The 144,179-nt window shown below is 36.5% G+C and overlaps 3 protein-coding genes and 1 long non-coding RNA gene across 6 annotated transcripts in view; 1 reads left to right on the top strand and 3 right to left on the bottom strand.

Annotated features, from left to right (window-relative positions):
- The window catches only part of LOC149806381 (coiled-coil and C2 domain-containing protein 1-like), a 124,838-nt gene extending 85,074 nt beyond the window's left edge, over window positions 1-39,764 (bottom strand). Inside the window, exons 1-15 of one of the 3 annotated variants that reach the window (XM_089952408.1) lie at window positions 39,744-39,764; window positions 35,587-35,734; window positions 33,889-33,989; window positions 29,810-30,010; window positions 29,112-29,238; window positions 28,147-28,281; window positions 25,121-25,236; window positions 20,612-20,699; window positions 19,963-20,100; window positions 14,922-15,070; window positions 14,441-14,513; window positions 9,073-9,309; window positions 7,222-7,364; window positions 5,970-6,026; window positions 4,276-4,407 (exon numbers count right to left, since the gene is read on the bottom strand). In XM_089952408.1, coding sequence (XP_089808534.1) covers window positions 4,276-4,407; window positions 5,970-6,026; window positions 7,222-7,364; window positions 9,073-9,309; window positions 14,441-14,513; window positions 14,922-15,070; window positions 19,963-20,100; window positions 20,612-20,699; window positions 25,121-25,236; window positions 28,147-28,281; window positions 29,112-29,238; window positions 29,810-30,010; window positions 33,889-33,989; window positions 35,587-35,734 — 1,845 coding nt within the window. In that variant the 5' untranslated portion in view covers window positions 39,744-39,764. Of the gene's footprint in view, window positions 1-4,275; window positions 4,408-5,969; window positions 6,027-7,221; window positions 7,365-9,072; window positions 9,310-14,440; window positions 14,514-14,921; window positions 15,071-19,962; window positions 20,101-20,611; window positions 20,700-25,120; window positions 25,237-28,146; window positions 28,282-29,111; window positions 29,239-29,809; window positions 30,011-33,888; window positions 33,990-35,586; window positions 35,735-38,411; window positions 38,581-39,743 lie in introns of those variants that run through there. The other 2 variants (XM_089952417.1, XM_089952400.1) reach the window with 2 other exon arrangements.
- A 40,399-nt stretch (window positions 39,765-80,163) lies between these two features.
- LOC149806380 (dynein light chain Tctex-type 5-like) lies at window positions 80,164-87,057 on the top strand. The gene is made up of 2 exons (XM_089952378.1): window positions 80,164-80,447; window positions 85,490-87,057. The coding sequence occupies exon 2, from the start codon at window positions 85,505-85,507 to the stop codon at window positions 86,180-86,182; it is 678 nt and encodes a 225-aa protein (XP_089808504.1). The 5' UTR covers window positions 80,164-80,447; window positions 85,490-85,504; the 3' UTR covers window positions 86,183-87,057.
- Window positions 87,058-93,039: 5,982 nt separating this feature from the next.
- Window positions 93,040-135,221, bottom strand: LOC149806378 (lysine-specific demethylase RAD23B-like). The gene is made up of 9 exons (XM_089952364.1): window positions 135,047-135,221; window positions 127,134-127,215; window positions 121,177-121,256; window positions 118,642-118,799; window positions 112,633-112,933; window positions 111,014-111,164; window positions 106,800-106,930; window positions 102,279-102,446; window positions 93,040-93,737 (listed from the first exon to the last, which is right to left on the bottom strand). Exons 1-9 carry the CDS (start codon window positions 135,110-135,112, stop codon window positions 93,615-93,617), a joined length of 1,260 nt encoding a protein of 419 aa, XP_089808490.1. The 5' UTR covers window positions 135,113-135,221; the 3' UTR covers window positions 93,040-93,614.
- Window positions 96,089-100,872, bottom strand: LOC149806379 (uncharacterized). The gene is made up of 2 exons (XR_016420106.1): window positions 98,682-100,872; window positions 96,089-98,091 (listed from the first exon to the last, which is right to left on the bottom strand). It is a non-coding gene; the product is annotated as an uncharacterized LOC149806379 (long non-coding RNA).
- Window positions 135,222-144,179: the final 8,958 nt, after the last annotated feature.

The raw sequence follows: 144,179 nt of genomic DNA, 5'->3' as shown, positions 1-144,179 counted from the left end.
TTGAGATCATTACATGGTGATTTATATAACTGGATAAAGGGTATCACTGATCCAACAGGACCATCTACAAAATGGAAGCATGAAAAAGGATGCGAGGAGACGAATCAATTTTCCACCAGCTTGAGCAAGCTGAGGAGTTGCACTAACTCTCTTAAGTAACTCAACTTCCTGTTGAAAATGGATTCTACGATCTGCATTGTGTACCCAAAAGATCTTGAGATGGGTACAAATTCCATACTGAGACATAATGCTGGGATGTGGTGAGATCAGACATGAATCAATTCAAGACCCAGCTGAGAGCTGTGTGAAAGAAGATTGTACTGGCAATCAGCAAACAAGAATTTACCATGTAGTTTTGAAGGATGTTGTCCAATATGCTGCCATCACTTTTGATGAGGTCAACCTGAACAGAGTGGCAACACAGTTGATGGTCTTCCTGAATAGCAAAGAACTGAGAGCACAAAATTGGCATATTGTTCCTTGGAAGCTACAGCAAAGGAACTTGCATAAAGCCAGGTGGACAGGGACATAGAAACATTTTTCAAAAATCAAATGTGTTGGTTAGATCTTTACTGATCAAATATTTGTCCTTCTTTATAGAAAGCCTAATTGACCATGCCCTTTCCATTTGATCTTTGACTTGGTGAACTAGGTGAACTATGAGCAGCGTGAGTTTTCACTGGCAGAAAAGCCTGACTTGTGAACTCTTTCTTCTATTTGAGTAATGAACAGATCTTCTTCTGCAAGATCTCTGCCTTCTCTAGATCAGATGGCATGTACATCATGGAAGGGGAAGATAAAAATGAAAGGTGGCTGGGCAAACCAAATCCATAAACAACTTGGATCACCAGTCATTTTGTGGAAAAAGGTTGATCCAAAACTGCACAAAATGAAATAAAGTGGTGTCTACAGGCAGGATGTTGATGGGTGACTAAGATAGCATGCAAGTGGCAAAGACAAGGAAAACGTTGCTTCCTACCCCTTTTATGAAAATGCCTCCAGAACTGAGGGACCTGCTGCTGCATGAAATTAGACATTAGTGTTCTAACTCTTCTCTTCTTTCCTAATCATAACCTCTCAGTCATGGCTGGGACTGATTCAGCCTAAATGCCAGTGCAGGCATCATGACAAGCTGGAGAGGCAGTTCTTATGCAGCCTGCTTTAATATGTCCTCAGTTCTACACTCAAACAGAAATGGTGTACCAACAAGTGTAGAATGAGGAGAATGATGTGGTTAGAGTGAAGATTAGCTAAAGCAGGCATCTTGCATCACCAAAAAAAAAATCAGACAAACTCCATCAGGTTATAAGCAATTTAACTGTACATGACACTTTAATTACCATGGTAATATGGTCTGTGGCGTCCCATGCATGATCACTGCTCAATTTGTCAGTATGTGAAAAATCACTACCGACAACAAATCAAGCTCCATATTCCACACTAACTTGGAGGTGCCTGTAAAACATTCTCATCCACCTTATAAAACAGGTGGGGTTAACATGTTAACTATCACAATGTTTTTCCACAATGTCACTAACTCAACAAAATATGTGTCATGTCTGCTGTATGTATTACCAGTGTACACAGAATGATGATGGATGGCTTTCTAAAAAGAAAGCCTTCAAGTTTCCTGGTGACGATCAGAGAATGCCAGTGGCAGCAGACAGAAGGAGGGATATTCATTCTCATCTTCCAAGTCTACTGAAATCAGAATCTTATCAGCTTGGATCACACATGGGAGTAGAGGACATTCAGAGACTGGCAAAACCAGGCAGACAGACTCATTGGATCCCAATATGATAATGCATACCAAGGAACATCTGGTTGGTGTTGTGTCATGGCTTGCCAATGTAATGGACCTTGGACCTCTGGTCACTAGTTAAATGGCATGGGTGGCCAACCAGAGAAATGGCATGGAAGGAGGGAAATATGGATTATCAATGTCTGAAAATTACCCCATGCACTTTGACTTACAGGTCCAAAGTCAGTGCTCATATATATGTGTGAGAACTTATGACTACTGCAAAAATAAACACTCACTCATTATATCTAAACCACTACTGCAGATTTGTGATGGACATACAGACAAAAATTGACCTTAGGCTAGCAACTACACTGTTGCTTCTTTGATCTTCAAACTTGTCCACAAAACTATGGACCACATCATGCATACTCTGTACACTGAAGATGAACACTCTGTGCAGGAAAGATATTTATCATGCAAGTCTTCACTGGTTTAAATCTTATACTTGTCATATAACACTGTCATTGTTCAACTATGTGACAAAATAACAAAATTATCAGAAAATAACAATCTAAATGTGTTCAAATATAACAAGTGAAAAATACAGCAGTGTGTGTGAATAAACAACCAGCAATGAACACCAAAGACACCATGTTGAAGCACAATGTAAAAATAACAAAATCTAAAAAACATTTTAAAAAAAATAATGATTTCAATATATAGTTAATACCCAATACTATGCCAACTTTCAAGATGAATTGGTTAAATAAGAAAGATATTGTTGTATTTCGATAGGCTGAGTGGTACAATGTTGATTCTAATGAGCAAACAAGCTTCAACTGCTACATATCCACTTGATGGTGGTAGGGGGAGGTAATAGATAAAAGTTTCTTTCCTTTGTCTATACAGCAAGGAATGACAATATTATTGCTGGATTTAAAGGGTAGCAGAGTTTGTTTTTTAATAATGTCAGGAAATGAATTTGGAGGAGGAATATGTATCTCTCAAACTGTGGCTTGAAATATTTTGTTGAAAAAGTTCAGACACATCAAGAATGTTGTCCATGAATACATTTGCTGAGTCATCTTGAGTAACATGTCATATTGGTCATGTAGGCATGCTGAACAGACTATTTATGCTACAGGATTTTGACCAAACAAACATTTAAATGGTGATTATTGATTCCTTCCTTGTCAGTAAATATTTCATGCAAGATCATTACAAAGCCATCCCAGAAAATACATGCAATAAAATCAGTGTTAAAGTGTGTGGACATTTTTCCTCATAACCAAACCAAACTGTGTGATTCAGTGAAAACCATATAAAATGTCATAAGCTATTATACTGCAGAAAAACTGTCATGCCCTGCACCAGAAATGATTATGCCCAGCCCAACTTTTGTGATGATAACTAATTAGAAATTAACAGACTTGGGAAAAACAATATAAGTATTCCTTTTATAAAAAAACAGTTAATGTAACATATGAGAACAATAAAGTTGACTACAAGAACACACTGACATACACTATGATATGAGTCATGTAGCTCATTTTGGAAATTCAATAATACTGTTAGTTGAATGCCTGGCATAGTAGAAATGACATGTGTTCATAACAGTTAACCAATCCTATTAATGAGACTTTTCACTGCTATTTATAATGATAGGGAGTTTATTCTTATTATCTGCCTCCATCTTATCACAGTATATTTCATATATTCCAACAGTTGTAGGCAATAAAATGAACAGGATTATCAATAAAAAATATCATGAAAAGACTGTTTCTATACAAATATGTGACATTTACCATGTATAAGTGATAATTGTTATCACATTTCACTATAAAGTTGTTATAATCTCAAATGTTCTCATCTACTATTACTGTTATTTGACAGATGGTTCAGTATAAAGAATAGACTTAAGAAAAAATGATTGAATGATACTAAATACAGACAAGAGAACTATGATAACTTTGACAGGTGAGCAAGAACTGCCCCTCTTAGCTATTATGGCCACTCAGACTGGACTAAGAACTATAATCAAGTACATGTAGAATAATACTGAAATGTATGAAACCCAAAAATGGTTTAGTTTCATTTCATAAAATGTGCGGGATTAATCAACAGTAAAGCTGCTATTACTCGGGATATCTTGCATAGATGCAATGCAATGAAGATGAACTTGTTGTTGTTGTAGGGTTTAACGCCATTTTTCAGCACGCGATAGGCTATATATGGCGGCCAGTATTAATGGTGGAGGAAGAAACCGGGAAATCCCCGGAAAGATGAAGACGAACTATAAGAGAAGTTAATTCTGAATACTTTATTGATTTTTTTTAAAGTCTGTGTCTTTTCCAGTTGGCCCATTTCAGTACCTACATTAAAATTAATTGTCCACACATTTCTGTTGAGTCTCGACAGTAACTTGCTACACAAAACAGAGGTAAACAGCCAGTCGTTGCACTTTCCTCACAATTTAGAAATGTTTCCTTAATGACCACACCTACATAATTCACTTCAACAGTATTTCTTACCTGCATCTGAGCAATTAAATCCTGCTCCAAACTCTTGAATGTTTCTTCTCTGTTCTCTGATGGCACAAAGTCTTCCTGAGACACTATTACATAACCTGGTTCTGAGCTGTCATCTTCTAGAGAGGGTGGCACCTACAGACAATATTAGCACAGTTCAATAAACATTTGCTTTGTAAAATATCCATTTAACTAAGCAAAAACTTATTACTCAAATTCAGGTTTAATCTTTTGAGTATTTTTCAATACTGTTGTAACAAGGTATTATCAACAACAGTTAGTAATTATTGCAAAGTGTACAATGGCAAAGAATTATGATGGTTAGGCAAGGTAACCACAAGTTTCTATTATTAAAAATCCTTTTATGTTTAAAAAAATATTTTTAAAACAAATATTAAGTTATATTTTTCTTTAATCTGCTGTAATGAATCCAGTTCCCATATCCTTAATTTAAGTGATCATAATCCATCTTCAACATTTTAAGTCATAAACTATCCAAACATAAAAAAGGTGATGACATTACACTAAAAGAAAAATATATGAGAACTGAATGTAATTCACAAAATAATCTGATTTATACATCACTAATCAACATTTTGGAAATACCTCAAAGTACTTCCTTTACAAAGAGATAAAATATAAATACAATCTTGTTAAACTGTATACATTAATTATTTATTCTTCAGGTTTTATTTGTTCTTTCTAATTTGAATCATAAAAACTATAACTTCTACCAAGGATCTATGGATTCTGAACTTCTATAGAATTTGAATATACATATAGGAAACATAGTCTTCACGCTACATTGAGAAGAATTCAAAAACAATATTTAGATTCCTCTCTACAATGCACCTACATACCATCTATACTTGCTTATAAGTTGAATCCAACTAAAAACTGCACAGACCTAGATCTGCTGTTGCATAATGTGCCAAAAGATCTGGGTTGATGCAGTTTGTTTGCATAATTATTTGAACAAACTACACAGACTCTGATCAGTAAATAATTGTCTATGTTGTTTGCAGTTGGACCTAAGTGAGTATATATGGTATGTTATTTGTCATAACATCAAGTCATAATACAAATTTCAGCCAATGTGAACCAAAACTTGATATACCAACATTAATGAGTAATTCTACTTTTACACAATCATGTGATAAATGAAGAATATTCTCGCTTATTAGTTGAATCCCACTGCAAAAAACATAGACTCTAATCTGCCATTGCATAATGTACCAGCAGATCAGGGTCTAAGTTGTTTGTTTTACTGATTACTCCTTACAAAATGCATTGACAAAGAGATGACACCATTAACCAATAGCAGATAATAAGCGAGCATATACTGTACAATTTAAAGCGCATTATCCTCAGACATGGAATGTATGAAACTTTGTTAATACCACTGACTGTAAAATGTGAGTATGCCAGATCCTCTGCATATAAACTAATTAGTACAAAGTCTGCAAAAAAATAAACCCCTTCAACTGACATCAGTTTCTGTGGCTTCTTTAAATAAAGACAAAAAGAATAAATTTATAGATCAAAGAAATTTTAGTATGGTGGGCAAAGTGACCGATTACATTGACAAATGGACACTTATTATTAATTATCAGAGAACCATTTTTAACATTCAACATAAGATTCAACATATTTTAAACATCTAGGTAGAATTTACATTTGGGTATAACTATACCAACCTGTGTTAGGTCTACAGGGAGACCACTCTCAGCTGCTTCAATCATTGGCTCAAAACCCTGCAAAAAAAAAAGGTTATGACTCATAGATTAGCTATTTTCTCATCCCAATATTACACAGTGCATAACAATATTTTCATGAATATATAATTTTTACAAACTTAGTAAGAAAACTATCTTTTAACCATAATAATAATAATAATAATAATAATAATAATATCAATAATAATACAAGAGTCCCTCAGAGGGACTGGTGCTCTACTCTCTGAAAAAAGTTGTAAGCACTCCACGATAAAGGCTGTTTCGTCTGTCCTTTTCTTCTTTTTCATGCTGAGTATTGAAACCAATCCAGAATTCTTGAGAAAGGAAATCTGACCAACCACATAAACTGTAGTATTCTAATTGGGTAGGTATTCTTTGAGAACCATAACTATCAAATTTCCTTTCTGTGTCAAATACATAACCGAATCACATTAACATTTAGAAATAAACTACACTACCATTTTACAGCACACCAGCAGTGCAACGCTGCATAGTGCCATAACAAGGGTGATATGATAAAAATGTATGTATCAGAAAGGTTTATTACCAATGAGAGATAAAAGTACATAAATACAATGATGACATTGTGAACATATATGAAGGTTACTGATCAATGGGGGATGTCAATGCCAATGTTGTGTACAAGGGGTAATTTGATGATAAAAGAAAAATTTGAGAGATTAACATGGTGATTTAAAAAAAAAGGTAATTGGGTTGCTGACAAATTAGGTTTGTGAATAAATACTAACTACCTTCAAGAAATTTAAAATACAAGAAACACTTACTAAACCTAAAATGTTTGTTCATGTACTGAACATTGTTTTACTGATTGTTTGTAGGCTGAAGACTGAGATAATCTATAATAAAGTGCTTATTGGTGAGGGATTCATTGCAAGAAATGTACTCTGGTGGGTATTTGCTCTTTAGTATGTACAAGTGGGTTATATAAGTAAGCCCAATTTTAATTCTTGCAATTACTACCTCGCCCCTACACATGGTTCTGTAGAAAGGAGGCCATTCGCCTGAAGTAGGTTTGATCACATGGACCTTATTATTGACAATATCATTCCATGATGCCTGCCACTTACTAAGTAAGGATTTTTTATACTAGGTTTAAAATCAGCACATGACATTTTAAAATCAGATGGTTAAAGAGATTTGCAGGCGAGTTACACAGAAATATGTCAGTAAGTGATAAAACAGATCAAAAAACCTTAGCTTGTCGAAGGTATTTCTTTGCTAGTTCAATATTGTTATTTTTCTTGGCTTGGATGGCTGCATTTTTGTATTCCTGCATCCTTTCTTTCAGAAAGTTGGCCTGGTAATCTGCCCGTGATGAATAACTTCTTTTCAGTGCTGAAAAATACAAATATCAGTCACATGAACCAGAACCCTGCATGAACCAACAATGAATAGATATTAAATTAAATTATATGCTTAACTTTTATTATATTTTTACATTTACCCCCAGCCTTACTTGTGTGTTTCTTTGTACAAGCTGTGTGTATATTTCCATGCAGACATGTGCATATCAACTTAATAAACAGTGGAATCAAATGAAAGTTGGCCAAAATTATGAGGACACAAGGAATGAGTTGCTAGATTTGAGAGCTTATTTGTCATTAACTGCTCAAGTTTTACCATAATCAACAGAAATAATTTACAATTAAACCATTAGCACTGTATACCCTTAGATCAAATATTTTACTATAGTACTGAAATTAGGCACTCTCTGAAGATTAGGAAATGCATGAGCAAGGAAGACTTTTTGTATCTAAAGATACCAAAGTAGTTCTGAAAATTAGGAAATCCATATGAGCAAGGAAGAGTTTTTGTATCTATAGATACCAACGTAGTTCTGAAGATTAGGAAGGAAGAGTTTTTGTATCTATAGATACCAATGTAGTTCTGGAGATTGGGAAGTAAGAGTTTTTGTATCTATAGACACCAATGTAGTTCTGTAGATTAGGCAGTAAGAGTTTTTGTATCTATAGATACCAACGTAGTTCTGAAGATTAGGAAGGAAGAATTTTTGTATCTATAGATACCAATGTAGTTCTGGAGATTGGGAAGGAAGAGTTTCTGTATCTATAGAAGATTAGGAAGGAAGAGTTTTTGTATCTATTGATACCAATGTAGTTCTGAAGATTAGGAAGGAAGAGTTTTTGTATCTATAGATACCAACGTAGTTCTGAAGATTAGGAAGGAAGAGTTTTTGTATCTATAGATACCAATGTAGTTCTGGAGATTAGGAAGGAAGAGTTTTTGTATCTATAGAAGATTAGGAAGGAAGAGTTTTTGTATCTATAGATACCAATGTAGTTCTGAAGATTAGGAAGGAAGAGTTTTTGTATCTATAGATACCAATGTAGTTCAGATATTATACATTGTGAGTAGGGAGAATAATGACAGACAGATGAACAAGCACAAATAGATACACATATTCTTAGGCCATGTGCAACAACATGGAATATATCAATGTACAAAAAAATCTAACACACATAAGTCCCCAAAAAGACAAAATCAGAGGACAATTATGTCAAAGAATCCTTAGTGAAGTGCAATAATATTTTCATTCACTTATGGATGCAAGGATTAGGGATTTGATAACATCTATGCATAAAAAGTGAAGACAAGCAAATTGTTCTTAAGTACAGGAACAATTATCACGCATCCAAGCAAATATATCACAAACATATACCTAATATTTTCATAATAGGCACTCTTTAGTATATCAAATTCCAAACATGGACCAATATTATTGAAAAATGTCTCTGTAATGCAAAGTGCCTTACAATGGCAGCTATTACTGTGTACATGATGGTAGTTCACTAAAACCTGTCTTGTGAGACCAATGCCATGTGAGACCACCAGTCCTGAAAGAACATTCTCAATGTAATTAATCAATTATATAGTGTTATGACCTGTAATGAAAAACTATCAGTCTTGAGAGACCATCTTTTGGTTGCATAAGGGGTGGTCTCTCAAGGCATATTCTACTATATTTTCTGGATAAGTCAAGAACAATCACTGTTGATAATACAGCTGACCACTAAATACTTACCTGGAGCTTTGCCTTTTGTGTCTGGCTGCCCAGGGGAGTGTGTCTTCTGCTGAGGAGGTTGTGAAATGGGTGCTTTTGTTACCGCAACTGGTGATGGCCCCTTTTGACCTTTGTTTGGAGGCTGAAGGATCCCTGATGGGCCACCTGTGGCCCCTGCAGATGAAGATGGAGTAGGTCTGGGAGCAGGAGTTGGGGCTGGAGCTAATGCTGTGGACTGAACAGGAATTGGACCAAAACCTGAAATGGATTTACAGGGATAGTTACAGTCCATCATGTCTACTTCAGTCAGCACAGTATTTGTATAGTCAAATTGTTAAATGTCATTGGCTGACAATAGTAATTTTAAAAAAACATAAATATCAAAGACAATTATATGGCAATCTCCAAGAAAAAGATTCCAATACTGAAAAAAGAGAACAAATGTGAGGTTAAATGCTCAAAAAAGTGCGAAACTGTATAAAACGTTTGATTCAAGCATCACAAAAAATTAATGAGATGGGATTTTCCCCCCTTCTTTACAAGCCCTACTTGTTAACACTGGCTTATTATTTGAATTTTCTTACATCTGTCGATGCAAATATGTGGCATATTCAAAAAGTAGCTATGCATAGAAGAAGCCAAATTTTATAATAAATAAGAAGAAAAGGATTTGTGTTTAAAAATTTATATGCAAATATCACAGATCTGCAGATAAATAGTATGTAATTAAGTGGAACCACTGCATATGTCTAATAGGGTGGAAACCCCACTAGTTGGAAGTTCTGATCAAGAAGTAGGGCCATGAGTGGCTGAGTGGTCTAAAGCATTCACTGTTATTGGTCACTGCCATCTCACCTCTGTCTGCATGGGTTAGAGTCTCAGACTCAGCCAGTGTGTGCACATGAGAAAGCTTTCTAGTAGCTTCTGATGGGTTGGTGGTTCTTCCCAGGGTTTTCCCTGGTTCTTCCTCTGTCAGTTATACTGGCTGGCTGCCATGTTTAGCATATCTTGTGCTGAAAAATGGCATTAAACCCCATAATATGATCAACAACTGATCAAGAAGTTACAAACACCCCCAAGGTGTACAGTGGCCACAACTATGAAATAATCTTATTCTTTTCAACTGTATATACGATTATAGGGATCTCAAGGGATTAAGTCTTCAAAGACAAATATTGTTTTTCATTTTGTGTGATAGCTCACTGAAAAGCAAAACTTTTCCATGTTAGAATGACATGCAGATTATATAAAGTTGTCACTGCAAATGTGTAAACCATTAATAAATCAAAGGCAGGGTGTGAAACTGCAATTTCTCGAAGTTACAGACTGTGTCTTTTATGATACTTTTAACTAAAGGGACATGTATTAGAAGGGTTTTAAGCTCACTGTCTTCACTCTGAACACTTTTGACCCATTTTACTATATTAGCTGACTGTGACTTATTAGTTAAGAGTGCAAGCTGTGTAATGGATTAATGTACTCACCAGTATTTGTTACAACTTACTCATCTCAATGACAGACAAATTTTTGGGAAAATGCCCCCCCCCCCCCATCAACACCGCCACTGGTTGGGCCATATGTGAACAAGTAGATTGAATGTGAAAAATCATTAGTGAGCAAAAGTCATGGGGGGATCCAGAAGGGTTTACAGATCAGGAACCATGATCGGTCAGCTGGTCAGTCTCAAATCACTATAATGATACTACCTGAAGATATGAATTTCCATTCAATAGGGGTAACACTAACAAGACTGAAATGATGGCTGCTGTGGTGTCCAATTGCACATCTGAGGAAAACCCCATGTCAATATGACTTTCTGTTCAAGTAGGATTGTGATAATAAGAGTTTTAAGTTGGCAACTCTGGTGGCCATATTGGATATCAGATAAGCACCAACCTGATATGCAAAATCTTTCAGTGAAAACTCCATGTTGATATGACAATCCATTCAGCCGGACTAGCAATAACAAGATTATCAAGATGACTGTCCTTGTGGCCATACTGGACATCAGCTCAACATCATTTTCATTTCAGACCAACAAGACATCACAAGTCTTTTAATGACAACCCCATGTTGAAATGATCCAACTAGGAGATGTAGTGATGGCAAGATTTTCAACACAGCCACTACAATGGATGTCAGCTCAGCACAATTTTCATTTACAACCGAGACATCATAAGAAATCTTTCAGTGCAACCCCCATGCTGATAGTGCTCAGCAGTTAGCATGCAGAACTCATGACCAAAAGGGTGCAGGTGAAGCTAATTCACTATTAGCATATTACATAGTTTGCCTCCATTTGCTGTATTTTGTGTCAAAAATAATGTTGATAAACTGTAAAATACCCTGCTATGGACAGTTGGTAGCCTCAATCTGGTTTGCACAGACTAAACTTATATGCCAATGAATAGAGAACTTGATGACTCTCCCTCTCTAAAATTCAATGCCAAATGTGAAAGTAATATACATTTATTGGTATCCAGGACAACCATGAGAGTTTAAAAATCAAAAGAATTTGAATCTTTTTGTACTGACACAACGTAGACCTTGATCTATTGATCACTCATGCAGTCTTGGGCCAAGCTATTTGTAACTGGGCTCTTTTTACACTGGAAATTGGAAAATATGGTAGTCCACTAGCCTTGCAGGCCATCTCGACAAATGCAAACATAAATAAATCTATTTCTTGATAATTAAACAAATGATTTAAAAAACTGACAATGACAAGAAAATGAAGATTAAAGAACATGCAACATCATTAACCTCAGAACTTTTATTTAAATCTATTTTAAACTCATCCCATTATGTCTCTTAAAGAAATATGTAGAGCAAAGCTAACTCAAAACTCACTTGGAAAAAAATGTAGTGGGAATCAAGCTGGATTTTTCTGAGCAAGCTGGAATGCTATTTGTGGGACTGAGGTTTTGAAAAGGTTGATATTTGTTCACATGAGTGGGAGAAAATACTCCACTTGCTTTCATAAACTTTCTTAGTGGTGGCTTTCTAGCTCAAGCAATGCTGTTCACTTGCTTGAAACAAGCGATGTATATTGATTCATTAACTCTAGATTCAGCAGTGTGGCATTGGTAAGATTTTCCAGAGAATCTCCACTGCTAGATTCAGAAGGTCATTGATGTACATCTTTTCCACTGAGAGAGAAGGAATCAGGATCAGATGGAAATCTGACTCCCTCACTTTCTGCAAGTTTCTGCGGATCAGAGGCATTGGGGGGATGAAGGTCAGACGATTTGCTGTCCATCTTGTTGCTAAATGTCTAGCCGAGATCAACCCCAGTCCCAGTGAGTGCATTTGGCTTTAGACCGAAAAGTGAATGGAACATTTATGCTGATTCTGTCAGGAACACTAATCCATTAAGACTTTGGGTCTCTTTGAGATAAGTCCTACCTGGAGTTGGATTTGTCAATGATGACATCTGTAGCAAATCAGGTCCCTGTCACAAAGCAATTAGGTGAGCAGAACTGTGATGAACACATCCCTTTCCACTGATTGTATTTTCACAGTGGCAGTTGTAGTGCTTTAGAGAGTATGCTGTGCTGCTATATTAGGGACAAGTGTTTTTACATAAAAACAATTCCCAGGTACAATTTCTGGTAGGATTCTGGTTTGACATTGACCTTTTTTGATCCGATAATCAACAGGCATATTTCTTTACCTGAATGAAAGTTTTTACAGTGTTTGGTCAAGGTGTCTGGTATGCAAGGAAAAGTGTGGACAGTTTTTCTTCTTTCTATCCCTGTGACCATGACCCTTTTGAGCCCAAAATCTATAGGTTTCTTTCTTTCCCCAAATGTATGCCTGCTGTTTACAATGTTTGGTAATAGTAGATAGTGGAGAACTTGTGTTATTGTACAGAAATAAAATAAGGACCAAATGGAGTGGATATAAGAATGGACAGGCAACTTCCTAACATTATATGTCCCAACTTATCATGGGCATATACAACATGGGGGACTGGTTATGTCCCAACTTATCATGGGCATAAACAAAATGGGGGACTAGTTATGTCCCAACTTATCATGGGCATATACAACATGGGGGACTAGTTATGTCCCAACTTATCATGGGCATATACAAAATGGGGGACTAGTTATGTCCCAACTTATCATGGGCATATACAACATAGGGGACTAGTTATATCCCAACTTATCACAGAGGGCGCTCACCAGATAATATGTACTTTTGAGAGAGTGACATATGTAAGGTGAAGTAGTTTGCATTTAAAACATGCACAATGGAGAGAATGTTGGCATACCTCTATGCTACATTAATGTAATGTGGATGATATTTCTTTTGGATATTGTACTTTTGGAAATTTTACATGATTTAAGCACACTGCTAACTAAAATGACTGCTCCCTTGTGTTACAAAATCAGCCTGAATTAGTCTAAAGTACACTATACATAGCAGCTATTAAAATAGGGAAAATGAATTTTGCCAGACTAGACAATACTAGCTTCTGAAAGTGCAATGAATGAATTACGAAGTATATAAAATGTAAAAAAAAGTTATCGGCTCTTTTTTTATACAATTTACCTCTGAAGTTCAGGAAGTGAAAATGAGCAAGTAGAGCTAGCACTTTTTTGAAAGGTGCACATCTGAAATAAGGCCAAGCTGTATACTCTATAACCCATAGTACACCCATCAATCATACACCAAAATAAAGGGAATTAAAGGTTCTTTGCATTATACCTAAGATATACAAGGTCTTTTTTAAATAGCCAGTACAACCAGTGAGGAAAGCCGGGGAAATTCTTTTTCTTTAAAATCCTAACCCTATGCAAAATACAAAACTGTAGAGCACCACCATAAGTATATACAACATGGGGGACTAGTTATGTCCCAACTTATCATGGGCATATACAACATGGGGGACTAGTTATGTCCAAACTTATCATGGGCATATACAAGATGGGGGTCTCCTATATAGTATGTACATTTAAAATCAACAAGGGGCATAACTCAGCAAGATGATGGAACAAAATTCATGTTAACCCAAATTTCAAAACATAAAAAGATGCAGGAGTACTGGACACAAGACTTTTGAAACATACATATCAGATAGACAGTCAAGCCTAATGTTACATACAATATTTTTAGTTTGGGGGGTGGGTTTGTCATTAATGAATAACTACATACAAATTGTGTCCCAAGCTTTTGGGAAAAAGTCAGTTGATATCTCTGCCTGATATTTTCATACAAACGTGTTCTTTTCACAAATTCAGAAGTGCATATTAAGTTGTGCACAGGTATTTCCAAGCAAGACAGCATTATTAAGTCTTGCACAGGTATTTCCAAGCAAGACAGCATTATTAAGTTTTGCACAGGTATTACCAAGCAAGACAGCATTAAATGAGTGATTTAATAATACCTGGTGGTGTGGGTAACTCATCAAAGTTCACTGGTTTCCCCACTTTGTAATCCTTGATAGCATCTTGATATTGCTGTGGAAAGAAAAGGTAAAGTGTGAACTTAAGGGTTTCAACAAAAGAGCAGCATCGTCCCTCTTGACCTAAATGTCATTCAAGTTAAATGTTCATGGTATCTTATCTTCATGCAAAATGTTTGAAATTAAAGCAATAAATTAAATTAAAGTATTTTTTTTACACCCAATATATCAATCCTACCTGTGCAAATGTACTTGACTAATAGCAAGTAAAGGCAAATCCAAATTAAGAGAATAAATTGAATATTTAGATACAAATTAAAATCTGCTCAACCTAAGCTACCTGGCCTATTCTCTGGGCCTCACTGTTGTTACTGGCCAAATTGGCCTAAATATAATTGAATAGTGAAACTCAAATTTAAGAAAGAAAACTGCAACTATCTGAAAGAAAATGGAGTTTACCTACCTTGGCTATCCGACCCATTCTTCGAGCCTTGGTGTTGTTATTTTCAGCTTTGGCCTCTGCTTCAACTGATGTGTACTTCTGAAACCGCTGCTCAAGTGCCTCCAAAACTGTCTTTGGGGCATCTGGGGCATTAAATAATGCCCTCTCCTCTGTAAAAAATATAACTGTTACACTTTTCTTGTTCTACAAAAAATCCATGAAATTAAATACTATTGTATTTATATACTGCTGTATGAAGAGATATTTTGTATTAAATCTAAATCTTACTACTTGAAAGGGACTCATAAAAAATAACAGATCAACCACTTTTATTGCCAACATCATTAAAAAACAAACATAAAAATACCCTTCCTTAATAAAGATGATTTAATAATCTGCCTCCATAAATTAAAACACTTACAAAACTAAATAAGTATATTGATTTTGTGATCTGAAACTGAGTGAAATATTGAAAGCAAACTTTTACATAAATTATGTTTTTCTAAGAACACTTACAAGATGACATCAACATTAGAACAATAAGCTTCCTATATTTCAAGTCCATCGTTTCCATCTATATCATATAAACAAAACTCAATATTGCCCAGTAGGTCTGACAGATCTTTATCATGACCAATATCAACTCTACCATGATGCCTGAATGTGTCAGATATCATGAAACAGTAGCCTTTATGGCAACTGGGGACCACTTTTTCTCCTCATTAAGCCCGAGAAAAAAAGAAGGTGGGTGTGGGATTAAGACACTCAATGGAATGATGTAATTCCTGGATACATACTACTTTTTGTCCATAGCATTCAAATATTTAAGCTTTCTTGCTCATGTGATTTTCTCCACAATCTAAGGTTTAAATTCTTTCCTTCACAAAGCATGAAGGAGTGAATCCAGATTTGGTTTTGCCAGAATCGTCCTGGGCAAAACTAATGCCAGATCACTGACCCAGAACTTGTACCATCTGATAGGGGGTATCAAAATGCTAAACTTCTCATTATATATTATTTTCAATTCCAAACTGACTGAGAGTGTATCAACAGCCCAAGCTTCTGGGTCCAAAATTGGAGAGATAAAGGTAGGCAATTTGTGATTCAACCTTTACACAAAAAGGCAGATCACTGGATGCCTCAAATTTGCAAATTGGATGAAAGACCGATTGATAGATGGACCATTCAATATGAATGATCTGATCCTTTTTTGATACCGAATTGGAAGCACCAACGTAGAAACTGCCAAACCAGAATGCATGTCGGGTGATTTGGTTCACCTTGTACGAGGAAGTAGATCACCATCATCGAGTTGTCTGACATGATTAGGACTGTTTTCCTGCCAAAATGGTCCTTCCAGAACTTCAAGGGATTGATTATTGCATTTATTTACAGAAGGTTGAAGTGACAAGGCAATTCCTCCCAACCATACGTGCCGCTAACCATAATGAAGCCAGGCAACAGGTGGTCTCATCAACCCCATGTACTAGCATCCACACATTTTGTAAGTTTTGGTTGGGGCCTTTCCTGACGAATTCCAGCTGTGAGTCATTGACACAGAAAATATTTTTCCTTATTCATGATCTTGACATTTTGATCTAGTGGACTGGAAAAGGGGTGCAATGAGCCAGCAACGTCATCTTTAAAGGGTGCTTGAATAGACAACCCAATAGGATCTGATCCACAATAAATAATCCAAGGAGATGCAAAAACTCTCGTGATAATTCAGTTAGAAACTGACTCTTTGAGTTTGATGATCCTTACCATGAGAACATGATAGAAGCTGTACAAGATTGAGACTGGTGATAAACTCCATTCCCAAATGGACAAAACACTGAGATGGATGGAGTTTGGAATTTTCCCAATGCATGTGAAACTCGAGATATCTCAAAAAGGATAAGAAATCATTTCTGCCCTTTACAAGAATAGAACTTACAAAATGAATGTGGACAAAGTAAGCCAAATATGCCAACGTCACTTTAGATGAAGTCTACCAGAACACGGTGATGATGGAGTCAATTAATTTTGTAAAGGTCTATGGGCTTATCTTTAGAACAATAGGAAAAACTGTTAATATTTCCTCAGCATCAAAACAAAGAAGTGTATGTGATGCCTGGTGGATCAGGACTTGAAAGTGTGCACTGGTTGGACCAAGACTGATGGTAAGCTTGTTCCATCTGTTGCAGTGTCAGATCATTTATGCTATCTCCAGCTCGAATTTCCGCAGAAATATATACACTGAGGTTCTAAGACTGATCATCAGCCTGAGCTTACCGTTGGCCATTTGTACTAGGAAGAGCTTGGAATAAAACCATGGAGACTGGCTTTCGAAAAAGCTCCATGACCTGCTTATCAATTAACAACCAAATCTCCAATAATTTTGTCCTCTGAATCTGACAAGGCCAAGTCTAACATCAAAAACATGGCTATGATATTACATATCAGCTTTGTTTTTGGAAAGAATCAAAGAGGAGGGGGTTTTGATAAATGAAATCTGATGACCCTCTGAAATAACTTGGATGAGTCACTCATTCAGTGGAAACAAAGCAATCCTACAAGACATAAACTGAAGAAGTCAGGCAAGCATCAGTAGGCTGTCAGGAGGCAGATGTGGTGGCAAAGCTTGAGGGAGGAGGAACCCTGTTTCTTGTCCCCTCTATATGTTTGTCCCTGAAACTAGTTTAGCTCTTGTTCACTGGCAGTTTTTTGGGATCACAATTGATTTTGTTCCAAGCATGATCCCTTTTCATTTTGTCTCTGGTCATCACTCCTTATTTTATTTAATTGGGCCTACAAGACTGCAGGCTGAGCAGTAAGTTTGAGGGGCAGTTTCTAAGCTGCCTGTCCCCATACTTTCACAATCTTGCCTCCAATGAGCAAACAGCAACCCAAATGGTACTATCTGCCATGTTAGGATATGAAGCAGTTTGATTGATGTCAAATGTGGAAAATCCAAACTAGCAGAAGCAGTCCAATCATTCATGATAGAATGATGTGCTTCTCTGCTAATGATTCTTGCAATTCTGGCTGTTGACCCCTTGGCATGCTTGTTCCCTGTGCTGGAAAATCACTAATGAGACAAAGTATAATGTCGAAGATGTGGCTATGACATTACATATCTGCTTCAATGTAACAATACATTTTTATCAATTTTGTACAAAGCTGGATCAAACATATTGATAGCCACTGGGAGTTCAGTGTGAAAAGCATGTGAGTGCATTTTGTACCAGTGAGATAAAAACATCACCAGTGCTTAAAATTACCTGGATCGCAGATGCTCGCAATGCTAGATATATTTCTTCTACTGCAGCCTTAAAGGTTACCTCAGTACTTTCCATTGTTGGAACTGAGAATATCAGGATTATCACATTCACTGTGTATATTATCCTGGACTAGATCTGCATCCATTTCAGCATAAAATGAGCCTGGCAGCATGGGAGAAGCATTTATGTTGTCCTGATATGTGTCACAGTACCATCTCTGTGAGTAGGTCAAGAACATTTACTTAGCAGGGTCAATTTCACGTATCAGTATCAATGGCTGGTTTGCTGGAAGAATGGTTTGTACAGTTGTTAACCATGTAGGCATGGCGAGTTGGACAGGTAAATAACATAATTGGAGGATCCATAGGCTTGTATATCGTATAGGTTTCCAAAATGACTGATCGATGGTCACTAGGCATGTGATACAGATGATCACACAACTGAATGGACTGGTCAGCATCAAATGGTATTAACATACTATATGACGAATCATAAAGATTCAGCAGAACCACCATTCTGCCCAGACATACAGACCTGAAAACCATGCTGAGACATAAGAGGGGACTGCCCAAATGAGGGATGGACACTCCTCACTGCTGTCAAGATTACGAATAGATATTAGATATGGATAAGCAGGAAAAATCTGCCCTGAATTAATTAAATGCATCTTTGCCTCCTGTACTGGGTGATACATCTGATACACAAACAACAGTGTACAAGGCTGCGAAATTGGCAAGCATGCAATGCTTTGCTCCTCCAATCCTGCTGATCCGATGGTAGCCAATAGCATTGCATTTCTCATTTTTATGGGGTGGGGAACCACAACAGCATCCGCCACTAGACTTGCAAATGAATCTGTCTTAGGGTGAATACTAAACACATCGATATGTGTGTTGCCAGATTTACCTGTTTTTTTTTGTTCTTGACACTCTTCTGCAGAACTTCAACAATATATCTTCTGACCAAATAGTGCTTATGTTGCATGTCAATGATGAAGTATATTTTGTGCAGGTGAGTATGTGTCCTCATTTGCTATAAACTGCTCACACTTAAGATACTTTGCTGTTATGTTTCACTGAAGCAACAAGAATTATAAAAAAATATAATTCAACGTGTTAATAAGACACAAAAACAACACCCATTAGTTAGTGAACAAAACAAAAGGTATTGAGTGCGAAAACAATCACAACATGCATCAGTGATACCATGTTTGAGTATACAGTCAGAATAAACAAAGTCTGTAAGTGAGACAAAGTCACACAACAAATTTCAAAATGAAAAAATAATGTATACCACCTGTGGCAGAATTGCCAGTACATATTAAAAACTAAAATTCTGGACTAGATGGTTGAAAACCAAGGAGGTATTAATAGGAATTTCAGGAGGTATATAGTAAGGCTTTGTGTGTCTGATATGAAAGATAAAACTAGCTGGCAGCAAAAAGAGGAGGTAACAGACAAGAGCTACTGCCCCTTGTTTACATGATATAAACAGAAAACACGATTTTCATCTTTTTAGGAGGGCTGGATTCAGGAGGCAGAAGTTTATATTCATAATTTTAATGTGATCAGGGAATGTATTTGAGTGTGAAATGATAAAACAATATTTACCTATCACCATCTGAAAGGGGTGGGGAGCAGAGACTGGTTCCTCTGAACTGATTTTCCCAGCTGACGGGACTGGTTTTTCCAACTTTAATATGATCAGAGAATGTATTTGAAGCACAAACAATGAAGCAATATTTTCACCATTTTGTGATATTTAAGCATAAGTATTAAACTGGTATTATGTTTACGTACCATCAGCTGAAGGAGGCGGTGGCACAGAGACTGGTTCCTCAGGACTGGTTTTCCCAGCTGTCTGAACACTTGAGCGCTGAACCTTTACTGGGGAAACACCTAAGGAACTCTCCTTTTTGATATCATTGCTAAAGTTTCCTTAAATGAAAATCAATTAGATGACATGGACATGAGTAATACTGAATTCATTCTAAATAATAAATATGAAGATATTTTTTGGCAACCATGTATAAGCAGCTTCTTTTCTGTGATTTTTTTACAAACAATTTCTGAAACAGTCAGTGCTATACATAATTAAATAAAATTTACTCTTACAAAGAGTATATCAATCATAAGCTTGAAATTTATATTTTTGATTTTTTTACATAATAATATATACAAATTCAAGTGACCAAGATATTTATTTAAATTATTTTTATTTATACATGACTATAAATAAAGTCAAGTCACCAAGATATTTATTTTACAATGAGGAACATAAAAATGGAACATGTGGGTCTTATTTTGTGATGATGTGATTAACATGAACAATATAAAAGTTCAAATATGGAATCTGTGTTTCTTGATGTACTGTATTTATCTATGACCAGATCTCTTGTATATTTTCTGCATTCAATTTTTATTTCACGATCAAACACAAAATACTTACCACCACTAACATCAGGAGGAGGTGGTGGCATTTTGGACAAATCAACTGGCCTACCCTCCTCAAGGGCCCGAATAACTGCATCAAATTGCTGTAAGAAAGATAAATCAGTCTTGGAGCACCATATCAAGATGCTAAGAGAAAAAAGATTTCCAAGGAATACAGCTTACTGCCAGCAAAACGATGTAATGATGTAGGCTGCATGACTTTTCAAAACATTTTTTTTTAAACTGCCAATGTTTTTAACTCAACAGCTGCCACAAAAGCAATACTTATTCCTTGTCTGCCATGCATTCAAATCCCAAAACTCAATGCTAAGTGGCCAAAAATATATATTTAACAAACAAATTCAATGGATCTTTGTCCCCTGTCTCCAATGTTTTAAGGATACAAAAATTAACAAAATAATCAAATCTGACTTTTACTTAAGTAACAGAACTGTGGTGTTACAGGTCACACATAGAAAACAAGCAAGTTGCATGCACTTTAAATGTGGAATGGGGTTAATTCAGGTTATCAAGGACCTTGACCCTGAAGTTAAAACCTTGATTGTGACACACAAGATGCCATCAGTCTGAAGAGCATAAAAAAGTACCATGGTTCGTCCCTGTATATCAAACAGTTTATATGACATAGAGCAGAAACCACAGAAACCTTGAAATATTGATCTGTGACCTTGACCCTGAAAACAGGACCCAAAATATGGTATACAATATTTATTTTTAACAGTTCTTAAACGATTCTCAATACAGCAACTGGAAATAAATGTGATGCTGCAGAATGGAACCCCAACATTGTTCATGACTGTCACAGAATTAGGCAAAGAAATAACTTGGTTTTGTCTTAAAACTATTTGACTATTTCTTGTTGTACATGCGTACAACGTTATCTAGGGTGAATGTGTTTTTCCAGGTAAGCGACTGTATTAACATGTACCTAGCCACAGAGATTACTTGTTACGAGGTAACATGACTAACATGATATGCACAGGTATTCTACCCTGACTTGTACTCACTCTCCTATGGATTTAAGTAAGACCAATTTCTAAAACCACACTGGTCATTTTTGGATCACGTCAAGGAGAGTACGCTCTCCATTGTTCTCCAGCCATAGGGGTAAGTGTTAAATTTACATTTTCATTTGATATGCAAAGCTTATTCGGTTTGTAATGTCTTATCGCGTAATAATGTATTTATTACAACGCAGATTTAAAGTATTGAATTACAAGTAACTGTTAGAGGTTAAAGTATTATCATATATCTAGAGATTATATAGAAACTATTATGACCAATTTGGTTTTATTGTAGCTGACTGTGTTTGTAGCTGACTGTGTTTGAAGCTGATTCTGACTGTTATTGTAGCTGACTGTTATTGTAGCTGAATGTGACTGTCGCTGTGATTGTGTCTATGAAGTGTGATTGTCAATGTGACTGTGAATATGACTAGAGCAGTCTGAAGCTGTCCGAAGCCATCTAAAGTTGCTTAGAGCTATCTGGAGTTTCCAGAACATTTAATGCTACGTGCTGTCGATACGTGTGTATGTATGTACGTATGTCTGTGCCACGGACATAGACATAGCAAAATTGAAAAAGGTGCTGTATGCTGTCTGTACGTGTAACGTATGACTGTACTCGTGGTGGATTCATAAAGGGTGCGAGTGGTCGATAAGAGTGTGGGCCAACCCAAGGAATCGTGCGACTGTACAAGGGGTCTAGAAGCATACATTTGGATCAATTGTTGTTCCACTGCATTTTTTATATTCATATGATTATTTCGAATCTTCGTTATGTTCATAAGATTATTTTGAATCTTCATTATGTTCATAAGATTATTTTGAATCTTAGTTGTGTTCTTAAGATTATTTTGAATCTTAATAGAATTCATATTCGAGATTATGTGAATCTCTTATTGTGTAAAATACTGTTTGAAGCATATGTGCAGACCATGAGGTTTCTTGGATCTGTACTTCATATTAATTTAATATTTTGGTTTATTTTCGATGTGTGAATGTTGTGTAGAGTGATTTGAGTAAATCGTATATTGAGAGCGGAGAGAATCTGTGTATTTTTACATCATACATTTTTCTTTATTAATTCATTCATAAATTTCCATCTTTCTCAAATTGTGTTTGTCTTATTCATTTAGTCCAAAAACCCACTCGGCTGCAATTCTGCGACAATGACATACCTAGAAATAAAATATAGTTATAGCATGTTCTTCCCATTCTTCCAAATGACTATAAAGGTTAAGAATAAAATGGAAAGTACAAGTGAAAATTGGAAATAATGAATAAAGACACTGACCTTAACGATACACACACACACCCATGTGGTACATGACATAAAATACTGAGTCATAACCTTGATGATAGGACCCCTAATATGCTTTACAACACATTTTTTATTGATGATAAAATATATAAGTATACAAAAATATAATCCCTTAATCTCACAAGGCTATGAAGTTATAGAGGCGAAGGAAAAGACAAAAAATGGAAAATACTGAACTATGACCTTAAATGAAAGATTGAAGTATCAATGAGGTAAGAAACATGAGACAAAAAGCAAAATTTACAAGAAGTTATATGCATGGCAAAATGTTCTTAGGTGGTTAACTTTCCAAAAATTGCCAGAAAAAAATTAATTTGATATCATTTCCACAATTACATTGTTAAAATGAAAACAACCACATTTGGTACTTACAGATTATTTACAAACAGACATTAAGCATACATGGCACATTGATAAGCAGGATTTCTCTGTTAAAGATCTTGAGAACATACACAAATTTTATAACTGATCAGTTTAACGGTTGAATGTAGCTTATGACCTATGAGACTGTATCAGATTTTGTCTCTATTTCTGCAAAATAAATCTACAGTAAAGACTGTTTATAATGTTTCACAGGGGACTTGGATTTTCAGAATGTTATAACAGAAAAACATTATATCCAAATTCATCATTTTTATTCAATGTGTTTATGTACTTATCCATTCAATGATACATGTAGTACACAATTTATACTGGTATTATTCCTGTCAGAACTGATACATAATGCAAATAAAAGTGTCAACATACATAAATACATGTTTTCATGAAGAAGAATAAACCAGTTTTACCATCTGATGAAAGTGTCTGCATACATGTAAATGCATCAGCCAGTGGAAATGTCTTTTTTCAATAAATTAATGACAAAAAAAATTAGTCCTCTAGATGGAAAGAAATTGACAATATTCAAGTGCTTTTCTTACTCCGAGAGTTTTTATTTATGTGTTTTTCAATGACATGCAAATGCTCCTAAAGAATATCAGCTGTTTCGTACTGAGCATGTGTACGATGTAACGTCTGATATGCAATGTATCTCACTGGCCTTCCAGGTAAAATGGCTGACAATGAATAATCCCCACCCTCATCACTTTCAGTATCAGAAATACCAATCACTTCCTGACAATTGCTAATTTCACAAACAATATCCACAATCGTTTGTATCACAGATGTGAAAGTGTCACTATCATTATTAACATAATCCAAGAAATCAACATCCTTATTACCAGACCTAAGTAGACACAACACATCAGCCATCATAGCATTGGGAACATCAGCAGCAGCATCGCTGAAACTGGTTATGACATTTGCTTGCTCACTAAAACCTGCCTTAAAGAACACAGTTAGCACCCAATCTGTGAAAGCATCATGCCATGCATTATAAATCATACCGACTGTGGAAAACACATTTTACACTAAAATTCCATGAATGCACATCTTCTTTTCCTCATATTATATGTAACATTTTTTCTGACAGGTGAATTTTTTTTCAACAGTGTAAATTCAAAATAAACATGAGAGATTTATTTCAAGCTGTACTTGTTTATTTAACATACAGGTATAGAATGATAGGTAAAGGATATTTCTAAATTATTTAATCAAAAAGTTACAAAACAAAAACATTCCCTTCCATCTTTCAATTGGACTGAACCAGCAACCCATGATTCTAAAGTTCTGATTTTGAATGACTATCACACCTTTGTTACCTACACCTTTGTAGGATCTTTGCTATTTACTGATCAAGAATGATGTGTGATTATCATGCTTTTGTTACCCAATGCCTTCGTTACAACTTTATTATTTAAAGGACTGTATGTAAACTGTTTATCTGGCATCAGTGCATCAGATAACAAAAATATGAACTCATTTTCTCATTTAGGGCACACAAATCAAACACTATAACCAATGATTATTGCAAGAAAGGGACATTATAACAAAATCTTTGGAATACACAGTATTTAAGAATTTGGCAGGGAAATAAAATTCAAATTTTCTAATCAAGAAAACATGGTTTCCAAAAATGTAATAACCAATATATATATATATATATATATATATATATATATATATATATATATATATATATATATATATATATATTTGCACACTCCAGCATTTTATAACTCCTTTTCCAATGTTATCATATAAGCATAAATTTTCACTATCATACTATTTTGTTATATCTGACCTTGGCTGTGTGCACAAATTTTGTAGCTGTGTTGATGTCTCCATTTCTCTTTGCCTCCAGGGCAGCATGCTTATACTGGTCTCTCCGTTTGCATAACATCTTACGTGCTTCTTGATCTATAATGAACATGAGAGATACTCATCAATGTAATACTACTGAAGAAAAGGCAGACACCAGTGATTTGTATGTAAATTAAGAGCAGGTAACCAGAGTATGGTTTGATTTTCCACTTTCAATTCATCAGCAAAAAATATGGATAACTTTGGATGCAGGTTTTAAAACCAGTAAGTTGGCTGTGCATCTTAAGCTCGTAAGACATTTGAATTTGTAAGAACCACAGAAAGGAATCAAATCACTGCATTCAAAAACCACAAGTCTCTCAAATAAGCTGACACAGTACGTCTGACATGAATTTCCAATGATTCAAGATAGGACCATTTCTTCATTTTAACTGCTGAGTGTTAAAACAAAATCCAATATTCTTAAGATTTTCAAATTTGCCACTCTAGCAGCAATATTTGAAGCAAGATCGGTGCCATTTTCATTTAGAATAAACTAAAACCATTAGAAGATTTTTGGTGTTGGATTTGTTTTGTTTTGTTTGGTGCTTTAAAGCACAGCAACACAAGCAGGTTATTTAGTGCTGAGGCAATTGGAGTAAAGTGCACTACCTAAGGACACACCACAGTGAAGACTTTTGGTGACAACCCATGCCAATATAATCATCCATTCAGGACAATTAATGACAAGATTTTCAATCTGTTCATTGTGGCAGCCCCAATGGATGTCTGCAGTGCACATTTTCATTTGGGACCAACTAAATACCATAAGAAGTTTTTGTTGAAAACCTAAACTTGATAGGACCATCAATTCTGCAAGGTTAATGATAACCTGATTTTCAAGATGGCCACCACTGGTGGCCAAATTGGATGTCAGATTTGGCAGCATTTTCATTCAGAACCAACTTGACAGAATAAAAAGACTTCTTGTGAAAACCTCATGTCGGCTGAAATGGTTACCATATCTGGAGTCAGATCAGCACCATTTTCGTTAAAGACCAACAAGATACCTTAATTAGTCTACTGGTGAAAACCCCATGTCAGTATGACTTTCCATGTTTGAGAAGTAGCAAAAACAAGATTTTCAAGATGACTGCCATGGTGGCCAAAAACTGGATGTCAGATCAGTACCATTTTCATTTAGTACCAAACCAGACATCATAAGAAGTCTTCTGGTGAAAAACCAATGATGATATGACTTTCAATCAAGGAGGCAGTTATAAGATTTTCAAGATGACCTATGTGGTAGGCATAATGAAATCAGATTAGCACCAAATATATTTAAGACCAACTGGACATCATACAAAGTTTACTTTCAGTGAAAACCGAATCTTTTATTACTTTCTAATATCAATAACAAGATTTTGCTTTGTTATTCATATTGAATGTCTGATCAGCAGCATTTTCATTTAGGACCAACTAGACATCATGAGCAATCTTTAAATGAAAACCCATGCTAAAATGACCATCCATTAATCTGGAGCAGAGATAAGATTTTAAAGATGGACACTGGTGGGGGGATACTGGATGTCCTGGTGGCACCATTTTCATTTAGGACAAACCAGACATCATAAGAAGTCTTCTGGTGAAAGACCCATGCAAACCCCAATTCCATACAGGAAGAGTAACTTTAACAAGGTTTTCAAGCTGCACTGGACATACTGGACATAAGACTGATGACATTTTTATTTAGGAACAACTGGTGATCACAAGAAATCTTGCAATGAAAAAACGACCATCTATTCATCTGAAGTAGTGATAAGATTTTTAAGATGGCCACTGTGGTGACCATACTACATGACCAGGTGGCACCAGTTTCATTTAGGACCAACTAAACATCATAAGAAGTCTTCTGATGAAAACCCCAAGCCAATATGACTGTCCAGACAGAGGAAGTAGTTATAGCAAGATTTTCAAGATGGCTGTGACCATACTGGATGTCAGATCAACACCCTTTTCATTTAGGAACAAGTAGACATCATGTCTTTTTATGAAAACTGTGAATAGATATAACCATCCATTCAGGAGGAGAAGCAAAATGCAAACTTTAAACTTAGATGTCTAAGTGGCACCACTTTATCCAGGATCAACTAGGCATAATAAAAGTCTGCTGGAGAAAGCACAATGTCAAAGTGACTTTTGTTTGAAAACAGCAGTGATAACAAGATTTTCAAGATTGTGGCAATTTTGGATGTCAGATCAACAACACTCTGATTTAAGATCAGCTAGAGACCATAAGAAATCTTTTAGTGGAAACCTCATGTTGATATGACAATGCATTCAGAACATGTAGCAATAACAAGATTTTAAAAATGGCTGTTATGGTGGCAACACTGTATGTTGGCACACCACCATTTTCATTTCAGACCAACTAGAAATTAAGAGTAATGTTGGTGTAAAATTGTATGGCAATTCTCAAAGTAATTCAGAGGCACAGCAATAACAAAGTATTAACAGAGGGATCGATGGTAGTCAGGTATTTGATGCTGGACAACATGCCATCCCATAACCTCTTCTGGTCCAGTAGTTATAAAAAGAGATAAGATCTCAGGAAATCAATGGATAGTCAGTTTGTAATGCTGGAGACTCAACAGATGTAAATTAATACTTGAATAAAGCAAGTTTATGGTACTTACAGAGCTGAGATTAAAAAAGAAACTTGATTAAATAATCTGAATAAATGACACTAAATTTTCACCCAAAAAATGAGTGTATCCTATTCACTTTCACTGCAAAAAGACTCAGCTATTAAGAAAATACAGGTAGTGTACAATTATTCTACAAGCACACAAGAAACAGAGTAAGATTGTGAGATAAATAACTTTAATTCTGAAGGACTTTCTAGAAAAAGTTCTCACTCACACTGCCATATTGCAGTGACAATTAGATACAAGTAAACTCAAGGTAGACTGACTAGATTACATGATGAAAATAGAGAAACTATTCTTTAGCACTATTACTACAAACCTTTTTCTGACAATGACAGTCCTGAGCTGGTAGTCAGGGGGGCTGGGGGAGGAGGTGCAGACCGCTGAGGAGTCTGTGGATGACCTTCATGAGAACTTGTTGGTTCAAACACAGGGTAAGATGTGGATGAGGAACCTATTCAGGGGAAGTAAGCAATAAATATAACAAAGAACAAAATGGAAAGACGTATTTTAAGCTGTAAATGAAAATGTTTTGTTTTATATGTGGTAAAGTAACATAAATGAATTTTTGAAAAGATTGTGGGAGGAGCAAACCTCAGTTTTCAAGTTATGAACTCTCTGCTCTAAGTAACATAAAAGAGGAAAATAAAGTGATACTGTATTATGTAGAGGTTGTGATAAATGAATGTACACACAATTCTGATATTGTATTATGTAGAGGCTGTGATGAATGTACACAATATTGATATTGTATTATGCAGAGGTTGTGATAAATGAATGTACACAATATTCAGATATTGTATTATGCAGAGGTTGTGATAAATGAATGTACACAATATTCAGATATTGTATTAAGTAGAGGTTGTGATAAATGAATGTATGCAATAATCAGAAGGTTGTGTCTAATATTACATTCTACTTTATGAATGCAAAATAAGAATCAGTGCAAGAGTGCATGCAAGCACTTCAATGAAAAAAGGATTGTAAATAATACATGACGAGAAATCCATAAAAGTATACCCACTAGTATTAACTTACAAAATCCTTTTCAAGTAAAACTACCAACAAATAATTGGGATTTTAAAAATTCACAGACATAAGCAATCCTAAAAGTACTCATTTGTTTGTAATTTATCCCCAGTTTAAAAAAATAATTTACAACATTTAAAAAAGTTTGTGCATTAATCCTTTCTATTTAAAATGTTCTCACATAGAAAAAATTAACAAACTTAAAAGCTCTCTTTTACTTGTGTTAGAAGATAATTAATGGAAAATTACACCCACCAGGTTCTGGGACAGGTTGTGAATTGGAAACAGACTTAGGTTTTGAGACAATCACCACTGGTGGAGGTATTTCAGCCTCATCAACAGGTTTCCCGGCTTTGGCATTCTTAAGCAAATCTTGCAATGTCTGAAATGAAATGAGGATAATATATCTGTCTCAACTGTTTCTCATCAAAGAGACAACTCTAGCATCCCATACATAATTGTTAGCAAGTCAATGACCTTCCTTATGACCTTCAAATCTTTTACTTGGCAATAAAAGCAATACATGACCGGCAGCCTTAAAAAATCTCAAGTTTAGAATTTCTTTAGAAACTAAAATATTTTAGAAATTAACATCTACTAATCAGCAACCTGTCTTAGGGGACCATTTCTTACTTCACTGTGGTGGTCACATAAGATGAGTTTAAATGAATATGTGACTTTACACATACTGAGCTCAAACTTTCAAGGTGAAAAACTGAAAACAGTTAAACATGAATATGATTCAAACAATAATTGATCAAAGAATGATTTTAAATTGTTATATGTTTGTCATGAATTAAATAATCAAATACCCAGAAACTGAAGAGCTATTCTCGTCTTAAGGAAGTGGGATGAAATATTATTAAATGTTTTGTTACATAACACTTGTTTATCATATAAACAAGGGTACAGAAAATATGATTAAATATTAAAGCCTTGGTTCTTGAACTAACCTTCACTCCCCTGTCCAGGCGGCGTTGTTTGGAAGAATCTCCAGTAGCCTTAGCATTCTCCACTGCCTCCAGGTAGTTGGTAATTCGGGCTTGTAAGAGGGAGACATTGTCCTGCAGAGCACTGACTGGTGGTGATCTCACTTTTTGGGGTGTCTGACCATCATTGTCTTCTTCATCATCAACCATTCCTTCTAGTTCAGCCTAAAATATAATCAAGGCCAAATTCATGGTCTTGAATGCAATAAATGGGTCCTATTAGGACCCTTTAACAGTCACGTTTATTCTATGGACCAAAATGAGTTTTTTCATGGCCCTTTACCTGTCACGTTTTATCTATGGACTAAAACTGGTCCTTTCATGACCCGTTACCTATCACTTGACTGCAACAAATTTGTCCCTTCATGACACTTTACTAGTCATTTATAGTCTATGGACCAAAATGGATCTATTCATGACCCTTTACCAATCACTTTTTGTCTATGGACAAAACTGGTTCTTTCATAACACTTTATTGATCACATTTAGTCTATGGACCAAAATTGGTCCTTTCATGACACTTTACCAGACACTTTAGGTATATGGACCAAAATTGGTCTTTTCATGAAACTTTTACCAGACACATTTAGTCTATGGACCAAAACTGGTCCTTTCATGACACTTTACCAGACACTTTTAGTCTATGGACCAAAATAGATCTATTCATGACCCTTTACCAATCACTTTTAGTCTATGGACAAAATTGGTTCTTTCATAACACTTTATCAATCACATTTAGTCTATGGACCAAAATTGGTCCTTTCATGACACTTTACCAGACACTTTAGGTCTATAAACCAAAATTGGTCTTTTCATGACACTTTTACCAGCCACGTTTAGTCTATGGACCAAAATTGGTCCTTTCATGACACTTTACCAGACACTTTTAGTCTATGGACCAAAACGGATCCTTTCATGACACTTTACTAGTCACTTTTAGTCTATGGACCACTGGGAATATTTGCAATGCATATTCCCTATTAATTTAAAAGCTATAAAGAATGTCCGATAAAAATTTCCCAAGCAAACAAGATATACCTACTCATTAATGCACTTCATCTAAGAAAGATAATCAGTCACATGGACTGGATTTGTGTTTGTAAAAGATGTTTGCCCAATCCAAATAATAACATAAAGATAGTGTCCCAAAAGCCCCAAAATCAGAACAATCTTGCAAAAACCACTTAAACTGCATATAAATCTAATCATGCTATTTATGCATACCCAATCTCATTTGCCTTGGACTAGCAGTTTCTGTGAAATAGTGATAACAAGGTTTTCACCAATAACCTGCTGTTCATTTGCCTTATCATAGCAGTACCTGTGAAATAGTTAACAAGTTTTTTTCAGAACCTATTCATTTGTCTTGGCACATCAGTTTCTGTGAAAAATGCCAACAAGGTTTTCACACAGAACCATCTGTTCACTTGCACTGGCAGAGCAGTTTCTGTGAAATAAACAAGTAGCGCCAACAAGGTTTTCACCCAGACACTACTGTTCATTGCCTTGGCCTTGCAGTTTATGCAAAATAGCAATAACAAGGTTTGCACCACAAATCTACTGTTCATTTTCCTTGATGTAGCTGTTTCAGTGAAATAGAGCTAACACGGTTTTTACCCAGAATTCACTGCTCATTTACCTTGGCATAGCAGTTATTCTGAAACAGTGCAAACATGGTTTTCAACTTATGTCTAAAATCAATGTTCAACAATGTCCAGAAAAAGAAAAAGTTCCTTTCATGGCACGAAAATCTAATCGGGCCATCTACATATGTATAGAAATAAGCCAACTTAATTTCATTTCTCTGTTCCAATTGGTTTGTGCATACTCATACTAAATGTGTCTAGGGATTGATAGACAGATCAATGAACAGGACCAAATCAAGATACCTCTCCTGTTGCAAACGTATATTAGAATAGGTGATACAGACCAGTCACTCGATGTAACATCCCCATCGTGCATTTCATAATGTTCAATAAAGAAAAACAAAAAGGAATATCTTCTCTTTCTTCACTTTAATTTGCAAGAGCTTTGTATTAAACACATTCCAAAAAATCAGACTTCTTGAAATCCCACAAGGATTTGTGTTGCTGCAGAGCAAAATATAAACAAACTCAATAAAACAAATCCACTCTGGCCTCAGTGTATCATTGCAGAAGGTACTCAGCCCCTATTTCATTAGCAAGATATAGCCAATACCATGTTAAAAGTATTGTTAATTTTTTTTTCTTTTAATCCCAAGATCTGAAATTGTTAGCAATTTCCTGAGGGAGATGGGAGGCGGGGTCAGAGCAGCAATCCAAACCTGTGCTGAATTTCTCTGTTGCTGTAGTTGTCTTCAACATTCCTGTACACAGGCCTTTCTTACTCTCTGTCTCTCTCTCAGGCATGTGAGGATTCAGTTTACCTTTAGCTAATAATGAAATCAAAAGTTTTTGATATTCTATTTACAAGATGTTGAGACTGCTTGCATCTGCTCATTCAGCCTGTACTTTAATTCTTCTCTTTCACTATTTGTTCCCTCCTTTTCTCCTTTATTCTCACATATTATTTTTACATTTCTTCCCAATCATAGGTTATTTTAAAACAAAATAATTCATTTTTAGCCATAATTCTGTATACTTCAGTGCATTTTTCAGTTACTGTTTGCAGTCTCTATATGTTCTGACTGGACTTGAAACAATATTTTATTTTTTTTTTTTTTTTAAATATCAGTATAGATGTTGTGGTTGTAGGGTTTAATGCCATTTTTCAGCACAAGATAGGCTATACATGGCAGCCAGTATAAGTGGTGGAGAAAGAACCCGGGAAAACCCCAGAAGGAACCACTGACCCATAAGAAGCTACTAGCAAGCTTTCTCACATGCCCACGCTGGTCAAGCCTGAGACTTAAACCCACGAAGACAGAGACGTGACCGCAGTGATCCATGACGGTGAGCACTTTAGACCACTCAGATACTTGTCAATGTTTAAAAGTACTTGCAGCTAAGAACATCTTCACCAACAATGGGACTTTCATATCACTGTGCCAGCTTCAGACAGACATGCTCGTGAAAAGAACCATCTTTTACAAAGATATGCTTATAAAGCACACTATGACAATGTGATCACCCATTTTTTTATAATAGCGGCTGTATATGAAACTTTCCCATTAATATTGTTCTTTTTTTATGATGCTGAGATGGCAAGAACATAATTATACTGCTAAATCAGACAGGCATGCTTTGAAGCAAACTATCTTTTGCTAATATATCTCTATGAAGCACACTATGTCAATTTGACCACATATTTTTTTTTAAAACAGTGGATGTATATGAAAATTTTGCATCCAATATTGTTCATAATTTTGATGATACTGAGGTGGCAGGAACATACCTGTACTGCTATATCCAATAATGACATACTTGGAATTAACTTGTACTACTATATCCAATAATGACATACAGCTGTACTTGAAATTGCCTTGTACTGCTATATCCAATAATGACATACTTGGAACAAACTTGTACTGCTATATCCAGTAATGACATACTTGGAATTAACTTGTACTGCTATATCCAATTATGACATACTTATAACAAACTTGTACTGCTATATCCATTAAGGACATACTTGGAATTAACTTGTACTGCTATATCAGATAACGATACACCTTCTCCTCATTCTCAATAACGCATGCAATCAGAAAACATCATGTCTAAATTTTTAAATATTGCACAAATCATCATCCTGAATAATTGAGAGGTAAGTGACATAGAGGTCTCAGATCTACCTTTAAATATGGATTTATAGATCATGTATTGCATGGTTCAATCGTTTGCAACATAAAAAGAACAACTTCTGTATTAATAGTATGCTGCACCATTTATTACCAAATATACTCACTTATGAGTGCAACTAAAAACTGCACCGACCCAGATCTACCATCACAACACATAACCTGATCTGCAGGTGCATTATGTTACAACAGATCAGCATCTCTGTTGTCTGGAGCTAAATTGGACTTATAGGCATATATATAAATGGTAATAAGCAATCCATACCATAAGCTCTGGATCTTCTGTATCAGAAACTTCCTCATCACTGGGAATGTCCTTCACGCTGGCTGCAATCATCTGATCCAGAACAGCTGGATTCACTGGCCCTGAAATACAATAAAGTTAATGAAGTCTTAAATATCCCTATGTTTCTTACTCAGCGCTGTGATCATCTATGCCAGCAGAGTGCCTCACTTATATAATGAAATTTGTTCACATTTCTATATGTGTATGGTCATGGTGTCTAGTGTAATTGAGAATATGTCCATCTTTCACCATAAGAGTTTTGTCTTACAACACATGTTGTTACAACACTCATACTTCCTGCATTACATCTTCATCATATGATTGTAACTGCCATTTTTAACTTCAACAAATAAACTTATTTATCTGCATTTTAATCAGATTTCCAAATTTACACAAAAAACTTCTCCATAAACCAAACATCATACACTCTTTCAAAATAGTCCAAAATTGTAAATGTTCTATAAGCACAAATGTTGTGCAATTTTGTTGATAACCTACACTTTTTAACAAGGAATCTGAGAAAAACAATCCTTCACTATACATTGGTTTTGGAGTGGAAAATTCCACCCAAAGGTCACAATTTTGATTATATTATATTATATTATATTATATTATATTATAGTATAGTATATTATATTATATTATATTTCAATTAATTCAGTGTCCATGCTAGGGATGATTGGGGTAAAATAATCACCCTCAAGCCTGTCATTTGCTGTAACATGGACAAACAGAAAAAATTGCTTTGCCCTGCACTGCATGCATACCATTCCCACAACCCTATTTTGATTCAAAATAATGCATAAATAATTAAAGTTAACATCAACTTTTCTGTCAATTTTCCTTAAAAAGAGGTGAGATTAAAGTCTGTTTCCTTGTGAGTTCAGCTATATTACGTTTTACAATATAACTCTGGATACCCTAACAGTAAAACACCTGCACTGGGCCTCTGCAGTTTCATGTTCTCTGGTTCAGTACGTGAAGGGTCTGTGGTTGCCCATCCAATGTGAGTGGTTACCTCTGGCTTTGCAATATATATTCCACATGTCAATCACTATGTCAAGCAACCACCTGGGCCGTCAAATGTACTTTCAAATCATACAATTACTGCCCTTTGTAAATGGAAATTGTGTATAAAAAAAGCTTTGTTGTACATTAGCATAAATATAAATGAGTTTTGTTGCACATTCAGCATTACCAACCATGTATGGCTTTAACTGTGGCAATTTCAAAATATTGATTTCTATTCACTCACTGCTGTAGCTCAAAGCATTGACCCTTTTATCCTGAGTTCTCTAGACATGTATCTCACTGTGTCCATAGTACATATCTTTTTCTAAAATGTAAATAAAAAATTTCAGGAAGCTGTCCACTTACAGAAGCAATCTTCAGAAGTAGAGGTATGTGAAAATGATAAACTGTTCTATTTCTTGCTATCTATTCTATGCAATGGAATTGTTTCATATAATGAATGTTTTGGAATTTATTCTAAATTTTCTAGAAAATCAGATATATAAATAAATATATATATATATATATATGACTGTTTCAGCTTAGATATTTTACAGGGTTAAGATAATGTCAATGAGTATTTTAGGGCAGAACCAAGGAAACAATCATACATATATAATGATTCAATTCTGAACATTCCTATATAATTTACATGCTGCATATTACCTTTTCCTATTTTTCTGCTTGGTTTAGCTTTAGGTGCATTTTCTCCTTGCAGAGCCAGAAGTTCAGCTTCCAGTTCATCATCATTCTCCAGATCTCCATACATCATTGTTTCCATCTGAGACATATCAGTAAAGCCACCCAGGCCCATCTGCAGCCAAATAATTAGCATATAGTCAAGCATTTAAAATTAAAAGAGTTGAACATGATTTGCATTGACACAGATATACATGTACACAATGCTTTACTTACCTGAGAAAAACAAAGAATATGCAGTGTAAATGAGATAAATATCAAATTATGGAACAACAAAATACTTTAGGGTTCTGAGGAAAAAAACACTTGCTGGATGCAGATTAAGTATACATGTATGATGTGGCAGTGATGATCTCAATGTCATTCCATGCCATATCAAAAAATTTGTTCCCCAAAACTCTGAACAATACTTGTATGTGATTTTGCTTTATTATATATCCCATGGTTCTAAGAGACTGGAGTCAAATACATGTGAAATTCTCAACGGACATACCCTTTCTTCCTGTAACACATCCTTATGGAACACCTCATTTTTCCCTGGGACATTCCCCATTTTTATATTTTGATCGGTCGAGGCAAATCTGCAGAATAGCTAAAGGTTAGTTTTATATAAAAAAACATGGAGCCAGTGTGACCAATTCACAGTTAATTCTTACCACTGTTATTATCTAATAAAAATAACTGCCCCACTGAAGGCTAATCTGAAATGAAACAGGGCATCATTTATTTGCCAATCAATTGCAACTGCTTACATACACACCCAACAGAATGTGATTTCTCTGAAGTATGTCATAGTAGGTTTTGGAGGGATAATTGTAATGATGAGAATTAACTGGCTTCATGCCTGTTTAATTAGGTCTATAGTTTAGCTATTCTGCAGATTGGCCACAACTGCCCAGAAGATAAAAAGTGGAAATGTCCTTGGGGAAAATGGAGCTCATTATGGGGATATATTACAGAGGAAAATGTTGCGTCCTTTGAGAATTTCATATGTATCTGACACAAAAGTTTAGGTCTCTGAGAGCCCTGACATATTTACCTTAAACTTCTAGAAAGACACTGGTAACCTGATTAATATTTTGTTCCTTCCTGGAGCAACTGTTTGTAGGTCCTTCACCCATTGGAATATTGTCTTCACGCTTGTATACACAACCTTAACTATGTGTACAAGACAGAGCACATGACCTAGGAGGGGAATATTATTTCTGTTCTCTATATTTCATAGGTTTTTTACAATTAGCACTCAGCTGTCCTTCATGGCATTTCATACGTTGTTCACAATTTATTATATGCAAAACATCCATCATTCAATGTACCAGTGCCTGTGTAAGTGTGTGACATTTATGATAACCAAGGGGATTACTGACTTCAAGGAACCAATAACAATGTTTTACAATCAAAATAACACTGATCATAATTTTAATCTATTTTTCCACATGAATGCAGGCTGCTGATTGCAATGATGGTAGGATTTGATGTAGGGTTTAACGCCATTTTTCAGCACACGATAGGTTATATATGGCAGCCAGTATAAATGGTGGAGGAAGAACCCAGGAAAACCCCGGAAAGAACCAACGACCCATGAGAAGCTACTGGCAAGCTTTCTCACATACCCACATTGGTCGAACCCGAGACTCAAAAACACATAGACAGAGGTGAGATGGCAATGATCCATAATGGTGAGCACTTTAGACCACTCGGCCACTCAGGGCCCCAGTGGTAAGATTAGGTTGAAGAATGTTTTAATAATAAAAAGAAGCAAACTATACAATACTGAAGAAAAGATGTTTATCATACTTTTAACCAATTTTGGTATTTATCATCCTTTTAACTAATTTTGGTATACCTGGCTTCCATCGCAATCCAAATAACTGAAATGTAGGTCAACTTAATCACTTCCATTTGCTTGTGTGAGAATTTGAATTTATTCCAAAAAATGACTTATGAGTAAGTGAAGTCTGCCAAAATCAACATGATTTCAATTTGTGGAAAAGCTTCAATATGTGTTACCAAGTGTGAGAGATATTCTTGAAAATATGGACACTTGTTCCAATGTCAGTCAACATTGGAACACACCACACAAGGTCATTATTTAGGCTGTAAGACTGAGACTGAGCACCAAAAACATAAATAATGTGATAGGACTTACATTGTATGACTAGGGCTAGTCATACAATGTAAGACCTCAATCTTGATATTTATGTTTTGAGCATAATGGAAGCCAAGAATACTGAAATCATTTAAAAGGATTATAAGAATCTTGAACGAAATGAAGCTATCAAAACAGTTTCTTCATATTAATATATTTTTATTCCTTTTGTATCATTACTTCAACTGAACCAAATTTCTGCATTACAGGCTTCCATGGCTTTAACTGCTAGAAAAGCGTCTTTATAGACTGCCAAGTGTGTGAGATATTCCTGAAAATTTGACTTTCATTACGATGATAGTTGACGTCAAAACACCCTACACAGCGCCATTATTTAGGGTGTAAGACCTCGACGCCCAAAACATATATATTTGGGTCGAGGTTTTACGGTGTAGGACTACACTAGGGTTGACCATAGCTTTTGGTCCGAGTTGTTCCTTTCACATAAATACACTGTCAATGATCGTTTACAGTGTCATATACGAGTCTGTGTAAAAAGAATATAATGGGTGATAATTACATCATAACTGAATGTATCAATAGCATGTCGAGTGACTCGTCAAAATGGACATTTGTTTGACTTTAATGTGAAAACATGTTATCTGCAATTAGACAATCGATCTTACTTATGCCTTCTTATTACCTGATTCATTAATGCTGCACCTTTTCGCTGAGGTGGGTCAGGTGCTGATGTTTTCTTTCCAAACATGATTTTAGGAATTGACAGTGGATCTAATCACATAACATAGTTATAGACATAGAAATCTTTTGACTTCCGGAGTAGATTGGAGTCAATTAGATGCGTATATGTTTATAAATAGCATTCTAAGCCTCCTATTGACAGTCACAAAAATTAGGCTGGTTTTAACTCAAACCAAAATTGATTATATAATATTATAGAACAAATGATCTATAACCAGTCAGAGCCAGATGTCCAATCGAATATGCTTCTGCCTTTTTCCTCAAGTCAAGAAAGTAACCATGGATCTTAAAAGGGTGCGTCTTTTTATTCAAATATATTAAAATACACTCAAATATTAAACTACACACATATTGCATGTCTTATGTGATATATTTATATATGTAGACCAGTTTTAATCGTTAATCGTTGAATGTAAACACTTTCAGGTTCCACTGTCTGTCTTGACTGTTGACGTGATTTGCGTAAACTCCATAAATAACTCGGGCACGTGATATGGCCATGCTTTATGTCTGTAAATGGTATATTTAAGATGAAAATGGTCGGACACATTTTTTTCTCATGAACTACCCAAATCTGCCCATAACGTATCTGACCCACCATTTACAAAATAGTTATGTGGAGGTAATCTTCTATTTTTCAATTGTCATTTCATTTGTTTAATCTTTGTACGTTTCTTTCAACGGTCATTTACTTTGCAATATAAATACAGGGAATCGTAGCCTGTAATTGTATGGTTGCTATGTTAATTGAGTTAAATAGATATTTGTAAAAACAAAATATCAGCAAAGATACAAGTAAGCATTTCTAATTCTTATGTATTATTCTGTTATAAAATTTGTTATCTTTTACTTTCCCCCTCTTTGACAAAATGGTGAACAATACTTACTGTTATGGAGGGAGATTACCACTATAATTTACCGCACGCATTTTAATTATTTGCATATATGTTCTATTAGCATATGCTGCATATTATTTGTTACTACTCTGTGGTCATAACCTAGGTAAGGGAAAGAAACGAGGAACCTACAGTACTATAAACCGAATTCAAGATAATCCCAATAAAGTTCTATTCAATTCTAAAAGCATTGAATGTTCCCAATGAGTTTCGTATCCTTGAATGTACAGTTATGTCAGAAGTCTGGATGTATCAAGATGGCACAATCCAGAACAACCTTGAATAATTAACCATAGTCCCAGAATAATGTTTGAGTCCAATGATTACTTTCTTTTTCTACTGAATATTCTAAACAAATGTTTCCTTTCAAATAATACTTGCTGCTCTGGTGTCCTAGTGGTTAGAACGTCTGCCTTGGATGCGGGAGGTCGCGGGTTCGAACACCAGCCGAGTCATACTAAAGGCTTATAAAATGGTACCAACAGCTCCCTCGCTAGGCGCTCAGTATTAAGAGGTTAGTGTTCGGACTGGTCGGCCTGGTGTCAGGATAATGTGACTGGGTAGTGTCTACAGCATGATGTTAGACAACACTATAAACTGCCACACTGCAGACATTGTAGCGATATGACGACGTTAAAAGCGACGTTAAAAAATCCAACACACACAAATAATATCTAAATACAGCATAAAATACATCCTCAGACTTGATGTTACAACACAAAGCAAAAAGAATTAGAAATTGTCCGGCCATAACTATTTATATACATGTGTGAGAATTAAAACATGCATTTTGCACCATTCCTACGTGACAAATTGCAAATATCCAACATCGTTAAAGGCACCTGAACGGCCTGTCCAATTGGAAACAACACTAAACTTGTTATCATGTTTACTACTAATGTTATTAGTAACCATAACCACGTACGTAAGCATCTATTTATAGATCCCACACAATCGTACACTCTTAATATCTTAAAATATAACCCATGCACATACACAAAATTTTGCTATAGATAATCACTAAAATTTACAGTCATTATTCAATTTTGCAGTTACCGTGTGTTTAGAATGTACGTTTTAGATTGCATGTTTGCATCTGCTAATTCCATTACACACATTATTATTTTGGTTTGTGTCTTTCCAACTGTATATATATGCACATGAAATTTAAAGATATGAAATTTCACAAATTCAATCTCACGCAAATCAAATTTGGAAAAAAATATAGACAGAAGTAAGGATGCAGTCAAGAATGTACATAATACACACATAGAAATGCAAATAAAGCAACAAAAATATAGTGTGATGTGTAAAGGGGCATGCGTGAACGAATATTTACAACTTTGGTAGCGAACCTTCGTCCTTACTGTTTGTACTCTGTTTTACTCAAAGATTGGTGTCGTTGCCTGATAAATCTTCTCAAGCCCTGGCACTTGTTTATGCAAAGAAGTTAAAAATTATTCCTTTGTCGTTTTTAATATTGCTAGAGTCGTGGAAAGACTTTTTTAGGCACTTCACCTCTAGCCAATTTATTACAATAAATACTTCACTATTTTTGATTTACTGCTTCGCTCTAGTCTTCTTTATCTGAGGATGATGCGCATTAGAAAGACGAATCAGCTTGCCCTCGGGCCGTTATATAAACTGGTCTCACGTACCCTATCACGTTACCAAGACAAGTCTTCCTAACGACAGTCTCATTGTTAAAATGGAGATAGAGATACTTATCGAAACAGCCGACCTACGATGCAGGGGAAGATCGCTACATTGGCATACAATAATAGAAAATGGAAAATAATGCAGCAGAGAATATAAAGCAAATACTAATAAAAAAATACATGCAGAGAATTATGCCGGAAATCCCTGTCATATGTTGTGGCGGGATTTGTTTGCTGCCAGGTTTTTGGTCCATGGTTTTGTGTGGTTTTAACACCATTTTTCTGCACATGATAGACTATATGCATGGCAAACTTGTGAAGTAACTGTTAAGCTTTCTGACGTACCCACGCTGGTTGAGTAGAGGCTTGAGCCCACGCAGACAGACATGAGATGTTAGTGATTTGTAAAGGCGAGTGCATTAGACCAATCGGACAGCGGGGACCCCATTTGGTTGTTGTTGTTGTTGTTGTTCTAGGGTTTAACGCCATTTTTCAGCACAAGATAGGCTATACATGGCGGCCAGTATTAATGGTGGAGGAAGAACCCTGGAAAACCCAGGTAAGAACCACCGACCCACGAGAAGCTACTGGCAGGCTTTCCCACGTACCCACGCTAGCCGAGCTTTGGATTCGAACTCACGCAGACAGAGGTGAGATGGCAGTGATCCGGAACGGTGAGCGCTTTAGACCACTCGGCCACTCGGGGCCCCGACCCCATTTGGCACAAAATATCTGTCTTAGACGATCAAAACATATGACCAGTAACATTTATGTCTAAAGGAGCCCCTTGAATCATATAAGAGTGAGAATTAGTGAGTATTTATCGAATTAAATAATATATTTTCTTAGTGATGCTTAAATGCTGTCGTTTCAGCAAACACTACCCCCACTACCCCCCCCCCAAAAAAAAAAACAATGAAAATTATACTCTCAGGTGTTAATGTGCACCAATTTTATGAATGATTATCTGTAATATTGTCTGTGTCTGACTTGTATTATAATAAATAACCACTGATATGTATATTTGATTTGCATTGTTTGTTAGTTTTGTATTCGTTATATGCTATGGGTAATTGTATTTTGGACGTGACCTTGTCCAAAATCAAATTCATTTTGTCCCTGACCTGTATCATTAATTTTGGTTTTACAAACATGTTTATCTGAATCTGAGTCCAGAACATTTGACATTCCCTATGAAATGCCAGGTCCTCCTGTTTACTACTACATTTTATATTATAATATTAATAACAAACATTATAATTATAACTGAAATTTTATTTTGCAAAAATTTGGAACCTTCTAGAATTAAATTTTCCCTCAGGTAACATTTTTTAAAGTAGAAAATGCTAATTGGGACCAGAGATCAAGTAGAGGAATACATAATCTTGTTTTTCTAACAATTATTCATTTGTACTGTAAATTCTGAGCAGAGTCAGTTGTATTATTGTCATGTACAGTATTTCATTTGGATTAGAATTTATTTATTAACATTATTTAATTCAAGGTATGATTATGATTATTCATTCTTGCCTTAATATCCAAAGGAGACTCAGCCATATAGTTGTGTTCAGTTTTTAATTTGGCTGGATTTATTTATTTATTTAAACTATTCATGGAAAATACTATTCTTGAACTAAAACATTATTTTGGATTTATAGTGAATTGAATTAAAGATATTTTAGATTAATTTATTGTGGTATGTCAAAAGGCTGTTAACATATCACCACAATCCAGACCATTTGTACATTAGCATGTTCGAGACTACAAGCACATCAAGACATTCAGTATTGGAATTTATTTGGAACACCAATGTATTTTAATTGGAATTTCATACATGTAGACTTGTGATAGAATTTATAGGACTGTTTGGGATTTAACTGACAATACTAAAGTTCTTTTAATATTTTCACCTGGGAGATAAATTATTTGTAGAATTTTACTAAACTTGTTGTTTTTCACTATTTTTGTTACTTAGTAGTGAAAGGGGCCACTTTAGCGACAATAGGAATTAGCATACAAGACCACCACCCGAGCCACTATAGCGACAATATTTTTAAAATCACCCTGGGCCACTATAGCGACAATTAAAAGTTGGGTGGTTGGGACATTAGAAATGGAACAGATAGGTGACGTCACTGTACTGGATATTGGCAACGATGTAGTAATGGTCTGACCTGAATACTCGCTACTCTAGATAGAGACAAATACTTATAGGTTACTGAATTTGTATGGGAAAATGTGAACGAGTTTTTCGGCTGTAAATACTGCACGAACTTGGGAGTGCAGTATATCCATCCGACAAAACAAATTCATATTTCCCTTACAAATGCAGTAACCTTTTTATTATATGCTCATTTTCTTATTCTACCTAATGCTTAATTATATTAACAAAATACACTACAAGAAACAAAGCAACTGAAAGTATGCCGTATTCCAAACTAAATACACAAGCGCCGATTCATCATTACACAACAATAATATTATTACTGCGCACATAACTCCGCCAAAATAAATATGAACTTAGTCGCCCGCTCGACATAACTTTCGAAAGAAAATGGCCTGTCTAGTTAAAATTTGAATTTGAAGTCATATTGTGAATGAATGCGCATTGCAACAGCTTTTTCATTTGATCTGGAATGAATAGATTTTTGTATTTTGTTCGATTCTACGAAATTTCGTGATTATGGACTGGATTTATATGTGACAATTCCACATGAAATACATCGGATTGAAGAAGCGAGGGAGAAGCATGTTGACATCTGCAAATGTGTTTCTGTTTCTGTCATTCAATATTTAAAATCATAATGTGGGAAAAATATGAAGTCTTTCAATTGCAATTATCAAAAAGACGCTATGGAATTTAATGCTTATTTCATTTTGAGTGCAGTAAGGAGGATGTAATTATACATATTTTGGAAATTTCAGTACAATTTCTAAATGTGTAATCAAGATTGAGAATCTATGACATGCCTCATGTAATTCGGATTTGCAGAACTAAGAAAGTGCCTTTTGAGAAAATTCAGGATGTAAAACTACCTATATTTTTTGCCATTCTTATTACTAGCTAAAGAAGACAGTTTATGCCTTGTCACTTGTATGTTATTTGTAAGGACACTTTTTTCGTCTACTGTATAGCTAACTTAAATCCGAATCATTGTATCAAAAAAGTTAACGCGGAAGGTGCCAACGCAGCTGGTATGTGGCAGTCCACGAAACATCTGCTTTACTTCATTCAGAAACAAATTTAATCAACCAAAACATGAAGCGCCTACTTCGCGAGTGTACATGATTTGTTTACAAATCAAAAGTGCTGACGTCTGCGTCCATTGTTTGTTTACAATAGAAAGTAGTTCCTTTATGCACGCGAATGCAATATGAAGGTGTGCAATATCGTAAAACACTGAAAGATAATTACAATGTAAAGTTAACGGAGAAAAATATGAGCATATATTAAAGTAGAGATATAGACATAGATATATATATATAACACATACACATAGATTGATAATCATCAATCTGGGACTTCTATGTTAAAACGGGGATTGTACCGTAGGGTCTATAGAAATTTAACATGGAGTGAATGGGGAATTGAACATAGCGACAAGGAATTGGGATACTATAGGGTCTATGAGACTAATATGTTAAAAGTGGGTGTTTTGTTCAGTAGGGTCTATGGAAATTTAACATGGCTGGGACTATAGCTGAGACTGAAAACTAGAGGAATAATGTCAACAGTGTCGCAAGTGGCTGACCTGATTACGCGCTACCGTAGGTAGATAGGTAGGTGAAATGAATTTGATGGGGATAAAGGGAGTTTTATAGAGACAAACACAAAATACACACACACACACACACCACAGAGGGAAGAAGAAAAAAAACAAACCCAAAATATACTATCCACACACGGAAAAAAAAATCAAATATACTATCCACACAAACGTACGCGCACGCATACAAACACACGCTCTAATATCCTCACAGAAGGGAAGTGTAAAAAAAAACAATATCTACTATCCACACAAACGTACTCGAACGCATGCAAACACACTACTATCCACACAGAAGGGGGGGAATAAAACTACCATCCACAAAAACGTACGCGAACGCACACAAATACACACACACACACACACACACACAAATACACACTCACAGGGAAAAAGAAAAATAATGGCCTAGATATCTGGGAGGACATACCCCTCGAAGAATTAGCAAGAGCCGGATTTTTCTACTTGGGGTGAAGGGGATAAAGTCAACTGCTTCATGAGTGTGAGCAGAAAGATTCTGCTTTCCTGTAACATGCTCGATGATCTCCGCATTTTCACTATCTACCTTTAGTGGGACGACCTCAGTAATCTCTGGAAGGATATTTTACAAGAGAACATTTGTGGTTTGCCTATGGAGTTGAGAGAACTTATTTACCGAGAGTTGGTCAAAATACAAGTGAAACGCAAACTCAGAATCATTTCTCCATTTTTAAACTATGCTCTTTTCCAAAGTAAACGAAGACTGATTATGGAAGGACACTAAAAGACTCTAAGAGCATTACACACTGCCCCTAGGACACCTTTGTTATCAAAAACATGGTGTACAGTGACTTCTTTATATTCCACTCTGACCGTTTTGATGTGTATTTTATCGATGTACTTCACCAGTTGGCTTTTATGTATTTTTGTCTTTCGTGTTGTTCCATCTTAAACATGTGTTGAAATAAACGTGTCCTGAAAAAAGTATAAAAACTTGTTTGTCTTCCTGTCAAAAGTGACATTCCCTCCACTATGGCTACCTCTGCTGTCTCTGCTCCCTCTTCCTACCCTTTCAAAGACATCGTCGAACACTTAGATCGTGCTAGTTGGGAGGCCTTATATCTTCACCATCCCTTTAACATGTTAATTGCCTGGTCTAACGGTTTAGGCAAAACCAAATTTGTCAAACGTTTGATCGAACATAAACATCATTCGATCGATCATCCACCTCAACAGATCGCGTGGTATTACAAAGAGTGGCAATCAACGTACAGTCTCTTGCGAGAAAGTCAAGGCGATTCCATCGTGTTTTTGGAAGGCATTCCTGGCGAAGACGAATGGATCTTGTCTGACTCCAATCAAACCCATCTGGTCATCTTCGTCGACATGTTAGGAGAGGACGAAAAAGAAATTAAACTGGTTTAGACGCAAATGACATCATCGTAATGCCAGTGTCATTTACATCACCCAAAATTTGTTTCAACATTGTTGCCGATATACAGTACCGTGACGTCACCCGCATGTTCCATTCCTATTGTCCCTATACAACAACCCAACTTTCCCTTGTCGCTATAGTGGCTCAGGGTGATTTTAAAAATGTTGTCGCTATAGTGGCCCGGGGAGGTATGTGTGTGTTGTAATGCTAATTCCTATTGTCGCTAAAGTGGCCCCTTTCACTACTTTAGTTTAACACCATAGATTCGTAATAAGAAATAAATGTAAATAAATTGAATAACAAATGTAGTTTCTCTGTAAAAGCCTGCCATAAATATAAGGATGCATGGTGAAATTAGTGGGAATGGTTACTAGTCCTTTGACTGTTTTGGCTTATCTCGGGTTAGATGACTTTCTGATCTTGGAACAAAACTTTACAATCCAGAATCATGTAGAGAGTCTCCAAAAAACGCGAATACATGTTGAAAACATGACCGGATAAGTTTAAAAGTTATCAGAAACTATCTCCAGTTATTTTGGGTAATTCCCGTATGACAGTCTCTGTGATTCCAAGTGAAATATCCTTCAGAATTCCTTGCAGTAATAATTAATGCAGCTAAATTGTACACCATGAATTTTCCAGCTTGTACTAAATTCAAGGTGGAATACGCCTAGAATGGGGCAGGAGTTCTCATGCAAAAAGAGGTGAAATATACAAAATGTTTCAGTCACAATGTAAAGAAAAATATCATTGAAGGAAAAGATGTAAAATCTAGCAGAATAATATGTCTGCAATGTTAGGTCTTTCCACCAGGAAAATAGATTAAAAATGTGTATACTTTTAAAGCGAAAATATAAACTTAAAAAATCCTAGTAGGAAAATATTTAAATGTCAGGAATAATGTGGCAGGAAGTTTAGGCCTGATTGTAAAATTGCAGACAAAATCAACCTGCCTGGAGTTTTAAAAAATTTGAACTGAAAAATCAAGCAGGAATTAATGCCAGAATAAAATATATAGATGTCTTTATTTTGATACATTACATCAAATGCAAACATGGTTGTCTCTAGTTTAAAATAGGAATACTGTACTTACTGGATACACAAAAACAATAACCTAACGTCGATTAAATCATGTATTAAAATGTACAACATATATTTTCATACTTTAAATAAGTTTAATCAGTATTATTTTGGCAAATACATATATCATGAAATTTTTACCCTCCCCCCAAAATAAATGAGACTGCATCTCTCACAAGTCACATAAAACCCATGTTTTAATATAAGAACAAACATTTGACGAATAACTTAATTGGACTGAATTGAAACATGTTTTCCACTTTTCACAGTACAGCAATCTGTTTACACTTTAGCCTACTGAATCAGTTGAAAATGTCAACAATGAAAGTAACAGCTTGATAACATTCACAAGGCTTCAGCAACCATCTTAATATTTAACCTTCACAATATTTTTTCTTGGGTGACTAGAGACTCCTTAGTGACAGTTGGTTCTTTTCTGCTGTCATTTTACACAACAATCTGTAGATGTCATGTGCAATCTCTGCCTCGTGGAAAGGTATCATTTAATCTCAAACCACACAAGAAGAATTTGCAGAAAAGAGAAGTTGCGTTGCAAAGTTCCTGATTTATTACATGCTCTTGTGGATAATTTAGTACGGAAATATTCATTAATGGTCTCTTAAAAATTCCAACAATTTCACGAATATTCATCATCTGACGTGTCCTCATTCTGAGTTATTTTAATTTGTAGTTATTATTTAATCCGAGTTTCCTCTGGTCCTTCCCACCCAATTTATGATATTTGGACATTTCTGGAGTGGATGTCCGTGTATCAAAAATGAAGTGGGAAGGGTCAGAGGAAACTTGGATTAAGGTATTACTGTGCTAACTTTTTAAGTTACAAAAGAAAAATGCGCACACAAATAAAAAGTGTGCTTGATGGTCATAAAAGAACTTCGTAAAGTACACCCTGCATGGTACGTTTTTTATGCAGTACGTTTTTTTATTGCATAAAAAAGCTTTGAAGTATATGTATTTACAATGATTTCACACTGCCACTTACTAAAAGTTTTTGGAAAGATACTGCACGAAGATACGAAATATATAAAACATATACGTATAACGTTCTTACATTTGAAATGATTATGCTGATATCTGCATTTTAAATAATATTAAAAATTGCAAAGATCTAAAAATAAATTTGGCACCATAAAAGAGGATACGAGTAGTATAGTATGTAACGGGGGGGGGGGGGGGGGAAACAGGACCTCGTGTTAAATATGGTCAAGCAAATCAGACAAACTGGAATTTAACATAGGCGATATCTTGAAAGGTATATTTAAGAACAGAGTATCACGAGGTGACAGTCTGCTTTCGAACGGAAATGCGGTTTGCTGTCATCAACAATCATACAGTCGAACAGTTTATTCTCCGGATGTCAATACCACAGAATCCACTGATTATGCGAAACGAATGATGTTTATATGTGCCACATATAACTGCACCCCATCACCCATAAAGTTTTCAGTTTGGTATGAATAAGGACTGAATGACTAGTCTTTTATGATCTGCAGTTCTCTCCCCTATCCATAAGCAGCCATCAGATGCCGTGAAAACTCTCGAGTTAGAATACATAAATACTATAATTTTTATTGTTTACTCTTGTGCATCACCCATCATTGTATATAACACATGAGTTTCGATCGCATCAGCTACACTTTGGTTTAAAATTGTACATAAGAATTCAGACTGATAGGCTGTTTATAGTTTTCGTGTATTCATCTGTATATAAATATAGGTTTGCCAGTATGAAACAGTAAATACCTTGTGTTTGACTTTATTCCAAGTGCAAAAGACATCTTACAATATTTTCATGTACTGAAACCCCTAAAACTTAAAAGGAAACTGAAATTTACATGTATCTTATATGAATCAACATTATTTGTCCAACTATTATTTGAAGTATGTTCTGTAGAAAGTAAATAAATATCTTCACCACTTTAACAATTTTAGATAATTTGTTGTGAACAGTCTGACAAGTATGTGATGGTAGGATGATGTTGCCCATCCACATGTTCAAATTATCGTGACTATTATTAGCAATTTAAAGACGGAAAGATTGTACGAAAAGAATGTCCTTCTCTGAAAATTCTACAATGTGTATTTCATCAAGTTCGGTACTGTTGATGCTGCTTAAGTAGGTTAATTGAAACCTAATTCAGATATTTGTAAATCTAGCGACCATTATAAGAAACTGTGAAGAAACCTGTTTCGTTTTCTTTATTTTTTAAATTATATTTGGAGAAGATGAAAAAGGGTGAAAGAAGTTAGTTTTATCCATATTTTCGCATGACTTCTGCTCCATGCACAATGTATATATGTGAAGATAGTTGAAGTACAGTATGAATATATTGAAAGGTTATAGGAGTTATTTAAAGGTCGGTCGAAGATTACCATAAAAAATATAAAATAGAACAGACATCACATGGTATTAAATTCAGTATGTGAAATTTCAGGAAAAAAGTTGACATTAAATATACATTTTAACACGCTGATTTTGGTTAGAGATGTTAGGTTTTGATGAATTTAGCATTTTACCTCAAAAAGTGTTGCATTTGAGATTTTCTTCAGACTGCGATAATACTGTCCTTTTACCTTCCAGCGTAAGATATGATTATTGCAGCTTCTAGTGAAAATACCATATAAAATTTGATGTGGGTATGAAGTAAAAATCTATTAACATTTTTGTAGCTCGCTAGCAACCTACTGGTAATTTTCAGGAAATGTACAGGCACATTGGCCCATGTGGAGGCTTGAATACTATTTACTCCATCTTGGTTCATAATTACCTTGACCTTTAACCTCTAGAACTTGAAATCAGAATGATGTTTGTACAGCTAACATATCTGTATGGGCTGATGAAGCCAAATAAGTAAATTGAATTCCAGGTATCATGCATAAATCATGTTCTCAAATCGTAATAAGACCGACTTTTAATATGTTGACCTCAGCATACAACTTTTCTTTCCCTTCAAATCTACATGTGTATAACTAGTGTATGGAAACTCAAAACTACCGAATGGACGGAGGGACAAACCCATATCGTTATTGTCCCGTCATGGACAGATGAATAAAATGAAAGTTGATGTTATTTGCTTTTTCATATATTTGTATTTTAGTTTGTTGAAAACTCAAATGATTTGAATGCATTGGTTTGTTTACATCAGCATAATTGATATATATCTTGAAAAGAAAAATAGCAACACTTTTTTATATTCCTCTTTGCTTTAACATTATATATGTTGTGAACGTTTTCTCACTAAATTCACATGGAAAACAAATATATGACAAGTGGCCTGGGTTATATTACTGTTTTTGATGGATCTGTCTCGGCTGAAAATATTGGTTTCTCATTTTTTATCCTTTTATCTAATTTGTCAGTACTGCCGTGTACCAGTCTGGTGTTATTTGTCCATCAGCATACTCTTTGAATCTACTTTAGATTGTTCAACCTCAGCGTGTGATTTGTTGTAAAATTTCGTAACATCTGTTATATTTTTTTATCTTGTCACCTAAACTTACAAGAGATAAAGCATAAACTATTTTCGTAGCTTTTATCGTGCTTTCATACACATTGATTTTGTTTTCGTTATCATATCTTTGAGGTCATCCTTAGGGTTATCTTCACCAACTCATCCAGATCATTAGTGTTAGTTGTTACCTTACTATTCAAGCCTGTAATATTTAAATGTAAAAATCATACAGACTGATTTTTAATTTCGTAGTCGTGTTTTGCGATGGATTTCATTTTTAGATTCTCTTTATAATGGTTTCAAATAAGGGTGCGACGATACGCCCAAAACCGTATTGTGATATATTGCAATATACCAAACCCATATTGTAATACGAATTGCAATACAGTCACACTTAACGAAAACAATAAAATAATCACTATAGCATTCGCTACTTGAAAAATACAACATCTCTAAGTGCTCTTACCTTGTAAGAATTCAGATGGTAGACAAATGAACTTAAAAAAATTAAACAATTCTACAAACTCCTGAAAGCAGGCAAATTATCGGCAAAAAAATTCTCGTTGCCGCGTCAAGTCTGTCTGTAATTTAATTTAAACTTTGTAGTAGCATTGTTTTAAAAGTCTCCACACACATGAACTGCATTTTTAAAATATTTTTAGTAAGACGCTAAATAACTCATTCCATGTTTTTCTTGAGGAAAATTTGTATATCGACAATGTCTGAACACAAAACAGCCCTCCGTGTGGTAACGATGTCTCATGCTGTACTGAAGACTCTCTGAATTCACTGAAGGGGCAGGAGTGAATTAACATTTCATATGAAATGGTACACGGCGTGGTAACTTGTACTGCTGGGATTTCCACCCAGGATCATCATCCAACATTATTAGGGATTCATTCCTAAACAAGTCAACCTCAATCTTCAATCTGTCAAGTCTGGATTCGGTCGGCTTGTCCTCCCTGACAAATATAATGTCACCCAAAATCGACGCAAGTCCAGTCAGAGAAGGGTTCTTACTCTCAGAGGGAACTGATTCATCTGATTTAACATCATCAGCTGAAGAAAAAATATATTAATTTCAATTTTAATTAACCACTTTCAAGGCTTTCATTCATACTTTCTTGCGTAAAAGTAGGAATGTAATAATAAAATGTAACATTAAATATGGCTTCATTCGTCATTGAGAAATTTTACTGGGACGGGAGAGGGATTGTACAAGAATATTATATGCATGCAGTACAAATAAAACTTTAAAAGGGAATCCTTTTGGAATTACAGAATACAAGTTAAGAAACATAAATGGCAGATTAAGTTTTAATACATCTGTTCTGGGCAGGTAATGGAACTTGCAACGCACACTACGCCCTCTAACAGCGCCCTAATTGGAACTCATTTTTCAGATGAAGTATCTGGGCTTAATGGACCTGCAAATAAAGCAACAAAGCAACAAAATACAATCACTTACAAGTATCAACTATTTCTGGTAGGGATGGATTGAGCGGAAGCTGTGACTGAGACGTCACAGTCTCAAGTTTGATGCTAATAGCTTGGTTAACTAGAGTGGCTTCCAAAGCTAGTCGGTTGCATGTGTCGAACGTTTCCTATTCAGTCAAGCGTACTGACTTGAATTGAAGATCTAATAGTGTGCATTCTTGCAGAAATTCCTGGTTCTTCTTGTACTTTACAAAATATAGCTCGATATAAATACTTAATCGAGTTCATTCTAATTGCATTCAACATGACAACCATAAAACAAATTCTAGTGGCCAAAGACCACTGTTAACTTGTTAAGCCGTTCATGTCAATGTAATAGGCATGAATGTAAACAAACACTTGACATTCTGTGACATACAAACGGACGGAAGAACATCGTTGTGGAGTTGTAACTATTTCTCGCTATCCCTAAAGGAGCTTGACAAAATACAAGTAGTTTTATATAAAGTTGTACATATATTACTATTTTGATACTTTTATTCTGTTTATGGATTTAACTTTATGTGTAGTCGATGTTCATGTGTATCTAGTCTCTCATATAGTATGATAGAGCGGGGCCGGTGTCAAAAGGTGAGTATCTGAGGTAATTTTGTCACTCGGTTTGATTTTTTTCTTCTCTTGATGTTATTTCTTTATTTTTCAACATTAATGTCGCATCAGCCACGTGTGCAAGTGTAGGGGTATAAAAAATGTTGGCCCTTTTTTAAATGGCTGAGTACGCATTTTCTGACACAGGTTTCGAGTACAGAGTAAAAACGTTATGTATGACGCCTCGTAGAAAATGTCCCTTCTATGCCTACTTTATTTTCCTTTTAGTTCTTTCATTTAGAAGTGCAGAGTTGCGGATTTTGATTGTAATGTCATAGGTTTATGAAAAATTCAAAATACATAGACTTTTACGTCATTGTTATTGGAAACTCGAAGCTGCGAAGTTCACAATAACACAACAACAATCAATGTTATCAATACATATCATAAAAGTCAAGGATTATGAGCTGTCTTACTCTTTCCGAGCCGAAGAAGACTTGTGCCATGTACTGCCTCTAGTCTCTTTCAACTAGACTATACTGCTTTGTGGTGTTTTATCTGCAATATCGCTGTCTGGAAATCAGCAAATAGCATAATGGTAGCCACTCAGCGGTCAGATAAGGTCGCGAGGATCCCTTGCATAAAGTTTCAGACCACATTTTATTTGTTCCTTAAATGTTGTTAATAAACATTAGTTATTGTATATTTGTTTCTAAAAAAGACAATTGTAGTCACTTTCTGCTCACATTAACACAATTTAGTGCACGAAGTCCTCACCAAAGGTTTACTGTATCGTTTTGTGACTAATACGGCTAATTACAGACCGACAAAAGGGAAGTCACAAGAACGCTCCTGACTGACATGCAGTTAGTAGACACATATCACTGTGTTTATTGCAAAGCAGTCCATTTTGACAATAAAATACAGTCTACCGTTTTATTATCATCATAGCTTGTAAGATACGTCATCTTTGAAATTGGTACTATTTTGCTTCGGAATAATTTCCAGATTCCGGTTAATAATGATGTTAGCGTGCGGAGATCTGAGGTCAGTATAGTCTGGTTGAACTGACTATAAGCATTACATATTGAGTTTCGCAATGATGCACGGCGCTTGATAAACCTGCTAATGTCAACTCAGTAAAAGAATAAATAAACATTAAAACCATTTTAAAACAAAGGTATGATAAGTCGATCAAATCGGTAAGGGGCATAAAAACCCCAAACTAGGTAAATCACCAAACGAATCGGTAGACCCGCCTGTTTACTATGACAATCTTTAAATTCTGCAGCCGTTACTGAAACCTATTTTCATTATATATGCGTAGCCTAGACAAGTGGCACCACCTCAAACATTTCAGTCGTTAGCTTTCATTACGGAGCCATTCGATTGATATTTTAATCATTTATCTTTGCTAACGACTTGTTCTATAGACTCAAGTACACTATCATGCTTGTTAGGCCCGATAAGAAGATGATCGCTTTACTGATATCCAAGTCACTCCCAATCCCATCATATTAAAGTGTTCCGAAAATAGCTTCTTTGAACAATGCTATCATTAATATTAATGAGGTTGACGATTCTTATTACAATTTAATTCGAAAGTTGCTAATGATCTTAGAAGACGCCGGAGACGGTTTTATATGACTTCCGAGTTTGCTGTTTTTTGATTGGCTAAGTCTCCACCTGCTGTCTTTGCTCAAACGGCACTCGGAACTACCCCAGTTGTTTATGTTATACAAAAGTATGCCTCAGATTATGTCGGTACAGTAATTTACAGAAATATTATGCATTTTGTTCGCCGAAAATTTCTCTCCAAAAAAGATTGTTTGGACCACCTTTGCTATTTTTACGATTGTATGAACTGTATGATTGACCGATCGGATACGAATGAAAAAATAGTTCTGTCACTTGTAACATCTCGGCCAATCCTTGTTTCGTAAGTAGCCGACATCAGTATGGCAGCTATCAGCATGTTGTTCGTCCTTCGAGTTCGATGACGATCATGACAAAACTAACTGGTTTGGTTTCTGCTAGTACGCGGATGGCTGATCAGTCCAGTTTGTACTCAGAACTATTTGTGACACGTTTGACATGAAATGCCGCTTGTGTTTGCCTGCTCAATGGGGGAATGCGTCTGCTCTTCTGAGATTTACGCCGCTCACGCTTCTGAACTGCCTCTGCAGTTCTCCTCCGTTCAAAATATGTAGCTCCAGCATGGATGAGACTCTGCAAGGTGGAGCGATCCTATGTGAGATCTTCTCAAGACTCATAGTCAGTGTTCAAGTGTTTCAAGGATGACTTCATATAATTTTTCAAGCGTTTCTTCTGCCCATCCTGAGATGTTTTCCCTCCTTCAGTTCGCCGTATAAGATCTTCGTTGGTGAACACTCATCTGACATCCTGATGACGTGGCCTGGCCATCTCAATTGTGATTTCATCAGAAGAATATGGATTATTGGAATGCCTGCTCGTGTGAGACGTGTGAGAACCTGTCATCTTATCTTCATCAGTTTCTTCGGGTAGCCCATGTAAACATGGTTAAGCTTCGTGGCATGACGTCTGTACACCATCCATATTTCGCAAGCATACAGCATGGTCGACAACACAATGACTTTGAAGACCTTAAGTTTTGTTTCTAGATTCTTTACCCTGTGCTCCCACACAATTGTACGTAGTCTGCCAAAGGAAATGCTTGCTTTAACAATTCTGGCGTTGGATTCATCGTCAGTGTGGACTGCACTTGACTGTGTGCTGCCGAGACAGGTGAACATCTCCACTGCTTGTGATAGTAGGCAGCACATAAGGCTTTCCTGGCTGGTACATCGCCTCCTTTTTCTTTGTACAGTACATCACCTCCATCTTCTTGGTACTAATTGTGAGACCGACATTTCACAAGCTGAAGAGATATGGTCTATACTGTGTTGCATGCCAGACTAAGATCTGGCATTCAGGGAATAATCGTCAGCATGAGGAGATCACGAACAGTCACTTCCTGTGACTTTGTCGTTGCCTATAGTCTTCTCAGACTGAACAGCTTGCCGTCGGTCCGGTATCAGGGAATAGTCGTCAGCATACAGGAGATCACGAACAATCACTTCATGTGACTTTGTCTTTGCCTGTAGTCTTCTCAGATTGCCGTCGGTCCAGTATTTGATGTCGATATCAGCGTCATAGTCACGGAAATCATCAATAAGCATGGCGGAGAACATTATACTGCAATGGGTTTGGGCAAGCAATCGACATACATTAGGTATGATCCGCATGATCGACACTGAAGTTGCGAAGGCTAAAACGGTAGTAGGACTCACGGTACTAACTATATGAAAGACTGGGATTCAATCAAGAAATGGATGAACCAAACAGAGTATATACGGGTTAGGAAGACTGTGAAACTATAGTCAATTTTTATATATATAGATCATATCATATTTGTACCTGAACAAAACACAATGATCTACTGGTGCGATTTCAATCTTTTATAGAATTGGCTTAAGGACACTCAATACTATGATCTACTGGTGCGATTTCAATCTTTTACAGACTTGGCTTAAGGACACTCAGTACTATGATCTACTGGTGCAATTTCAATCTTTTACAGACTTGGCTTAAGGACACTCAGTACTATGATCTACTGGTGCGATTTCAATCTTTTACAGACTTGGCTTAAGGACACTCAGAACTATGACCTACTGGTGCGATTTCAATCTTTTACAGACTTGGCTTAAGGACACTCAGTACTATGATCTACTGGTGCGATTTCAATCTTTTACAGACTTGGCTTAAGGACACTCAGTACTATGATCTACTGGTGCGATTTCAATCTTTTACAGACTTGGCTTAAGGACACTAAATACTATGATCAACTGGTGCAGCTTCAATCTTTTACAGACTTGGCTTAAGGACACTCAGTACTATGATCTACTGGTGCAATTTCAATCTTTTACAGACTTGGCTTAAGGACACTCAGTACTATGATCAACTGGTGCAGCTTCAATCTTTTACAGACTTGGCTTAAGGACACTCAGTACTATGATCTACTGGTGCGATTTCAATCTTTTACAGACTTGGCTTAAGGACACTCAGTACTATGATCAACTGGTGCAGCTTCAATCTTTTACAGACTTGGCTTAAGGACACTCAGTACTATGATCTACTGGTGCAATTTCAATCTTTTACAGACTTGGCTTAAAGACACTCAGTACTATGATCTACTGGTGCGATTTCAATCTTTTACAGACTTGGCTTAAGGACACTCAGAACTATGACCTACTGGTGCAATTTCAATCTTTTACAGACTTGGCTTAAGGACACTCAGTACTAAAAGAAGCATCATATCCTTTTGGTGCGGAATGAATAACACATCTATGTGTATGTTTGTTTTTTTTTAAATGCCGTGACCCATATGGTTTTCTCCAAATGGAAACTAGCATCAAGGAGGTGCCTATACTGAGAGACAGAGATTTGACCTCGAGTTTTGAGAAATGTAAAGTTATTAATTTTTTATTCCTTTTTTGAAAATTTGTATATTAAAGTTTTTCAGTAGGTTTACTACGGAAGTTGAATTTATACATTCAGCCGTATTGCAGTTTCAGGTCTGCACGCGAGGGAGCTATTATATCCCAATGGCTCAGGCGACGTATTCTCTTCAGTTTATATAATATAATACAACATTTCTTGACTTTTGATTTCGAGTGATATAAGGACCCAGGAAAATGATATTCACTTCGGTGTAGTAGTATATATTACATGCAAATGAGAAAGTAAAACAATTAAAATTTAGATCTACTTAGATCAACAGTAAACATTTTTTTTCTTTCTTCACTCGATAATTTGCATACAGTGTCAAAACATACAGGTATGGACATGTACACGCATATAGACCTACAAATATGCAAAGACATATACGTCTCTATATCCATAAATAATTACGCATATACAATCATTTACATACATGCGTACATACATATGCACATACGCATACACGCCTGCATAATCAAGCATAAACCAAACATGTATATATCGCTAAGTGAAATGATGATCAGGGGAAGACTAATCCAAGGAAATAACTTGCGGAAAATAACTATAATAATAATAATAATAATAACAACAACAACAACAACAACAGTACGCAAGACTAAAACTACGACAATAATATTAAAGAAAAGAAATTGGATTTAACTTTCTTGAACTCTATTATTAAGGCTATAATATGTCTGACATAAACGTGAACCCGTTTAAACATTTCGGTATTAATTGTGTCATTAAGAGTTTCGTCGCCAAACAAAAACATGTATAGGTCAATTTGAGTTTGGGTAAGTTGTTAATCAAAAGGATTCGATGCTTACTGTACACTTTACGTTTAAAGAAATAGTGGTTTGCTGTTTTATTTGATTCGGAGCAAATGCGCAATGGACTGGCAACAATCTAGTTCGAATACAGATCCGCCTTAAGTACTGATCAAGTTATTCCTCTGTGTAGCTTGTATGATGGACATTTTTCTTTCACCTATGGAACAGTATAACGGCACTTGGTTTTGTTATATACGGGTTTTTATCAAACTTCTTCTCATATCTTGCTATGAGAATGGATTACTCATAAGTTAAGAAATGTCTTTGCCCATGGTTAGAGAGAGAGAGAGAGAGAGAGAAAGAGAGAGAGAGAACTCTCTAACAAGGGTGTCACCAATAACCGTGTGGATACGGCTACATCATGGGGAATGAGGTACGGAATCGCTGTAAGAAAAAGACAGAAGTGTTCTGACTCGAGGAACTAACCCTTCGTAAGCCCGCTTCTCTACTTATACAGTTTTTGGTTTCGTTCAGTCCAGTCAGAACAAGACTCTTGAACTTTCCCAGGACCATCGTGTGAACCATCTGCGTAATTCATCCATGATTGATATATAATAATTTGTCTGTTCAGCAGCTTCCCCCAAATCTAAATTGCTGACATTTAGATACGAGCGAAATGTATTTTATGCTGACAATTGTTGACATTTAGATACGAGCGAAATGTATTTTATGCTGACAATTGTTGACATTTACATACGAGCGAAATGTATTTCATACTGAAAATTTTTGACATTTAGATACGAGCGAAATGTATCTTATAGATTTCTGCACCTGCTCGTAAAGCGCGATCTTTATAAAATAGCATACAGTTATAGTACACCAATATATAAAAATTTATCTCAATATATTTTAGTAGAAAATTAATTTCAATATAATTTAATAGAAAATTACTTTTAATACAATTTAGAGAAAATTTCAATCTTAATACTTTTACTTAAACGCTCTGACCTAATAATTTTATTATTTAATTGTTTTGGGAAGACATATACAAAACTGGAATTTCTTATATTTTGGGGTAGATTACTCTTTAATTTGATACTTGAGTATAAATTAGAAACTTATTTGTTAACTGTAAACGACAAAATGGAAAATCAACATTTAAACTGTTTATTAAAAAATATCTATGACACCCACCCACCCCCACCCCCAAGGTTGAACAACCATTGGTGGAATAATTTCGTTTAAAAGGTCTAGCGTCATTTCATTAACCATTTTATAAAATGTAACAACTTTCTGGAATTTTTACGCTACTTTTAAAGGTGGCCAGCCACAGTGATGCTTATTTAATCCATGCTCAAGTATGACCGCATTGTATGAACAGGACACGTACGGTTTAGATTTGGGCGTCAGTTAAGCGTTAAACATCTTTAAGCAGCCTAGATTAAGTATCATTTGTCATAAATATGTAATTTACTAGCAATATTTAGTTAAACATTGTGGTTTTCTTTTAAATTTTAAATTTTTTTTAAGTGATTAAAAGCCGAGTAATAAAACGCGATTTCTGAGACAGAGGAAACTGGGTCTAATCGTACACTCGCGTGCACACGTGGTGATATTGTACAATTGTTGACAAGTACAAAATCGCTAAAGTCGGTAAATGTTTATTTAAATGTGGGTTTGCATGAAACTCAAAGAAGTCTGAACCGAATACGAAACATGCACACGTTGAAAGCCATGATAATAACCTCAAAGATGAATTCCAGAAATTAAATAGTAAGTTGATAATAACCATCATACCATTTGAAGAACATTTTTCTATATCCCCAGTGCTTTCAGTGCCAAAATTAAAATACGGATAAACAAACCGGGTTTACCCTCTTGAATGCTTATGTTTTAACTTCACTTGACCATACTTAATTAAATTTAGACTTTCTGTATGTTTTATGGTGCTTTTAGCAAATTTAAAATAATAAAAAGACAGTTTGGCATAATGTTGATGTGACCTTAGTTCATCTGAATTCCAAACATTAATTCGTTTCTTTTCATCATATCCATGATTAGTTATACACATGAAGATGAATGAAAGACGAAATAATTTTCTGATCATAGTGCCCACATCTCCACTTCCGCCTAACCACATTTATATGTTGGTTTAAGTTGTGTTGAATGCACAGTAAGTGTTTCGGCTAATAGAAAGAAGAAAAAAACACGAGACCCAAATGAGCTGAAATCGCTCAACTGACTGACATCTGCCTAATAACCACACCCAAAAGCAGTTGGCCTAGTACGATAAATCCACCCCCTCCCCCAGTCTGCGTTGATTATGATGGGCAATTTGTGGGTCTGATGTCGCCTGTTAATTAAAATATGCAGTTTTGTTGCATGCAATTCTTTTCGGAACTAACCGGCGTACGCTTTAGACACATACTGGTGGCAATTGGTAACAGCCATCTCTAGAGGTGAATTCAAAATGGCTAAAAGACAGAGTGCTGTGCTATTCCACGTGGATTTACACGTCACAAACATAGCATTTGCTCAGGAATATAATGAACATGTCACCAAAAGAACCCTTCAGCCGACGGTAGCTCCACAGCCGCGAGAAATACCAGTAAGTGTATAAAATGTACACCGATGTGTGCAGCCAAAATTACCTGCATTATTTTGCAAGTTTTAATTAATAAGTGATATCAGCCTCTAAACCGTCAATATCATCACGGTTGAGGGGCTGATTTGTGCTTTCTGTTCAAATTCCTTCAAGTGCGTCGATTGCAAATGTTTTGAAAAGATTTGCTTAAAGGTTTCTCTAGTATTTGGATCTTAATGTATATTGTATAGCATATCAACAGTACATGTGCCATATTGAAAGGCTGCCACACTGTGAAGCTTTGTATCAAAGTTATTCAAATTCTCTGGAACAGTTTAAGGTAAAGCTGCGTCACTTTTTTTGCTCTTCATACCTTTATTGATGCACTGTGATCATTTGTACGAATCCGAAAGCCTTTTATGCCAGGGTACATTCTGTAAAGTTTGGTCAAATGATGTTGACGTATGATTTTTTAAAGAAGAAATCCTTGAAATATTTTTTCTGTTTGTGGCAGCATTGTCAAAGTTTTGACGGTGGATTGGTATCATTTGCATAAAATGTAAATACTCTTATATCATAATGCCGTCAAATTAGGTAAAATTGAATTGATAGATGCTTTGTTTGTTTTGTTTCGTTTTTAAAGACGTCGTTACAAGGTTTTTATTCATAATAACGGCCCCTTATTTGAATATATAGAAGGGTCAGTTAAACAAAATGCAAGCTCTCTACTATGCTATGATGCATTCCCTCGGTTTGGATGCATTTAGCTGATCTATTTTTTAACTGTGGTTTTAATAAAAAAATTATTAGTAGTGGCTATATTTGATGCCGGATCGCATTTGTGCCCATTTAAAAGGTCTCTATTCCGTGATTATTATTGTCAAGATTGGTCAATTTATAGTCAGTAGTTTTAGAAAAAGAAGAAAAAACTTTAAAAGTTTTAAAAAATATTTTTGTGGCAGCTATTTTTGATGGTGGATCTATATCATGCCAGAATATCTTCTGTCTTTTTTGGTCAACTTTTATCAAACTATTTTAGAGATGTCGTTCCACTGTATTTCTATTTTTAGTAATAGCGGACACGGGCTATCGTGTATATTTAAAACGTCTTCATGCAAGCACGCATCTTGCGAGGTATAAACAAAGTGCGCTCAGCAGTTTTGAAGTCGTTTAAAGGTTTCCTATTTTCTTCTTGACTCAACATCAGGCATTTATCGTGTTGAATTTGACTGGGATGATCGTTTTGACATCCATAGCAATTTTTCTTGATCAATTCCGTCATTTTTTCGGCCAAGTGTTTGGCAAAACAGCAGACTAAATGGGCTTCTTGTTCTGGCTATCTTGACTTCATCATGATCACTTCTTCTTCCACAGTCTCCTCACATTTCATCTCCAAAGTTTCTCCACTAGGCAAAGAGGGATAACAGTCTTCCATGGCTTCTAGTAATCTAGAATGACTTCTCTCAAATTGTTGATTTCTATGGTATTATCGAATTCTGCATACAGGATGACGTTCACCGTTACATCAGGGTCTCGGTTTGCAAACTGAATTTCCACACGAATCTGGCCGGATTTTATAGGGTGGAAATGTCCCTCGTCGCTGCCTTGGTCAGGAGTGAAATCGAAAGCCCACAAAGTATAGCCTCCTACATAATCGTCGTACGTAATACCATGACTGGTGTTGGTTCCTAACTGTCCGGTGGCTTCGTACAGGGACAAGTACGATCTCAAGTAATTCTTCTTCTAAAAGTCAGGCTCAAAGGGTCGGGTACACAAGGTCTTGCCATCGCGACTGACTTCGATCTTGGACACGCCAAAGTGTTGAAAGTAGAAAGGATTTTTAGCCAAAGCTCCGTTGAAGGCTTCATTTTCGACGATACCAACGATCAAACGTTTGGGTAACTGTCCTTGGAACAAATGATCTTCGATCATGGATCGCTGTCCCTTGAGAATGGTGAAGGTTTTCACTTCCACGCGTCGTATGGGATACTTGGCGGTCGTTCTGCTCAATGTTTGACTGATGTCGTTACCCACTTTAGGTAACACTTCCACGCGTCGTACGTGGAGCCTGGCTTCCTCGATGACAGTTTTGCAAGCACTAGTACCTATCAAATGGAAAGTGGCACTGCTACGATTCAGTCTCAGGCGAACATTCACCCCGTTTAGCAAATATTTCTCTTGCAACCACATGTCCAAATGCAAACGATCCATCAGTTCTAAACTTTTGTTGGGTCCCATGATTCTGTTTCTTCGTTCTACAAATCCCTCATTGTTTGTTTTGGTTGCATCAGTTTCGAAATTTTCAAACTGCTCTGCTTCGTCAGCTTCCCATACCACACAGGCACTGAGATGAGTGTTCTTGGCGTCTATTCCGTACGTCAAGAGATTTTCCAGGTACGCTCGATAAGGGTAAGTATCCATGCTGCTGCTGACCAGTTTGTTGTTCAAGTACAAGTCCACTCCGCTAAACAAGGAATGCATGAAATTGTTGACGGGAGCTATTACCTCATCGCCATCTAGGGTCGAATTGTCCTCATCGACAACTTTGACTTTCAAGTACAAGTAACTGCTATTCAGATCGATGTAATCTTCGGGCTGTCCTTTGATTTCAAACTCGATGGGAGCTGAGGCTGTCAATGAGGAGACGGGGTGAAATTCCACCCACTGGGATTCTTGCATCGTCATCATGGTGGGGGGCATGGCAAACAGATCCAGTTCCGTCTTGGAACAAGCGCAAGACTCTCGGTGCATCATTTATTTTTTCTGTGTTTCAATAATCGAAACCGTCTAAGTCTCGAACGGTTCTTCTTTTCTTGGCCTTTTCAGCTTGAAGTCTGGTGAAAGGGTGTTTTCTTCGTCGTCTCTTTCTGCCTTGTCCTTGCTGAATGCCTGACTTGGTAGCGTGCAGGGCATTTATAGGTGTGTCTCGTCGGCCCAAAATGTCCTTGCCTGTTTGCAGCAAGACATTTTTGCCTGCCCTCATGAAGGCTTCTTTAGGGTTTTGTTTGTCGATGATGACATTTTGGAGAAATTCTTTGCCTTGCGTCAGTGCCGCATCTTTCAAGGCGTGCAATCCGCGTGTCACCATCGGTTTCAACACCGGGGCCACCGATCGAAAGGCCGATTTCAGCATGTCTCCTAAACCGTGTCCTCCCTGTCGAGCAACCCCTCGGTACACTGGATACATGACTTACTTACGAGTCGTGAGAGAACCGTTTTCGAAAATGGAGTTTCACCGTGACTTTTCCTTTGGTGAATGAAATATTTTGTCCCAAATCTCCTTTTATAGTAATGTTGACCGTATCCAAATACGACTTGCTGACTGGCAAATAGTGAGGATGGACAAATTCGCGGTGGACGTGGTAAGTGTTTCCACCTTCCTCGTCAGCGTTCGCGGCAGAATCCACTTTGAAAGGAATGACACGCAGTAACGGTACGGAGGTGTGTCCCACCACGTTATACCCCACCACATCGGAATACACGAACATCAAATTCAGTCCTTGATTCAGTTCTACTGGGGTACGAAAGAACTTGCTAAAAGACTCGTTGTCGTAAATCACTGCTAGCTCACCTTTTTGCTCAAATTTCTTTCTCATCTCCATGTCTCCGCCCAACATGTCAAACAATTCAGGACAAAATAAGAAAGACATCATTTTACGCCCCTCAGGAAATTTCATCAGGAAGCGACGAGCTGTTTTGTGGTACTCCAGGGTGACGACACCTTTTTTGACATCCTCGAAAGCTTTCAGAAACACGCCATTAAACCTGGTGGCTATGGTGCTGACCAAATGTTGACCACTAAAATAATAGCCTGGGGGAATGAACAAGTGATAGGTGGTGTACCTTTGATTTTTTGTCCCAGGGGTTTTCTTGTCATATTTGCCATGGCTATCCATCCACTGTTGCAATTGTTCGTCATAAACTTCCACATCAAATTTATTTTGATTGGGAAGGACATTGAGGACTTGGGTCGGGTGAATCATTTCTACTAAAGCCACTTCCCAATGGGCTTCGTGATCTAAGGGGATGGCCTGAGGTATTTTGGCCGTGTAACAGCACAACGTGTTGTGGGGAAACACTTCAATGGAACTGTCACTGGGTAAGGTTAAGCAAAATTGGTTTTCGTGACTCATAATTCCAGAGTTCTGTGGCTGTCCGAGGGGTTAGTGGACGTCAGAGGCGTGTCTCCGCCCAAAATGGGGTTCTGATTGTCATTGGAGTGGTGACTGGCACTGGCACTGGACACAAGGTTCCCGTGGTTCCCGTTGGAAGAGAATTTCAGGGAGGGATTGGGAAGCAGGTAACCGATGCAACTGCTCAATAAAATGGTCCACAATTGTTTGTCTCCTTGTTGCAAACTCAAATTGGCAATGGCTGCCCCGATGACACAATACACCACGAAGATTTGGCAGAAAAAGACGATTTGCGTTTTAGGCACACGTTCTCCACACCACACCCACAAGGGTTGTTTTTGTAAATCTTGCACAGAAGAACTAGGTGAAGAAGGAGTGGTCGACGTAGCTGCGTCTGCTGTGTGAAAGGGCATGATGGTCACTTCTTTTTATAGTCGATGACTTGCGAAGCGTCGATCCAAGAATCGAAACTGGGTGGATATCCTTTCCAACGTACTTTGACTTCTTTGACACGTCGTTTGCCCACTTTACGGGTTCTGCGTTCGAGAATGCTTTCGATGTCGTACACGTCGTCTTCTTTCTTGGTGACACGTTGTAACTCGGGTAAATAAAACGTTCCTTTGAGCACTTCTCCATTCATGTCTTCCAATTTATAGACGGCAGGATGACGGCCATGCACTCGTCCAGTGACGCGAAACAGTTCGGTCGTCCAGTTAGGTAAGTAACCTTTGTCAAAAGTGCGTTTGGTTTTGCCAATGCGCACCCAATCTCCTACGGCCAACACTCCACTTTTCTTGGGGACAGCCCTCGTCGGGGACGTACCAAATGACGCTCGAACACCAGCACTTCGTTGTCGGGAGTCACGTCTTGCGGGGCACGTCCGATGCTTCGATGGTAAGATTGGTTGTACGCTTGCACCAGGTGCGGTAAGATGTCGATGTACTTCAGAGTGTGGTGATGAGTAAAATATTTCCACATGCGTTCTTTCAAAGTGCGTTGAAAACGTTCCACGATGCTGGCTTTGGTTTCGGGATTCTCGGTGGTAAAAAAATGAATGTCACGTTTCTTTAATTCTTTTTGGAAAGCTTGGTTCAGAAATTCGGTGCCTTTGTCCGTTTGCCATCGAAGAGGGTGACGACCGCTTTGTTTCAACACTCGTTGCAGGGCTCGCACTAACTCACTGCTCGATTTGGAAGTCAAGGGCACGACCCAGGCAAATTTGGAAAAGACGTCGATGACACAAAACAAATATTTGTAGCCACGATTGTAGCTGGCCAAATGAGAGACATCGGCTAAATCGGCTTGCCATTGATGATCGATGCCTTCCACTTGGGTGCGACTTCTGGTAAACTTGCGTCGAATGGGTTTGTGTAAAGTGTAGGTAGCTTGTTCTTGTAACCATCGTTGCACTTGAGGTAAACGGAGACTTTTCAGTCGAGTTTTGGCAGCACGATAGAATTTTTGAACTCCTGCGTAACCTGCAGGATGGGAAGGATCGTAGTAAATGCTGGCTAAGACTTTTTCCATTTTTTTGTGTTAATAAGTCACCCACTCTTCGGTGATGCTACTTTGGGTGGGTCGAAAGGGTGATTTGGAAACAGATTTACGTGTCCGATGGGCTACGGGAGTAGAAGTCGAAGGTAGTGGTGGAGGTGGCAATGGAATGGCTTTGGTCTTCTTTTCTTTTTTCACTTCTGGTTTCCCTTCTTTCTTTTTCACTTCTGTCGAAGGAGGCGTGGACATCATCTTTTTAACCCAAGCTTTCATTTCTTCTCGTTGGGGTGTGGGGGACGGGGTCAACAAGGATGCTGCAATCTTACTTGAAATGGGAGCTGCTGACGGTGTTTGAAACACTTCTCGCATCTCTTCTTCCTCAGGTCTTTGTGGGGTAGCATCTCTGGTGACCCCTGGGGTTGGTAGTAGTGGTGGTGGTGGTGGTGGTGGTGGCGGCGGTAGTGATGATGGTGCTGGACTATTCATCAAGGTCTTAAAATCTTTCAAAGTGGGTAGAGCTGTTTCGTCTAAAGCTTTCTGGTGAAAGAGTTGCAGTCGTTGCAAGAGTTGACCGTACTTTTGCGATTTTTCTGTTTCGGACAAATCTTGGCGATCCATCAAGGACTGCAATTCGTGTTGTAACTGGGACATCTCGCTCAAATTGGGATTGGGAGGTAAATGCGGGGTGCGTTGTTCTTGCCACCGATGGTATTCCATCCATCGTTTGTAAGGCACTAAAGCTAGTTTTCGTCCTTCTATGGGGTTGTCAGGGGTCGATTCTGAGATCTTAGGACTTCGGAGGGCCTTTTTATCTTGCTCCCACCAGTCCTCCCAGCATGGTTCCCAAGACTCCTTTTAGTATGGGGCCTAACAAGAGAGGCAAAATGCCTCCACGTTGGACCAACATCTTCTTCTTTTGACGAATGGGAATTTTCTTTTGAACCATTTGGCGAAGAACGTGACGATGTTTGCTTAAGCATTGTTTCTGGTGTTTGGACAAAGGGATCGTGCCTTTCAAGACGTTCAAACAACATTCGCACACGGTATCGATGACCTCTTTGGAGGCCGATTGAATGAGTTTTTTTCGTAGAGGTGGAGAAGCTTTGGACAGGACAGATAACATGTCCCCATGTTTGACTAAACGTGGTGGCAGTCCTTTCCTTTTTTTTCCTTGGGGTTTTCTGGAGAGTGACATCTTTGAGTCTTCAGGAGCACCAAAAACTCTGATACCCCCGACTTGGTCACACGCCTTTTTTATACTGGAACGCGTCGCCACTGATTGTCTTTACGTCGTATCAGTTTGAGGACAGGCATGACACGTCGTGCAGGGGTACGTAACGGACTAAATCGAGCCAGTTCTTGCTTGGACAAATCCAGTAAACTTTGTAACATGCCCGATCTTTCTTGGACTTTGATTTTGGGAGAAGGTACTTTGTGAGCAGCAGCCACTGCTACTAAATTGGAGGGTCCTGCCACTGGGGAAGTTCTTTTGGGGGTCGTCAACGGACAAGTTCTTGGTGTGATCAACGTCTCCAAGTACTCTTCAGTTCTGGGTGTCATTAACGGAGAAGCGGATGAACGTGAGGCTGCCGGAGACGCAGTCACCGCCGTGACCGGTCGTGGTTTGCGAGTGTAAGGTTGCGTCCTGGCCGAGGTGCGTCTCTTGCGACTAGTTTTCTTCTGTGGACTTTTCTTTTTCTGAGGACTTTTTCTCTGTTTCTTTTTCTGGGGGCTTCTTTTCTTTTTCCGGGGTGGTGGTGGTGTCTGGTCAGAGGAGGGTCCCGCCACTGGAGAAGTTTTTCTTCTTGGGGACCTGGTCTTTTTCTTCTTGGAGCTTCGTTGGACTTTTTTCTTGGGTATAACTTTGGGGGCATTAGGATCCCATCTTAAGAGAGAGCGAATGATGACCCCTCCTAGAGTACCGCTCCCTCCAGGTTTCAAAATGATTTGTTTTTTGGTTTGAGTGTCGATGCGTGGATCGGCCAGTTGGACCAAAGCGACTTTGTTTCGATCGAAAAAGCGTTTGGTTTGATGAGGAATCTGAATGATTCCTTGGAGTATTTGACGTGCCGTCACCGTGAACCATCGTAAGACTTCTTTGAGACTAGCTTCTAAGACACGAGCTCGTGTTTGTGGATTTTTTTCTCGACTGATGCCATACAAGGCACGAATCAATTTGACGGGAAGATGCGACTGAAGGGACGTCATGTTCACACTGTGTGAGACAGACGAAAAAGGGTCTGAGGTTTTTATAGATTTTTTTATGGGGAGTGAAATGAAGTCGAGGACGGAGACGTGTACAGGACAGGTCCTCCGTCTTGGCACCAGTGGTGAAACAAGTGGGTACGAAATCGAAACTCCTCGGGGGTCTTAGGTTTCAAATCGACGAGTAAATAGGCGTGTGGCGTTTGAGTAGCACGTCGTACGCCTGAGTAAGCCAAGGCGTTCCTAACTGTTTGGCTAAGACTTGCACTTGCGATTTATCTCGAGGGCTTTTAAACAAGACCACGTAATGCGCATTGAGACTGATGGTGCGATGGGCTTTACTTTGTTGAAACAAATTTTGGGTGATGTAAACGACACTGGCATTACGGTGATGCCCTTTGCGCGTGAACCACAGTTTAATTTCTTCTTCGTCTTCTCCTAACATGTCGTCAAAAATGACCAGATGGGTTTGACGGGAGTCAGAGACGATGCCATCGTCTTCTTTAGGAATGCCTTCCACAAACACGATGGAATCGCCTTGACTTTCTCGCAAGAGGCTGTACGCCGATTGCCACTCTTTGTAACACCACACGATCCGTTGAGGTGGTCGATCGATCAAATGATGTTTATGTTCGATCAAACGTTTAACGAATTCGGTTTTGCCTGAACCGCTAGGTCCAGCAATGAGCATGTTAAAGGGATGGCGAAGATACAAAGCTTCCCAACTGGCACGATCTAAGTGTTCGTCGATGACTTTGACAGTAGAAGAAGAGGGAGCAGAGACAGTAGAGGTAGCCATTGTGTGAGAAATGTCACTTGTGACACGAAAACAAACAAGACAAGAGTTTATATACTTTTTTCAGAACACGTTTATTGAATGTTTTTTTCAAACATGAATACGAAAGACAAAAATACATAAAAGCCAAAGGCTTAAGTACAAGGATAAAAGGCACATGATAACCATGAACGTGGAATAAACACAAGTGTCTGTACAACAACATGTTTTGGGTAATGTTCTAACCAGTTCTATAGTAGGGGGTAAGGTCACACAAGTGTCCTCCCGAAAGGGTCTTTCAGGCCTGTCCACGACAGTCCTGTCCTGGGTGACGGGTTCTTCTGGCACCGTCACTAACACGGGTTGAAAAGTAACTTTTTTCCTTGAACAACTCTCGTGCATACTGGGCCACTTCTTGGGTCCAAGCCTCAAACCCCCATTCTTTCCAGGCACGGACATCTGTCCAATGGGGGTGTAAGTCGCAAGCTACACACACATCGTCATACACGTCTTGGGTAGCTAAAAGTTGACGAATCTATTTTTCCTGTTGAGGTCGAGAAGTATCCAGATGAAAACGCAAGGCTTTGAGCAAAAGGAGTTTTTCGTGACCATTTAAGGCCATTGAGGTGGTAAGTACTAATCGTAAAGAGTCCACAAAGAATCGGCTGGTAAACGAAATCCCAGAAAACAAGTCACTAAGACACACACCACTTGTCGTCCCAAATTGAATGGATACAGTTCTTGTAATAATCGGTGGTAATGATCCACGGTTTGAATATGGTCATTGAGTTCCTTCCACGGAATCTGTTCAATAATATGTGACATAATCCGTGGCATGGCAACTTGATTTTATAGTCTCTTTGTTTCGGAAGCAATAAAAGTAATTTCTAACTAAACATGTTCGTTCTCCAGTAGGGAATTTAAATGTTACATACTGTAACTGAAACGTCAGAGTTTGTCTAGATGTTTCGTCTTTCTCTAAGCAGATTCCATGTAACAAATGTTGGTAATCCTTTAACTCGTCTTCCTCAATACGTTGCAGTAAGTGAATCTCGAAGTATCCAAAATTACGAACGTCTAGTTCATCATCATTCACACACTGAAAGTGTTCAACAAGGTCTGACCATTGAAAAAATTTCTGACGAATCAATCCTCTTATACCATTCAGGTACCAGTGGTTAAAGATCTGGTGACGTAACGGATGCAACTGTTCTTTACGTTTCACTTGTATTTTGACCAGCTCTCGCTAAATGCGTTCTCTCAATTCCACAGGCAAAGCACGAATGTTCTATTGTAAAGTATTCATGAATAGGTCAGTCCGTACAATTCACAATCTTCTCCTAGAGCAAAAGTAATCCACATAGTGAGTAATTTCTGACCACTGCCATGCAGGGTAACGTCCAAGAATGTCACTGAACTCTTTTGATGTAAACGGTCTAAAGCGATATAATAGGATGAATGCACCCTTGACCCAAAGAAATCTAACACACTGGTTGACTTTTTTCACTTTCCTCTTATGAATTTCTCGACACAAAAGTTCTACAGTGACCCATTGAGATTTCACTCTGGCAAGTCCCTGCCAAACTTCCTTGTAAATCTTCTCTTGCAGTTCTTTAGGTAATGATTCAATATCGTTTTTGAAATGAAGTTTAAATACTGGTCTCGGTGATGTCAAACATTTGACTCCTAGCCAATCTGGTTTCTTCTTCGTCAACGACATGGTAAGTTACTTTAATGTCTCGGTCCTACTAAGGGTAAGTAATGACAATTCGGTGACCATCGAGCATGTTCTACGTAGGCCGAATCTTGCGGTTCCCAGTGGTGAAGTGACACACCGCAACTGAAGCACTTGACTTTATCTCCTTCGCTCAAGTAGAAAAATCCGGCTCTGGCTAATTCTTCGGGGGTCGGTCCTCCCAGATACTTAGGCCATTTTCCTTTGAACGATTGAAGACGATTTTCAAAGTCGCAGTATTCCGACAAACGCACAGGAAACGAATATTCGTCTTTCACAGGTTCGTTTCGATGAGGCTTGAGTGACATGAACAGGAGTTTGCTCAGGGCTGGATGACATCCGTAGGGGGGTAGACGTGAAGGTGAACATTCCCCTTTAAAACGAAACTCAGTAAAATGTCCAAGAGGACGAGCGGCATCGCTTTCGCATCCCTCAGGTTTGACACGCACAGCATCCCTTTCCATGATAGGGGTAGTGACACTAAAGTTCCCATGATGCTTTACGGCATCGCTCAGGTCACAACGTACAGCATCGTACCCATCGCAAGGCTCACAATCGCATTCCACTTCAGAAGCCTCACACTTGAATTGTGCCTTTCTAAACAACTTGTTTCGTGTTTCTCTGAAAGTATTCATCTTGTTCGCTTGGTCTTGGTAGTCACAATGAACTATCGGTCTTGCCTAGGGTTCCTTTTAATATACAGACCAATACCGACGTGTCCATACGGTAAGGTGAAATGATTGGGAAGTCGAACTCGCTTCTGGTACACGATTTGATAGACTTTTTCCAAGGGCCGACTGACGATGTGGTGATTGGGTAAACGTACAATCTTGTTCGGTTGATAGCTGGTCACTTTAAAGTTTCCATCCTCTCCCGATTGCAAGGCTTCTTTCAATACCCCAAAGTTGACCACTCGACTGGTACGATAATTCAGAGTCAGTCCTTTCACTTTGCACGTCGTGTGTACTTCTCCTTGTTTGTCACGGTATTCGTAGCCGTAATTTTTGGGACCGCCACTGACGAAACTTAGAATCTTGTCGTCGGGATGCTCGTCTGTCCAGGCTCCTAAACGGTCTCCTTCGATGTCAGGGTGATGTTGAATCGGGTGATGGATGTAAATGCAACTGTCCGTGTCAAAGTACAGGACGCGTTCCCCTAACAGTTCTAAAGCTTCGCACAATTTTAAGCGAGCATGGGCTGTCACGTAAGCTGCAATGATGACATTTCCAAAAGGGTCGTCTTGTACAAAGTCCAGATCTTCTTCGTAATTGACCAAGATCAAATTCTCTCGAACGACGTCCACGTGTTTCATGTATTTGGTTTTGTCGTGAATCATCTGGAAGTAGCGGGAAGGTTCTGTCAAATATTCCGTCTTGGGTAAACACGGTCGTTGTGCCATTTTACCCCACAAGCAATTTAACATCACTTTGGCAAACGATCGCCTGCCTTCGTTTTTCTCGACGTGGTCTAAAGTGATGCCTTCTTGTTCATAGTATTTCTCTTTGAATTGTATTTGGTCTTCGGGAGTGTGACACCAGGACGGATAGCCGCTGGCTTCTTGTTTCAGTTTCAAAAAGGCATCCACGTAGTCGGCGAAAATGCCTTTCTGACTGGGGTCACCCTTGTGGTATTGTTGTGTCTTGGGAAAGTGGCAAATTTCGTACACTTCTAACAGTTGGTATCCCATGTCCAGAGCTTTGAACAATTCTACGCTGACCCAGGTTCCCGTCAAGGCACGTTCTTCCTGGGTGTGCTGACAAGGTTGGTCTTGGTTGCACGTTTCGGCACAAGTACGGCACAAGGGAAACATCAGTTTGCCTTGACAATGGTGAGGTAAGACGGGATGGTACAAGTCCGTGGGAGGCAAAACTTTACACTTGATCAAGCCTTCGTATTGTCGAATGTTTTTCAGGTCGATGTGTTCCGTCAGCAATTGTGGGTGCCCTGCAGGAAAGCGACAATATTTGCACACGTAGGGATACAGCGAACACACGTCCACGTATTTGATTTCTTCTCCTTTCTCTTCGTCGGCTTGGTACAGCAAACAGGTGGCATTGGTCCTTCCTCCGTACAAACTATCCCTCGGGTTCAGCGGGTCCATGAACTGGTAACTTTCCATGACGCGTTTAAACTCGGGATCGGTTTTCATACGGTGATCGTACTCGTGTTCCCACATTTCCACCACTTGGTATCCTTCCTGTTCCAACTTTAGGCGCCGCTGACATGTGTCCTGGTACAAGTCTTCCATGGTTCGTTGCAAAAACTGATTTTTAGTGCTACGGTCAGGGTAACAGACGGGACATCCGTGAAATAAGCAACCGTTAAACTCGTACACGATCTTGGGGTTTTCTAAGTCCCAGCCATCGACCGAATACGTTCCGATGGTCTTTTCACCCCCTCCGTTGCGGGCATGCTGAATCCACTTGTCTTCCTTGTCGCACAAGTAATGTAACCAGCGTAGGGCTTTGACCGAGTATTGACGTTTGACATAGTGGGTCGTTTGGGGACTGATGACAGACACGGTGTTTTCAGGCATGAATCGTTGTCGATACACTAAGGAACACGCTTTGGCAATGGTGCAAGCTTCTTTCAAAGGATCGACCCCTCCGTGTTCCATGAACAGTTCTCGAAATTTTCCACAGCAACGCCGTAAAATGTCCACGTCGGAACGACAATACTTTAGCATTTCTTCCTGAAAGTCGAAAGGGTCCGAGGCGTGAGCCTGGTACCAAGCGTAGAAAGCTTCTCGTTGTTCGGTACGCATGTTGTCGGGGTCGTAATAGTGAGCCTCATGTAAATGGGGTAGAACGGCGTGTTGATTGGCTTCCGTATTGAAAAAGTGTGGAAAATACCATTTAGCCATTTCTGTCATTCCAAACGTTTTAGGCATTCGACTCAAAGGCATGGCCAAATAGCTCATCGAATCTTTAAACTGCACTTGTCCCACTTGCATGAAAATGATTTTGGCTCCGGTCAAAGTCACTTTAGGACGCTCGGTGCCTTGTTCCGTATAGTACCTCAAAAGAAACTGTCCATCGTATCCGGAAAAATTGTGAGCCATCACCGTGGCATGACGATGACAATCTCCGTAACGTTCGATGTCCTCTTGGCTCCACGTCTTGTCGATGGGGTCTAAGACCCATTGGGCAAAATCGGCTAACGTGTTCGGTCCCCGAAAGATTTTTTCACGCCCTCCGGGAATCTTGCCGCAGTGAGGGCAATGACTGAAGATAGGTTCTTGAATGCACTTCTCGCACGCTCGATGAGCCACGCAGAAATTAGGAATGTGAATGCCGGTCTCTTGCATGCATTCGAAATCGAAAAAGATGAAATTGCCTTTCTTCTTGTGACCGTCCTCTTTCTCTGGTGGGGGTTGGTATTTTTGCACGTAACATTGGTGTTCCAAGTCCACGATGTGGTGATAAATGTGACATTTTTTCTTTCCTGAACATACGTGTGCCTTGGCACTATTGGTACGTAGGCTTTGTCCACAGGTAGGGCACAATCTCAGGAGTTGACAAGCACATTTCTTCTGTGAACCTTGTGTCTTCAAATGTTGTTGGTAACAGGTAGGGCTGACAAACGTGCGCAGACAAGTTGAACAAGGCACTGGTTCTTCGCTCAGACAGGGTGAAGAGGCCTGGGCATTTCATTCCACAATGCTTGTGTTGCTCTCGATTGTTATAACCATAATCACATTTCTCACAGTAATATCTGTATACCAGAAATCCGGTGATGGTGGTAATGGTATCGAAATGGTCATCGTGATAATAAACATGAATGTATTTTCCGTCCTTAAAATCTTGGCCTCGAAACAACAGAGGTCCGCGCATTTCTTGAGGGTGCACTTTCAAGGTGTATCGTGGAGCTAGGACATCTTGCAATGTTTGCATCTCAGGAATGCCACAGGGTGCGTCTTTGGAAAGGCCAGCTTGTTGCAACAGGAGTTCTGCTTCGTTTCGTTGTTTGGCTTGATCGGAACGTTGAATAGTGTTCCAGGTTCTTTTCCATTCTACCGTGTCGTTCTTGTTGGCATAGGTTCGTCCCACCACGATGGCACGAGCTAAACACATCTGGTCATGAGAGTTGTTAATTCGGACGAGACTCTTTTTGGTGTTGCGAAGGTCGTCCACCAATAACATCTTTTTGCGTCCAGTCCCTTGAGGAGGAGAGACGTGGGTCATGTCCAGTGTGGCTTTACCATCGGTGATGTCAAACTGTTCATTAGATTGTTGTACGTGTTGAATCTTGTCCATGACTTTGGAAGCGGTCAATTCTGCAGGGGTGCTAAACTCGATCCAAACGGGATTTCAAACCGTCGTGTTGTATGGAAAGTCTCAAGCGATCGTCTTCTTTGAGTTGACATTGTCGCTTGAGTGAAGTGAGCAAAGAATCCCACACCCCAGTGATGAACACTTCTGCTTTCTCTAACGGCACTTCAGCCTTGAAATCTTTAAACTTCACCGTGTATTTGTAAGCCGTGGTTCTAAATTTTCTAGAGGAGCGCTTTTCCGTCTCTCGAATGGAATAGTATTTTTCAGGGTTGACTAAGGGCGGTGAACTTGGTTTAGAGGTTTCAAATTCTGGTTCACTCATGTCCTCTTCAAAATCACTGGCATGAATTTGTGCCAAGATTTCAGCCCTGGTACGAGGCGATAGATCACGTTTCTGCCTCTTACTTTCTTCTTCTTCTTTCTTCTCGAATGAATAGGATCATTTCATCTTGAGTGCAAAACGTCAAATGACTCAAGTTTAATCACCATAGACTAATTTATAGTCATGGCAGACCAGCGTATATAAAAGGGTGTGTGTCTTGTCCTTTCACTATTCATTTCACTCTCAAGCCGAGCACAACGATGGAAGAGACTAACCAAATCGAACGTTTCGTCAGAGCTTTGCGAGGGGTCATTAGAAAATTCTCTTCAGACCAACCCACGGACTACTCTCCTTCCTTTCGAGATAAAAGTCAAAATACTTGCTATATCTGTCAGAAGAAAGGGCATTGGTCTTCAGAGTGTCCAGACCGTCAAAAAAGAAAAAAAAACAGGGGCTAAAAAAGACAAAAGTCAAGATACATGTTATTATTGTAAAGAAAAGGGACATTGGTCTCCAGATTGCCCAAAAAAGAAACAAGAGGAGTCAGAAGAAAAGAGGAATTCTTCAGAAGAAGAGAGGGATTCTTCAGAGGAAGAGAGGGATTCTTCTGAGGAAGAAAGAAGACAGGTGAAGAAAAAGAAACAGGAGAAGAAAAGAAGAAGGGAAGAAAGCGAGGAGGAAGAAGAGGAAAAGAGTGTGACGGTGAAGAAATTCAAAAAACAGAGAGACTAAACAAGGAGAAAGAAGAAGTCAATGAACTTTTAATTAAAGTGTTCTGTTGTGAATTGTGAATTGGATTGTAAAAAATGGAGAAAAGAATAAATTAATGATACACGGTAAGTGTCTTTGAGTTTTGATTTTAAAATAAGAAGCTACACTCACGCACTCATGCAAAGACACGTACTATAAGGGTAAAATGGGTGGGGTTTTTTTTGAGTTATTGGCAAACTGAAATTGTATTTCTTTTCGAGAAATGTGGGTGACCCTGAAAAGGGCCTTTTTATTTTGGTGCGGGGTAAGTTTAACTAATCAACTTTAACTGTCTTAAGCCTTTGCCACGGCCAAGGCCTACTTCTAGACTGCGTAATGTTGATGATGATGATTGGGTTGAAATCACTAAGGGTGGTACGGTAGGCTTAGTCACAGGGTTGACGTGTTTAGCTCGGGAAGGTCGTATTCTCTTCGGTCGTAATAAAGAAGTCTGATACATTTGTTTCAGACTTCTTAACTCCGCTAAAATGTCCAACAGTACCGTGGCCGTTTGATTTTCACCCTCTTGTTTCTTTGCTGCTACTTCTTCTTGCTGTTGTTGCTGTTGTTTTTTTCTTACCTCTTCTTCTTGCTGCTGTTGCTGTAGGAGAAAAGCTTGTTCCGCTTCCTTTTGTCGTTGTATAAATTTCTCCAATTCTTCTTTCTCTCTCTGTCTAAAATTCTCCACTTGCGGTAATGAAGAAGGTAACGAAGGTTCCGGAACAAATTCTTGCGAGGAGAGAAAATCCACAAAATCCCAATTCACCTCTTCTAAAAGTAAGTCCGGTTTCCCTTGGGCAGTCTCCCCTGTTGGTGCACCCCATGAGTTTCCGTCATGTTGAATCACTGTCGCATAGATTGACTGCACACAAGCGCTAGCGAATCTATATAGACCAACTGACGTCACAGACTACTCTCTTCGGATTGGATGCGAGCTGACTGAATTTTGTAACGCGTGTTTGGATTGGTGAATGAACTCAATCCGTTTCATTCCTACCTCTACCTATAAATAAGCGCAGTTCACTGCATTGATTCACCTGTTCTCGTCGCTTCAAGATGTGGACCACAGTTGAATCATCCACCCTTCTGTCTTCAATGATGTTTAGGACGGACATGCTCATGTATGTCCGATCCAAGTGGACCGTTGTCTACAGGACAAACACCAGTCTGTGGATACGTAGGATCTACGTAGAAAGACAAGGATGTCTCAAAAGAGTGCTAATTTACGGGCCAACAGTGAGACGCAGCCTAAGGACAAGAAGAAGACCAATGCGGTGCCCTTATGTTAATGGATACATTAACATAAACCCAAAGGCCCTTTTCAGGGCCACCCATATTTCTCGAAAAGAGAATGACTTTTCAATTGCCTACCCCTTTTTTAAAAAAAATTTTAAAAAAAAAAAAAAAATTCCCATGTTCAATTCCCCTTGTCCCTAGACAAGCCCAAACTCTATTCCCCCATGTTAAATTCCCCTTGTACGTAAAGTGGCCCACGATTTATTCCCATGTTAATTCCCCTTGTACGTAAAGTGGCAAACGATTTTTCTCCATGTTAAATTTCCATTGTATGTAAAGTGGCCCCATTCACTACTTACGGGGACCGTATGTCTAACCTGTTTACGTAGCATGGTGAACCATAATAAAGCGTTGCCTTACAGTTTTTGAAATTCGGATAAATTTTACATCGATGGCTAGATTCAAGTAAAATTTTAGGATATTACTATAGGTCGCTGATATACTGGGACTTATTAACTTGCCTGCTTAAGCAGGACGAGTATTTCGTCGCAGTAAACAGTGTAAACGTTTTGTGTCACAATTTTTGAAAGTCACGTATCTAGAACACCGGTTTCTGTATTCAACAACATTTAGGATAATAGTATTATTAGTCTAAGGTTTATAAGCTGATATGTGAGGAGTATTACGAGTCAGTGCTCTTAAAATAAGTAACAGAAAAGAGTGAAAAGCAACAAGCTTTGTACAATTTAACAAATAATCTGTTACTCAGGAATACAAAGTGAAAATGAAATAAGAGAAGAACTTAAGGTATTACGAATTAAATCCCAAAATAAATTTTAGTGGAAAATCCAAATTAAGTCCAACGCTGAGGATGTTAATGTGCCTGTGGCGGCCTGTATCGTTTTGCTGTACCAACCGTCTTTTGTTGAACACAGTAATATAATCCCAGGTTTGAATTCACCATAAATCCCAGTGAATGTCTCTGTCCAAGAATATTGCGTTTTTTGGCAACCGTGTATTTCCAGAGAAAAAAAATCAATGAATTAAATAATTTGAAGAGAAGAAATAAATTCCTGTCCAGATGAACGTTGGAACACAACACTAATACAAAATTGATTCTGCTTGATCTTAAAGCACGAATGAATAATCTTTCTACCAATAAGATTATATAGTCTTCTAATTAACCTCTGGTGACATTTAACAGTTTAAAAAAAAAAATTTAAAAATTCAATTAACGGAAATTAACTTTCTAGAAAGTTCGTAACGTTTACAAAATAAATTGTTAGTTATTATTAGAGAGTCTGTTACTAAAATTATAATATATAATCTGGACTATGTCAGGTACACCTGATAAATTGTAGGGGAATTCCAGTAACTTAGACCCAGACCCAGATAAACAAGTTTGCTTTTATTAATAATGATCCTGATATGAAACTCGTACACCCTGAGAATATTTTAGTTATGTATTAGTTGTTTACAGCATTTACAAAATTTAACATTTCAGGTCAAGTAGAAAATAAATTTGATTTTCGGCAAGGTTAAGTCCAACATACCAATGTTACATTACAATAGCATATAATGAAATATAAAAAAAAATCGAAACAAACAAACAAAAGTAACAAACAAACAATGCAAATTAAAAATACATGATAGGAGTTCCTGTCTCTTCTGCATGAACATTACGAACAACCATGTTAAACAAGGGGAAAACTTTCGTCAACTATCTCAATATAGACAATCTGCGGTATACCTAAGAAGAAAAAACAAATTATAACGAGAAGGAGTAAATGAAAGGCCGCATGAGAGAGAGAGAGAGAGAGAGAGAGAGAGAGAGAGAGAGAGAGATATTTCTCTTCTTTTTTACATTAAGAAAACTTATCCTAAATATTTGTATCAAACAAAATACCGTCCAACCTCTTTCTCTGACAGGAGCATTTTTGACGTTGTGGGATGCGATATTTGAATCCCTACACTGTTTCAAAATAATACTTGTAGTTTGGTTTCATCAAAGTTTCGACTGAAGTAGTTTGACAATTTGTAATCGATGCCATGAACAAATTTCTTGGCTTCTCGCCCTTTGTAACAATAAAAACCTTCCACGATCGATACAGCAGATAATAAAAAATCGAACAAAAGCGAACCGGTACTTTCTATTGCCCTCACTAGATAAATACAACGGCATGGAAAAAATTAAATGACAAAGTTTATTTAGTAAGTACTTCATTAAATATGACTAAATAACTATCATTGATGCATTTGTCCCTACTAATGTAAGCACGAATTACATTTATAAAGAATTCTTTTTACAAAAGAATAAATCAACGCGTCCAAAAGTTAATGTCTACATACACATGCAATGCACAGTGCATAAACTATTACTGAGTTCGTGTAACTCAACATCTGTTATACATGTGTTTATTATATATCGATCATGCAACATGATGTTAGGTCTGTTTTTCTGCTACCTATCTTTGAGTATTAACTCCGATAAACAAGGCAGGTGTGGAGATAGAGAGTTAGAAACACAAATATTGTCGGCAATTAATCAAGGAATAAAATCGATACACTGAAATCAATTCCAAATTGACCGGACCGACGTACAGTCAAGTGACGTTTTATCTTTCGTTTGCTGTTATTTCTCTAATCAGAACATGTCGAACAAGTCTTAAAATCCCCCTTGATTAACAACGTAGCAACCTAAGAACAGCAAGATATTCTCAGGTGATTCAACCAAAGGCTGCATTAAAAGACAGTTGACTTGGCTGAAAGAAGGTAATACATAGACTGGTTTATGACGCTACTGCAAACAGTGTCAGGAAAACGCTCATCGCATACTTGACCTGAGACTTTTCAGTTTATTTTGAGGTAAGTATTATTTTGTGTATCGAAATGTAAGAAAATAAATAGAAAATTAATTCACTGTTATATGTTACACCTTTCTTACACATGGCATGTGTTTGATATTTGTTTATGTCATAGTAATAATGCATACATGACCAATCTCTAACTACTGACGTATCTATGTAACTAATGCATATAGTCCATCTTAAGCTAGTTAGAATACATACATCAAAATTACTATTAATACAGAGCATTATCGGATTATGATTATGAATAATTTCCCCCTGAAGTGAAATGTGTACCCCTTTTTATAACCATTACAGTCTTCCTAACAAGGCAAGTCTGCATCACCGAGGCTGCTAGTGCTAATGGAGGTCTATTTGTCTCCACACATTGGGACCACGACCATAAAAACTGAAGCTCAGACTGACTGTTGTCCCCGAGAAACCCAATTTAGAATCATACCAGACTCAAAGGACTTCCAAAGTCTCATTCACTTGCTTCTTCGATAGCACGCTAGATTTGATGTGCATAGGATGTATATAGTTTCTTATACGTTTTGTTTTATGTTTGTAATTTTCGTTCTGAAAAGAATTGTAGGAATTCGGGACCTTGTATCACATCTTTCCTAACGTCATGAGATACATACATGAACCGTTTTTGCTCTGAATTATATGACATTATTTAAAGACTCAACTGTTGTTAACATTTACACTTAAACTTAATTAGAAAATATGTAAGCAGAAAATTCCTGTTACAAACGCTGAGCCAGAGGAATTCCTTTTTCTAACAATGTACTCAAAAGCACAAAACCATTTTATACAGGATGTCATTTCATTATATCAATTGGATTTTTCCTCCGTTGCCATTTGCTTTGTGTGTGTGGGTGAGTGGGTAAGTAATTCTAACACTGGAATAATTAAACACAGAATGCCATACTTTTACGCAGAAACAAATGTTTTTCAGAAATCTATATAAAGAGTAATCAGCAGAACTATATACAAATATTCATACGTCCAATCTTAGAATACGTTTGTGAAGTCCAGGGTAATTGCTCCAAACAAGATTCAGAAAGGTACGAAAAATAAATCAAATGCAAACTGCAGGAATCATACAGGTCTATACATCAAATGCAAAATGCACGAATCGTACAGGTCTATACATCAAATGCAAACTGCACGAATCGTACAGGTCTATACATCAACTGCAAAATGCACGAATCGTACAGGTCTATACATCAAATGCAAACTGCACGAATCGTACAGGTCTATACATCAAATGCAAACTGCACGAATCGTACAGGTCTATACATCAAATGCAAACTGCACGAATCGTACAGCTCTATATATCAAACTGCACGAATCGTACAGGTCTATACATTTAGTATTCACAAGATTCTCTTTATACGAAAACTGGTTGTGAAACTTTGTTGAAGGAAGCGAAAAGGAAAATGCTGTGTATAATGTATTATTATAAATATCCAAGAACCTAACTATTAAGCAATTATAATTATCAAATAACTTAACTATTTGTCTATCTTCTTCCAATATGAGGCATGAGGCATCAAAATATCGACTACACAACTTCCAAAGCATCAAAACAATCACTTTTAGACTTCAGTTCTGTAGACATCTTTTTCCCCATTTACGATTGCTCTCTGAACTCTCACCCCGACGATATCCAACCGTCCCCGAGTGAACCATTTAAACCTCTGATGTCCATGTCAATATGAATTATGACAATGAATAGTTGAATTACGATGAATGTTGAATTGTGATAATTTATATGTTGAATTATGATATTGAATATGTTGAATTATGATGAATGTTGAATTATGATAACGAATATGTTGAATTACGATATAGAGTACGTTGAATTATGATATAGAATATGTTGAATTATGATATTGAATATGTTGAATTACGATATTGAATATGTTGAATTATGATATTGGATATGTTGAATTATGATATTGGATATGGTGAATTATGATATAGAATATGTTGAATTATGATATTGAATATGTTGAATTATGATCATTAATAAGTTGAATTATGATAATGAATGTGTTGAACACTGTATTTTCTGTTACCTTTCTTAATACTCAAAAACCTCACCTCTTTCCCTCTTCGTTTCAACTCCCTCCATATTTGCGCGCGTGTGTGTGTGTGTGTGTGTGTGTGTGTGTTGGATTTTTAACGTAGCTTTAGCAAGTTTTCAGTCATATCGCTGTGATGTCTGCAGTGTGACAGTTTATAATCACGTCTAGCACTGGGGCATCGTGCCGCAGACATGTAGCAAGATGACTCACCCAGTCACATTATCCTCACACCAGGCCAACCAGTCCCAACACTAACCTCTTAATGCTGAGCGGCAATCGAGGCAGCTGTTAGTACCATTTTTATAAGTCTTTGATATTACTCCGCCGGGGGATCGAACCCACGACCTCCCGCATCCAAGGCGGACGCTCTAACCACTAGGCAACCGGAGCGGTCTCCCTCCTTATTTAACTCTAGAGTTATTACTCACAGAAGACGTCGAACAAAGTAAGGAAATAACTTGGAAATTTTGCACAATGTTCAGAATATCAAAGAACAAGATTTTTTAAAAGAACATAATGTTATAAGTAATAAATTTATAAAAAAAAAAACGAAATGATTAATAGTGGTTGTAACTATGAAGTGTCTTCTTTCCTGATCTCTCTCTCTCTCTGTCTCTTCTCTCTCTCTCTCTCATTTAATTACATGTAATTTACTTAATTACACACGAATATACTTCTTTTCTTTTTTGTTGCTATATGTGTTGTATTGTTGACGGGGTTTTAAGATATTATCAAGCTTTAGCAAAATGAATGTCATCTTAGGATCATTTTTTATGTTCTAGGAAAGTACCAAGGTGATTTAGTCAACACGTATCCACTCCAATATTGTTTAATAACACAATAAAATTTCTTCAAGACAGTTACAAAAAAAAAATCAAAAAAATCCCCCGCTTTCCAGTTTAAGTTACCTTAAAATCAACAAGACCCTATATGCTATCTTCACAGATAAAATATTTGTAATATAAGATTCATTGCTTTCATATTGACAAGATTAACTTGAAAATAGCAGAACAGTTACGCAAAGTTTCCATTTAGCAATCGAATTTTTTTAACGGAATACACTCAACTGCATTCTTTGTCAATTGCATTCTTGAACGCAAACTCCAGTGCTCAAAATTTTATTTCAAGTGCCGCCATAACAAAAACAAGTACTGAGCTCAGATAAGCACCACAGACTTTAAACATGACAAAAAGTGGCAGAACTCCAAACATACAGAAATGTGTTGCGCAAACAGTAATCAATGCATAGTGACTCTATAAATTCTCCTGGCCTCGACTGAAACCTTCCTTTTGTAAACTATCAAATCCACAACAAATTCTATACATAGAGTTATTTAATAAAAATTTAGTTTGAGGTGAATCGGTTATTTTTAAGAAATATATTGATGAAGAAACAACGTTTACAAAGTAGAAACAAGAAACAAACTACTTATCAGTTGTTATTTGCATAAAGATTATGCAAGTTGATCAATACTTGGATTAAAAAGTAATTATCTCTTGAGATTTATTTATGTGTGTCTTAAGGTTAATCACACCAAATCACAGGAATCCGTATTTCCATAGATTTACTTGTGGTAACGTAACAAATAGACATTTGGATAGAAATTTTTAAACAATACACGCAATTATTTCTAAGATTTCAATCTCTTATCGCAAAATAATAGAACCTTTTCTTTCCTTTATTTCAGCTGAATGTGCGAATTATATATATATATATATATATATATATATATATATATATATATATATATATATATATATATATATATATCGACAACATACCTAACTATATACATCAGCGCTACCAGTGCAGTAAAATATTTAATTCGCCTTTGTCTAATTTTCATCGATTTTTTTACAAACATACATACAACACTTTGCACATGAACCAATAAACCTATATACCTAGATACTATAAAAATTGTTGGAAAGGAAATCAAATTGAGGATGCATAAAAATCTAAAACGAGTTTTATGGGACAGTCAATGCGTACTTGTCCTTAAATAACATACGTGAATTTACCCCAAAATTGATTTAGCCACCAGAGAACAAGAAGGACTTAACGTTATGCAACAATAGTTATGGCGAGTAAAAATTATACCTAATGATGGTTTAATGTATTAAATACCTTAGTAAAATGAAATATACAAACAAAATGCGGAGACAGAACTTTTTTAAAACAAGAACAAATGGCGAGACAACACACTTCATTTCTCATGACATTGATAATAGCGAGAGAGAAAAAATGTCAGCTGTAGGTGTACGTGAGCTGATAAGCTCGACTACTAATTTATGGGGGCTTGTTTGATTGCTGATACTTGTGTTCTGGGGTCAAGACAATATTCGTGACTGTAAATCCTATCCAACGAATACAATCTTTTTTTTTTTAAATCATGAGGACCATATAAACTTATCAATGTGTTAATATCTTCTGTCTATATAGTATCGCTGTGTCTGTGCATTTGATGCAGTTTAAATAAAACCTTTAATGTCGACGTCACTGAAAAGATTAGTTAACATGCAAATATGAAATGATTATATTTGAAATATGATGGTTTCAACGATAAAAGTCAAAAGACTTAACAGCAAGTTAGTGTCGGCATTTCTTCGCAAGGCATCTGAGAAAACATCTAAAACACTAAAATAGTGACTTCTTTTAGAACTTTCAAGCTACGAACTAACACCATTCAAGTATGTGGGAGACCATGTTTTTTATGTGTTTTTTTTTTAAATTGGAGCAGCTCTCACGGGAAACGTGAACTAAAACAAATAATACATTGCTGAATTGACTTCCTTGCAGATTCAGACTGAAATAACTGCTTATAGCAAGCTATCAGATTCAAATATTTAAAACCAGTATTGAAATTATTCTAAGCACGAAATTAAAATTAGCTATAATCAGCATTTATGAATTAAAATATCCTATATACACACCTGAGCCTAATATCTGTCTGTGCAATTTCAGATCTAACGTACAATTATGAGCGGCAAGGAAGGTCCACCACATCGAAAGCGAACAAAATCAGAAACAACAGATCATCACGCAAAGGATGCCAAAGACCATAACCCACTTGCTGACCACAAAGGTGGTCACCATCCCCATGGCGACGGTCAGCCTCATGGAGACCACCACACTACTGGTCATCACAGACCACGTGCGGGTACACTGACACGGAGGGACACCGCTCACTCGACGTCCAGCAAGGATCGCCATCCCCATCACCATGTTTCCAATGCCCACTCACACAAGGGGGACCAGAGCGACAAGAGAAGTGCGGGCACGGCAGAGAACCAAGTGATACAAGAATTTGAGAACACTTACAAGCTAGAGCCGGACCATCATTTCATGGAGGGCAAGGTCAAGGCCATCATTCTGCAGGTGTTAAAGGAGAACATAAATGACAAGACGTATGACCCAAGCCACATGGGATCCAAGTGTAAACTCATGAGCGAAATTATCAAAGAAAGAGTAAAACATCTGGACCTAAAGAGATTCAAAATAATAAGCATGGTTACCATTGGCCAAGAAGCCGACCAATCAATGCTAATGTGTTCTCGTTCTTTATGGGATCATCGTTTTGATAATTACGCCTGTGTTGAGCTCAAGCAAGGAAATATATTTGCTATTGGAATAGTATTTGCGGTTTATGCCGAATAAATGCCTCGTATTCTTTAAATACATAAAAACGTTACATATCGTACCATCTGTCATTAGTGTGTGACTGCAGTGGACAGTAGAAACAATACTAAGGTTGTTTTGTTTTTTTTTAAATCATAGCGCTAATTCCTAAAACAAACAATTTCTCATAACCGTTTCAACATTTCTGATGAAACACTCGTAGTTTTACTTTGCTTTAATCGTGACGATAACAATTCTCGTCCCTGATGCAAAACATGAATTTGTTTTTTGCTTTTTATTAAGTCTGATTTAAAGGACATTCACGTGATTGTTAAATTTTACCTTGCCTCCGAGGTATTAGGCTTCGCTTTAAAAATAATATAATTTAACTTTCCTACTTCGAACAGACATTGGCACAAATCCGCTTTTACCTTCTCTTCTTTTAACGAGTGACGTCTTCATTTTCTTTTCTAAAAAATTTTCCCGACGAATTTTTCTAGAGAAAAATATTCAGTCATAAATGACATAAAGATCGAGTCTAGCAAATTAAGAAATCCTTCAAAGTATTTCAAAGCAAAAACTGGCATGGTAAAATAAGCTTCATTTCTTTTATTACGTCTTTTCATCGCACCAGTAGTGGGCTGATAAACTGTTATTACGGCATTTATATGCCACTGGTACTAGAGATATATCCTGGAAAATGCTATCTAAAATGTGTATATAGCACTTTGAAGAACCTTGTTTTAATTTGGCAAAAAAAAAGATCAAGGACAAAAACATTTAAGAAAAGCTTGTGTACACCGTGTGATGAAATTGGCGTTGCATCAGTGTTACTCAACATCATGCCGCGACTGAAATCTATGTAATTTTATGTAAAAATGAAATAAAAATAAAGGATTTTACTTACTTGCTCATTAGGACGTTGTTATATTCCCTCAGAATACACGAACTGACTGATTCTCTTTGGTATAAAATGATGTGGCAAAGACGTATGAATTGCCCAGTTACAGTGATGACCATCATGAGGTAATCTCCAGATATGCTCAAAAGTACTCGTATTTGGGCCTTGTGAAGGCCATGTCACACTGTTAATGCCCTTATCGGTCTTTGACAGACTTATGGGAGGTGCATATGTCACCCTAAAACAACTAATTCCAGTTGGAAAAGTGTTTTGTGAGAAAAGGTCACAAATTTCAAGAATCTGGATTTACTTAACACTGTAAAATTTGAAATATATTTTAAAGAAGGGTCCATAATATGCACAATAAACCCAACTATAAGCATGGAAGTTGATGCACATACTTAATTTTAAACACAGGTATAGCTAACGTTCATCCAGTTGTCTCTAGACACCTGAGTGTTATGAACAACAAACAAATCAACACCAAATATCACACTACAAGGTCCATCCTCACTTTCCCTTACACAAATTGTTTGACCTATTTGGTTTTCTTTGGAAACAGCAAGATTCTTCCATATAATATGCTTAAATGCAAATTGCAAACACCTCTGGATTTTTGTTGTTGTTGTACATACTGGTATCGGGACTGGACTGACTGATTTAATTCTTTTTGTCAGGTCCACCAAACTCTGCCTCCTGTTTTCTTTTTGCAGCCAAACAGGACCCACACCAAACTTTGATTGCCAGCAATTGCGAAGAATATTTTCTGCTGAAACAATGCATTTATTTATTTTTTTAAATCTCGCCACGGTAGATTGTTGTTTTCATTCGATTATATCAGTCCTTGGAGTACCCATGCTTTATTTACTACATGATACACTTTTCGTCAGGTGTCATTTCTTGTTTTGTTTTTCTACAATACTTGTTTGCATATGATGCTTAGCAAACGACTGACCGACTTCTATGTAACGTTACCAGCATTAGTACTTTCTTTTTAAATAAAAATGTGCTCAACCAAACGAAAATGCGATGCAGTAAGGTCTAATGGCACAACTTGCACCATAATGCAACATGTATACTAACATGATGCGATACTCACGTTTGTGATGATGGAGTCTTGAAATCTATTTAAGATTTTTGTAACGTCAGCTGCATGCATCTTTATTTTTGGCATAACGTTTGTTTCACATGCTATGATGAGTATATTACATTGTTAAAACTTTAATGAACAAAGTTACATTTTTTTAAAATACTGCATGGAAACGGCACTATGCAATGAAACTACAAACGGAGTACAATAAATTATACTGCATTGAAAATATATATGAATTATTGCTCAATGTTCAACAATGAATTTTCTTACTGGGTTGAATTCATGAGAAATTTATTTAAATTCTCAATGTCAAGCTGTAATATTGCCAAATTAGATCACTGAAATGTAAAACATGTCGCTATATCAAATCAAAATCCTATATTACAACTGTACACCAGTTTTCTTTTTTCCACAATTCCGTATGCTATCATGAGTTGAGCTGAGCTATAATGACCACCACTACATTACATCATCAGTGCTCTTAGAAGAAATTAGGTACTTACACATTAGTGTTCTCACAGCACTGTCCAGGCCCATATTCTACAAACATTTTGGGTTTTGAACTTGAGCTCAAGCTCTGCCAAGTCCAAAAAGTTTGACAAGCCGTTAACTTTAATTATAGCAAGGCTGGACTCACGGAACTGGTCAGGTTCATCTCCCAATGTACTAAATTTGGATTACACAGGTTTACACCAAGTATCACAGCCAATCATCCAATCTTGGGCTTGTGTGAGCTTCAGCAAAGTTTCCTGCACATAAACATTCCAGAATACGGGAGTGGCTTTGACAGCAGGCATCAGCTAAACTTCTTTGTGCAATATCATGTACCAGGATATCAGATGCAACCAGGAACTGTCCAACTAACTGGTGTCAAAGTATCGAAGTATACTACTGAAACCCAAATCAGAAAGCCAGGCTATAAAGGGGAATAACTCCTGTAAATGATGTTGTGGAAAGACAGTGTGTGTGATTTGGATTTTTAATGTAGCTTTAACAATTTTTTAGTCATATTGCTACAATGTCTACAGTGTGGCAGTTTATAGTGATGTCTAGCACTGGGGCATCATACCCCACCCAGTCACAGTATCATGACACCAGACTGATCAGTCCTAGAACTACCCTCTTAATGCTGAGTGCTATGTGAGGCAGCTGCTTTAGCCATTTTTAAAAGCCTTTTTGTATAACTCTGCCGGGGTTTGAACTCGCGAACTCCTGCATCCGAAGCTCTAACTCTTTATTCCACTGGAGTGGTGTTCGAAAGATAGAAATAAAATTATTTTAATGTCTCATCAGTAAAAAGCTCTATACCAAACTGAGCTGAACTCAGAAATATGTCTAAAGTTTAGCTACATTAACACAAGTCAAGTACCCAGGCAATCAGGAGCCATAACTCCTGTAAATGAAGGCATGTCAAATTTGGTTGCAATTTAACAAATCAAAGAAAAGTTGCGCTGCAGAAAACAAAGTCTGGAGGCTTGGTTAACCAAGACTGTAATCCTGTACATTTTGCACAATGCTGGAAATAAAAGTTATTCGAGCCTGATCAGTGTGAAGTTGCATGCCCAATTTAACTGAAATCCAATGTTTCCCCAGTAAAGTTGTGCTGCAGAAACCACAGTTAGACGGCCTGACAATCCATAAATAATGACTTGGAAGGCTGAAAATCAAGTACATTCTAACAAAAATAACTATTCAGAAGCATATCAAATTTGTTTAATAATATGAAGTAAAGTTAACCTATAAAAACCAAAATTGCTGGGGATGGCTGCACTGACTAATGGAAGGATGTAATTACTATCCAGCTGATGACTTCATCCTATTAATGCAAAAGCATCTGTTTCCATGTGTATACTACGATGACCTTAGGTTTACACTGAACAAAACAAGATTATCTTGAAGGGACTATGCTGTACTGGCCAAAACATTTTTCCTTTTAAATGTAGGTTGTTAAAACCATCTCTGATATTCTTAAGCAATAAAAAGATTTTCAAATTGGCTGCTGTGGTGGACATACAGGATGTCAGATTGGCACCGTTTTCATGTAGGACCAATAAAACAATAATATGAGGTCTTCTTGTGGAAATCTCAAGTTGATGTAATTCACTATTTTGGAGCAGTAACAATAACAAGATTTTCCACAGGGCTGCCTTGGTATTGGATATCAGGTTGTCACCTTTTCCATTACGGACACACTAGACACCAAAAAAAGTCTTTTACTGCAAGCACAATATCAGCATCACTAGCCATCCAGGAGAAGTAGCAATAACAAGATTTTCAAGATGGCCATTGTGGTAACCAAATTAGAAACCGGATCAGCACCATTTTCATTTACAACCAACTAGACATCATAAGAAGTCTTTCAGTTCATTCAGAAATAGTGAAAACAAGATTATCAAGATGGCCTTTTTGGATATGTGTACAGCATAATTTTCATTTAGGACCAACCAAATAATAAATTGTACAGTAAACGTCATATGCTAAAAGGGCCAGCCATTTCTTAGGTGTAGTGAAAGCAAGATTTGCAAAGTTGCCACTATGGATCCACATCGGAGGTTTAAGTGGCACTGTTTTCATTTATTACCAACTAGACATCGTTATCAGTCTTTCAATCAAAACCCCATGTTGATATGACCATTCATTCAGATAAGATTTTCAAGATGGTCACTGTGGCAGCCATATTAGACATCAGATTGACGACATTTTTGTATAGGACCAACTAGTCCTCATAAGAAGTCTTTTGGTGAAAACCTCATGTCATTATTACTTTCCATTCTGTTGTACCAATAACAAGATTTCCAAGATGGCTGGATATCAGATCTGAACCATTTTCATTTCAGACCAACTGGACAAGATTTTTAGTGAAAACCACATGTTGATATGACCATCCATTCAGGAGGATTAGCAGCAAGATTTTCAACAAAAACTGGTGGCCATACTGGATGTCCAAGCTACACCACTGTCGTTTAGGATCAACTAGACCAAGGGACTAATGTGTGTGTAAAGTTTTATCATAATTCTCCAAGTAGTTTAGGCGCAGTGAACAAACCACCCAATAAGCTCTTCTGGTCCTCAAAAATATAAAGGAGCCAAATACAAGTATAAACCATATTACAGAAAAATATGCCTTTAAGGTTACATCAACTATGCAATTTTCCAAGCTAAACAGCCACCTCCTCAAGTTATCCAGAAAATACCTTTACAAGTAAACTTGTATCAAGCTGTCATGTGAAATCTGCCTCCCCCTAGTCTGTACTAACTAGACTTGCCCAGGGAACCCAGGGGATGATACCCCTCTCGCAGATGGTTACCACTGGCACAATATAATTACAAACCTTAATGAATTTCCACTAAGTGGTTTAGTTGGTGATGTGGAAATGGATGGATGGACAGGGCTTGAATCCAATGAGATTGTTTCACAAGTAACATTTATAGCAAATGGAAATATGACAATTTGCTGTTATGTCCATTACTGATAACAATTTGTTTGGATCACCTCAACTAAATATCTTACTACATAATATTACTATGTATTGTTATTGTTTAATCTTCATCATGATCATCATCACTGTTGTTGTTATTTTGCTTTGTTTATTACAGCCATCAAGAATGTTGTTGTCCTTAGCTAATGATGTCTGTTTATTATATTCATTATTGTTACAGTGATCAATCTAGTATTCTTTTCTATGAATTGAAGTAGATGCAGTCCATTAAATGGTTTGAATGTAGTACAACGGAGGTGGCAATTAACTTTAGCAGTTATAATCTTGTCTAACAATAATTAAGCCCAATGAAAGACAACTGCATGTCCCATTACTATTAAATAATTTGATGGTCAAATACAAGTACCAAACTTAACACGGATCATAAAACACCATTTCTTTGACCTACTAAACTATCAGTTAAACAACACGCAACCTAACTGCATGTTGTAGATATGTTGTACAAGTACAGCAATGTGCTTTTCAAATTTATTTTATGTGTGAGCAGGAAACAAAATGACATTTTCTCAGAAAAAGCAGGTGGAATCCTGTCAACTTATTTCTCATTTAAACCTCTTTAATGTTGTGAAGAGCAATGAGAAATTATTACATGATCTGTTGTCATCTTTTATTTATTCAGATCATCTTTTAATTTATTTCAACAATGGGTGTAGTGGTGTGTTCGGCATGCAGACAAGTAATTGATGTTGGTTGTCTTTACAGATCATTCACACCTCAACTCAAATGTATTTTTGTGCTCTTTGTCACTGAATAATTTCTTTTATACTAGCACCAATTAATATTTTTGTCTGGTTTTACTTTCAAGTAAAAAAGACAATGTTAGCTTTAAACTAGAAATGTGTTCATAAAACAGAATTGACAATATACCTCCATTATTGTATTACAATGCACCCTAAACACATATAGTATGAAATTAGGTCACAGTGATCTACTTTTGGTAAGATGGTGTCAAACTCACTGAAACAGATGAACGAAAAGTTGCACAATTCTTTGGCAAACAATGCCTGAAAAACTGACCAACAGAAAATCTAACCAACATAAGTGTGAAATGTAGATCACAGTGATCTGTTTTAACACAATGATATTGTACTCACCAAGATGCAAGAATTCAGTGTTGGCATCATGGGATGAAACTTAAATATCACCAAAAATGCTTCTTAAAGTGGAACGCAAGATTGGAGTCCTCAGCTAGTCTGACTTGTAAAACTTAATGGATCACTTAAACCAAATAATCATAGTCCTTAAAAGCCCATTTTAAGGTCATGCACATCAAATTATTACAGAACTAATTTCTATTAGGCAACTACCTTTTTTCACAGGTCATTTCTTGCTCATGTACCAATGCAGGCTGCTTCTGATAAATCTATTTCATACATATTACACAATTAAAACAAGTACTATCAAAGTTTTATTAAGTTTAATTTGTTAATATGTTGTCTAAAATTCAACTTAGAAGTAGCTGAAACCAGACTCCAAGAGACACAGAAATTATTATTGATACATAAGCACATACCATTCCTCTACATTACTGTAATGTAAAAGATGGTGTGGATATATATAAATGCATATCCTTCACTGACACTGGATTTTAAATCAAATTATCCTTGCACTATGACCCTACTATTTAATTGTTTAATATTCACTGCTAATGATATGTTGCATAATACAGAAACAAATCTATAAAATACAGATTTTTTAAATATTGTTTACTTCACAGAATCTGTTTCAGCCATATAAAGATGTCTCTTTTTCCATGCTATGGGCAAGCATATAGCTTCAGTTGGCCACTGCACAAAAATTCATGTGAAAAGCAAATCAACTGAAAAATAATCCACATTAAAACAGTAAGGTGGCTCTGATCTTCACCTTTTATACGTGGGACATCAGGCAAATAATCTTCATAATGAATTCTCCATTAACATTCTAAGCATTGTTACACCAAAATGCAAGCTTTCTTTACTGTCTCCCTGCAAGTAATCACTGTTGTTCTTCATCATCAAATGTTTGTGAAAGGAGAAAATTTGCTGCTAAGTCCTCATTTTTCTCACAGGCAAAATATGCTTGAATACACATCCCTTCTGGGAAACCCAATGCTTTTAACTGAAAAGAAAGTAAAATATTCACAACTTATTCTGTTGAAAACTACAAGCACACAAGGAATAGTGATAACATATCTACCTGCTGCACAATACCTTATATGTACACAATTACTGTAGATGGAATATAGTAAATTCAAAAGCCAACCAAATCAATTGAAATATTTGGCTTCATACTCTAATATTTGTCCTTAAAAATCTATAGCACCTTTCTCTATAATACACTTGTACTCATACCACGAGTTAATTCTACTGTATACACTTGAGTACAAGTTGGGTCCAACCACACATGGCAGCTTAATGCACTGGCAAAGCAGGATCTATGCTGTTTTGTTCTAATAATTAGTCCAAACAAACTACACAGACCCAGACCTCCTTGTGCATTGCGATCTGGGCAATCTGCAGTTGGATTCAACTTGTGAGTATATATGGTAATCAAAGTAATGCTGGATATAAAGACAGTGATAACCCTGGTAGTACTGAGTACTTTTCATGTGACATACATCCACAAGATGAGTTTTTTTTTATATCTCCCTGACATGCCTATACTGCATTGTTCAAAGAGCTATTAAGGAATTTTTACGAGCCTCAGTATTACTGCTTTACAAAAAATTAATAATAAATATAATTGTATGAAACTGTATCAAATACTTGAAGGCATCCAGATTCTTTTCAAAGATTTTTCATTAAAATTAACCAATTTCTTATGGTTGCTATGGCAACAAAAATATGAAATAATATCACATTTTTCTAAAAGAATCATATTGAAACCATTCCTGTTTTGCACATTTTGCTTTCAAAATATCACAATTTTTTTCAACTCTACTGTTACTTATCACAGCATGTTACTTGTTTCATTACTTCAAGACTGAATACAATGAACTCATCCAACAAGAAATACCATACAAAATTCAATGATGTTTAGATGACTTTTAACCTGTATTATACCCACTTAGGTAACATTAAACATGTTATGGTTGAAGTATTATGTGACATTTAGCATTCTTTATATGTATAACAATAAATTATCAATTTTCATAGCAATGACAGTAGTCTTGCAAGTGAAAAAATGTGAAAATATCAGGCTGGTATATTAGATGAACATGTATCCAAAATTATTGCATCAGCATTCTGAAACTAATAATGGATAATTACATCATTACCTTTTTGACAATGAAGCATGTTTGAGGGGCCTTGATGAGAGATATACATTAAGAAGAATGTTAGACACTTAAGAGTAAAATAATAAAAAAGGCAGTTGAAACAATCATGTTTTAATGTGCAAAATCTTCAATGTGTGCAGTTAAACATTTGAAATGTGCAATATCAAGTAATGTCAACAGCAATAGTTGGCAACTATTAAAGAACAGAAATGCTAGTAATCAACATGAAAATATGTCAAATTTAATATGTTAGTAATTGATGTGTCTATAAATCTGGTATAATTTCTTATTCCACCACTGAATACCTTATAGCATTTTATTTCCCAAACAAATATCCTGGTTATTAACAAAGAATGAGAAACTATTTCAAATGTTACACTAGATTAAAACTTAATACAATAATTACTGAGTCATATGTTTCAAATAGCAGTTTATATAATATCCCTGTTAAGGAAGTGGTAAAAGCACACACTTTGCTGCTCTTTGGTCAACAATCAATTCAAATATTTTCAAACAATTTACAACCAATACCAGGGATTGTCCTGGGCTTCGCCAGTGTCGCAAATTGCGATTTTTTTCCCTTATTGGCGACAAAAATAACCCATCTGGCGATTTTTTTGGCGACACACTTTTTGGTGATTTAATTTGTACATACAGTCATGGATTTTGACTGGATAAATTAAAAGGGAGAATGAAAGGAAGCCACCAACTTGACTAAGCAATGCATTGGAATCAATCTGTTACACAAATGATCCTTTGTTCGTATTGACAACCCCATCTTTAGAGTGCATTGTTACATCATAATCTGCTTATGCTGACATCTGGGCTGAGGACTGTATGCTGTGATATAGTCAATCATGCTACCGAACTATACCTACAACTGACCAACTTCTGAAGACGCGAATAGAACAGATACAATTAATTGAACGGCTAATCCTTCTGTTGTTGTTTTTTTTATTTTTTTTACATATACCAATACAATAGTTTTGCTGAACCTTCATAGAAAACTGATAACCTTTGAAGAACTGACTATTGCGTATAAATACAAAGTAAATGGAAAAAATCTCAATCACAATTATATCTGACGCCAGTGCAGCATTTTACTCATTGATATTTTCCTTTTGCCATCAATCCGTGTTATGGCTGCAGAGACTTAAACTCCGCAACAAGAAATAGCAAAAAAAAAAAACAGTTTTGCATAATTAATAATAATTATTTATTTCTCAAAATACAGGAGTGAAAGAATCCCTAAATTGGGTGTGAATTTATGCTTATATATACGGTCCAATATTGCCAGGTGTTGACTCATGTAAGTTTCATTCGTGGGAATGGAGATCCTAGTTTTCATGTCGAGAAAATTTATACAGCATTCAGTGATCATTCTTGGGATTTAGGAAGCAATTCACTTCAAGCTTTGTGAAGCTAGCCATGGGGGGGGGGGGGGCTGCCGAGAGACTACTGGTGTCACCTGTCAGCACTGTAGACTGTGAACGTGGTTTCAGTAAAATGAACCTCATAAAAACTGACATCAGAAGTAAACTCTGCATCTCATCTCTCAAGAATTTAATGAGAATCAGCATGTACAGATGTGAAAAATTAGACTTTGAAACTTCATTCAACAAGTTGGCAGCCCTAAAATCGCGACGGATCTTCATATAACACTTTGTAACATTTTGTTAATGCTTATTGTAATTAGAGTATTAACTAACCCATCTTTTGTAATTTTCATTGCCTGTTACATTAATAGACTAAATTAACACTTCAAAAATGTACACTACTTGTTCTGGCGACACTTTTTGAAAATTGGCGACAAAATATTGAGGTTGGCGATTTTTTTGGCGACAGCTTTTTAAAAGCCAGGACCATCCCTGAATACATTTTATTTTCTGGTACTTTGGTGCACTCCACATCTAAAAACACATTGCCTTATTCATCATAATTTTGTGCCAGTCTCATCCTCTTGTATGCTAATATGCACTCTTTCAAAGCAAAGAATAGCACAATGTGGCACACCACAGTCCACATTTCATGGTAGTAGTTCTACCAGCATGCCTCTTCTGGATCTCCTTCGAGGCAAGTATTTGTTTTTCTATTTGACCACAAACTACACACATCTTCTGATTATACTCATAATTTTCATTGCAGAGAAAATGTTGACCCTCCATCCTCAACAGGACCTGTCCTGATGGTCTGGTTCTTCCTCTATGGAATTTCGTGACAAAGCCTGACGTTTGAACGATATGTGATAATAATCTTCTCCTAAACACATGCGGAGACATTTTTACAACATTTTTTAAAGATATTTAATACAAAATATAAGCATTTAAAACTAATAAATTAAGCATATGACAATAAAATTTTCCAACACTCAAGTGTTCTAGAATGAAAGTATTGATATGGCACAATCTGATCTATCTACACCCCCCATATACTTCTCATGAAGGTTGACAATATCGGGCCTTTCAATAACAAGGCATCTGCGTAGGTTTGAGTCTCGGATTTGGCCAATGTGGGTATGTGAGAAAGCTTGCCAGTAGCTTCTCGTGGGTCGGTGGTTCTTTCTGGGGTTTTCCCGGGTTCTTGATCCACCATTAATACTGGCCATCATGTATAGCCTATCGTGTGCTGAAAAATGGTGTTAAACCCTACAATAACAAGGCGTCTTTGGGTTGTTCTTGCCATTTCTGTACTGACCCTGCTGTACCAAGGAGAATGATCTGCTTCTTATAATTGTACTTCATGGTTACTAAAGGACCAGTGTGCATCATTTAACTATTTCTTGTCCTTAAGAGTTTGTGGAATCCCTCGTCTAGTGCTATAAACAGTCTCAACTGCACTTATTCCTAAGTCCTATAGGTCGAGGAACAGTCTGGGAGATAAATAGTAAATGTCCATGAACAAAATTTGACTCAGTCCAAAACAGCTACACATAATGTCTATAGCCAGGTCACGTTTTGCCATTTTCACTTGCAGGTACATTAGTTTATCCGACATAAAACTGAAACTTGGAACAATACCCAATAACTGAGTTGCAGACCATACAGAATATGATCCCATTCTTGATGAGTTTATCTGAATGCCAGTTTGCCCCTCCATAGGATTATATCCTCATCCAAGGAAAGGTACCTACAAATCTACTGATGATGTTAATGAAGACATGTCCAAGTTTTCTGACTGGATTGTAACCAAGTACACCTGTAATAGACATGACACAATATTTTAAAAATTATGGCTGACAAGTATCATAGTAGTTTTTAAAAGTATGGCTAAAAATTTACATATCTGTACAAGTTTTGTCATGATATTCTACTCATGACAACATGACAATATCAACAAACTTTATCTTTCACACAAATCAACAACTTTGTATTTCACCCATATCAACAGACTTTGTAATTAAATCCAAGTATCAGAGCTTTTTAGTCTTGTAAAAGTTGTAAAACCTAAATTGGATTCCGCATTTTGAGAAGTGTTGTACATAAAAACTTTGTTCATATTACCTCTGGCAAGATACTCTGCATTGCTGCACAGATGGAAATGCTCAAGAGGAGGAGAAATATATCCTTTAACATGACTGTGGAGAAAAAGAGCCTTGACACCGCTGGATCAGTGCTCAAATAGTCATGCAAATGAATGCAAAAGACAAATGATGCCTGTTATAATGTTCCAATGAATCCTCTTATACATTAAATAATTTTGTTAACTGTTATAAGATATGAACTTGAAGAAAGAAATATGTTTTACTTGCTAATAAATATGTATTTCTTCTCTCCACACACACACACCTGGATATGTTGCATCTTGATCAGTCCTATGGCAACCATCATAACTACGAAAACTTTCATCTCCTTTTCACTTGTATCACACCAATGCAGATTTAAGTTTCAAGAACTAGCAATTCAGCTTTAAGAACTCAGTAGCATATCTGAAATAAAATGTCAAAAAAATTGTGAACTGAAATAAACACACCCAGACACTAACTGAGCAGTATCACAGGATAAAAAGATCACTACTGAGATTGAAATAGTTATTTTCAATGAAATGATTATAATTTTTGAAAGAACAAAATACCTGAATCTATATTTCTGTTCAGTCTTAACACTACATTTGTGTATATTACACGTGATTAACAAGCATAAATCGGAGTTTGAATTACCTTTTTAAATCCCCGAAATAGTTTATGATAGACATATATAATCAACTCCAAGTCCCAATGCCAATAATTGAAAATGTATTAGTTATTGATAAAACAATAACAAATCATCTTAACAACATGTACATTTTACTAAATGTCCAAGATCTAATAATTGGCAATCAAAAAATATAAATAAAATTTCACTGCTGATTATTGGAGTTTAGCTATTGTGCACATTATTGTTTTTCAAATGTATGAAAGATTAGATTAACTTACCTATTTGTGTCTGTAGCAATTTCACTGGAGTCATGATCCTTAATGAAGAGATTAAAATAATCCAGGGGCTCTCGAAGTTGCTCAACATAGGTAGAAACGCAGAAATGTGAAACGGCACACTCTTCTCAAGATAACATCATCAACTTTCTACTCTCCCAAATATCATTTTCAACAACATCTCTACCATCTTCCTCGTGAAAACTGGCCTCATCAAACCCCTCAAGCTCATTCTCACTCTCCTCTACACCCACATGCTTGCACAAAAAAATTGTTGTCATCACTGTATACAATTACCATATTGTTAATACTGATGTCATCTGCTGACATCCAAATCTCCTGGCAAATTTGTTACTTTTCTACCTTATTTTGTCAGTTATGCATAAACCACATGTAAAGTGTGATAATTATTAGACCATCTTGTGTGGCACCCTAATTATTTTAGCATGTGCTTTATGATTACTGGAGATTAAACATCTGTTTATGTCACTGTAAGAAGTCATATTTTTTATGGTTAATGCATACAGAAGACTGTATTGTGACCATATGGTTATCATTTAGAGATTCAGGTAACGCAAACAATATATTTATTCTACACTATCAGGGCTTAACCATTCTACCTCCAAACTTCATCAGGAAGTCCACATGTTGATAATCTACAAATGGACTTTAATACCATAGCACAATAATTCCAACTGTTATTAACTGACCGGATGTTACGCAAACTGACTGGATATAAAGTCACATGATACTGTTCTTGAATTTTACATATCAGTAAATACTGCAAACTACATTTGGTTTCCAGTTTCCACGTCACTTTATGTGAAGCTTTATCTATACCAATGCCTTACACCATAATGGTTAGTACCCACACACCCACCCATGATTTCTGATACAAAATTTCCAACCACTCAATTAGAGTCACCCATTAGAAGTTAACACAATGTAATCGCAGTCCTTCCTGCACTCCAGCACTCTCCCCTTTTGCCAAATAAAGCAAGTGTAATGGTGAAGAAATAGTATAGTTGAAACACCACCTCCACCAATTTTTAAAAATAAACAATAATCCCAAGTTCCTTCGATCACTTGCATAATTTGCTATGACACTCTACCCTGTAATACCATGTAAGAGTTGATGATTCTTTGCCAGCGAAGATGGGGATATGTATTCTAGTGCAGAGAAGAGGCTAATGAAAGAAAACTACTACCTAAACATGAATGCTTTATTGATGAAATTTGGTGATATAAAAACAAAAAGGAAGAAAAATGTAATTATAAAGGATTTAATGATCATGGTTGGGTATTTAACGAAGTTTAAATTGTTACCTAATCGCTCATAAAGTTAACATAAAATCCTTTTGACTTTATTTACTTGGGATTAGGTAAAATTTACACACTGATAAAAATACCCAACCATGATCATCTAATCCTATAGTATATGAAAGACATACAGCTCTCCCTCAGTATAACATGGAACTTGGCTATATATTATGTTGACCATTTTATGCACTGAACCACGGTAGAGTGATAATGATTGAAAATTCAATGAATGCACTGTGTATGTGGGGGTGGGGATAAATAAATTGAGTCAAACATACAATAAACATTTTAGTATTTTAGTTCGTTTAAATTAAATATATTTGTTAACTTCATGGCATCTGTAGATTTAAATTTTGTCAAATAATATTTTCTAAGGAAATAAAGATGCAACACTAAGTTTCATTTTTGTTCTTTCAGCCCCCCCCCCCCCCATGTCTGAACACTAATTCAAGTACAATGGTTTAATTGTGCTCATGAAAGTCCACTGCAGTACAGTGTTATATCTGGAATCATGTTAAAATGAATGACATTATCATGAGGGACAACTGCAGTAGCTTTGTTTATATGCAGCAATATTTATCATAGGAATTAGCATTTTTACAACATAGTGAAGTGGCCATGAATCCAATAATGTTAAACTAAATTAGTAATTGCCAAAAAATTCTCAATTTCATACAAAATTTTCACATGTTCTTAACCTTCTATTGACCTTTTTCAACATGCAGTTCCAAATTTTGCAAAAGTTCAAACATGACTTTTTTTTGTGAAGAACCTTAAAGTGTTAACATATGGACATTTAAGAACTCCAATTCAGTGAAGACAAATGGAAATTAGTTTGTTAACACCTGTTTAAGTAACTTCATTGTTACCTTCTGCCATAAAAAGCATGCATTTACTTAGCAAACCCAAAAACAGTTTGATTTAAAAATGCCCAGAAAAAAAAGAAACACTAAAAAAAATTCTTACTGCTTCAGATCAGTAGCCTTGAACTTTCTACTGTTTAAAAGTCTTTAGATTATTCAAGCACCAGCCACAAGCTGCACAAATAATGTCAAAGTTTTAAACATTAGTATTAATGATTCACAATTAAAACAATGGTTCCACAGAGAGCAAAGGCTCTCCTTTAAACTATGCCATAATAATATATTTTCCAAGAACATGACTCAAAGCATGCATATGTACTATTTTGTATTCGTGACCATAAAGTATCCACTGAAGTACACCAACTACACAGTGAAATCTCCATGATTTATATAGGTGGAGTTTGGACTGAGCTATGGATTCAGATAATTCATAACCCATGTTACCAACTGCAACAAAAGTCATTGAGGGATACAGAGGTAATCCACAAACTGGCCAGGCAAAATCCACACTTAAGATCAGCTGAGTGAAAGTTACACCTGGTGAAAGTAAAATAGTGAGAGGCAGGAGATTTCAAAGGCACTGTTGAATGAACAACATTCAGCAACACCCTCCACTAGCATGAGTGAAATAGAGTCAATACACATTGTGTACTGGACAAAAGCTTCAACACAAAATCTTAATATTAATGACAATAAGGATCCATTTGCCAGTTGTTGTGCTGGAATGCTTATATTTACATATCTCTTTCTGCCAACACAGGTAAGACTAAAATCAAATTCTCTCTTCTTACCCTTTCTATGGCCTCTTTTTCCTGTGGAGTAACATGAATATAACCTCCCTGTCCTAATCCTGCTGGACTCTCACCACCTCCTCCCCCACCCTGAGCCTGCCCCTCCTGATCACCTTCCGCTGGCTCATTTAACATCTGAATAAAGAGTTCCTGATTCTGGCTGATCAGCTGAAAGCATAAGTAATCACCAGTTTTTCATTAGAAGCCTTTGCACAACTACAGCTATAGAGAGTTTCAGAAATATAATTACCAGTTTATAATTAATTCTATTACAAATGCAAATATAATACTAGTGTGGCATCTAATTTGTAAAATATCAAATTTTCTGTGAACAAGATCTACCAACAAAACCTAACACTACTGTGATGAGCTTATTTGCATTAAAGCACTGCAAAAAATGACAATTTAATAAAGTTCTATATAATAACAAGCATTTGAGGCTTAGACAATGTTTAAAATGCTTTTATTGTAGCAAATATATGTTGTAATGGTGAATTGGTAAACAGCAAAATAACACCATAATTGCTCTTAATTGTTTTTCCCTAAGTCAATCATTTCATTAAAAAGCTAGACAAGAGACTGGTTAAATAATGGCTCTGTATTAATGGAAAATTATACATCAAAGGAGATTTAAGAACTGTAACCTGACCACTGTTACTAATTAAGCAGGGTACTGATCTTAAAGTGAGACAACACTGGATATCATACTTAATTCTTGGAATTTTAGCTCACTTGGTCACTTGTTTTGTACTTTCTGATGAGCAAATAAACACGCTCTGAATCTGCTTTGATGTTAGGCAGAGCACAGAGTACCTTCATGACCTTGTGTTACACAGTAAATAATAAGAGAGAGAGGGAAGGAGAGAGAGAGAGAACTGGCACTGAGTTCTTAAGATATATTTATGACTTTTGTTTTTTAAATAGAGAAATGCTACAGATTGATTTTCTGTTCTTTGTAACAATGATATTCATTCACACTGATATTCACAAGAAAATACACGAATATTCAACTGGTTTTCTTTTCTTCAAAATTGTTCAAGATTGTTTAATTTTTTTTGTTTCTTTTTCTTTTTCACCTACTCTAAACATGTAAATTTTAATTTCAATTCTAAAGTCTCTAGATAAGAATCATACGTTGAGTAGATGATCCAACAGTTATAATATTCAGGTGATCATAGTCACATACACATCATTATCACTAGTATCAGTATTACCAGACTTTTGTCAAGTCAAAGTCTTACCTTGAAAATGCATTACACACCTGAATTTGTACAACATTTTGTAATGCATTTAGTTTAATGAATGATATCATGTTTTTATAATCTGAATCCTTGGTATAATGTCTTCTTTTTCATAAAATGAAGTTTTTGTATGCTTTATTAAAACTCAGTTTATGTCATACTGTTGCCATTGATTACATTTCTCGCATATGCACAAGCCAGGAAGAGTTACAGTTCTTGCTAGCATGGGTGACTTTCATAAAAGACGTAATTTGGGTGTTTTATGCAAATATTCTCACAAACTGTAGCATTGTTTTTTATAATTTAATAATCTAATAATGTAAAAAGTAAAATGTCAGTGTATATATTCCTTTGTTTAGTGTTACTGCATACTGAAAAATGATCTCATTTATTTCCGCCAAATATGTTGTACAAATAGCCCAATGTCATATGCTCTAAACATAGACAGTTGACCTTTCAACTATGAATACATTAGGATGTAATAATGTTGGTATTTTGCATATGAAAGCAGAAGAAGGGGTCATGAGGTTGCCATTTTGAGAAAATCCTAATCTTGATTGACAGCACACTCTAATGATGCCCTTTGTTGCTATTCCAAATACATTAGCATTTTTATGTCTTTCAAGATCTAATTGGCTATCACATGCAATCTTTACATCTGCAGGGATGGTCCTGGCGTTTAAAAAGCTGTCGCAAAAAAAATCGCCAACCTCAATATTTTGTCGCCAATTTTCAAAAAGTGTCGCCAAAGCAAGTAGTGTACATTTTTCCAAGTGTTAATTTAGTCTATTAATGTAACAGGCAATGAAAATTACAAAAGATGGGTTAGTTAATACTTTAATTACAACAAGCATTAACAAAATGTTACAAAGTGTTACATGAATATCTGTCACGATTTTAGGGCTGCCCACTTGTTGAATGCAGTTTCAAAGTCTAATTTTTCACATCTGTACATGCTGATTCTCATTAAATTCTCGAGAGATGAGATGCAGAGCTTATTTCTGATGTCAGTTTTTATGAGGTTCATCATACGGAATCCACGTTCACAGTCTACAGTGCTGACAGGTGACACTAGTAGTCTCTCAGCAGCACACACACCCCCACCCCCACCCCATGGCTAGCTTCACAAAGCTTGTAGCGAATTGCTTCCTAACTCCCAAGAATGATCACTGAATGCTGTATAAATTTTCTCGACAAGAAAAATAGGATCTCCATTCCCACGAATGAAACGTACACGAGTCAACACCTGGCAATACTGGACCGTATATATAAGCATAAATTCACACCCAATTTAGGGATTCTTTCACTCTTGTATTTTGAGAAATAAATAATTATTATTAATTATTATTATTAATTATGCAAAACTGTTATTTTTTTATTATTTTTTTTGCTATTTCTTGTTGCGGAGTTTAAGTCTCTGCAGCCGTAACACGTGACTGATGGCAAAAGGAAAAGATCAATGAGTAAAATGCTGCACTGGCGACAGATGTAATTGTGATTGAGATTTTTTCCATTTGCTTTGTATTTATACACAGTAGTCGGTACTTCAAAGGTTATCAGTTTTCTATGAAGGTTCAGCAAAACTATTGTATTGGTATATGTATAAAAAAACCTGAAGGATTAGCCATACAATTAATTGTATCTGTTCTATTCGCGTCTTCAGAAGTCGGTCAGTTGTAGGTATAGTGCGGTAGCATGATTGACTGTATCGCAGCATACAGTCCTCAGCCCAGATGTCAGCATAAGCAGATTATGATGTAACAATGCACTGTAAAGATGGGGTTGTCAATAAGAACAAAGGATCGTTTGTGTAACAGATTGATTCCAATGCATTGCTTAGTCAAGTTTGTGGCTTCCTTTCGTTCTGCCTTTTAATTTATCCAGTCCAAATCCATGATTGTATGTACAAGTTAAATAACCAAAAAGTATGTCGCCAAAAAAATCGCCAGATGGGATATTTTTGTCGCCAGTAAGGAAAAAAAATCGCAATTTGCGACATTGGCGAAGCCCAGGACGATCCCTGCATCTGCATCAAAAACAGTACATCTGGCATAATATTAATCAAGCTCTGACTTAACAATAAAGTTCTAAGTTTTAGGATATTCCTTGCGGAATTTCTGCATCACTTTTGCTCTCTCTGAAGGAGATGCGACCATCGTGAATGAAAAGGTGGTAAAATAGCGACTGTGAGATTGGTACAATGCAGAGCGATTCTGAATATCAATTTCTGTTTCTGAATCACTCATCTCTCCCTCTTTACTGATTACTTCTTATTTCACTATCAGATTTAGCTTGATTTTCTTGGTGTTTTTAAAAATCAGAATGATCCTGAGTAGATCGGGATAAGTGGCAGGTCTACATATTGTGGAAAGTATACAAGATCCAAGCACACAGATAACCTTATGGCTGCTCCCACGTGCTTGAAAAATCAGCCTGAACTAGTCCAAAGTACACTACCTTTATCAGTTATTAAAACAGGAAAAACAATACCAGCTGATAAAAGTGCAATGAAAAAATTACTGTATATAAGAAAGAAAAAAATTATTGACCGATTAAAAAAAATGCAATTTACCTCTTAAGTCCACGAATTTAAAAAAAAACAAAACAAACAAGAAGAGCTAGTAGGTTCTGATATAAGGCCAAGCTGTATACTCTATAACCCAAATTATATATATCACATACCAAAATAAAGGTAATTAAAAGTTCTTTAATTTAAATTATGAATACTTTAAAGTGTATCACATTGTGTTATATGGCAGAAATACTTTGTGTTGAAACTTGGGATGTGCAGTATACATCAGAATGTTATACAAAGCAAATATGCTTTCTCTGATGATGTCACTGAATTATTTTTTTTGTGGTGGATGACATCAGATCAGGATCATTTGTACAAAACTGAAAGCCCACTGTGCAAAGATGCTTTCCATCAAACTTAGACAAATTCTGTTAACATCTTTAACAATTTATTAAAGGTTTTTCTATTTGTAAATCAAATTCTGCCAAGTACTTTCCAACAAAATGCCATTTTTTAAAGTTTTATTTTTTTGGTTAAAGTTTTGAATGATGGCATATCTAATAGCAGATATTCATCATTGTATAAATTTAAAAGGTCTTTGTGTGTTAATACTGCTTTCTGTCAACTCTGTTCACATTCTACCGAGTGGTCTTTGAGAAACTGTTTAAATATTTTTTTAAAGCAATTTCTGTCATCTTGGATGACATATCAGCATTATCTAAATGAACCTAAATAATACATATATATATATATATATATACTTACTTGTAAAAGGGGAGGGTTAGTCTGGCCTATCTGTTGTAGCAAAGCCGGTAAAAGCTGTGGGTTTTCTTGAATGACATTCCGCATCCTCTGGAACTGAGGTTGAGTTCGTAAAAAGGCTAGGGGGTTTTCACCTAGCGAGTTTTAAAACATTTAATAATATTAAGAATACTAACATCAGGAATAATAAAATAAAGTGGCTGAAAGGGATGAACGTAAACTGTGATACCAATAATCATGTTCTATTTTTATGATCATATGCAGATACCAATATCGCTCTAATTGCATTTTAAAAACAAAATATTTTTTCAAAATTTTACTTATAGCTGGCAATAAATATCCACTATTGCACTTAAGTGCCCATCCATCTATATGGGGGTCTAGGGTGACCAAGTGGTCTAAAGCGCTTGCTTTTACCAATCACTGCCATCTGACCCTTTTTCCCAATGAGTTTGAGTATTGGGCTTGGCCAATGTAGGTATGTAAAAAAGCTTGTCAGTAGCTTTCACAGGTAGGTCATGCTTACCTGGAATTTTTTTAAACCAGTTGTACTGACCGCCATATAAAGCCTATTGTGTGCTGAAAAAAGGCATTACGCATAAAACAATAAAACACACACATACACATGCAATATACACTGGTGGAAAATGTTTTTAAAAGCATGGTTGCCTATGTAAAGGAATATTTTGCAATTTCATTTTTAAAATTATTTGTTGATGACTAGCATTTCAAGTCCAAATGCACATTAGTGCATCACCATTATTCTTGTTTAAGTTTTAACTTACTGTGCATATCATTGTTTAATTTCACTGCTATTGGATTCTGACCTTTTCAACATTGGATTTTCACATTTACTAAAATAATAGTACTGTAAATGTTAACTAAAGGAATCATATTAACTCTATGAATGTCTACTATTATGCAATTTATTTAAAAATCAGTCACAACTGTAGGAACTGTAAAGCACATTCTGAGTACTGACCCTGTGACAACTGTCTCTAAAAGGCAATAATGCCCTGTTCCTTAAATGTCCATTTTTACAGATTTCACTGCATACAGATGTATCATGCAAGTTACCCGATCCATTCTTATAACAGGGTTCCTGTTACAAATTTAGAAAAAGATTTAAAACCTTTTCCAGACCTAAAAAATAATAATTTCCAGACCTAACAATGTGACCTGCATAGCTGACATGATACTAAAGTTTGGAATGCCCTATGCAGGCTTTGAAGTCATCAGCTTCTTCCCACAAGGGTTATAAACACAATGTCCAGACAATCTTTAAATATCAGTTTCACACAGGCACACAAAAAGATCAGTCCAAGAATGTCAAATCAAATAAAATCCAATAAAATTAAAATTAATACTCACTAGCACAACCAAAAACTTAATTAATGAAATAATCCATGAAACAGGGTTAATACAGATCAGGAGAGACTTTTCAATGACCAGTTTTCAGTAACTACTCAAGGTATCGTGTTCTGCTTCAGTTACTAATTTAAATACAAGAAACAAATGCAAAACCAATACAGAAATAAATAAATGTAATATGAAAGGGAAATGATACTTAAAAAGAAAGTCACTGTAACCCAGATGTTAACCATTGCCCTTTAGCTTCTATACTTTCTTCTCCAGCTGCAACTCCAGTGCTTTAGCTTCAGAGATGCTGCCCGGATTTTATGTTTTTTTTTTTTACCCACTTGTTAAGAAAGTGGGGGGGGGGGAGAACAAAAAGGAGTGAAGGAGGAAATGGACATTGTTCACTATATTTCTGCACCTGCAGGATTTTTTGCAGCAGGGGGGGAGTCAGTCACGGCTGGGAGAGTTAGTTGAGTAGTTCTGTATGTAAGCAGTTTGAAACTGAAGCTAATATTTACTAAGCGTTTTGCTCAGTCTCCAAATGCACAGATATAAGACTTCATCTGACTGGCTGATAAAATTAGCAATTAAGGCTGTGACTCTGAAAAACTACTTGGTTCTGGACTGCCAAGTGATGGATTTTTCTGTTTCTACTATTGAAATGATTCCATATTGTTAAAGTGCTATAGAAGTTGTCAAACTATATCAGGGGAGGTGAAAAATCTAATCTTTTCCTTGAAAAGATTAGGATCAATTATGTCCCTTTACATATCTTGACTGGCCCTTCATGGTTTTGTTTCATGGGTTTTAAGTTGCTTTTTCATCACATGATCAGCTATATATACTCCAATGCTATATTATCACAGGATCTATATTATCGCAGCAAAGTGGATTTTCTGGTTAATTTTTGATACGCTTGTCTAGCGGTTCTTTACAGATGTAAAGCTGTAGCCCGTAAGGACGCAAATCTTATAGCACAATTTCCTCTGAAATGTGCACATTTTTTGTAAGTTTACATTGAAAAAAAAATGAACATCACTTTTGTGTGTGTGTGTGATTTAGATTTTTAACATAGCTTTAAAAAAATTCAGTCATATTGCTAAGATGTCTGCAGTGTGGCAGTTTATAGTGATGTCTAGCACTGGGGCATCATGCCACAGACATGTAGCATGATGTCCCACCCAGTCACATTGCCCTGAGACCAGGCCGACCAGCCCTAACACTAACCTCTTAATGTTGAGCACCTAGCGAGGCAGCTGTTAAATCACTTTTTTGTAAAGTGCATGCAAAACTCCAGTCGAATTTACTATACCTGCATTGGCTTTGATTACAAAATATAATCACTGTATCATCTGATGTTTGATCATTATAGGTCATATGTCGATGGTTACGTACATGTCCTTACAAGGTTAAGATTAGAATTTCATTCCATGGTAGCCAATATGGACCAAAATTGACAAAATGTTGCTTATGATCATACTTACTGTACATACATACATAACACCACAACAGTTAAACTTTCTTGAAATCAGTAATATTTCAATAATAATAATAATATTAATAATAATAATTTTGTATATATTTATATTTCTTTTCCCACATTGCATTTAACATTCATATAAAGTTAAATATTTGTTTTTAATTGGTAATGTTATTATTCATGGATTTACAGTTTAACTACATTCATGTCTTCAATTTAATCATTGGATCCTTTCGTTTTTTTGTGGAAATATTCAGCAAGTGCAGGTGTGGAGATTACTTCTCACAGTCAAGTTTCAATTTATGTTTATTATAATTCGTTCATACTACCATACCCAAGTTAAGCAAATACCGCAATATTAAAGAGTTATTCCTCCCTCGGAACGTTAATAGGGGTCAGCTAACATATGCTGTTTTATTTACATTTAGGCACTCTGAATGACAAAGATTTTTTATATGAATAGAAAGACAGAAAGTTATAGAAACTGAATAAGAACACTGTGATTAGAAGAAGACTTCTCAGAAAAAGGCAAAGTACCTGACAATAAAAGGCAGAGAAGCTCCTGTGTCCCTTAAATTTTTAATAGGGACAGGATTGGCCGAATCACCCAAGAGTGATAGAACCCTTCAATATGAACAGTTTACAAATTATAAGCAAGCAGCAAAAGCAAAACAGTTTTAATATGCACTGATAAGAACATTAAGCACTGCAATAATACAGCGTTCCAGGCTATATGGTGGCCAGTATATCTGGTGAAGGAAGAGCCTGAGAAAACCCTGGGATGAACCACTTACCCACAAACAAAAAGCAAGCTTCTCACACACCTGCCAAGCTGAGACTCGAACCCACATGTACAGAGTTGAGATGTCAGTGATCTGCAAAGGCGACTGCCTTAGACCACATAGCCTTTCATAGTCAAAATGCCAAATTAGCTAAACACAAAAAGTACTTTAATATTAGAATTTCAAAATATTCTAAGTAACAACAACAGACAACATGTCATAGGGTTTGAGGGATGAAATTGCTGTAAAGCAAAATGTGGATGTACATTTATATTACAAACATAAATATTACACATTATCATTAAAATAGGAAGAATTTTTGTATAGTAACACCTGTGTCTTTATTGGATTTTTCTCTCAGTGGAATAAAGCAATTCAGTCCTACTCTATTATCACATATTTAGCAGGGTCACTATGTGCACCATTTTTAATTAGCTACCTCAGAGGGCCTCGTGAATGTCAGACGAGCAGAAACTATGAATAATCTGGTGTAAGCCATTCGTATCTGCAGTTCATATGATAGCTATAGCTAGACAAGCAGCAAAATAGTATTAAAATGTGTAAATTATACTTTTATAACTGCTTGAGATCAATACCTGCTGGAGACCCCTGTGATCCTCCACCAGACTGGGTAGTCCCCCCTGTGGCACTTGGGCTCCGCTGGGCAGGTGGGGGTGAAATTGCCATGGGAGCTGCAGCGGTTCTTGGTGGAGACTGTGTCTCTTGTACAGGGATCTCAGGAATTCCCTAAAAAGCAGAAAGTATTCATCAGACAATTTGCAGATTGAGACTTCTAACATAAATCCTAAGCACTGTTAACAAATATAACCTTACTAAAACGATCTCACCTGTAAAAAAAAAGGTATACTTGTCACCTGTTTTGTTTAGGGTCAAAGTGAAATTAACAATGACCTTTAAATCCTGAAATCAGACTTCACCTCATCACAGGCAACTTAATGTTAAGGTGGTGTCTTTACTAAAGGTGTCAAAATCTTAGGAAAAGTCATCCAGGTACCAGACGAATCAAATGGTCAGTTACCCAGGTACCCGATCAAAGGGAAATTATATTAAATGTGAACTGGAACTGCCTTGTTGGAAGCTCATACATTTTAGCGCCCCCCCCCCCGAGATATAAGCATAATTATTACTAACATGAGTGGCAAAAAAGCGCATTCTGAGCATAAAAGAGTAATCTATACATTACATGCCATAATTACAGAAAACAGTACAAAAAACTTACAATTATTTTTGCTACTTACATGGATCTGCAGTTACTTAAAATTCTTGTCACAAATCAGCTGAATTCATGTGGCTTAGGATAAGAATACAGATACAAAACAAAATAAATTATTTATACACAAGATTCACTTTAACTAGTCTATATCACATGTTTAACTTTAGCTGAAAGGTCATAAAGTCCACAAATTCTGAATGCTATATTACAGAACTGTAGAATTCCTCTTTCAAAATTTGTACAGTGCTTTTGATTTGTCCTTTCCTGATGCAACATGTCCTTCAGTTTAACAAAATCCCTCTTCTCTGACATTTTTGAGCCATCCACAAGTCACATCAACAAAGCCAGTTTCACTTAATATTTGGCAGAATGTTTTTTTCAATATAGACTCATCTGCTACTCGAGTTTATATCAAACTATAATGTATCTGTGATACATGGTTTCAAATTTTAAAAACCTGTTCTTGGAAATGTATCATGTACTATAAACAGAAAATAAGAAAACTGGTCGCAGTAGATGGAGGTCTATCTATTATGGATCAATGTCCCATGACGTGAGCCTTGAACTGCACTCATTATTCTGTGTCCTGCTCACTCCTGACATCGCCAGATATAATCTTTGATCTGAGCTTGGAAATGTTTTTTTTTACATGCACTAAATGGGTACCATATAATTAATTTTATTACCTTGAAAACTGACAAAGTGGAGCAAGCAGTCTTTTGATACCTGAAGTGAGGCCATGCTGTATACTCTGCAACTCAAATTAAACCAAAATAAAGGGAAGAAAAAGTTCTTAAAAAATATCTAAGCTATACAAGATCTTTTTTAAATATCCAGGATAACCATTGAGGAAAATCTGGGAAACACTTTCTCCATATAATGGTAATTATATATGGCCGTAGCATGGTAGTTCAGGCAAATCTATCATATATAAACAAAACCATTGGTTCCAGTACAAAAAGCAAAAATGTCATAACTTACACTAAACAGGTATTCAACAGCTCTGTCAGGATTATTAAAACTAGCTCTTAATGCTCGGACAACTTTATCTCTTTCAAACCCCATGTTCATAATTTCAGCAACCATTTTCTCATAATCTTCTCCAGTGACCAGTAGACTCTCAGCTGCCAATGTCACAGAGGAGGAAGCTGATGCAGCAGCAGGGGTGTTGCTTTCTGTTTTAGTTGCTGTAGGTGTTGTGGTGATGGTGGTGGTAACAGCTGCTGTAGATGCTGATGTTGTTGAAGGTGTTGTGATGGTTACAGGAGTCTCCTTTTTTTGACTGTAATTGGGGGAAAAATAAAAGGTAATAAAATGAATTTGCATGGGCAGAAATATCAAGTTATCTCTTAATAATGTCTGGCGATAACATGTGATACTGAAAAGCTCTAGAAGCTACTGTGCATGAACCTATTATTATTATTATGCCTGTATTGGCAGCATAAAAATATGGACTCAAAAATACAGAGTTTTCATTGTTGCTGACAGATCTTGAGAGTGAACAAGTTTTCTTTCAAGAGGTTGATGAGCCAAGGAAAAAGCAAACTGACTAAAAAAAATTGCTTTATCTGCTCACATGTCGGTGGGTGAAGTGATATTCCTCTATTTTAGATAGTTGCAAATATAATAAGGTGGACTAATTACTTCTAGCACAATTTGTGACGATTCATGTTTCTTTTAAACTCAAAATATAATTGATGTTTAATGCTATTGGGAAAAAATTAAGATCAAGTAAAAAATGTTATATGCTGCAAAATATTTAACTTTATGGTCTCACTGGCAACAATGTCATTGTGACCTTAGTAGCATACTATCAAATGTACCTTTACTTTTGAACAAGTTAAACCTGTCTAATGCAGACAACGATGAGAAAAGACCAAAGTGGCCTTGGTAGACAAGAGACCACTGATGAAAGGTTCAGCTCTTAAACTTGGTTCATGACAAAAACATGTACCATGCCCCAAATTGCATTAGCATTATTATTATTAGTTGTATATTTAGTTGTTGTTGTAACTGGTGGAGGAAGAACCCTGGGAAGAACCACCTACCCACGAAAAGCTACTGGCAAGCTTTCTCACATACCAACGTTAGCCAAGCCTGAGACTTGAACCCATGCAAACAGCAGTGAGATGGTAGTGATCTGGAATGGTAAGCGCTTTAGACCACTCGGCCACTCAGGGCCCCCCTGTATATTTAGTATTTTGTTGCATGTATTATTAGTAGTAGTATGTTATCAAGATACATTTAGTGTAGCTATTTAGCAAAAACAAAAATAACAAAATAGAATAATAAAAAGTTCCTCACAAGATTAATGTATCCTCACTCTAATCCCACACGTACATCACATCATCACTGAGTCTCCTATCATTGTCACACATGTCAAAGTTTTGATAAATGTTTAGCAGTTCCTTTAATTCACATCCAAACTTTATCTGATTGGGAAACACAGGAGTGACCTTTATGCTTGGCCAGCTAGTGGAATCAGGCAGGTGTCCACATTTTAAACAACTCATGGATTAAGTAGCTGCTCAAATTTACTTAAATCAAAAGACAGTCAGCTTTTATGAGAACCTTTGATAATTAGGGAATGAAAAGAAGCTTCCTGCAGCCATTGATTGACACAATATACCTTTATATATACCATGCTTGCTCAACAAAGAAAAAAGTTTAATGCATACTTGGAGCAGTTGCTGCTGATACACTCCAGTTACAATGGAAAGAAGGGTGAAACCACTGCTTGGTTAAGAAACATATGGCTGTGGAAGACAGGTGACAACAGATTATGACATTTATATGGGAAATAGAATGACTATCATAACCAGGTGACTGCTAGGACATGTTTGACAGTATTTAGCATCAACAGCATGGGGTGTTTCATCTCCTATGTTAACATATTTTGTAAAATCGTATAACATATCCTTTATAAAACTTATAACAATCATCCATAAAAAGTAAAGAAATTCAACCACTGACCTTGCCCTCTAATCTATCATTTCCATGAACGTTCCAGCATACTGGTTAATGTGGTTCAAAACTTGATGCTTATCCATAGACATAGGGTATGTTTTCTTTTTCTCAATATATTCAAGCGATAAACCTCTCTGTAGACTTCTCAGCCAAGTTTGATAACAGTTAACCATACCAACAGTAGATACAGATAGATTAAAATTAAAATCCCTAAACTGACCTAAAATTAACAAACTGCTGTTTCCAAGGATATCTCTTCCCTCTGATATGGTTATGGGCAAAGTACGACAATTCAGTAATACAAACAGGTGATACTGCCTTTGAAAAACTTGAGCCAGAAGTGGATGCTGTCAAATGGACAGAAATGTGACAACTATTTCTCACTACGGTGGTCCCTCTCATGAATGGCCTCTCTGACCAATGTCCACCCACTTCATATGGCCAGAATCCCTTGAGGTTGAGTTCTTCTCTTTGATGATTACGAGTTGATGTAATTGTCAAGATCATAACATGGTCAGACTAGGTTAAATATAGATTTTGCAGATTAACACACATAGAGAAGTTAACCTTGAAAAAAACAGGGCACCAGGCAAAGACCAAAAAATCATGTGACAGTACATATATCACTTTTGCTTATAAACAAGGCATTTTGTCTCCTCTACAAAAGTTTCGTCTGCATAATTAAACTGCAGTAATGTACAATTAGTAGCATGGGAATAAATCATTATAAAACTTTAACATATCTTCAAGTCAATGGAGAATTAATACTTTAGAAGAAAAACTGAAAGCTATCTGACTTGATGACAATAGGGAGAGTTCAACAGTTCTTGCTGAAAAATTTTATGTTGGGAAGACTCAAATAAAAAATACTTAACAGATAAGGAGAATATTCTGCAGCAGTGGGGAAAATGGAGTAAATGGAAAGTGAATTATTCTAAATGCCAAGCAATGTATGTAACAAGATTTAAACAAAGTTTCTGAATAGTTTTGCAATGCTCATGCCAACAATACCCCACTTGCACTTCACGCTTAAGAAAAAGAACTATCAATATATGTTAACTTGAAATAAGTCTGTTCTTAAGAAAAAACTTTTGACAATTAATGTTGCTTTTAAATGAAGACAGTAAATGCTTTGAAGTTATATATAGCTTTGTTACCACACAAATTCTTGCAAATATAGTCCCCTGTGTTAAGGTCCCTTGTCTTATACAGCCACTTTCCTGGTACAGAAGGGGTGGCAGTAGGAGAAAAGAACCATTGTATTACAAGGCATGTGAAGATCAATAAGGCATCTGCCTCTAGAAAATTCTACTTAAGAAACAGTAACCATAAAATGTGTCTTGAAGCTATTGTGTTGAATCAAAAAAGCAAATGTAAACAAAACTTGACCATCAAGGACAACTATTGCATAAAAGAAGGGTATATAGAAATAGTTGTCACTGATTCTGTCATTTCACCTAACATACCCAAAAAGTGAAGTTCGCTTGCCTTCCTTTCAGACCATTCCACCAACCATCTTTGGTTTCAAGACAATACATATATACCCAAAGCAAAAGGTCAACTTCTATGTCAGTTTTCATATGCAAGATGAAGTTGGAAAGTTAGAAAAACAAGTTTTATGATCTGTAGTTGATTTGGGGATAATTTCATAATCATAAATGCCTGAAAATACATTACTATTAAATATGAATTCCCACTAGAAATTCACAAAATCCTTAATGATTTTTTTTTTAAGTTGATTTTGTGTAGCCTGACTAGAAACAAATTATGTCTTTGGATATATCCAGGTCCATTACTCAAAAAAGCCCTTCAAAAGGACTGATGCTCTAATGGCCAAATAGAACTTCCAAGAATTCAACATAAGATCATTTCTTTCTTTTATCTGCTGAGTGTTGAAACAATCTCTGATATTCTTAAGCAATAACAAGATTTTCAAATTAGCTGCTGAGGATGTTAGACTGCATTTAGGAGCAACATGGCATCATTTAACATGTCATTATAAGAAGTCTTCTGATGGAAACCCCATGTAGATATAACTTTCCATTTTGGATAAGTAACAATATTTTTCAGATGGCTGCCATGGTGACCTTACTGAATATCCAGTTGGCACAATTTCCATGCAGGAAAAACTAGACGTTATACAAAGTCTTTAGGTGAAAGCACAACATCGATATAACAAGCCTTCTAGTTGATGCAGCTGTAGCAAAATTTTCAAGATGGACATTGTGGCAGTCACACTGGAAGTCAGATTGACACCATTTTCATTTAGGACTAAGTAAACATCATACGTCATTTTTTAATCAGAGTGCCTTGATGGGACTGATGCCTTACTGGATGAAAAGAATTTCCTAGTATTCAAGATAAGATCATTTCTCCCTTTTAATTGATAAGTGTTAAAACCATCTCTGATATTCTTCTCCAGTAACAAATTTCAGGTTACCTGCTGTGGTGCACATGTCAAAATAGCACCCTTTTCATTTAGCAAAAAGAAGACATCATTAGAAGTCTTTTGGTGAAAACACCATGTCATAATAGCCATCCATTTAGGGGAGCAGTGATGATATTTATAACAGCCACTGAGGCTGCCATAATGGATGTAAAACTGCTGTCATTTTTATTTTGGGCCAGCTAGGTATCATAAGATATATATTGGTCATAACCGCAAGTTGATATAGCAATCCCATTTGGGAGGAGTAGGGATATCAATATTTCCAAGATAGTCGCCATTCTGAAGGTCAGTCATTTTCATTTACGACCAACTAGATATCAGTAACAACAAAAACAAGATTTTCAAGATGGTCACATACTGGAAGTCAGATCAGCACCATTTAATTTAGAATCAACAAACATTAAAAGAATTCTTTTAGTGAAAACCCCATGCTGATATAATTCATTTAGGAGCAATGACAAGTAAATGTTCAATCTGGCCACTGGCAGCCATATTAGACCTCAGATCAGTACCATGTTTATATAGGTTAAATTAGACATCACAAACGAGTATTTTGGTGAAAACCTTATGCCAGAATGATTTTCTGCAGCAATAAAGATTTTCAAGATGGCTGCTGTGGTGGCCATTTGGATGTATGAGTAGAACCACTTTCATTCAGGATTAACTAGATCATGGAATGAATGTCTAATGTTTCATGGCAACCCTCTGAGTAGTTCAGGAGGACCTGTGGTAACAAACTTTTGCTGAAGGGCAGAGCATCCCATAAGCTCTTTTTGCCTATGAAATGTAGATGCTAATAAAATAAATCCTTTTATCCAATATTTCATCTTGTAAGCTTATGAAAAGAAGACGTCTACCACGAAAGCAGATGTCAATGTTTGATTCATGTTGTCATTTTATACAGTAACTAAGTAATCCAACAATCGTGGTGAAGTAAACTTTGTTCAGTTTTAACCTGTTCATAAAGTTTAATAGTATTTCATCCGTTTCTAAACACCAGATGTGAAAGCATGCAAGAACATGTTTAATTGACAGTTTTGAACATTATAAATTCTTAACTTTCTACAAACACTTAATATTTATGCCAACCTCACCTTATTTTGCCTGGATATAGTTATTTTGCCAAAATATTTTAGGCCTGCATGGACCCTGATGAAAGATATCGTACAACTTTCCTATACTTTACATCTAGCTTGCTCAAGATTTCAGAGAAATAATCTTGATATAATACAACAGCTCAGCATAATGTTTTGCCTGCAAACAATCTTGTGATGCAGGTGATATGGCTTTTTAAACAACTCTGTGATGCATGTAATCTGGCTTTTAAACAACCCAGTGATCCATGTGATATGTGTTTCAAACAACCCTGTGATACATTTAATATGGATTTAAAAAAAACATGATATGGCTTTAAAAAACTTTCATGTGAGAAAATTATAAATACCAATACTGACACTGCCATTGAAGCGTTCAGAAAAATTATACCTGCAATTAGCTCCTACAGAGGATACAAAAATATCAAGTAATTTTATTCATGTAAAAGTTATACTTTAACAGTGGAAAACAGCCATTACCTTTCAACTTTTTCCTCTTTCACAGGTTCTTTGGCTGAAGAGGCATCTGAGGCAGTGCTAGTGGCTTCAGGAGAGGGGACTGGACTTTCTGGACTTTCAGCTGTTGATGAAGCTGTGCTTGTACTAGGTGCGGAATCTGTCTTTGCTCCAGACTTTGGCTGAAATAGTTATTCTTATATGCAGTTCTACCTTACCATAAATAAACTACTAATATCGACAAAAGAGTTTTGTTTCCATTGTTTACTCCCACCTCTCTCTACTAACTAGTCACTGCCACTCCTGATGACCTTTCTCTATGGGCATCTATGGAATTATTGTGAGACTTTTACACATCAGTGAAATATGCTAATTATAATTCAAGGACTCCCATGACATCAATTAAACACACATACTAGCACAATATTGTTGTCACAAGTTTGAATGAAAGTATCAGACTGCATATTTTTTCAATGCACTGGCAACAACAAAGCATTATGCTTACTTTTGCATCAAATTTAGGTAATTGTCACCTATTTTCCATATGATAGTGCAATACTACAGCACATACAGAAATTCCTCAGAACTATGTACTGTATAATTGGATTTTTTTTCTTCAGATGACAGTCCTGAACTTAGAGTTTCAAAACTCAAGCCTGGCTTAAGAATGACAAGATAAAATTGTAAGCTTTATGATAAAAATGGTCCTGGACAAACAATCTGACCCAATTTTGGAGGTCCCTGAAGTAAGGACTCCTGCCACGAAAAGGTCAAGACTCAAATACAAAGCATAATATCATTAACGGTGGGTGACAGATAGGTCATCTACATTTTCATGGTGTAGCATTTCTCTGAATACATATGCTAACCAAGACTTTAAACTGTACCAGGAAACAATATTTGAGAGGAAAAAAAAGGATTTAAGAACTTTGCATTTGTTAAAACCAATGGCAAGGTATTGTACACCAAAGACAATTTTTTCTACTAAAATATATTTTTTCAGAATACTTACCCAATCATAATACCTTAGGCGAACAACTACTACCTCATAAATCCAGCCCTCCCAGACATTACTTTTAGCTAAAGGGAGCTAAAAGTTGTCTGCCAACCTATGTGGCAATCTCCCAGAGTTATCTCCAATTAGGCAAAAAAAACTTGATGGCAAAGTCTAAGAAAGTGTCAGTTACTACTTCGCTATAAAGCAAAATTATTTTACTGCAAACCACATTTCGATCATCCATTCAGGATAAGTAGCCATGTTCAGACTTTCAGACTGATTATCTAGGCAACAATTTTAGAGGTTAGATAAGAACCATTTTAATACAGGAGTAAACTATAAATTGCAAGAAAAAAGTGGTGGGGCTTGGATGGTGGAGGTGATGGTAGTATGCCTATCTGTTTAGAAGTAGCTCTTAGGAGATTTTAGCATTCCCAAATTATATCTGGAAATGCATTATAGAAAAGAGCATTATAACAGGAGAGCTGTATTGTCATCAGTGGTGAAGTCAAAAGTGACAATACAAAAAGTTTCCAGTTCAGAAGTGAAATATTTCTTTAATCTGCTACTAAAAAAATTCTCTAAACTCAGATTTTCTTTTTTTTATCAAATATTTTTAAAGGAAAAATTCTCCTGATTTGCATTCAGATGTGAATTTTGTACGTTTGAAAATTTGCAGCCTATTTCAATAACAAATGCTGCACCCAAATTCTGATTGTCAGTTAATTTCAGTTGTATTCGACACTAATAAATGACTGATTTCTCCATCACATTCAGATATGATTATTGTGATGGGTTAAAATTGCCACTTTAACAATTGTATTACTATATGTAATAAAAAGTAGTTTTTTTATAAAAAGAAATATGTACCAATTGTCCTTAAGTGTAACAGATATGATTCTGAATGGGTGAAAAAAAATATCGAACAGCCAAAGTTCACGTAAATTCAGACAATGAATATTTGCAGGATTCAGGTAGAAAACTAATTATAAAATAGTTGAAGCCTACTTTTTGTTGCTATTGATTCATTTTTAGTCCTTCTTGATGTTGTCTTTTCATTTTATAGGATCAACAATCATAATATTTATAAGATCTGTTCAACCTGATTTGGGAGGGGGGAAAGAGATAAAATGAAATAGGCTTTAACATCAATACACAGGTCTGAATACATACATAAGGCAGTATACTTCCTGAAATATATAATAAAAATCCATACCAACTAATTATTATGAATCACTAGTCAACCAGAAAAAAGCACTACAACTTAGAATTAAAAAGATACCAACTAATTATTAGTCAACCAGAAAAAAGCACAACTTAGAATTAAAAAGGTTTCTTTCAGTTTTCATTCCAAACATCTCATCAGCATAAGTGTACTTTTGATAAAAGCAATATGTCACTTTTGATTACAAGTTATTTAAATCATATTTAGTAAAGAACTGTGTACGTAATAATGAGATCTATTTGCAAACTCTGAAATATCATCTAGAAAGGTCATTTATGATGTATTTTTACTTTTTAAAATAATAGTGTATACATAATATCTTCCTTCTTAAACTTACCTTAGAAACCATTACAACAACAAAATTCTTTTCCTCAATCTTGTAATCAATGATCTTTTTTTCATTGTCCAAAATTTTGCCTGTAATATAAAGCACAACATGTGTCAGCAAATTGCATAAGACAGCGCAGATTTTTTTAAATAAGCAGCACATTCCCATATTTTATGTAAATAAATCAACAATAAATGCATAATAATGCAACGAGTTTAGTTCCAAGTACTGTGTCCAAAGGTACCATGTAGCCCCACTGCCATTAGCACAGTAAATTTATAAAATCTTTACTGCACATCAGCTTGGAGTCTGAACTGATCAAGTGAAGTGAGTTCACCCAAAATACAACTGGGGCCGCTAGATTGTATGTAGGATTCGCATGCCTTTTAACTTTTCTTTTATTCCAACTCCTTTATTTGATTCAAAAGACATAATTAACATGATAATACAAAGGAGGCCAGCTTTTAATTCAGTGCAACAATACAACAAATACTTCCACAAGTATTGTTGCGCTAAATAAAATGCAGGCCTCCTTTTCTATTATCACATTAATTACATCTTTTGAATCAAAGGAGGTGGAATACACAAAAAAGTTAAAATGCATACAAATCCTACATGTTAAGAACCAGCAGCCCCGGTCATATTTCAGTAACTCATTTCAGTCGATCAATCGAACACAGTTATGAATGTTATTGTGTACGTAATCTAATTAAATTATTTTAAATTAACCTACTCAATCAAAACTGTGATTAAAGATAGCAAGGCAACCAAGCAAAACAAGTACTTCATAAAATAAAGAGCTTAGTTTCACAGACACAGACCATTGTGGGGAAAGCGGGTTTCAAAGAATGCCTAAATTCGCATGTAGAGATATCCTCAAGGATGATAAGTTTCACAGTTACTGCAATAATCATGGCATCAATATTTTACTAATTGAACAATTCAAAAATGAGTTTCGACGTAGAAGATTGTCTCTTGAAATGTTGTGTATTTTTAATAAATAGGAATCTTGTTTGGTAGTATACCAACAGTTAGTCTAGATCCCTGCTTCGTAGGCTCCTTGTTTCACAAAATACTATAATACACCACTGGTTGTTGAAACCAGTTGGAATCACGTTTTTGATCTTTCAGATGTCAGACATTTTGAAAATACAGATGAATGAACAGTCCCATCAGAAAAAGCACTTTAATTACAATTATTCTTGATAAAATGTGACCCTGCTATACTGTGCTCCGTTATAACGCGAATTCGTATATATAATGCGGTCATGGCATGGCTCCCGAAATTTCGTATACATGTGCACAAAAAAATTCTTAAAAAGTAAGAAAACAACATAAAAAGTTGCTTATCATTTTGGGGAACAGATCACGTAAGAATAATACGAGACGATTGTGACTTGGCTCCTGAAATTTTATATAAATCTTTCTCATACACGAAAAAGTTTTTTTTTTCTTCTTAAAAGTAAGAAGAAGAAAAAACGCATAAAAAGTTTATTCTGGGATCGCGCAAGTCTTTGCCAATGTCGCAAACTTGGATTGTTTTTCCTTATTGGCTCCAAAACATACAATGTGGCTTTTCTTTTTTTTGTTGGCTGTTTAAACTTTTATATACAACCATTGGTTTGGAGTGCAGAAATTCAGAGGCCCCATGAAAGGAAGCCACAAACTGGATATAAAATGCACTGAAATTTATCTATTGTTACATAAATAAATTCTTCGTCCATAATCCGCTTATCATGAGTTCTGTATGTTGTGAAATATCTGATTTTTTGTTGTTGACATTTCTGGTAACAGAGATCAAACGGACGAGGCATTGTCTCGTAATCTATCTTTCATTGGATTTTTGGCCACTTGCTAGTAATTAATATATTTACAAAGACTGACATTTGTATGTGGATGGTAAGTAAAATTCCTCTTCGTTTCACTCAGAATTAAATTCTTCAGAACGCTCACGTTTTCTGAAATAATCCGCCATCAGAACACCTGCGTCTCTATCGTCTGTTGACCCTTTGTTAATTTTCAGACACATGCGTGGAAGGTAGCATCATGCTGCTACCACAAATGTAAAAATTTTTTAAAAAAAATTACATCTTACTTATTGGTTTATTCAGTAGGCATGGAGGGACAGTAACTAGAATAGTCTAAACGACAGCCAATTCCTTTGTAAAAATGTACCCAGATAAAATAGTTTGCTGAAATTTCAAAGGAAACAGATTATCTTTAAAGCACCCACTGTTATGAAAACATGCTCAGCAAATGGAAAAAATACCAGTCTCAATCACGCAATACAATTATTTGATGTTGCCGCCACAATAAGAAATGGGCATTCGTTTGGTTCTCCAAAGCTGTCCTTTAGCGGTGACTTCAATAGCGCATGCACCCTTCATCAAAGAAAGCCGACTACAATCTTTCAATAACAGCAAAGAACTTTTCTTCAAAGGAATTCAGTACCAAACTTAAATAAAAGTGATGGAATCTGATGGATTTTTGCATTTTCCAACATGACTGAACACGTTAACTGTGCTGTGAAAGTTTCCTTTTTGTAGGGAAAAAGTTTATGTCAATGGTGGCTTAAAACGCAATTTAACTTTTACCGACCAGGAATGTACTTTAAAGTAAATGTGCTTCGTCATTCGTTATGTGATTGTGCTATGTTTTTCCACTGAATTCAGACCAATATGACATGTTACAAAATTCATTAATCTTTTAAAGCTGTGTGTGCATATTTTCGATGGAATCACTTGTATTTTGGATTCAATGTATATGAAGTTCGCAGGTGAGTACACGGTGTTGATACTCTATTCATGCTATATATTAGACATTTATATATAAACAGGATTCACATATATGTACCAATTCATGGTTCTCTAAATAAAGTAAACTATTATATTATGTCTTCTCTGTTTTCACTATAGGTGTATTTCTCATTTAATATGCATCAATTCAAGATGGTAACTGTGCGGACGAATTACCAATTTACCGCCCGCATTTATTACATACACCCCAACACCCCCTCACATTTATTTTGTTTTGGGGGAGGGGTACATTTTCTTCAGCTAACTGACTTGGTTGCATATAACACAGTTCGGTATATAACACTGTCGGGTTTTATGGCTCCCAACTACCGTGCTATAGCGGGGTCACACTGTACCATTATAAAATGAGGATTCAGTCTTTAAACAGCCCAGTTCCAACCCCACACGTGCGGTTCTCTGAATGTCTTGCAGATGTTTTGGAGGTCCCTCAGTAACTCGTGCTCTCGCTTACAGTGTGGTCTTTTTTTTATGTGCGCAGGTTATCGAGGGAGAGGTGTATATGACTTCTTATTTAAAATTGATAATTTGAAAATGATTTAATTTCCAGTTGCTATCTACCGTTTTCAACCATAAATCTAGTGATATATTGTTTCAGTTACCAATTTTGATTGCGATTTGCATAAAGTTCAAAATTGGGACTGATTTTTTGAGTATTTTCTGGTTTTAAAAAATGTGATCCATGCCTGACCTGCATTTTAAGCAGGTTTGCAAGTTATCAGGGCTAGTTATCGATGGAGTGGTGTATTACAGTATATTGTGAATTGGATCATTCAGAACTACTATTTTAAAAATGGTAATTGAATTCATGGATTTATCATATAAATAGGTTTGAAATGTCAAGCATTATGGATTTTAATGAATTTAGTCAGGGCAAATTGTAAGTTGTCAATTTATTTGTGACATATTCCATTCAATAATATAATTGTAGTTAACACAGGTTTTGTCTCCGTCAATCCATTTATCATTCCAAACTCCAACTCTTATTCACTGATGACAAGTCACCCCTTCAGACACATCTTACTTGCAAAATACACCCAAAGTTAAAGAAGGATCAAAGACAAATTGGCTTTATGTAGCCATAAAACAGGAAGGTTTTTTTTTTTACTCATAACTGAGTATATATGGTACTTTATATTAATAAAGCAAAACAGTTTGGTCACAGTGACCTTTATTGATTGTAAGGTTGTAGTACTAATAGCGAGGCATCCAGTATAAATAGCACCCAATTTATAAACTTTAAGCAAAAAATGTCAACAAAGTCAGTGAAGCATGAAATAAATATCACTGAGAAATATTTTTACAAATATGAATGCAGTACTTACTTAAATGCATCCCCTAAAAAAAAATCATGATTCTAAGTACAAGTTGTGCAACATAACGCAAACATTCAGGGATTTACAAATCCACATGCCAGGCACCCTGGACAAGATCAAATTTGATTCAGGAATGGTCAGGTTTGCAAGGCACTTCCACACAGGTAAGTTCAAAAAATTGTGAGAGGGATACAAGGTACAAACAATTTTATTTAACATCAGTGGTCTGGGTAAAATATATAAAACACAAGCTCTGTGTGAGCTATTTTAGCAACAGTTTCTTTCATCTAATGTAAGTGTCATTTCCATCTTGTAGTCAATGCCAATCTTGCAAAGTGCCGCATGTTCTCAAGCAGATGCGACAAGGTGAATATTTGCTACTGAAAACATGTTTTGACAAATAATAAATATTTATATTTTAACTTATTAGTTACGTTTTAATTGTAATATTCGTATGTATATGGATTTCACCAATTTTCAGGTCTAAAGTTTGCCTGGGGCAGGTTGTCCAATTACCAAATCTAAACAATCAGCTTTTCAAAAAATTGCTTGATGAATGTTGCTAATTTTATGGTGAGTAGGTATTAGATGTTAACAATACAACATGTAAGGTTTCTCTGAAAGGTGTGTTTGGAAATAAAAGGCAATTCTCCCTAACGATCCACTACCTGGAAATTTACGTTCAAAGCATGATTGCTGCTATGAAAATGTAGCATCCACAAGCAGTATGTATGATCTGTTGTTTACATGAAAATAAGACGAAACCAATACATCCTTAAGACTTGGCAAACATCTAATTGGACAAAAAGAATGTTTTCACATCATTCCTAACAGTCAGGCTGTCAAATAAGTTGACACATGTCGCTGATTTCAAGGTGACTAGATAAATGTAAGCAAATGGATAAAACAAGCAGTCACAAACCCTTCACAGATCTGTCAGTTATGAGTAGAAACAAATCATTAGAAGCAGTAAAGCAAGCATTCTCTCATAAAAATCAATTTCCAAACCCTTTTCTACCTATTCATTTATTTATATACATGTACACAGATGGCATTGCTCTTTTTAACTATACTGGCATTCTAAATGTTTCTAATCTAAATATCAACATTATTTTAAGATATCTTTTGATAACACTTATTATTATTATTATTATTATTATTATTATTATTATATAGTTTTAAGTTGCCAACAAAGATAAAAAGACAACAAAGGTTTAACTAAATGTCACACAATTTATTTAAAATACATCATACTTTATTTTATTCTTTTACTCATGTTGGGATATTATGTTTGGGGCAAGCTATAATTTTCTAAGGGCAAGTTCAATTTTAACTGGTCAGCTTGTACTGGGCAAACTGATATGATTTGGATTTTCAATGTAGCTTTAACAATTTTTTCAGTTATATCGCTACCATGTCTGCAATGTGGCAGTTTATAGTGATGTCTAGCACTGGGGCATCATGCTGCAGACATGTAGCATGATGTCCCACCCAGTCACATTATCCTGACACCAGACCGACCAGTCCTAACACTAACCTCTTAATGTTGAGCGCCAAACGAGGCAGCTGTAAGTACCATTTTTGAAAGTCTTTGGTATGACTTGGCCGGGGATCGAACCCATGACCTCCTGCATCCAAGGTGGATGCTCTAACCACTATACCACCATAGCGGTCCTGGGCAAACTGAAATAAAATTTGTAAATCACTGCAGCATGCACATCTGGATGGACAGGATAATAGGTTCTCTGCCTTTTCTTTAAAAAGCAAGGGGACACAAAATGTTTTTAAACAATTAAAATGTTGCTTTTATAGCATCTGATGTATTCAAATTGATAACCTGCATAGATAAGTTTCTGTCCATTGGCTGGAAAGTTATCTGCTCCCTTTTCTCTTTCTATCTTCTCTTTCAAATCTTTCACCTGGAAATTATAAAGCAAATATTTGCTAAATGACTAAATACTCTATTGTAAACTGCTATCTTCATCATTAGCCTTACCATTCTTTTGATCATCTGAAGAGTTATATTATCATGCAACTGTCTCAACATCTTTGCTAGCCAAGGTTCCGATATGATAATCCAATCTACACCTTGGCACACAAAGCAGATATTTTAGTACTTTGTGATAGCAACATCTATTGGATTTCATGAGTCGCCTCACTTAGTATGAAATGCCAACTAACTATTAATGTGCAACTGTGGTGCATTGTACATCAGCTGAAAATGGTGGAGGCAACTGACCTCAAAAGGATACTTGAAAGTATAGCATCAAAATTACGAATACGTACTAGAGGGAAGCCATTACAGGTGTTTTTGAGTAAAAGGTATTTGTACAAACAAGGACCTGCAGTGCAAAATTGTTTATTTATCAGTCCATTCAAGTTGTTTGCTCTCCTTGTTTCAATCATGCTGAACAACTTAATTTTGATAGGATGCGGCAGCAGGCCACTGCATCCAATGAAATTAACAGATCCGAAGAACAGAAATATCTGCTTGATATGCCAAGGTATAGATAGGGTTGTCATAGCAAAACCTTGGCTAGCGAAGATGGGAAAAAAAACAGATAACTAACAAAATGAACCACTCACAATGTTCTTCAAGCTAATGCAAAACTGGCAGTACAGCTCTATTTTTGAGAATTAAAAAAAATACAAATAATTATTGATGACCATAGAAGATCAAAGAAATTTGAATAAGTATCATTCTGTATCGATTATTCATCTATTTTTTTGAGATGTCTACCAAAATGACAAAACTATTAATACATTTGTGAATCCAGTTCTTTACAAATCCAACTGCCCAAGACCAAGTATAAGCTCAAGTTTGCAAGGTACTAGATCGTAGGCAAGTCTAAAAAAATTAGAGAGGTCATGTTCAGTTTATATTGTTTTTTGTTTTATACTCTATATCTCAACACAGCACATACTTCAGAACATTCAGTTTGCATTTATATATAACACATTCTTCAATTAAACAAATGTCCAGTTTCTTTCATCAATGGATCCTTTATTTCACATGGCATATTGCCAAAGTGTGTAATTCCCTATTGAAGCCAAGACCAGCTTTGAATTTTCTCACACTGACATGGTAATGTAAATATTATTTAAAGCAAGTTTTAACAAACAGATAATAAATATTCATATTTTTAATTCACAGTTACAGGGATGGTCCTGGCGTTTAAAAAGCTGTCGCCAAAAAAATCGCCAACCTCAATATTTTGTCGCCAATTTTCAAAAAGTGTCGCCAGAACAAGTAGTGTACATTTTTTTAAGTGTTAATTTAGTCTATTAATGTAACAGGCAATGAAAATTACAAAAGATGGGTTAGTTAATATTCTACTTACAACAAGCATTAACAAAATGTTACAAAGTGTTACATGAAGATCCGTCGCGATTTTAGGGCTGCCCACTTGTTGAATGCAGTTTCAAAGTCTAATTTTTCACATCTGTACATGCTGATTCTCATTAAATTCTCGAGAGATGAGATGCAGAGCTTATTTCTGATGTCAGTTTTTATGAGGTTCATCTTACTGAATCCACATTCACAGTCTACAGTGCTGACAGGTGTCACTAGTAGTCTCTCAGCAGCACACACAACCCCCATGGCTAACTTCACAAAGCTTGTAGTGAATTGCTTCCTAAATCCCAAGAATGATCACTGAATGCTGTATAAATTTTCTCGACAAACAAAATAGGATCTCCATTCCACCGAATGAAACTTACACGAGTCAACACCTGGCAATATTGGACCGTATATATAAGCATAAATTCACACCCAATTTAGGTATTCTTTCACTCCTGTATTTTGAGAAATAAATAATTATTATTAATTATGCAAAACTGTTGGTTTTTTTTTTGCTATTTTTTTGTTGCGGAGTTTAAGTCTCTGCAGCCGTAACACGGGATTGATGGCAAAAGGAAAAGATCAATGAGTAAAATGCTGCACTGGCGACAGATATAATTGTGATTGAGATTTTTTCCATTTGCTTTGTATTTATACACAGTAGTCGGTACTTCAAAGGTTATCAGTTTTCTATGAAGGTTCAACAAAACTATTGTATTGGTATATGTAAAAAAATAAAAAATAAAAATAACAGAAGGATTAGCCATTCAATTAATTGTATCTGTTCTATTCGCGTCTTCAGAAGTCGGTCAGTTGTAGGTATAGTTTGGTAGCATGATTGAATGTAACACAGCATACAGTACTCAGCCCAGATGTCAGCATAAGCAGATTATGATGTAACAATGCACTGTAAAGATGGGTTTGTCAATACGAACAAAGAATCGTTTGTGTAACAGATTGATTCCAATGCATTGCTTAGTCAAGTTTGTGGCTTCCTTTCATTCTCCCTTTTAATTTATCCAGTCCAAATCCATGATTGTATGTACAGATTAAATAATCAAAAAGTCTGTCACCAAAAAAATCGCCAGATGGGATATTTTTGTCGCCAATAAGGAAAAAAAATCGCAATTTGCGACATTGGCGAAGCCCAGGACGATCCCTGCAGTTATATTTTATTTATAATATTTGTACATATATAGTATTCAACAACTGTCAAGTTCTAATCTAGCCAAGAGCAGTCTATGACCTCTGACTGTGTTGAGGATTGCAAACTGTAAGCAACCAATGTGTTGGAGACTATATTGATGCCTATTTCCATTTCCAGGTGACTATGTGATAATTAATTTTACACCCACCAGTGGAGTTTATCTGAGCTCTATGTGATTATTACACATGCTATGTAATTTAAATGGATACAAATAAGTGTTCTCAAATCGATCTCAAAATTCAGCTTGTCAAATTTTGTTTAGATGCATGTTGCTGATTTTAAGGGGAAAACGGGATGAAAAGAAAGCAGAAGTGAACATGTGGATAATACACAACATTCTCCAGGAAAAAAAGAATAACAAAAAGTGAATTCACCAATACTGTAATATGTCAGAAGAACCTAACTTTACATTGTTTTCTTACAGGATGGACACTTAAATCTCATGAAAGAAGAAATGTAGATACAGAAAAATGCTATATCTTAAAAACATGATTAACATTGTCAAGACATTTTAGTTCATGTCAGTTTAATTTTCCACATTAAGGTCTTTTACCTAAACATCTCTTGGCATCTTAATAATCATGCCTTTGCCAAAACCCTTATTTACTATCCATTTGTCTGCCTATAAACATGTCTTTGCTCTCCTAACTATACATGCATTCTAACCCCTCCTTTTTCCTCATCTATCTACAGATATACATACACAATAACTCCACCCAAATAATCTCAGGAGCATAGTGGCTTGCTGATTAGTTGCATCTTCTATGATAATCCAATGAAATCTGAGACTAATTCTATGTTATCATTGACTATACCTAACTGTAAGCAGGAAAAAGAGCAATAACCTACAATAACTGCAGGAGAACATTGATATTTCATATATGTGCATTTATGATGACCATAATATGTACCATGTTTCAGATAAATCCATCAAAAATAGGACTACTTCCATCTACAAGATTCTATGATACACTGCATTCATTTACAAGACAAAAACAGCGATAACTACAACAAAACTTATAGGAGCAAACTGATATGTCAATATGTGAAAGATGATGACCATAATACTTCCCATGCTTCATAGCATAGCTGCCAACCCCCGAATACAAAAATACCGATTTTCTGGAACAAACACTGATTTTTAAAATTTTAATGCATATGTAACTATTTACAACATGTACAACCATCAGTAAAGTAGGACGGTGCTTTACATAATTATTTAATATCAAAAATGCATATGTTGTACCATGTTCCATTCGGGTGCCCATTCAGAAGGTGCACGAGAGCAACACACTCAGACACAGGCTGTTTATAGTAGCCTTTTCCAGACCTTATCTTGTTTCCAATCATTATCGATCTGAATGTATCAGCTTTCACTGATGATCTAAAAAAATTCTCTGTGACTTTCTTATTGAACTGTTTGCGTTCTAGCATACGAGTAATCCTTTGCACTTTTACTGTCTGGAAAACTTGTGCAAAATAAATCACCAGCAACACTAGTAACTGAAAGAGGAAGGTTAATTTTCAAAAGAAATTTAATAAACCAAATTTCGATCGAATTACATCAAGGTTCTCTCTGGTAGTAATATACATCTTAAGTTCAGGCTGAGTTGTGTATGATGAAGCAGCAAGCTGATGTTTATTGGCTTTTTCGTGCTCTTTATTTCATGGGTGCCTCCATGCCCAATAGCGAAATCATATTACACAATTTGCAAAACGCAGATTTTGCCAGACACTATATTCAGCTGCATGTCAGAATGGCCAAAAACGTTTACAAAAAAATGAAAGCAAACTGATTTGTTGAGTGATGTCCAGGTACTGTGTTAGCAGTGGATGATCTGTATGACTCCATGATCATGTTTGCATGTTTGATGTTAAGTCTAATGAACTAACAGTTAATGATGTTTCAAGAAACTGTAATTTTATTTCCTTATTGGTGGCAAAATATACCAACTGCCAATTATTTTTATTCGCGTCATTGTTGGCTGTTTAAACTTGTATATACAACCATTGGTTTGGAGTGGAGAAATTCAGAGGCCCCATGAAAGGAAGCCAAAAGCTTTATATAAAATGCACTGAAATGTATCTATTGTTACATAAACAAATTATTTGTCCATGTTGACAAACCATCTTAACAGTACATTGTTATATCATAATCCGCTTATGCTCAAATCAAGCACGCGTACTTTACGTTGTGAGATATCCACATTTTTTGTTGTTGACATTTCTGGTAGCAGAGATCAACCAGACGTGGCATTATCTCTTAATCTATATTTCTGCAGATTTTCAGCAACTCGCTAATAATTAATATGTTTACATAGATTGACATTTGTATGTGGATGGTAATTAAATTCCTCATCTTTTCACTCAGAATTAAATCCTTAGAACACACACATTTTCTGTAGTAATCCCTGTCATTGGACCAGAACCCCTGCTTATCTATCATCCGCTGACCCTTTGTTAAATTTCTGACGCATGCAAGGAAGGCAGCACTACAAATGTCAAAAAACAAATAGACAACATCTTACTTGCTGGTCTATTCAATAGGCAGGGAGGAACAGTAACTACAATCAACCAAATAACAGCCAATTCCTTTTTTTAAAAATGTACCCAGACAAAATAGTTTGCTGAAATTTCAATGAAAACAAATTACCTTTGAAGCACCGATTGCTATGAAAATATACTAAAATATACTAAGCAAATGAGAAGAAAAAAATCAGTCTCAATCATGCAATACAATTATTTGATGTTGCTGTCACAATAAAAAAAAGGAGCATGTTTAATTCTCCAAAGCTGTCCTTTAGCAACTTCAATAATGCATGCACACTTCAAAGAAAGCCGATTACAATCTTCAATAATAACAAAGAACCCTTTTTACAAAGGAGGTCAGTACCAAACGTAAATAAAAGCAATGGAATCTGATGGATTTTTCATTTTCCAACGTGACTGGAACATATTTACTGTGCCATGAAAGTTTCCTTTCTGCAGGGAGAAAGTTTATGCTTACGAATGACATACTGAAAAGTAAATGTGCTTCATCATCCGTTATGTGATTGTGCTATGTTTTTCCAATGAATTCAGACCTATATGACCTGTGACAAAATTACTGAATATTCTAACTCTGTGTGTGCATATTTTCGATGGAATTACTTGTATTGTGGATTCAATGTATGTGATGAGATTCACGGGCGAGTACATGGTATTGATACTCTCATGCTACATATTATACAGAAACAGTATACATGTATATGTACCAAACCATGGTTCTCTAAATAAAGTACAATTATATATATGCCTTGTTTTCACTACATGTGTATTTCTTTTTTAATATGCATCAATTTAAGATGGTAACTGTGCCAATGAAGCATATCTTTTTGTGCCCGCATTAATTACCTATACCCCCCAAGGCTTTTATGGGGTACATGCATAATCTTCTTCAGTTAACTGATCTGGCTGCTTATAACATGGTTCGGTCTATCACATGGTCAGGTTCTCGGGCTCCCAAATACCATGTTATAGCGGGGTCACAATGTACTTGTACATTTCTACTAATACTAATACTACTAATAAAACAATGCATGTTGTTACCTACTTGCAACAACAACAACAGAAAATACACCCCTGCCAATTATAATAAAACGGTGAAAGTGAGTAATAATAAGCTCCTTTGGATCAAATAAATAATATGGAGGGATTCCACGGATGGATTAACTTATTGTCGTATCTTTAAGGAATACAAGACAATTTTCTCATGCTACTTCCTGACATAGGCATTATTGCGCCCGCTTACTATGCAAGTGAAATCCTGCTGAATGGAATACTGTCCTCTCATTGATTAAAAGAAAATGGTGTGCTGCATTTATTTATAACTTATTTTTAGTTGACCAATGAGAAGGCTGTATTCCATTCAGCATGTTGTTCTTGCATATTAAGCAGGTGTGAACATGGCCATGTCGAGCAGTAGTGTGGGAAAATGGTCTAGCATTCCTTACGGTAGTAAGCCAAACTTTTGACATTCATAATGAGTCAAACGCCCAAGCTAAACATTGATACCAAATTTATTATGCTATGCGAATTATAGTCCAACAACATAAGACACATCACCCGATAATTTTGTTCTGGGGGTTGATGGATCTTACTGCCTAACTAACGGTAGCATGTTTTGATGAAGACTAACAGTGTAATGAAAGTCAAATTATCAGGAATATCACACAACCAATAACAACGCTTTTCTACAAAGTAAAGTTATGTTTTTACCAGACTTTACCAACCCTGATGTCTTTTCTTTAATAAATTCAAATTCTCACAAAACAAATGGACCTGTTTTCAAGTTTCATTGGCCTACATTTCAGTTGGCTGGAAAGCAATGAAAGTCGGGAATGCCAAAATCAGGTTAAGTTGGAATATTATTCTTTAACGAAATGAATAAAAATATATTATGCCTAATGACTGTAAGCAATGTTTCATTTCATTCAAGAAACATATCCCCAACATGAACCTACTTAAACATACTTCAGCACACCTCGACTACCATCACATTGCAACAAATTTAAATGTATGTCAACAGAACATGAAAATGCATCCATTTGCTAGTGTCATATTTTCATTCCACCAGGATAAAGACAGCACAGTAAGTATATTAATTACACATAAATTAGTGGAAGAGTGTCGATATAGGCGGGCAAGTGTGAGATATTCCTGAAACTTTTACTACACATTCCGTTATCAACCGACATCAGAACAGGCTACACAAGGCCGTTATTTGGATAGTAAGACATAGCACTAAAACAAAAACAACATGTGCTAGTCTTACATTGTAGGCCTATGCAAATTGTTGCTTGAAATATCAGCATTGATTCTTAAATAGGTTTTGCACGAAAGGAGAGAAGTGTCCTCCCATGTTTTATTTTACACTATATGTATGACTGACAGTTAAATTGTACGCAAATATTCGAGCCCCTGTGCGCCTGTGCTACACAAAATTATTCTTTGAGCATCGATCTATATATATATATATATATATATATATATATATATATATATATATATATATACACACACACACACAATGTAATTTCATATGAAACTGATGTCAAACATAAACATCATATGATGCCTCGAGCCACCCACCCATCCCCGGCAGTTTGAACAGTGAAACTTCACGATGTAGTTAAACCAAAAGAATTCAGCATAGAATACAAACCAAATTTTCCGGTTCAACCTCAATTTTAAATGTCTGCTGTTGCAGCGTCTTTATTGTGATAATCATTTCCAAAGTCTGTACAGCGTAAACTATTGAACACGACGCAGTTCTACGACTTATTTTAATCTAGCCGAGTAATGCTTCATCCGCCATTTGATGACGTCATGAACCCAATATGTTCCCATTTCATAAACCTGTATACATTATTCAAAATCATTTCAATTACATTTTGTAATAAAATAGTCAAAATAATCCAAAATATAGAAATAAAATATATTGCCCATATATTTTAGAATATGCAACTAGCCTGGTACTCTGGCTTTCCATCATGCTCCTAACATGATGTGTTTCGTATGACTAAAATTTGTAACCCAAACAAGACACATAGTACTGATGACCCGGACGAACCAGATCGCAATATTAAAAGTTTGTATTATTTCTAGAAAGATATTCAAGTAGAAACAGTAATTTAAATACATGTATTTTTCTAAATAAATTTTGTCTAGTTCATGTTTTGCAGCTAATATTTTAAGTTGGGACTAATTTTTAAAGGACAAGTTCAATTTTGGATAGTTTTTATTCCGAAAAAGACAGGCCTAGTGGATAGTTTCATTACTAGACTACTAGGCCCATAACGAACTCGGTCTACCCAAATCGGCCCATAACGTACTCTGCCCATATCAACTCGGTCCAAATAACGAACTCGGCCCATTACGTACTCAGCCCATTATATGTTCAGTCAGCCTTATGGTCCACGATTTATATAATGGTAATGTGCATGCAATGTTCTTTGTTGAACGGCCATTTAAGTTTCTCTAGTCTATGCACGTTTCTTTCAACGGTAAGTTATTCTGCAACAGAAATACAGTGGAAAAAGTTATAATCACAGATTAATTAAATTTTATACTGCATAAATGGCATTGGGATAGAAAAAAAACCCCACAAACACCGATAATTCTGTACAGCTAGTTTCGCATTTACCGTATGCTTCTTCAGGCACAAAATGCTTTGAAAGAAACGAATGACATCTTTATATTTTAAAATAACAAATACACCATTGACGTAACGTCATAAATAATATGTATCATCATAAAAATTATCGTCGTCATTATCATCATCATCATCATCATCATCATCATCATCATCAATCCCGTAACCCAAGATAACGTTGGGGCACCACAATTGACTTTGCAACCAATTCTCTCCATCTTTCCATGTTCTCTACTGTCATTTGGGAATCTCCAAACCCCATACCTGTCCGCTCTTTAATATTGTCTTCACACCTCTTTTTCTGTCTGCCTCTTCTTCTGCACCCCTGCACTGTGCGTTGCAAGATTGTTTTTGCCAATCCAGATGATCTTAAGACATGACCATACCACTTCATGTCTTCTACGTAAAAACAATTGTGGATTGGAATAATCTGAGTGACAGTGTTGTGTGCGCACAAAACAATACTGCTTTCTAGTTGGCTCTCTCTTCCGGTGCAAATTTATGCCGTAACTGGCCCCATACTGTATACATTCCGACTCAGATTCATACTGCAGTTTGCGGGTTTTCTTTCCACAGTGGCCAAGAGGTCTTTATGGGGTCTGATGGCTCGTTGGTTTCTTCTGTGGACCTCTTTGCTGGTTACATGGTCAATCTATGAGATGCCCAAGATCTTGCGGTAGCATCTCATTTTGAAGGTTTGAATCCTTCTTTGTAGATCTGATGTGAACGTCCATGTTTCACAAGTATACAGAAAGATGGATATGACAATCCAGCGCATCAGCTTTATTTTGGAACCAAGAGCAATGTTGGTAACTTTCCATTTTGCTCTCAACCTTGTTATTGCTGCTGTTGTCTGGGCAATGCTGCAAAGTAGTTCTGGTTTGGAGCCCTCGTCAGTGATAATTGATCCCAAGTACTCGAAGCTTGAGATTGTTTCCAACTTCTGTTCGCAGACCTTTATTTCTGCACTGATGCAATTGGTGTTGTTTGTCATCAGGTTTTTTTTTTCTTCTCGGCGCTAATCTTCATACCGTATGCTGTGAAGGATCTCTCGAAGTGCTAAACCAAGTCAGCCAGTTCGTTTTCATCTCCTGCTAAACCATCAATATCATCTGCAATGCAAAGATTCGTGATTGTTAGTAGTAAGGTGGGGTACATTAGCGACAATGGGAATTAGCATTACAGAGACCCCTGGGTCAGATTAGCGACAATGGAAATTTAACATGGCGAAAAATCGTGGGTCAGATTAGCGACAAGGGAAATTAACATGGGAATAAATCGTGGGTCACTCTAGCGACAAGGGGAATTTAACATGGAACTATAGTGTGGGTCTGTCTAGCGACAAGGGGAAATTAACATGGGGAATAGAGTTTGGGCTTGTCTAGGGACAAGGGGAATTGAACATGGGAATAGAGTTTGGGCTTGTCTAGGGACAAGGGGAATTGAACATGGGGAATAGAGTTTGGGTCTGTCTAGGGACAAGGGGAATTGAACATATGGAAATTGAACATGGTGGGTCTGTATAGCGTCAAGGGGAATTGAACATGGTGGGATTGTCTAGGGACAATGATGGTAGAGGGTCAAACATAACAGAGACAGAAACATACATACACTAGTACAAGCGTGAGATTTATATATAAAGCATTACCAAGACCTGAAATCTTGCTGGGGTGTTCAAAAATTTGCATAATTGTAATGATGCTATAAATAGCTATAATCAAGGAAATGCTCAACGACAAAATGGATGTGACTAAAAGTAACGCTAAAATGACGAAATTGTCCCAGAATTTAAAGGAAAATAAACATATCCCCGAAAATTAAGTTACAATGGTTTAGACTAAAATGGATAAAATTAGTAACTACTTACAATATCAACTTCTGTGACGATCGTGAATAAATACCTATGTATCTATAATCAGCTGAAATTCCTATGAAATCCCACTATCTATTTATAGCTCCAACTTGTGGGTTTTTCCTTTGGAAAATCCCACTATCTTTTTATAGCCTCAGCTTGAGTGACGTTCCTGTTTATGAATTCTAGTATATATGTATAGCTACAAAATGTGGAAATCCCCAAGTCGATATTTATAGTCTCAAAATTTCCAGCGTCAGTGACGTCACTGTACTGAACACTAGGGGATAAATGTCAACAGTGTTGCAAGTGGCTGACCTGAATACACGCTACTGCAGGTAGGTAGGTAGAGTGTATCTGATAGGGATAAAATGAGTTTTTATAGGGACAAACAGAGACCAATACGCACACACACACACACAACGTACGCGCGCAGACATACGCGCACACACACACACACACACACAGAGGGAAGAGGAAAAAACAAACCCCAAATATACTATCAATACAGAAGGGAAATAACACAAACCCCAAATAAACTATCAACACAAACGTACGCGAACGCATACAAACCCCAAATATACTATTCACACAACGTCGCTAACGCATACAAACCCCAAATATGCTATCCACACTCGGGAGGAAGAAGAAAAAACAACCAAATATACGATCTACACAACGTACGCGAACACACACACACACACACACACACACACACACACACAGAGGGAAGAGGAAAAAACAAACCCCAAATATACTATCAACACAGAAGGGAGATAATACAAACCCCAAATAAACTATCCACACAAACGTACGCGAACGCATACAAACCCCAAATATGCTATCCACACTCGGGAGGAAGAAGAAAAAAACAACCAAATATACGATCTACACAACGTACGCGAACAAACACACACACACACACAGAGGGAAGAGTCAAAAACAAACCCCAAATATACTATCAACACAGAAGGGAGATAATACAAACCCCAAATAAACTATCCACACAAACGTACGCGAACGCATACAAACCCCAAATATACTATTCACACAACGTCGCTAACGCATACAAACCCCAAATATGCTATCCACACTCGGGAGGAAGAAGAAAAAAACAACCAAATATACGATCTACACAACGTACGCGAACAAACACACACACACACATACACACACACACACACACAGAGGGAAGAGGCAAAAACAAACCCCAAATATACTATCAGCACAGAAGGGAGATAATACAAACCCCAAATAAACTATCCACACAAACGTACGCGAACGCATACAAACCCCAAATATACTATTCACACAACGTCGCTAACGCATACAAACCCCAAATATGCTATCCACACTCGGGAGGAAGAAGAAAAACAACCAAATATACGATCTACACAACGTACGCGAACACACACACACACACACACACACACGCACACACAGAGGGAAGAGGAGAAAACAAACCCCAAATATACTATCAACACAGAAGGGAGATAATACAAACCCCAAATAAACTATCCACACAAACGTACGCGAACGCATACAAACCCCAAATATGCTATCCACACTCGGGAGGAAGAAGAAAAAAACAACCAAATATACGATCTACACAACGTACGCGAACAAACACACACACATACATACACACACACACAGAGGGAAGAGTCAAAAACAAACCCGAAATATACTATCAACACAGAAGGGAGATAATACAAACCCCAAATAAACTATCCACACAAACGTACGCGAACGCATACAAACCCCAAATATACTATTCACACAACGTCGCTAACGCATACAAACCCCAAATATGCTATCCACACTCGGGAGGAAGAAGAAAAAAACAACCAAATATACGATCAACACAACGTACGCGAACAAACACACACACACACATACACACACACACACACAGAGGGAAGAGGCAAAAACAAACCCCAAATATACTATCAGCACAGAAGGGAGATAATACAAACCCCAAATAAACTATCCACACAAACGTACGCGAACGCATACAAACCCCAAATATACTATTCACACAACGTCGCTAACGCATACAAACCCCAAATATGCTATCCACACTCGGAAGGAAGAAGAAAAACAACCAAATATACGATCTACACAACGTACGCGAACACACACACACACACACACACACACACGCACACACAGAGTGAAGAGGAAAAAACAACCCCCAAATATACTATCAGCACAGAAGGGAGATAATACAAACCCCAAATAAACTATCCACACAAACGTACGCGAACGCATACTAACCCCAAATATGCTATCCACACTCGGGAGGAAGAAGAAAAAAACAACCAAATATACGATCTACACAACGTACGCGAACATACACACACACACACACACACACACATACACACACACAGAGGGAAGAGTCAAAAACAAACCCCAAATATACTATCAGCACAGAAGGGAGATAATACAAACCCCAAATAAACTATCCACACAAACGTACGCGAACGCATACAAACCCCAAATATACTATCAACACAGAGTGAAGAAGAAAAAGTTTTTTGAAAGCACCTAAGCCCTCACCTGCAATGACCAACTCTGCCAAACACCTACACCCCACCCCCACTCCCAACACTACAAAACCCATTTAACCCGTTATTTTATGGCATCAGTGTGTGATTTAGGAAACATCAAGACACAAAATGATGGATGAATAGACTGACTATTGTTTACCGACTTGCATGCCTAAAGAGCGTGCGTGAAGGAAAACATCCTTCCATTTCAATTCTAACTAAAACATGATCCAGAGGGATAGAGAGAGGTGAAAGAGCACAATTTCATAAAGTGTGAGTAAAAACAAAACACGCCATCCTTATTATACAATTGCAGGTGAGGGCTTAGGTGCTTTCAAAAAACTTTTTCTTCTTCACTCTGTGTTGATAGTATATTTGGGGTTTGTATGCGTTCGCGTACGTTTGTGTGGATAGTTTATTTGGGGTTTGTATTATCTCCCTTCTGTGCTGATAGTATATTTGGGGTTTGTTTTTGCCTCTTCCCTCTGTGTGTGTGTGTGTGTGTATGTGTGTGTGTGTGTTTGTTCGCGTACGTTGTGTAGATCGTATATTTGGTTGTTTTTTTCTTCTTCCTCCCGAGTGTGGATAGCATATTTGGGGTTTGTATGCGTTAGCGACGTTGTGTGAATAGTATATTTGGGGTTTGTATGCGTTCGCGTACGTTTGTGTGGATAGTTTATTTGGGGTTTGTATTATCTCCCTTCTGTGTTGATAGTATATTTCGGGTTTGTTTCTGACTCTTCCCTCTGTGTGTGTGTATGTGTGTGTGTGTGTGTATGTTCGCGTACGTTGTGTAGATCGTATATTTGGTTGTTTTTTTCTTCTTCCTCCCGAGTGTGGATAGCATATTTGGGGTTAGTATGCGTTCGCGTACGTTTGTGTGGATAGTTTATTTGGGGTTTGTATTATCTCCCTTCTGTGTTGATAGTATATTTGGGGTTTGTATGCGTTCGCGTACGTTTGTGTGGATAGTTTATTTGGGGTTTGTATTATCTCCCTTCTGTGTTGATAGTATATTTGGGGTTTGTATGCGTTCGCGTACGTTTGTGTGGATAGTTTATTTGGGGTTTGTATTATCTCCCTTCTGTGTTGATAGTATATTTGGGGTTTGTTTTTGCCTCTTCCCTCTGTGTGTGTGTGTGTGTATGTGTGTGTGTGTGTTTGTTCGCGTACGTTGTGTAGATCGTATATTTGGTTGTTTTTTTCTTCTTCCTCCCGAGTGTGGATAGCATATTTGGGGTTTGTATGCGTTAGCGACGTTGTGTGAATAGTATATTTGGGGTTTGTATGCGTTCGCGTACGTTTGTGTGGATAGTTTATTTGGGGTTTGTATTATCTCCCTTCTGTGTTGATAGTATATTTGGGGTTTGTTTCTGACTCTTCCCTCTGTGTGTGTGTATGTGTGTGTGTGTGTATGTTCGCGTACGTTGTGTAGATCGTATATTTGGTTGTTTTTTTCTTCTTCCTCCCGAGTGTGGATAGCATATTTGGGGTTAGTATGCGTTCGCGTACGTTTGTGTGGATAGTTTATTTGGGGTTTGTATTATCTCCCTTCTGTGTTGATAGTATATTTGGGGTTTGTATGCGTTCGCGTACGTTTGTGTGGATAGTTTATTTGGGGTTTGTATTATCTCCCTTCTGTGTTGATAGTATATTTGGGGTTTGTATGCGTTCGCGTACGTTTGTGTGGATAGTTTATTTGGGGTTTGTATTATCTCCCTTCTGTGTTGATAGTATATTTGGGGTTTGTTTTTTCCTCTTCCCTCTGTGTGTGCGTGTGTGTGTGTGTGTGTGTGTGTGTGTGTGTGTGTGTGTGTGTGTGTGTGTGTTCGCGTACGTTGTGTAGATCGTATATTTGGTTGTTTTTCTTCTTCCTCCCGAGTGTGGATAGCATATTTGGGGTTTGTATGCGTTAGCGACGTTGCGTGAATAGTATATTTGGGGTTTGTATGCGTTCGCGTACGTTTGTGTGGATAGTTTATTTGGGGTTTGTATTATCTCCCTTCTGTGTTGATAGTATATTTGGGGTTTGTATGCGTTCGCGTACGTTTGTGTGGATAGTTTATTTGGGGTTTGTATTATCTCCCTTCTGTGCTGATAGTATATTTGGGGTTTGTTTTTGCCTCTTCCCTCTGTGTGTGTGTATGTGTGTGTGTGTGTTTGTTCGCGTACGTTGTGTAGATCGTATATTTGGTTGTTTTTTTCTTCTTCCTCCCGAGTGTGGATAGCATATTTGGGGTTTGTATGCGTTAGCGACGTTGTGTGAGTAGTATATTTGGGGTTTGTATGCGTTCGCGTACGTTTGTGTGGATAGTTTATTTGGGGTTTGTATTATCTCCCTTCTGTGTTGATAGTATATTTCGGGTTTGTTTTTGACTCTTCCCTCTGTGTGTGTGTATGTGTGTGTGTGTGTTTGTTCGCGTACGTTGTGTAGATCGTATATTTGGTTGTTTTTTTCTTCTTCCTCCCGAGTGTGGATAGCATATTTGGGGTTTGTATGCGTTCGCGTACGTTTGTGTGGATAGTTTATTTGGGGTTTGTATTATCTCCCTTCTGTGTTGATAGTATATTTGGGGTTTGTTTTTTTCCTCTTCCCTCTGTGTGTGTGTGTGTGTGTGTGTGTGTTTGTGTGTGTGTGTGTGTGTGTGTGTGTTCGCGTACGTTGTGTAGATCGTATATTTGGTTGTTTTTTCTTCTTCCTCCCGAGTGTGGATAGCATATTTGGGGTTTGTATGCGTTAGCGACGTTGTGTGAATAGTATATTTGGGGTTTGTATGCGTTCGCGTACGTTTGTGTTGATAGTTTATTTGGGGTTTGTGTTATTTCCCTTCTGTATTGATAGTATATTTGGGGTTTGTTTTTTCCTCTTCCCTCTGTGTATGTGTGTGTGTGTGTGTGTGTGTGTGTGTGTGTGTGTGTGTGCGTATGTCTGCGCGCGTACGTGTGTGTGTGTGTGTGTGTGTGTGTGTGTGTGTGTGTATTGGTCTCTGTCCCTATAAAAACTCACTTTATCCCTATCAGATACACTCTACCTACCTACCTGCAGTAGCGTGTATTCAGGTCAGCCACTTGCAACACTGTTGACATTTATCCCCTAGTGTTCAGTACAGTGACGTCACTGACGCTGGAAATTTTGAGACTATAAATATCGACTTGGGGATTTCCACATTTTGTAGCTATACATATATACTAGAATTCATAAACAGGAACGTCACTCAAGCTGAGGCTATAAAAAGATAGTGGGATTTTCCAAAGGAAAAACCCACAGGTTGGAGCTATAAATAGATAGTGGGATTTCATAGGAATTTCAGCTGATTATAGATACATAGGTATTTATTCACGATCGTCACAGAAGTTGATATTGTAAGTAGTTGCTAATTTTATCCATTTTAGTCTAAACCATTGTAACTTAATTTTCGGGATATGTTTATTTTCCTTTAAATTCTGGGACAATTTCGTCATTTTAGCGTTACTTTTAGTCACATCCATTTTGTCGTTGAGCATTTCCTTGATTATAGCTATTTATAGCATCATTACAATTATGCAAATTTTTGAACACCCCAGCAAGATTTCAGGTCTTGGTAATGCTTTATATATAAATCTCACGCTTGTACTAGTGTATGTATGTTTCTGTCTCTGTTGTGTTTGACCCTCTACCATCATTGTCCCTAGACAATCCCACCATGTTCAATTCCCCTTGACGCTATACAGACCCACCATGTTCAATTTCCATATGTTC

The sequence above is a fragment of the Sinohyriopsis cumingii genome, chromosome 1 (assembly GCF_028554795.1).
Source record: "Sinohyriopsis cumingii isolate HCF-2022 chromosome 1, ASM2855479v2, whole genome shotgun sequence".
Classification (NCBI taxonomy): domain Eukaryota; kingdom Metazoa; phylum Mollusca; class Bivalvia; order Unionida; family Unionidae; genus Sinohyriopsis; species Sinohyriopsis cumingii.
This window is presented reverse-complemented; position numbering and strand designations above follow the sequence as displayed.

Bases quoted from the DNA above. Each gene is read 5' to 3' on its own strand.
- LOC149806378 (XM_089952364.1), bottom strand. From the start codon at position 135,112: ATGATTATCACAATAAAGACGCTGCAACAGCAGACATTTAAAATTGAG. The intron at 127,216-135,046 runs GTTTGTATTCTA...TATAATTTCCAG, and splicing joins AGGTTGAACCGGAAAATTTG to GTGAAAGATTTGAAAGAGAA. The intron at 106,931-111,013 runs GTATTGATCTCA...AAAACTCGCTAG, and splicing joins ATCACAGGGGTCTCCAGCAG to GTGAAAACCCCCTAGCCTTT.
- LOC149806380 (XM_089952378.1), top strand. From the start codon at position 85,505: ATGAGCGGCAAGGAAGGTCCACCACATCGAAAGCGAACAAAATCAGAA.